The sequence below is a fragment of the Solanum dulcamara genome, chromosome 9 (genome assembly GCF_947179165.1).
Source record: "Solanum dulcamara chromosome 9, daSolDulc1.2, whole genome shotgun sequence".
Classification (NCBI taxonomy): domain Eukaryota; kingdom Viridiplantae; phylum Streptophyta; class Magnoliopsida; order Solanales; family Solanaceae; genus Solanum; species Solanum dulcamara.
Window position 1 is genome coordinate 73,963,470 of NC_077245.1, and position 144,179 is coordinate 74,107,648.

Genomic DNA, 144,179 nt, shown 5'->3' on the forward strand with positions numbered 1-144,179 from the left:
ATTGTCATTTCTAGACTATGTTGAAGTTTTAAGACTATTCTATGTCGTGTCATTATTTTCTTAGGGGTGAGCTAGGAACATGTCCTAGTCCCCACCTATGTAGTCATGTAGAGGCATGTTGGGCATATGGTGTAATGGAATGAGTACAGGACAATCAATCTGGCAAGAAATCGCTTTAATCTCTTGAACTCTAGCCTTTTCTCCACTCCTTAGCACTGTGTCTCTAGTTAAAATGCATAGAATGGACTTAGAAATATTTTGAAAGTCTTTTAATATCGAAAATGACCTATATCAATTGTGAATTAAGCATAAGAGGGGTGGAGAAAAACGAGAATGCCCCTTCTTAAAAATAAAAACGGCCAGAAAATTTTGGCCTGTGGGGGTCTAGGTCCGTGACACGGACTGGTTCTCTTATAGTGCAATTTTTCTCCAAATTTTTTCCAATCAAATTCTAACCCCTAAAAAATAACTAGGATAAAATTAAGTCCAAGTCCGCGGCAGGTACGCAATGCGGACCTGTTGCCCACTTTTCTGTTATCTGCCACTTCACTCCAAAAATTTATCTTTTGATTCGGTTGGCCTAAAATTCAACCGAGACCACTTTCCCTCATGATTTCCCCCCAAATCGATATTCCTGCCTTAGGTTGTCCAAAACAGTTAAAGATGATGCGTTGTACGAGCATTCTTTAGTCTAGGGGTATTTTGGTAATTTTACCAGGTGTAATATTTCTACTCCTCTAACTCCATCTTTCTAGCTCTAGGATAATTCTACCAATTATAGCTTACAATACCTCAAATCACATTCTCTTGGGTGGTAACACTAAGCAATTTGGGACATAACTTCCCTCTCAAAGATAACATTTGAAGCAAAGTTTAAGAAAGAGAGTCTGGGAGTACATCTTGCTTTGGCTCAATACACGATACAAGTGAATAAGAGAGCATTCTTTCAAATCAATAGACTTAAGCACATTAATCGACTCCTCTCGAGCCTAGTGTCGTCTCCTTACTCTCTGAATATTTAATCTGAAAATAACTCATCAATAAGAATTTGAGCTTTAATGTTCCAACCACCTTGAGTATGAGGGACAGTCAGATGGATTTGAGCAATGGACGAATTAGAAAGGAACTTTTATATAATTAAACTCTATTGTGCAAACTCAGAATATGAAAGAAGTGAAATAATTCCTAATGTCCTATAGCCTCCTGATTATAAGTGTGGTGCACGACACACCCATAAGCAAGACTCTACTAGACATGGCTTCATAGACACCCTAGGATTCTTGAACTCTATCTCTGATACTAAATTTGTCACGCTCCAAAAATATACCTTAAGCGTGGCCGGCACTCGAAGACCACTGCTGGCCCCAAGATAACTACTTGGTCAAATAACTCATTCATTCATTTCAGCGAAAGACTCAATCTAAACTAACAGAAATTCAAGTGGGCTAACCAAATATTGATTCAAAGAAGAATGATGTATCTAAAACTTATTTTATCTCAATTCTATATGAAAGGATAGTTTTGAAAAGCAAAACATTTACTCAACACATTCGTTATATGTCTATGAAGCCTCTATCATTATCAAGAAGGTGCTACTAACAAGTTCATGGCTATCCAAATCTAGAAAAAAAAAGGAAATACTCAAAATAAAAGACAACAACTCAAGAGTGCCTCCGGACGCAAGGAGGACTCAGCAAAAGATGAGCGTAGAAATGATCTTTAATGATGTGCTTGTTGAAGATCTTTAATACTTGTATCTGCATCATGAAACGATGCAGGCCAAATGACGTCAGTACATGAAATGTACGACTATGTAAAATAGCTGGAAAGAAAATACAATCGTCAAACTTAATATCAAGGGACTCAACTCAAGGTGACTCCAATCAACTCAAATGACATGCAAGTTTGTAGTAACAATGCTTTGAAAGTAGGCTCAATGATATGCGACTCAACTAGATCGAACCAATCATTTTAGCTTTGGGAGTTTCTCTTATCCGACAATCACTACCTATGAGCCGGTGAAGTACAACGAGCCGACATCATTGCCACGTCCCTCTGATACTTTGCCAAGGTAAGGGATGAATCAAAAATATTGGATCTACGATCAATCAAATCAAGTCCTCTTTTGGAATGAAAGGGAAACATCCGAGTTTAAGGATTCAATCCTCTCCTACACTGGCTACGTAATTTATGGAATTTGAGTTGTTAACTTACTGTTACCCAATCGGTGCTAGTACTCCTCCCAAGACTCAATATTCTCATAAGACTCAAATCAAATCGAATTATGCAAATCATCTCATTTAGTTACATTGGACTCTAATAAACTCAATCATCATCTCAACCATCAACACATTTTATTTATAATGTGCTTTCAACTCATTCATGACTCCTCAAGACTCCATCTCGAATCAATCATCTAACTCAATACTCAATTCGTTTAGACTCAATGCTCATGCTCTTTCAAATCTCAATCGAATATGCAAAGACTTAGTTTTAAAAGTTATACTTCGTTAAATACATGACAATCGTAAATCTCAACTCAAGATAATGCATAGTGAAATCATGATCAAAATAATTATAATTTTGAAGACTCTTTCAACTCAACTCATGCTCAAACTCTTCCTCAATCAAAAATGAAAATATTCATTCTTTAAACTTAAATTAATGCATAAATTAATTATTGTAAAATGTTCACGAATCATTCTTTAAGACTCCATTAATGCATAAAATAATATAAAAATCTCAATTGAGGTGTATATGAGTGCAAACACAAATCCATACTCTTCAACAAGACTCAATTCAAGAAACTCCTCAAGGGATATTGTAATATATACAAGAACACAATGGAATTTATATTCAAAACTCAATAGGAATAATATATAAATCAAGAACTCAAGTCATGAAACCTCGAAACTCAACTCAATTCGATGAAATGAAGATGTGGGGGCACGTGGACAAACTCAATCCATGTTATGAATAGCCTTACATACCTAGAAATCGAAGGAACGATTGAAACTTAAAGACTTCACTTGAAACCTTGAACCCTAACTCTTTCTCCTCTCCAATTTGCTCTCAAATATTCTAAGTATTTTTTTAGGGCATAAGCGAAGACGGTACTGATAAGGGACACAAAGTAGTCCCAAACATTAGGTTTTGGTTTGGGGAGGGTGGAAAAAGACCAATTTACCCTTCATTAAAATTGGCTCAGTCGCCTAGGAATTAGTTCTATAAGTCGTAGGGTATTCTACGATTCGTAGAAAGTCACTCGTAGAACTAGGCTGGAAAGAGGTTTGAGGTCTATGACTCAAGTCTACGAGTCATAAAAAGAGTTATGGGTAGTAGGACCCATTCATCTTGCAACTTTTCAGAAAACCTGAGTCTCTGAAGTTTGTCTACGGGTCATTTCTACGACTCATAATCAATCCTATAATTCGTCTTATTGAATCATAGACAAAGTACTGAGGCCTAAAACGTTTAGGAACTGGACAACAACTCTACGAGTCATCGACATCTTTACGGATCGTAAGGTCGAGTTGTAAGAATGGTCTTTAGGATTTGAAATTTCTCTAAGTGTTGGAGGGACCTACGAGTCATCCCTATGACTTGTAGAACTCTCTACGACTCGTAAAAGACACTCGTGGTCCACTGGGTTAGTTCCTTTTCACAAAATTTTCTCATGGTCCTCGAACTTGTTCTAGGCTAGATTAACACAGGGTGCTACACATATGCAATCTATACTAAATAATATCTCATGGAGCACAATCTAAATGAAAGTAGACCGTAGCCTACCTGAAAGCTAAACATTAATCTCAAACTGCCCATAAGTTACTCATCTCCTCTACGCATCCTCAGAATGCAATACACTATTAATACCGTAAACTATGCATCACTACGAGAAAAATAATACCTGGGTTGAAATAATTTCACTCGAATCCAAAATCGAGTGCAAAATGAAAAATAAGGACCTACACGAGAAATCACGGAATCAGCTCCGTCATAAGTCCCAATCAACTTAAGGAACTTGTGCCTTAAAATTAGGCACAATTCCGAGCTTAAATCACCCCAAAACAGGTCCATCATTAATCTAGCTTACAAGACCTATTTCGAGAATTAATTAGAGAAATTAATGAGAACTTACGATTTAGAAGCGAGAATAACAATCTCACACTCTACCCACCTCAAACACAAGAAATTACCTCAACATCATCTTGAACTGAGTTCACAATACCTCTTCATAGAATAGAATAAAGAAAGAGATATAAAGTACCAATAATTGTCGCTCCAAAAAAATGGCTCCATAGGAGCGGTGGCCAATAGGACCAGTCAACTCCGTAGGAGCAGACCAAACTCTGCTGGAGCGATATCACCAAAGCGGTCAAGTTCTACATGAGCGAGGCCCAGCTGAGTCATAAGCTTCCATTGGAGAGATGCCCCTTCCGTAGAAGTGGCACCGCCGAAGTAAGCCTATCTTTACGAAAGCGGCTTCATCAGCAACTGGTGCATCAATAAGCTTGGTAAAAAAATTCATGTCTCGAATGGACCCTCAAAAATCATTGGGAGTCCAACTACTACAAATCGGATATGCCATCCAATCAAAAATGATACTTCGAACTCAACAAAACTGTTAAAACTTTCAACGGAGATCATCTCAATAAAAATTGGGTCCCACGATTTAAGCTCCATTTTAGCCAAAGCCACAAGATAATATCTCAAAAGATTCTTAAAGCCTCAAAACAGAATCAAAGATCTATCCAGACCAAACTCGACGTTTCAGAGCTAATGGAACCTTCAGAATTACGATCCGAGGTTGTTCATCTGACATTTTGACCGAAGTCAAACGTGCAAAATTTCAGAGATCCAAAATAAGATAACTCGCATAAAAACCAAACAAACTGCCTGATGATCGAATGAACTTGCAAAATGGATCTGTTTATCATAAAAAAAATCGTTGTTCCTGACCCTACTTCACCTTAATTATTATTTGAACAAGTAAAAGTTTTGTCTTGATCAGTCCCAACAAATCATAAATATCTTGGGACAACTATAGGAGAGCTCTAGACGATGAAAAATGCCCAAAACCCTAGATATGTTAAATGAGGGTCATTACAATACTAAATGTTACTCCCTCTGTCCCATTTTATATGAGACCCTTTCTTTTTTAGTCCGTCCCAAAAAGGAATGTCATCTTACTATAATTAGAAATAATTTAACTTTAAAATTTTCCTTTTTGACCTTAATGAAATGATTTTCAACCACACCAATATTTAAGAATTGTTTTAGACCACAAGTTTTAAAAGTCTTTCTTTTTTTCTTAATTACCGTATCAAGTCAAATGATACCACATAAAATAAGACGAAAGAAATACTTTATTTTAGATACTAATTTTTATAGAATTAGCAGTAGTTCAAATCATTTTCTATAAGACAAAAGAATATAATATTTTATTTTTTAGAATGCAGAAAGATGTCCTTCCAAAGAATTAGTAAAAATACAACCTTAAAAAAATATTTTAAACACTTCAAATAGAAAGTTAAAGTTGATATATTTTCTTTATTTTGAAATAAGGGAGAAATCTTATGAAATTAAAGTTGATTTTGAAAACACCCTTCCTAGAATGTGAAAAGAAGAGAAAATTAAAAGAATTTTGAAGAAACGAACGTGGTCGCGCAGCTAGAGCCGCGTGGCTTTTTGTGTAGCCTTAGTAGTAGTACTGACCTTATCGGGCGGTCGCGTGGCGGATCGCGTAGATTGCGTAGTGCTTAATAAAATGGTATAGCTTTTAGCACATAACTTGAATTGACAAACAGTCAAAGGCATTGAAAATAAGACTTCAAGACCTTTCATTTTCTTGGTATTAGGCCTTGAAACTCTTCATATGCTAGGAGTCCCTTATGACTTTAATTCACATCCAATACACTTTACACACTTAGCATTGGACCTTTACACAAAATCACACTTAAATTTATCGGGTTCAAACCGATATGCATTTGAAGAATGCTTCAGACTTATGCTTAGAAATTGCAGGGTGTTACACTTAGCAGCATAATTATTCTTACACATAGTAAATCATGATATTAACAATATCAAGTACCTATTCTAATACCATATTCATTTAATTCAATAAATCAAACAATTCTTAAGAAATAATCTCGGCATAACTAATCTCATCATTAGTGATACATTTTTTTCAGTGTTATTCTTATACACTCTGCCAAACGACCCTAATGGGTAAATAAAGTTCAGAAATAACAGTACTTTGAGCCCTAATTTAACTAATTAACAATGTATCGATTCACTCTATATTAATATATTGATTCATTCTATATATGTTGTATTAGAGTGAACAAACAACAAATACAATGTGAATTGATATACTAATACAGAGCGAATCAAAACAAAGAAAAAAGATAAAACTCAAATTCTAAAAATGAAATCCTCTATAGATCGATCTACAACTCTCGCTAAGTTTTTTGAAACTCTAGTTATTTCGAATAAAAATACAGGTTATATGTTTGCTCGGGTAATTTTCCCTATAATAATAGTCAGACAAGTTTTTCATATATGGTTTCAAAATACCGTTGCTTAATCTAACGGCCTAAATACAAAATGCATGCCATCTCTCTCTTCTCCTATTTGCTCTCCCCGCCATTTCTCCCCTCCGAGAAATCACCATTTTTCTTCTTCCATGCCCCCGAACCCTAGCTTTCTCTCACTATTTCATCCCCAAATTCAACTTCTCATTATCAGCTGCAAAATCCACACACTTGTGATGGTCCTTGATGAAAATGTGCAGTCAGAAATGGCAGAAAAACAATGCCTTCGTTCGGATCTTCGCCAATTTTTTGTTTTTTTTCATCATCTCGGTGAATCAAATCGCGGCACAGCAGAAGCAGCAGCAGCCGAGCGGTAATCCCGGGACGAATCAGCAATTGACTCAGCTCCTTTATAGCAGTTTTAGCAATTTCACTGCCTTGTTTGATCCTGCCGTTACCGATGAATTGAAGTTCTGCATCGAAGATGTGTAAGCTCATTTTCTCGATTTCTCTGCAGCATGCGTTTTTTTGTCAATTTTTGTGCCGATTCAATGTTGTCAATCTGTTATGATAGATTAATCGAATACTTTTGCTTTAAAGCATTGGGGAATTACAGAGCAAATTCACTCTATCTTTGAGCAAATTACAAAGTCTATCGATGCTACCCTAATATTGCAAAAACCTTTCTAGAACAAACTTTAATAAGGAACATGTGTTTTATTTACTTAGCATGTAAGGGAATCCCAAGCCTATTAGTTCAATTAATGAACATGACTTGTAGTAGACTTACTTTAGGCCTAATGTTCGTTAGGAGTCTTTTAATCTAGTTATTATTTGTTATGTTATTAGAAAATGCAGAGAGATTTCAGGGGTTGTTTGGTTGCTGTTAGGAAGTCAATTATTCATGTATTAAAGTAAGCATAAGGTGTACCCTGTTGGGTAGGATTTAGTTGCTACGTATAAAATTCAGCACACCAAATACGTTGTTTGGTTACGAGTTTACAATCCTGCATAACTAATACATATATAAGTTATGAGGGAATCTATGTATTATTTATGCAAGATAGAAGATGGAATAACTAAACACTGCATAATTAAATCCTGTAACTAATCCATACATCTCTGACCAACAACCAAAACAACCCTTATTAGTGTTTGAAAACCTAAATCATTGAATATTGGATTACATGACGGGTTAAATAGAATTACATGGATACTGAAGATTCTTGTAGTCAACCTAACTAGACTAAGATTTGATGCATAGGGGATCATGGAAGGGGGACGGTACGAATTGAACCCATAATAATACCTACACGTACTATTAGATTTTTAAGTCTTGGTGGTTGTATTCTTACTATCTTAGTAGTACTTTAATCTTAAATTGTTTCATAATTGAAAAAAAACCATCTCCTATCTTGCAGTAGGAAAGTATATTCTTCAATTCCTATGTCATTAAGCCAATTCGCGAAAGCTTTTCCTAAGTCTTATTTCACTTTGGTTGTTATAGTGTTGTCTTTGTCAATTCATCTAAAGAACTTTGAAAGCTAGTTTTCAGTTGACGAATTCTGATCGTGTTGTAGGGATGCTGAGTGGAACGCGGCTTTTAATTTCACCGGAAACACAGATTTTTTGACGGCATGCATTAGTCAGACAAAAGGTACCAATTGCTGGATAAGATTCTCTGAGGTTGTATATTTTCTAGTTCGAAGTTTGCTGGTCTAATTCATAATGTTCTATATGTTGTGCATCATGAAATTCAGGAACTTATGAAAAAATGTAGTGCGTAGCCTTACTTTTTCTGATAAGATAATAATATGAGTTCCTTTGGTTAGTAAACATTTGATTAGCAAGTTCGCTTTTGTGGTGATCAATTGTTAATTTCCATAAGTACTGCATTTAAGATTTGATTGCTTCTAATACCATTGACATGGTAAGATCACTCTGTAAAGCTATCTACTAATTGTTGTATTGTCTATATTTTCATATTCACAACGTCTTCGGTGGTCGAGTAGGTGATGTACTAAAGCGCTTGTGTACAGCAGCGGAGGTAAAGTTCTTTTCGCAACTTTTAACGCAAGGCGGTGGAAGAGGTAACCTGAAACCTAACAAAAATTGTAATCTATCATCATGGGCTCCTGGATGCGAGCCAGGATGGGCTTGTAGCGTTGGAGATAATCTGGTTCGCCTTAAAGATGCAAAGGAAATGCCGCCTAGAATTCTTGATTGCCAACCTTGTTGTGAAGGTTTTTTCTGTCCTCGTGGTCTCACCTGCATGATACGTAAGTATCTACAAGAATATTAGCTTTAAGTCATTGAAACCATGACCACTGTCTGAAGTAGATGTGTTCAAACAATTTGGACCAAACAACATCTCAGAGTTTCTTAATATCAAGAGATAGTGTTTCCTAACATTTTAGAATTGCTTGATATCAAGACATTGTTTCTTTTTGATCTTATTTTATTTGAGGTGATCTTTACAAATTTTTGAAGTGATGAATTGCTTCTCTGACAAACAATCACATGCACCTTTGGCATAATTTTATGGTTATTCTTTTTCATTTTTATTTGTTTTATGTTTGTTTATTCTCCTATTTTCTGGTTGAAGCCTGCCCATTAGGTGCGTATTGCCCTCTTTCAGACCTCAATGACGACTCTGGTGCATGTGACCCGTAAGTTTCACACATCTTTTGGAGTTCTTCTTATTCTTACTTGACCATATTCTTTTTGCATCCTTCAACTAATATTTCCTGCCTCAAAATATGAAGGTACCATTATCAACCTCCTCCAGGGCAGGCAAATCATAGTTGTGGTGGAGCAGATGTCTGGGCTGATGTTTTGAGTACTACTGAACTGTTTTGTTCAGCGGGATTTTACTGTCCAACTACTGCACTGAAGATTCCTTGCAATAAAGGGTATTTATATTTGTCCCAAAACCGAAGAACATGCATCTTACCGTGCTTTCTCTTCCCCCCTGCTGTTTAGGCAGCAAATAGCAAAATGTTACTTCTGCTTAACTTGGTTCATCCTTTTGCTCATATTAGAATCTCATGCTAATCCATCCTCTTATCAGACTGTTTGTTTATGCTTTAATCCAGGCATTACTGTAGAACTGGTTCTACATCTCAAACAAGTAAGTCCGCATCTCATGTAATAGTCTGTTTTGTCTCTGTATTAGGTTCTGTGTTGCTTCATATAATGGCTTATTTGATTCTTTTACATATATATATATATATATATATATATATATATATATATATAGTACTAATAAAAATGCCTGTTTGGTTTTGTTGTCTCACTTGTACCATACTTCAAAAGGAAAAAAGAAAGAGACACACTTGAAAAAAGAAATTTCCTTGGTGTGTCATAGCAGCTTGTCAGGTTCTAAGTGAAATACAAAAAAGAATACCAGGATGCAAATTCCGCATGCTGTCATATCCAATTATCTTATTTGCCTAGGCTACTAGAACTGTTAAAATATGTTAGATGGATATCCAATAATTATTACTAGAAATGAGCAGAGGATGTATCAAGATATGAACATATTGGACATCCACCTTACCAAGATTGTTATTTTGGTGGTTGGATGTGCTTCACACTCTTCTCTACTAAGAGAAAGATTTCTTTGAATTCTTTTTTATGAGATGAGACATCATATAGTTGTCATTCTACAGAGTATGTGTACTTGTAACTTGAAGATAATACCACAAGATGAAAAGTTATATTAAGTAACAACTAATTGCATGTACTTCTCAATTTCTATTTCTGGAAATATTTTCTGGTCTAAAATTGCCATCATCATCAAGTATTTATCTATTATTATGGACATGCAGGCTGCTATAAATTAGCTATTTGTGAATCACAGACAGATAATCAAAATATCACAGCTTATGGTATTATGTTTTTTGTAAGTCATCTCCTCACTCCTAGGCTGTACAAATATTGATTATCTATATAAGGTTCTACTTTTGAGATAATGTCATAATGCTCCTGGATTGTTAGCTAGTATGGCCATGCATGTCTTAAACTTTTTAGGCTTGAAGTGGGAGAAGGAAAGTGAGAAATGCACGCCAGAAAGAACTGATATGAACCCGCAAAAGAAAAGATTTGTGTTCAGCTAATGTCTTCTATTTCTTTACCGAAGGAGGAGGAAATGGGAGGGATTAGTCTGGACATAACTTCTACTCCTCTTTTTCTAATAACAGTAGAGTAATGGCTGCATAAACAACATAATTGAACCCAAAATAAGGACAGATCGCACAAGATATAACATTTACATTTCCTTCTTGTTTGATTTTCATCTGTAACAAGTCTCAACCAACCAACAAGCTTCTTTGATAACTTGCTTCTTCTTTTCATTTGAAGTTTTCTAATCTAATTAACTTCATTTCTCAGAGTTCTCAATTGATCACTGAGGAGTCTGTTTGACATTGCAAATTATCAACAATGAACGTCAAATCTAATATTCATGTTTCCTTGTAATGATCATATTCATGCTGCATTTGCTGAAACATTTGATACGCTTGCAATGGATGTCTGTTAGAGATTCACAATGTGAAAGTTTTATAAGTATGTCAATTGAACTATGTCATGCTCTTAATGAATGAGTTTACAAGTTCTCCTTAATCTGAAAAGGCTTCCCATCTTTCCTGACTTATACACTTGTTTTGTTTTTCATAGAGGCATATAATAGATATGACTTCTGTAAACTCGTCATGCTTCATCCATAACTGCCGTTTCCTTTTCTAATAGGGTGGAATCACACTTATACTTACCATTATATACAACTGTTCTGGCCAAGTGCTGAGCAGCAGGGAGAGAAAACATGCAAAGTCCAGAGAACGTGCAGCAAAAAGTGCAAGGGAGAATGTACAGGCACGTGAGAAATGGAAATCTGCTAAAGAGATTGCTCGCAAGCATGCAACTGGTCTACAATCTCAATTGTCAAGGACATTCTCCCGGAAGAAATATGTAAGTCAACAGGATCCTCAGAAGGCTCCTAGTCATGCTAGATCTCGTTCAGAAGCTGCCTTACCCCCCTTGCCCTTAGGTATGTCTCATGCCAAAGCTAAAAAGCAAACTAACCTCACAAAGATGGTGCAAGAGCTTGAAGAAAATCCTGATAGTCATGATGGTTTCAATATTGAGATTGGGGACAAAAATATGAAAAAGCCTAAGGTTGAAAAGTTGCAAACCAAGAGCCAAATCTTTAAATATGCATATGGTCAAATTGAGAAAGAAAAAGCTATGCAGGAGCAGAATAAGAATTTGACATTTTCTGGTGTCATCTCTATGGCAAGTGATATAGAGATTAGAACTAGACCTCCCATTGAAGTTTGTTTCAAAGATTTGACACTTACTTTGAAGGGGAAAAACAAACATCTATTGAGGTGTGTATCAGGGAAATTATCACCTGGCCGTGTTTCTGCTGTTATGGGTCCATCGGGTGCTGGAAAGACAACATTTCTTTCTGCATTGACTGGGAAGGCTGCTGGGTGTACCATGACTGGTGTGATTCTCATAAATGGGAAGCCTGAACCGATGCAGTCATATAAGAAAATCATTGGCTTTGTACCTCAAGACGACATAGTACACGGAAATTTAACCGTGGAGGAGAATCTTTGGTTTAGTGCTCGGTGCAGGTATGCTATTGTAGTTCTATTGGTACGAATCTAGGCATTCTTATAATATCTTTTCTGCACGGCTTCTTTTCTTTTTTTTTTAAAACTGGTAACATTAGCATTGCCTTCTTTTGCTTCATAAGTGTCATGACTTCAACCATCAGTCTACTTCTGGTGGTGACAGGTTCCAGTAGTTTGTTGTTTGGAAAGGTCATGCATTTATTTTCCTTCTTATTCTGGAGTGCTACATGCCTACCCTTATTGTCAGAAACCACTGTCTGCAAAGTATTCATGTGAGGGTCTGAAATCTCTGTGCCATCTATTATTGTCAAACACAAACTAGGCAGAGATATGACCAGCTTATACTGTCCAAAAGGAAGTTAGTTTGGTTTTTGCTACTGCTTTCACTTGTTAGCTTGCTGTTTTTTGATACTATATTCATCTGACGCTAGTCTACTCTTATTTGTTGAATCACTCTTCCAGGCTGGCAGCTGATTTGCCTAAACCTGAAAAGGTTTTAGTTGTTGAAAGAGTCATAGAGTCCCTGGGATTGCAACCTGTGAGAGATTCTCTTGTGGGGACAGTGGAGAAGCGAGGCATCTCTGGGGGTCAGAGGAAGCGAGTCAATGTTGGGCTGGAAATGGTTATGGAACCTTCTTTGCTAATCTTAGATGAACCCACTTCTGGTTTGGATAGCTCTTCATCCCAATTGTTGCTCAGAGCAACTCGTCGTGAAGCTCTTGAAGGAGTGAATGTATGCATGGTGGTGCACCAACCAAGGTGATGTTACAAATGATAGCCTCTAAGTCTTTTTGGTCTTACACTATTCATCTGCTTCCATCTGCATTCCCTGGTGGTTATCATATTGACTTTTATCTATTGCAACGTCTTTTTGTTTATCCTCGCACTCATTGAATATATCGCAATCACAAAACATATGGAATTATAACCACATAAATTTAAGTAGTTTTTCCATCAGCATAATTGATGCAATTTCGAAATTGGAAATTGAAACCCTAATTCTAAGAACAACAAATAATGATAAAGGATAGAAAGCAAGACACAAGATGAGAATTAATGGGCAACTATAGCTATATTAAAGTTACAACCTCCGATCAATTGAATCCCACAAGCACCTATACTATAAGATGAACCCTCAAGAGGAATGCTTTCCTCTTGCAAGCACTCTATCAAACAATGCCAAGCAACAAAGGTCTTAGCCTAACTCTCTCAAGAGCATCACTATTCAAGTGAATATTCATGTCATCCAAAAAAAGTCTCCCTAATAAAATGACACAGTGTAGTATTTATACTAGATTAGGTCAAGAATAAAGACTAAAATGACAAATACCCTTAATGAAACAAGGGTCTTCTTAGTCCTCTTAGGCATCAGGGCTTGTGTTTTAAGAATAGTCTCTTTGCATAAATAGCCCCTTTCTCCCTACTCCAAGTATTCTTCCAAATGGAGTCTTCTAATTCCATTTTAGCATGTTCTCGCGCTTCATGCCTTCATTTCTAGCATCCTCTAAGCATCAGAAGTAGTGAATACATCAGCTAGTTGTTCTCCTGTCTTGGAAATCAGGTTTTCTTGAATCTTCTCACGAATAAAATGACAATCAACCTTAATATGTTTAGTTCTTTCATGGTACACCGGATTTGACGCAATATGAAGAGAAGCTTGATTATCACACCAGAGTTTTGATGGTGTAGGATGCTTCGACCCAATTTCTGTTAAAAGATGATGTATCCACATAATTCACACGTAGACTGTGACATAGCTCTATACTCGAATTCTGCACTGGATCGAGATACACCACCTTTCTTCTTACTCCTCCATGACACTAGGTTCCCTCCAACAAACAATATCCCTTAGTATATCTTCTATTAATTTTGGATCCAGCCTAGTCAGCATCTGCAAAACACTCCACAGGAGTATGACCGTGATTGCTATACGATATGCCGTCCAGGAGATCCTTTCAAGTAACATAGGATCTGTTCCAAAACTTCCCAATGTTTGACCGTAGGTGCGGACATGAACTGGCTAACAACACTTATCGCTAATGCAATAGCTGGACGAGTCACAGTAAGGTAGTTTAACTTCCCAAGCAACCTTCTATATCTCTTTGGATCTTCAAAAGGATCACCATCATCTTTCATAAGATTCACATTTGGAACCATTGAAGTACTGCAAGGTTTTGCTGCCAACTTTCCAGTATCTGTAAGCAAGTCCGGAATATACTTTCTTTGAGACAGAAATTTTTTGCTTTTGTCTACTTCTACACCCAAAAAATATTCAACTGACCCAAGTCTTTTGTATGAGACCTAGTATGCAGGAAAACTTGAGAGAAGAAATACCCACACAATCAACTTCCTGTGATGACAATTGTCACGCCCCGGGAGGGTACCCTAGGCGTGGCCGGCACTCGAAAGCCATTTCTGGCCTTCAAGCGAACCACCTGGTCCAATCACACTTTCATTCATTCACATTCTATCAGCGGAAGACTCAAATCAAAAGAATACTATTCATAAATAAGGCCAAAGGCCAAACGCATCTCCAATCAACAAATAGAAACATGAAACTAGTCAAAACGAACAATTCAATATTTCCACACTCTGGTCTATGAAGCCTCTATCAATAATCCAAGAGGTGCCAATGACAAGTCCATGGCTACCAAAAATCAAAATAAGAGAAACAAATCAAAGCCATAAAAATAATCTCGGCATCCTCCGGAAACAGGGAGGACTCACCAACTAGCTGAAAGTGAGTAGATCTTCAACGGTGCGCCGGTTGATGATCTCTAGTACGTGTCTCTGCATCATGAAACGATGCAGGCCAAATGACGTCAGTACGTGGAATGTACGAGTATGTAAAATGGCCGAATGAAACAGATATCAAAGTGGAATCAAATCAACTCAGAATCTCCACACAGAAGAAGGAACAACACAATCAAGATGTCCTGAGTCTAAACAAAAATATGGTTTAGACAAGACCAATCACATACAATTCAACCCAATCCATTCCAATCTGACTCAGAGTACTATCCAAACCTATATGGGAGTTTCTCTTATCCGACAACCATCACTTATGAGCCAGTGATAGTACAACAAACCGACGTTGTTGCCACGTCCGTTCATACTTTGCCAGGGTATGAACGAATCAATCAATCATGGATCCAATCCAACCAAGTCCTATCATGTCAGGACAATATTTTTGGGGAAACATCCGACTTTAACGGTTCAATCCCCTCCTACGTTTGGCGACGTAGTTATTAGATTCGAGTTATTACTTACTCTTATCCAATTCGGTGCTCGATACTCCTCCCAAGACTCAATGCTCATAAAACTCCATCCAATCAACTCAATCAAATCATATCGACAAGTCTCATTTGGAACCTTGTCACATCATCAATTCTATCACAATCAAACCTCTCCCAATCATACCATCCGATCAATCCCAATCATATCTTTCAAGAGTAGTTTAAATATGCATTTATAACAACATACCAACCTATCCAATCGTTCCCCTATTCATTTAACAAATCTTTTGGGACTCGTCAAAACTCCAAGATTCTAAAACAACAATTCAAGATGAGCAACATATTTAAGAAAGTTAACATATTTAACATAATCAACATAGTTAAGAAAATCAACAAAATATGTTTAACCTCTCATCTCAATCAACTCATACCAACATGTAGCATATCACTTTCTTGACTCCACAATATCAACATAATAAAAAATTTAGGTTAATAGATGAAAAAGACCTAGTTGGACATAAATCTATCAATAAACTCCATTCTTATGAACAATCAATCTCAAAGAAGATGTAGGGCACATAGGTGGACTCAACCCATGCTTTGAGTAGCCTTACATACCTAGGTGAAGACTTTGAAGGAACCTTGATGTTAGGTCTTCAATGGAGAACTTGAATCCTTGAGTTTTTGAGAAGATTTCTTGTTGGAGATGAATTGAGAGAGAAGAGGATGGGATTTTGGGTTCTTTGTTGGGGCAAAAGACTGAAAATATTATCCCAAAACGTGACCAAGTTGTATATATAGGTGTTAGGAAATTTTCCCAAAATGCCCCTCCAAAATCTGGAAATCGGGACAAGTTCGCTTCAGGTCCGCGACGCAGACGTGTCGCGGACCTTTCTAGTCGACAAAATGAACTTTGGAAAAAATTCGTCAAAGTTCGCTTCAGGTCCGCGACGCGGACCTGTCGCGGACCTTTCTGTTCGACCCATCATAACTTTTGACTCCGGACTCGGAAGGAAAAATGCAATCTTGGTGGCGTTGGAAAGAAGACTCAAAGACCTTTAATTTTATGGGTCATGGCCACCCAATTCATTATATTTTAGAAGATATGGTCGTTTGAAGTTGACCCTTATACGGACTCATTCGGAAACTTAGCCAAGAGGAATTCTTTGGACTTGGCTTGGTTTTAGGGATCCCTCATGACCCTAAATCACATCTAATACACTTTAAATACTTAGGAATTGATCCTAACTCATATATGCAATTTGAAACCTTCGAGTTCAAGCCTATACGAATAAGAAGAATGGTCTGAATCTTAGCGTAGAAATTTTGAGGTGTCACAACAATGTCATCAACATATACAACAAGGAGGATACTGCAAGTTGTTGATTGCCGGTAGAAGACTGAGTGATCACATTTGCTCATTGTCATCCCAAAATCCTGTACTACTTCACTGAACTTACCAAACCAAGCCCGAGGACTCTGATTCAAGCCATACAATGACTTTTTCAAATGACAAACTTTTCCATACTCCCCCTGAACAATAAAACCAGATGGTTGCTCATGTACACTTCTTCTTGAAGATCACCATGAAGGAATGCATTCTTTATATCTAACTGATGTAAAGGAGAATTATTAGAAGCGGCTAGAGAAATGAATAAGCGGACAGAAGTGAGTTTGGCAACTGGGAGAATGTATCTGAATAATCTACTCCATACATCTGAGCATACCCTTTAGCCACAAGTCTGGCCTTAAGTCTTGCTACAGACCCATCTGAATTAACTTTAACTGTGAAGACCTTCTTACATCCCACTGATTTCTTTCCCTTGGGTAAATCCACCAAATCCTATGTGTGATTTTCCTCTAAGGCATGTATTTCATCAAGCATTGCATCAGACCATCCAGGATGATTTAAAGCATCCTTCACTGTTTTGGGTACGGAGATGGAGTCTAGAGAAGCAATCAAAGATCTAGATGTAGAAGATAAGTGGCCATAGGACACAAAATTTGCAATGGAATATGTGGATGTGCAACTACGTGACCCTTTGCGAAGAGCAATAGGGAGGTCAAAATCTTTCGGAGGAGCAGGCTAATCTGATGACAAAGGGACTGGTGTAGGATATCATTGGACTCTTGCCTCCTCGAGCAAATTTGAACAATTAGCGGTCTTCCTACACAGATGGAGCAGGAACTGACGGTACAATAGTCGATTGGTCTTCTATCAAAACACGAGTGACTTGATAACATAAGCACTCATCTTCCTCCCTCTGACTTGAAGAAATAGGAGGTGCATAGAAGAACGGTATAGTCTCTGAAAATACAACATCAGTTGACACCATATATTTTCCAAGTTCAATAGAATAACATCGATATCCCTTTTGAAGGCAAGAATAGCCCAGAAAAACACACTTTAATGCCTTGGGATCCAACTTGGTAACAAATGATTGAACATCTCGAACATAACATGTGCTTCCAAACACCTTCCGTTCCACCGTAAATAGAGATTTGTTTGGAAAAAGAACACTGTAAGGCACATTACCAGCAAGCACAGTAGATGGCATGGGATTACTAAGAAAACAAGCTGTAGAGACCGCATCTGCCCAAAACTGTTTCGAAACCTTCATTTGAAACAAAAGTTCCCGAGCTGTCTCAAGTAGATGTCTATTTTCCCTCTCAGCCACTCCATTTTGAGAGGGTGTATCAACACATGAAGACTGATGGAGGATACTGTGTTGTCTCATGTACGACTAAAATAATTCTGACATATATTCTTTAGCATTGTCGCTCCTTGAATACGTACCGACGCATTGAATTGAGTTTTGACTTCAGCAGAAAAGGCACAAAAGTGAGTAAACACTTCTGAGCCATTCTTCATAAAATAAATCCAACAACAACAACCCAGTGAAATCCCACATCGTGGGGTCTGGGGAGGGTAAAGTGTACGCAGACCTGACTCCTACCAATGTAGGACGACTGTTTCCGAAAGACCCTCGGCTCAATAGAAGCATAGAAAAAGGTCAGACAAGAATATTAGAGTAAATAAGTAGATAACGAAAACGGTCCAAACAATAGTATAATCAAAGCACAAAAAACAGTAGATATTATTAGATAATAACATAAATACCATAAATACCATAAATAGCATAAATCAGAGTACAAGAAATCATAGTGCGTTAATACGCCTACGAAAAAGGGGGAATAAAGCCACTAAGTACTAGCCTTCTACCCTAATGTGTGTCCTCCACACCCTCCTATCTAAGGTCATATCCTCGGTAAGTCGTAAATGCGCCATGTCCTGTCTGATCACCTCTCCCCAATATTTCTTCGGCCTACCCCTACCTCTTTTGAAACCATCCATGGCCAACCTCTAAATAAATCCAAGTCATCCAAAAGAAATCATCCACAAAAGTGACAAAATATTTATGTCCAGTTTTGGAAACTACAGGACAAGGTCCCCAAACATCAGAACGAACTAACTCAAAAGCCGACTCAGCCCGCTTATTAACCCTTGGACTTAATAAGCTGCGATGATGTTTTGCAAATCGACATGACTCACATTCCAATGAAGAAATATTCTGAAACTGAGGACGTAGCTTCTTTAACACAGGTAAAGAAAGATGTCCCAATCGACAATGTGCTTCAAATGGAGACACAACACTAGAGCAAGCAATAGACGGAGACTCCCATTCATCAAGGATGTAGAGATCATCATATACATGTCCTTTACCAATAACCCGATTCATCTTAAGATCACGAAACAAATAATAATCGTGAAAGAACGAAATATAACAATTAAGATCTCTTGTCACTTTGCTAACAGAAATCAAATTAAAGGAGAACTTTGGTAAACTCAATATTGATGACAGGGTAATAAAGGAGGTTGGTTTCACAGTCCCAGATCCAATACTATTACAAGTTGATCCATCAGCTATAGTAACGGGAGAGGGAGCTGTGTGATTGAAAGCTAGAAAATACATTAGGATTACCTGTCATGTGATTTGTTGCACCTGAATCAATCACCCATTTATTGAAGATGTGATAAGACATGTTTTATGTGCTTCAGTAAAGGCATTAACCGAAGTGACTTCCTTCGACAATTTCTGATCCGAGAGAATTTAGCAAACTCTTCGGTTGAAACCATGATAGTAGGACTAGGCGTCGCTGCAAGATTGGTAAGATTATCCGACATATTCAAATTGAAAGTATTCATCCACAGAAACCAATTTAAACTTCAGAACTACTGTTTCGAGAAAAATCAAACCAGCTTCGAGCAAAAATTTGCTATTGAACCAGTTGTCGCGGAAATATATGATATAATAAAAAGAGTGATGAAAACAAAAAAGAATTGTCTAGATAGTTTTGATGTACAAGCAGGAGGGGTGCTATCAACTTCGAAACAAAGGTATAAAAAAAAACTCTCTATGGCCTCATCTCCTTACAGTCAAGTGGCTTTCAGCTCCTCGTTTTGAGACATTATGGCTTAGGGGTCAACCCCAGTAACAAAGAAGGAATCCATAAAAACTTAGGATCCGACATCATGATACAATACTACCCTCATGATTAGACCATGTCCCTGAGATTTGATAATCAACTCTCTACTTCTTCTTAAGTTCTTCTTAGAGGTCATAAGCATTAAGTGAAACTAAGACTAGCAGTCGCAGAAGAGTTAAAATTTAGTCTAGCTGGTGATCAGAAAACCTAAAACACAGTGGCCAAGCACTTCTATCAAAAATCAGACCGATTGTTTCTTGAATTCATATGAATTGTCTCATCTAAAGATTTAAGTTGTTAGAGAGGGGTATTTCTTATTAAATATTTATTTCTTTATTGTCGTCAATATGCCACCTCAAATGCAGACTTGATTCATCTTTTGGGACCAAGTTCGTGGAAGTCTAAATGGCAATGCAACTCAAACTCAGGACCTCTTCTTGCTCTGTTTACACACCATCCTGTTTCAGAAAAACTTTTGACTCTGGTTCTCAGCTTCAAAAATTCCTTGGTTTCTTGTCCATGGTAGGTTAGAAGTAACATAACTCCCTCCGTTTCCAATTTAGGTGTCTTACTTTCCTTTTTGGTGTGTATATTGATTAAGAATGTCAGCTTTCTTATTTAGTATGTTTGGAAGTTTTTAAGTCCAATATTCTCATTTTACTATTAATGACACTCCCTTAGAGGAATGACATGTCTTGTTTAATATCACAAGATTCAAAGGGTACTTTTGGCATGTTATACACACCTTTAAGACCACAAAATTCAAAAGTTCCATTATATTCTTAAACTTTGTGCCGATTCAAACTAGAACACACAAAATAAAACGGAAGGAGTAACATACTTTATAGTTAGATTTTCTGAAGATTGAAACTTGTATTGAATAATAATAAAACTTTTGTGTTAAAATGTGTAAATGAAGTACTGTATAATTGCAAATGCATGAATTATTAGATGCTTGTATTTGGGAAAGGGGGTAACTATTTTGTCAGATCATTATACATGTATAAAATAGGTACGTATTAAAGAATACATATTAAATACTTATGTGTGATAGTTAATTTAAGTAAGTCAAGAGATCCTTTTGAAAAATTAAAAACATTTGAGAGTCATGCATTCAAACTCTGCAGAGAGAACTTACCACGTGTGAGAAGTGAAAACAAGAGCTTTATTCAACCTGCAAAGTTATAGGATGTGACTTGTGAGCAAGATAGGAAAAGCCTTCTTGACTTGCCCAAGGATCTGAGTGTTGCTCAAATCCAGATTTTTGTAGCAGAAAACCAGAAAATAGCCAAGGCTTTAATACATCTACATGCTTCTATATCAGAAGCAATTTTTGAGGAAATTATGTCTTGTACGACTCCCAAAAAAATATGAGAAATTGCAAATATAAGATCAAGAGTCAGAAAAGACAAAAACATGATAAATCATTAACCTTAAGGGACAACTAGAGAACTTAAGAATGGAGGAAACTTAGGATGTAAAAATACTCAAACAAGTTGATGAAATTTGTGAATCAAATTCGAACCTTAGGAGAGGATCTTCCAGAATAAAGGATTGTACTGAAGATTGGCTAAACCGAACCGATATGGAAGGAAAACAACCACATTTGGGATGTTGACAAAGTCTCATTTTGGTTCTATGTAATATATTAAGGAAAATTATCTTTTCTAAAATGATTAACCGAATCTCTTACAATTGATGCCCTATGTCAATAATCACTTCCTTTTGCAGCTATACTTTGTTCAGAATGTTTGATGATTTGATACTTCTAGCCAAGGGTGGCCTTACAGTATATCATGGACCAGTAAAGACAGTTGAAGAGTACTTTGCAGGCATTGGAATAACTGTACCTGATCGCGTTAATCCTCCTGATCATTTCATTGATATTTTAGAAGGAATTTATAAACTCCCGAGCACAGGATTGAGCTATAAAGATCTTCCCCTTAGATGGATGCTTCATAATGGTTACCCCATACCACCAGACATGCTAGATTCTTCTGGATCAAGAGCATCTTCGGTCGGAGAAAATTCAGCTGATGGAGCGAGTCCCGCAACTGTTACCTCCGATCAATCTGTAGACCTGTGGGCAGATGTCAAATCCAATGTTGAACAGAAGAAGGACCGCATGCGATTCAACTTTTTGGCATGGACGGACTTGTCCAATCGGAAAACCCCTGGTGTATTGCTTCAATATAAGTATTTCCTTGGAAGGTAATAATAAATTTCTCTCCTTGTATACCTTCTAATTATTGTTCAAGATGCATGTGCATATATAAGGTTCTCTCCTTTTCAGTTGTATACCTTCTAATTATTGCTCAAGATGTGTGTGTGTGTGTTTATTTTGTGCTTGCAATCCTATAATCAAATGTTTGGAATTTCTCCGCTGTACTTTTTCTTTTATATAGTTAGACTACAGATAGAAGTAAATTTTTATTAGAATGACCAACTGAGAAGCTTCTGCGGACATTTAGGGGAAAGTATTCATGTGACAGTTCATGAGGAAAAATGTGTGCCCAGTTTCTTTATTTGATTTAGAAATGTTTTTGAGTTTGCATTTGTTTTGATGGCTGGCATCTATGATACTTCATATTGTCAGAGTCGGCAAGCAGCGATTGCGTGAAGCTAGGATACAAGCAGTTGATTTTCTTATTCTATTACTTGCTGGACTCTGTTTGGGAACAGTTGCTGAAGTGAGTGATGAAACCTTTGGATTCATGGGGTATCTTTACACCGTCATTGCAGTTCGTAAGTTCAAAACCTCAGAAAAGTGTATATACTTCAGTTTTTTTATCTTTATTAAGAGAATTGAAGACTTAAAAGACAATTGATTATTTTTATTTGCAAATTTAGGAGAAAAAATTCTCAATTTTAAAATCAGATTTTTGAACTTCTTTCCATAGACATGCTAAAATAAAATCATGATTAATATTCATGAAGTTAATCCCTATGTATCACTTGTAATTTCGTTTATTTCTTAGTGCTAACAATTTGTCGATGTTTGTAATGGTAATGAGTTGCGCGCAGATCTGAGATTAGCATACTGTGCATCTGATCATGTAAAACTTTCTGGTATGAACTGAAAAACTAGTGTCAAGTAAAAATAATGAAATTAATTGCAGTTGTTGTCTTTGACCCTCCTTATTGTTTGTAGTCACTCGTTAAAGTAAGAATAATAAATCTCAAAGAAGCAAAGCATCTCAGAAAAGGAGACAGTACAATAGAAATGGAGAAGTTAAAAGTAAAGAGATGTTACAGCATTTTTCACACCCAGCCCAGAAATTCTCTTCCAAATTATAAGTTTAGAACAAGAATATGAATTATGGTTTAGCATGGTTTCCTTGGGAGAATGACATCTATTTTAAAGAAAACTGTGGAGATGTCGGAAAATATGTATTTTGGTTTGTCATCTTTTGATGGTTTTCTGAACCTATAGGAAAAAATTGTTACTGGCAATCTTCATATATCTTCATTACCTTTTTTCTTTACTTTACCTTAGTTCTAATCTTCCAAAATGTTTTCCAGCTCTTCTCACAAAGATTGCGGCTTTGAGATCATTTTCTCTAGATAAATTACACTACTGGAGAGAGAGTGCATCTGGCATGAGCGGTTTGGCATATTTTATGGCTAAGGATACAATTGACCATATCAATACTATTATAAAGCCTGCAGTTTATCTATCAATGTTCTACTTCTTCAACAATCCAAGATCTTCGATTTTGGATAATTATCTCGTCTTGCTTTGTGTTGTATATTGTGTTACTGGGATAGCTTATGCACTTGCCATCTACTTTGAACCTGGTCAAGCTCAACTGGTGTGTATTCGGAACTTTGATCATGCAATACGTATCAACTCCAACCGTTATCCTCTATTGCCATGATTCTCTACTAACAAACTATCTGTCTTTCAGTGGTCGGTGTTGCTACCAGTTGTTTTGACCCTCGTAGCAAGCAAGGACAGTAGCTCATTCACGGGGAAATTAGGAGATTATATCTATTCAAAGTGGGCCTTGGAAGCATTCATAATTGCAAATGCTAAAAGGTCTGGTGAATCCTTCTCCATTATGTCTAAATTCTTCTTGCATTATGGCTAACCTTGCTAACAAATACTGGCTGAAATTTTGAACAAACATACCCAGTGTAATACAACAAGTGGGGCCTGGGAGGATAGATTGTACGTAGACCTAGCCCCTACTATGTGTAGGTAGAGAGGTTGTTTCAAATAGACCCTTGGTTTAAGGAAAGCATAATATCACGACATTTATGGAAACATAAGCAGCAGCAACAACATGATAGAAAACCAAAACATACGTGACAACAAGTAGTAATAGAAAACTAGGAATGAGAAATACAAAAATAATAAAAAAGTAAATACCAAAAATAATACTAATACTAAGATACCGCGCATAGAGGGAGCTTAGTGCACCAGGCTGCCATCTTTACTAATGGTAAGGAAAAACAAAATGTTAAACCACTTACTACTAGCGTTATACCCTAATCATTAGCCATCATTAGTTGAATATCAAATGCACCTCATATTTTGGGATTTAAGACGTCATATGTTTGTCCATTCATTCCAGGGTAAATTTTAATTCTTTTGTTTCTCTTCATCTTTGTTTTCCCGGCCTTTAGGTACTCTGGGGTGTGGCTGATCACAAGATGTGGTTTACTTAGGAAAAAGGGCTATGCGCTTGATCATTGGTACCCTTGCTTACTAAAACTCATCCTTCTTGGTGCTATCAGTCGCTGCATAGCCTTTTTCTTGTTGATAACTTTCCAGAAAAAATAAGTCTTGTTTGTTGCTGTCTTGCTTCATCACTTGGTATACAAGGACTAATGCCAGTTTACAGAGTCAAAACCATGACGAAAATGTTGGGAAGCCTCAAAAAGTTGGGTCCCTTGTGAAGATTATTGTACATAACCTTGATATGATTCTTGCCAAAAATGTAAATTACTCGAAACAGATAGTATATGGCAGCAGGAGTCAATTAAACAGGTTAAATGATTCTTTCATCTTTAGGTGAAAAATCAAGTGTAACATGTGCTAATAGTAGTTCCTCTAGGAGATTGATGCTACCTGGTTCCTGAACCTCGTGATGTAGCCTTGAACCTCGAGAGAAATAACCGAGAATGTCTGTCCCGTCTTCATGAAGTTGACAAGAATATGACTGGGAGTACACTTCAGAAATTGGAGGGTATACCCAAATGTTGATAAAATATCAGGATAATATTAATGTCAAATTATGTAAATGGTTATGCAGCCAAATGTGATCATGCCAACTTGTTGACAGCATAAATTAAGTTTTGAGTAGACAGTATATCTTTTTTGTTCACAAAATTATCTCATGTTCTCTTCTTTTTTTTTTGATTGGTTAACTTATCTCATGTCTTATGGATAAGCAAAGAGGGAAAATTTTGCAAGCCTGCACCCTTCTCATCAGGTTCAGCTGGCAATGAGGGATTGTGTTTGTGCACAAGCTTGCCTGTTGGTATATAGAGTAAAATTACAACAACCACCATGTACCAGCATAATCCCACAAGTAGGTCTGGGGAGGGTAAAGTATACGCAAACCTTACCCCTACCTTGGGAGGCAGAGATGTTCTTTCCGATAGACCCTCGGCTCAAGAAAAAACATATCAAAAAATATTGAAAAAGAAATAATGGCAAAATACTATAGAAAGTATAACAAAGCATTCTAAAAAAAAGAACAGTAACTACAACAAAATATTGCAGTAATAGTAACAAAAATCGAACGATAAGAAACTACATGAAAAATACTACAACTACTAGTATGGAAGGACACATAAGACAATTCTCTACTATCCTACTAACCTTGTACCCTACTACATGTCCTCCACAACCTCTTATCCAGAGTAAAATTGAAGAGAAAAAAAAGGGCCTTTTTTTTCTCATGGGGAAAAAAAGTTCAGCAAACAAAGCACTGTTACATTATTCTACATAATTGTTGAAACAATTTTATTTCCAAACCATATCCCCCATGAATTTTAATCCAGCGACGCCCCTTATCTCCACATCAACCAATGGTGCTTGGATTATCTTTAAACTTGCTAACTCGGGATCTTTATTGATCATATCGAGAGCACGCATCTGATCCTGAAACATGTAAAACAACAGAGACATCAGCAAAACTATGCAAGTAAAGATCAGGGAAGTCGGAGAGATTTTCACAGGATAATTCAGTTTGCATCACTGTTTAATTAAGTTAAAAGTTTAAGGTCTTGAATATGCACTTAAGCAAGTGAATAAGATTAGAATATGAATGTCTAAGAGAAGACACCAGTTGAAGGGCACCACAGAACTAGACATTTGATCAATTTGTCCTATTTCTAGTGATACCCTTTACGAAGGTTCCCAAAATGTCAACACTACATCTATACTATGTTACTTGGACTCTTCAAAAATATCGACACGTGCGTGTTGGATACTCCAAAAGTAGTGAAACATAACTCCTATATCACTCATTTTATACTCGCTATACAGTAATATAAAACATCAAACTTGTCTAAGTTCAACATTCATATGGCTTGCGTTCAAGTTGAAGCACCATTGCCACTTCTTTCAGCAACAACAACATGACTTCTTTGCTACTGTATTTGCTTTACATGCTTATTCTTTTGAGCAGAGGGTCCATCAGAAATAACCTCTCTACCTTCACAAGGTAGGGGTAAGGTTGCGTATGCACCACCTTTCCCTAACCCCACTTGTGGGATTACACTGGGTATGTTGTTGAATATCTAATCTGTCATCCTAGTAAGTCTTTTTTTGCGTACAGAAGCTTTCAGTTTTCTGTTGCTTAATCAAGCATGCACAATTTATGATGCATTCATTTGGCCCTGAGTACCTTTCCTGTTGTAGAGTTTATTAGAAGTGTAGTTATGGAATTCAAATGATATAATGTGACACCATAAAGAAAACTTGGCACCAACCACCATCCGACAAGTTATGAAACAGCTAGCATTTCCATAAAGCTGAACATATCATGGTGAAAGTTTACGTTCAGGACATACCTACCTTCTTGCATAATTTTTCCAAATAGGGTATCTAGAGAGTAAAATTAGTTTTCAAGAACTACATTGACATGTGCAAATATTGAGCATATCAATGGTTTGACACACAAATAAATCCAAAAAGATATTTATTCCCCGTTTGAAATTCAGATACCTGGCTCGGAATTAAGATGCAACATGTTCACTAGGTATTCTTTCATCTAGCTTAGGTTTCTTTCTACTTCATTCAAAAAAAAAAACTACTTGTTTAGCAGTATAAATGTGAAGGATTTAACTTAAAAAAGAGAGAATAATTTGGAATATTTTTCACGAAACAGGATGAATTAAAATATTTTTCCCTAGACTGAATTTGAAGAGTCAACTCTTACCTTTCTTCTCATCGCACAGAACTTGCATTCTGATGTAGACGGAGGTAGGACTTGGTTGACGATAAGCCTTCTCACTGGAACAGTTTCCTTCTTCAACGATGCACAGAGCCGTGAAGACTCATTGATCGCCATCACCTGTACAGGAATGTATTTGTCATAAAGAGCTCACTCAACAAGTCCTCCAGAAGAACTTGCAAGCATGGCAAAGAATAGCTACAAGCCACACATTTTAGCCAATTAATATTGCTCAGTCGAGCATAAGTAGCACATGGAGAAAGGAAATCCTAATAATGGTATTTACAACAACAACATATTCCGTATAATCCCACAAGTGGAGTTTGGGGAGGGTAGCGGACCTTCCCCCTACCTTGTGGAGATAGAGAGGTTATTTTCAAAAGACCCTCAACTCAAGTGCAGCAAATCAAAGTATTTACGAAAAATGGAATACGACAGTGAAGAAAATACGTCAATTAACAAGGAAAGCAATACAAAGCATTCAGAGAAAAGAAATACTAACAGCCCTAATAATAGTATTTGAGAAGCAAAAATAATATAAACAGCACTGGCTTCTGAGACAATCAAAATAAGCATGAAACAATATCACAGGGTAGCATACTTGCTAAATTATTTCTCCATATATATAATGAAAAGCACTCAAAAGTAGGTGAAAAATCAGCACAGAAAGATACTTTTGCAGCAATTAGCAGTCTTCATCCTATCTCATATAGAAAGCTATATTATATCATATTCCCACCACATGATATGAAAGGATTGTGGAAAAAAACAGTTACTTTATCAACAAAAGAAGTTGCAAAATTTGCATCATTTTTCCAGAGTCATGGTACAACAACATACCCAGTGTAGTCCCACAAGTGGGGTCTAGGAGGGGTGGTGTGTACACAGCCTTACCCTTACCTTTGCAAAGGTAGAGAAGTTGTTTCCGATAGACCCTCGACTCAACCATTTTTCCAAAGTCATGGTAACAATGCTATTTCGTATTCTTTATGTTTCTAATATACATTTACTACTTTTATCAATATTTTTCAAACCTAATGGAAATATTGAGTAGAAGCCTCTATATGATGAACAATATTGGACTGCTGTAGTATTACAATGTATTGGATTTAAACCTTGTTGACTTCAGAATAACAACTCAACTATAGGGAGCATGAACTACAGGAAAGGAAAAGACAAGGTGGAGGATGCTATTTATGATTAGAAGTACTATTAAAGTAGTGACAAGCTAGTTTTGTTTCAAGCTTATGCTCCAGAGTTGTTAACTTATAGTAATAGGACGACAGAATTTATGCATTACAGTGGGGATTGTCACAATGATAAACTCTGTAGTTTCTGAATCATGGAACAGATCTCGAACTTTTGCCATCCTCTCCCTTAATTGCTCTAGCTTGTCACTCTGCAGTGAAAGGACATAATAATGGTCAATGCAAAGCAAAAGTGCAGCAAGATAACTAGTATTGTAACTTCAATGCTTACAGCATCATCTCGTTGTGGCTCCTCTTTGTTGAACATGGATTTTAAAGCTGAAGTAGCTGATGCTATTTTCTTTTTAAGCTGTGACATATGAAAAAGTATTTATAAAGCTGAAGTGAAAATAGGACTTTGGTAGACGAACTTGAAATAAAACAGTCCCAGATTAAACATGTTTTTTTTTTTAATCAGGTAAAAGATTTTATTAATAATCACAAGGTCAACTTGGCCGTATACAAGAGGTATACCAAAAAAGGAGAAACCTACAAAATATGGTTCTCCAAAGACATCCAATGCTCTATACAAACCTTAACTACATGGGTGCACCAAAAGAAAATAAGGGATCAGAGACAACTCCTTAAATGAGCAAAGCTCATCTCCACCCCTTCAAAAGCTCTCCTATTTCTCTTCTTCCAAATGACCCACATCAAAGAAAGAGGAGCAACATTCTAAGCCTTGTATCTTCTTTTGCTAGCTCCACTCTTCCAGCTGAACATCAACTCCTTCACAGATCTTGGAATTACTCAAGAAACACCAAACAATCTAAAGATATCCTCCCATAACCTCGTAGCTGATTTGTAATGTAACAGAAAATGGTCCACATCCTCACCCGCCTCCTTACAAAGGAAACACCAACTCATGCATACAACCTTTCGTTTCCTATGATTCTCCACCGTCGAATTCACTCTTGTAGTAGCTAACCACGCGAATAAGCACACCTTCCTCGGCATCTTAGGAATCCAGAACGAGGCATGAGGATAACGTTTCTGCCCTAACCAGAAGTTTCCCATAGGACTTAATTGAGAAGGAATTGTTATTCCCCAGAATTAAACATGCTAAAACCACTGCAATAAGTTTCGGTTAAGAGGAGAAGAAAGACATATGGGCTTGAGGGTTCTTGTTCTTAAACGTGGAAGAATTTTGATGGAAGAAAATTAGAAATGACCCACAATATCCTTCCAGTAGCATGACGGTAATTACCTTCATCATCTTGCCTATTGATGCATCCAAGAAGTCTGGGAGTGATAGTAGTCTAAGTGTATGCCCCTGCAGAATCAACAGGTAAATGCAAACATTAAACTCAGAGAACAAGTTTTACATTAAACCAATATCTTGCAACTCACCGTTGGTGCTGTATCAAAAACTATGCGAGAAAAGGTATTATAGTCCTTTGATTCAAGAAATTGCATGACCTGCAGAACCATCCTATGGTCAAAGAGACTGGAATAAGGTAACAATAAGGACAGTTGTTTATGTGTGCGGCACTGATAACCATCTAACTGAAAAACAGTATTGAACACTCATTAATACATGCCTTTGAAATTGCAATAGCCTCATCTAGACCAGGTGGAGGTGTGTCCAACAGCTCTCCAAGTTTTAGTTCTCCCAGCTATCACAAGTTAAAAACAGCAGAGTCAAGTACAACAAGGGAATGTTTCAAACATCATAATTGTAGGTTGCCAAAATCAGAACTTCGTTTAATCAGTTGCTCTGTAGACAGCTGCAGTAAAGAAATGAACTTGAACCTGAACTTAGCATGTCATACAAAGTTTATAGGTTTTACTAGCTGAATCAACAACCAAAGAGACATAAGGAATTGCTTAAAGGTCTACGGTTACATCAGACACAGTCAATTGGGTAGTTGTGTTGTAGGAGACAAGCAGATACCAAGACTAGGCATGGACAGTTAAGGGGTCGTTTGGTAGAGTGTATAAGAATAATACTGAATAGGGTGTATTAGTAATGATGAGATTAGTTATGTTGAGATTATTTCATATCCACTGTTTGGTTTGGTGTATTAAGGGCAGTTCCGTCTTTAGCCATGCTTACCCATGTATTAATAGCCCTTGTATTACTAATACCATGGTTTGCTATGTATTGGTTATACACCCTATAATACTGAATGCCCTTGTATTACTAATACCATGGTTTGCTATATATTGGTTATACACCCTACAATACTGAATAGGGTGTATATCTAATATATCTATTGGATTTTCTAATACATTCTGCCAAACGACCCCTTAAAGCTATATAAAGAAGGATATATTTGGAAAAAGGAAAAGAACTACGAAACATTTTGCTTGTTGATGTCACCTGCTCAGCAAGCATTCCGAGGCCCATGCTGTCCATAAAATTTTTGACACCACTGTCACCATGGAGTTGGCTCGTTGCACGGAACTCTTCCCTTGTTTTCTCAGGGCTTATCTATTGAATATCAGTTTATTATATGATTATTCGTCCTAAACAAGTAGATACTTTACTTCAGTACCAACAACGAAATATTAAGAACAAGATACCTCTAGTGCATATAATGGAGAGTCTACTCCTTGAACTGGAACAAGTTCCCCTCCAGTCAAATCCTACAGAAAGCACAAAACATTACAACAACAAACCCAATCTGTTCCACTAGTGGAGGAGTATGGGAACGGTAGAAAGTACGCAAACCTTACCCCTACCTTTGGGAAGGTAGAGAGGTTGTTTACGAAAGAACCCTCAGCAGAGAAAACAGTGAAAAAGAGGCACAGCAACAAATAGAAACAACAAGACGATAATAAGATACTGAAACAACATGTAGTGATAAAAATCTATAGCACAAAACATTATATAAGTCAATTTCTCTTTTGACAGAATATAAGAAGAGAAGTATGCAGTAGGTACCTGATCAAACGAATCACTCAAAGAGTGAGCAGGATCAGTTGAAACAACAAGAGTCAGATGACCGTGGTTTGCAAATTTTACTGCTAGAGAAGCAGCACAGCTAGTCTTCCCAACACCTCCTTTCCCTCCCAACATGAAATACTTCCGTTGTGTCCCACTAACCATCTCGTCGAAAGCTTCAGTAGGAGTTGTAACTGCCCTCACTACAAAGATGAGAGGAACTTAAGCAATCCCGAAGCTTTTCTTAATAACACTTCTTGAAATTGTCTGTATAATGTCAAGAACATGAATTCATGATTTTTTTCCATCGATTCAAGTTGGCATTTACTGTTTACTGTTATATGCAAAAGCAACTGTATAGAGACTTGTTTCACACATATTAGTCCTAACTCTTACAAATCAATTCTATGCTAGATAAGTATAACTTGTCATATAAACTCTAGTGGACTAGACAGAATTTCTAGAGCAACACACAAACAAACTAGAAAAGCATGGTATCATATGTTGATTGGCATTCAATTCTGGAAAAGATTTCTACAAATCTAATGCAGTTTTATCGCATTCTTCCACTATTGGTCTCAAATAAACACCTAAGTAGAATCAGGATTATTGGCATCTCTTTTGAAAAAAGAACAAAAAAACTAAAGTTGAATCATTCACTACTTGGAGTTTGTGATTCTCAACTCTGAATTCACTATGGGAACAAAGGTCTGTTCTTTTACTTCTTTATGTTCTTAACATGGAAAACCACTTGCATTTATTTGCACACACTAGTATGCAGCCTTTTTCTTCTTTTTTTTTAATTGTGGTGTCCAGGTCAATTTGCGGGCACCTCAACTTATTCCACGAGGTGCTTACTATATCGGATAACTCTGTGCACCGAGGCTCTGATAGATGAGAAAAAACCACCTCGTACTTTTGCCTACATTGGGGATTTGAACGGAAGATATCATGGTTCTCAATACACTTCATTGACCATTAGACCCCACCATAAGTGTCACTGCTACGACCTTACAGTTCTCAATACACTTCATTGACCATTAGACCCCACCCTAAGTGTCACTGCTACGACCTCACCTCACAGTTCTCAATACACTTCCTTGACCATTAGACCACACCCTAAGTGTCACTACTACGACCTCACCTCACAGTTCTTACACTTCATTGACCACTAGACCCCACCCTAAGTGTCACTGCTACGACCTCACCTCACATTTCTCAATACACTTTATTGACCATTAGACCCCACCCTAAGTGTCACTGCTACGACCTCACCTCACAGTTCTCAGTACACTTCATTAACCATTAGACCACACCCTAAGTGCCACTGCTATGACCTCACAATTCTCAATACACTTCATTAACACCATTAGACCACACCCTAAGTGCCACTATTACGCAGCCTTCTTCATCAAAGAAACTATTTCTACGCCACAAACCCGTGACATAACAGCTTAAAAAAAAATCAACATCTACCTAAAATACCCATGTCCTACAATGATTGATATAATCAAAAGTAGAAACCTCATATTCCAACTCTGCAGAAACAAGAAACATTAACATTTACATAAACAATACGTGCTTGATCAAAATACCCATAGAAAAAAACTGTTAAAGTGAATTAAAAATGCCAACTTTATTAAAATTAATACATATAATGAAGGTTTTACCTTGAAATGGGGGTTTGAAAGTTCTTGAATTGAAACTTGTTGAGAAAGAGCAAAAGCTTCTTCTACTGACATTTAGCAAAGAAAAATAGAAATGGGTTTTCGAAGATTGATGAAAAAGAGACGCCATGGCCATAGCTATGGTGATTTTGGTTTCAGGTTGAAGCTTATTTAGCGAGAAAATTTGGCGGAGAGACAAGTCCTCAATTAACAAAATGGCCTTTTATTATTTACTCAATTTAAAATATATCAAAATAAATGAGAAAAGGGCACTTAATGAATAATTGGACTATAATTAAAATATTAGATAAGCTAGGGACCTATTTATAAATAAATTAAATATATAAACCTAATAGAAGTGGCATTGACTGCACATTCAAAAAAAACTATTTGGCTCAGCCAAATTTTCTCACTGCAACGGTACATTCTCTCTTTCTCCTCCCTTCTTGCTAAAGCCAGATAGCTTATTCAATTTACTCATTTTTTAAACTCTCTTTTTGAGTATTCTTCTTGAATTTCTAAGTTGTAAGTTTTCTACTCTCCCTTAACTCTAGCATCAATCTTATTTTGTAAAGAAAAATATTATAGTAATAGATATGCAATTAAAGTTTATATGAAGTTATAATTAAAGTAATTGCTTTTTCTTTGTGGGTGTTGTTTCTTGATCATAAATTTTACTTGTTCTTTAAAGAATTTATGGTGCGAGTCGATCCTAAAAATGTTCGCCGCGAGCTAGAGGAGAATCAGGTGCACCTTATTTTTTTAGCTTTTCAGCTTAAATTTCTCATCTCAGTGAGAAAGGAAACATTATTGCTATAATTAAAATGACAGATAATAAATCGATCCTACTAAATAAAAATATGTCATGATTTACATGACCAATTATTAATTAGTCTACTCAATCAACCATCGATCTGCTTTATAAAATCATCCAAAAGGCTAAAATATTTTGTTTATCAAATCAGGCGATTGATAGTACATTAATCTGAACAATGTAAAAATCAGGCTAATTTTCTAAATATATAATAGACCGACTAATAGTTGGTTGGATCGATTTACAATCAGTCCTTTAAAATATTAACACCAATCTTTAGTTTTTCTTATTTGTCTAATTAATATTACATTTGTTACAATATCTTCAGGAACATGATATATCTAGCGAGGGGGATGAGTCTTCTAAAATCATTAGTGATGGTGATAATGCTTCTAAAACAGTTAGTGATGGGAATGAATCTTCTGAGACATCTAGTAATGGGCATGAATCTGCTGAGGAGAATGATATATTATTGATACCAAAACGTGAAACCTCAGTAGACCTCTTCCAATATAGTTCGCGTAAGGAATTGGAGGACGATGATCACTTTGATGGACTTGTGAGCATTTTATCAAGGTGGGATGTTGTTAAAATTATACAATATTACTTGGAGAAGGAAAAAGTGTACAACCAATTTATGAATAGTTGTTTTGGCTGCTTATTAAAAGTGAACCTAGAGAATTGGAACAAAAATTTTTGTGGCCAAATCATACACTATCTTCTATAACAATGTATTGTAAGCTTAAAGAAAAACGAGGTTTGGTTCATAATTGATGGTAAGCTAATTCAATTTGGTATGAAGGAGTTTGCTATGATTACAGGATTGAATTGTGGAAAAATTCCACTGGTAAGGCTTTATATGATGAAGGGAAGGCAAAAGATTTTTTAGATCTAGTGTTGAACAAAAAGAGTAGTCTAACGAAAAATGATTTAAAGAAAATATTAAAGAGTGACAAATTTGATGCGCAAACAAAATTAAAGATCGCTATGGTGTGGTTTGTTGAGTCTTTTTTATGGGCTGGTGATCAAAAACAGACTGCTGATATAAAGAATATGAAAATGGTGACAAACTTGGATTACTTTAATGCATATCCTTGGGGTAGGCGTTCTTTTGAGATGACAGTTGAGTTCCTTCTAAATGTTAACTTAAAGAAAAAGTATGCAGAATGGAAGAAAAATAATTTCACATCTAAAGGTTATAGCTTGCAAGGATTCCATTGGGCTTTTATGGTAAGCTTAAATAATTTTATGGTGAGATAGATATTGAATTGATCATGACAGATTATGTATCGATCTGAAATTTAATTGGTCATAACAAGTTATGTATCGATCTGAAATGTATATACTAATATTTATTTAGTACTTTTTTTATTTTCAATATAGCTTTCGAAGCAATTCCTATACTAAGAGAGACTTTTGGACAGCCATTGATAGAATCTCAATCTCCCTTGCCACTTTCAAAATTGCTCCGATGGTACGATAAAAAGAAGATACCCCCAAATTATAAAATAATGTTATTAACAATGCAAAATAAAGAGGTGAATACTTAAGCTTGTTTGGTGCAATATTTCATTTTAGAAGTTTTTATTATTGTAGTTTTATTTAACAATTTATTTTCTTATAGGTTGTGGTGCATCCTACTTTGGTTCCTACTAATGTTGAGTCAAAAAAAATCATATTTGATTAATTGAGAGGATTTGAAAGATGAGGTGGATGAGAATATAGATCGGTTGACAAAAGTAGTTAGTGGTGTGACACGATTAGTTAACTCTTCTCTCGAAAGGCATGAGATTTCGGTAGCTATGAATCACGACGGACGTGAAACTGATATTAGAAGACAACCATCAAAGGGAGTTACTGAAAATATTAATTTGAGTGATTCGCCAAACAAACTTTGTTTTTGTGAAGGCACCATCTGGTGCATATAGAGTTCCGATATTTGTTTTCTTACTTGTACGTCCAAGTTGCGCTTTAGTTTGTAATATTGTTACTGTCTTTTTCACAAAAAAAGAGAATGTAACATCAAATTGAGCTTGACTATTTCTTTAAAATTTTAACACCATTTTTCTCCAAATATAGCTTGTTGAAACCAACTTCACCAAAAAGAGAAGAGTTTTAGGACCTCAATAACACACAATCATATGCACATAGGGTAGATTGAGAGTGGAAGAAGAAAATAGAAGAAAGAAGAAAAAAAGACGATGAAAGAGATTTTGAAAGGCTTTTCTTATTTTTGTTTTTTATTGTTGATTTTGGACCAATTTGTAGTTCATAAAAGATGGGTACTAATCTGAAATAATAATTAAATTCTAAATCACAACTAAATTAGAGTTTTTTATCTAATCTAAAAAGTGGGTCATTTCACTGAGAAAAAAAACTTAAAACCTTTTTAATTAGATAGAAGACTTAAATAGGTCTTTTAACCAAGAATCCCCTTATTTAGCGGCAGACTGCTGAAGAAAAGATGTTTGATAGTGGAGGGAAATTGAGGAAATTTTATTTTGTGGGGTGTTTTGGATACTTGGAAAAGAACATAGGGTCACAATTACAATTTCCCTTCTTTTTTTTTTGGGGGGGGGGGGAGAGGGAGTGGGTGGGGTTAAACAACTATATTAGTCGTTAGAGCATCATTTACAATAACTCGAGAAAATTTAGACTCCTAAAAAATCTCATATAAAAGTAAAAGAGAAAATTTAGCTAGATTATAAGCTATCATATTTCATGTACAAGAGATATAAACAAAATTGATAAAGGAACTCATCAATTTCAATATATCCTTGTTCACATTGTCGATTATTAGCTCGAATGAAAAGAAAGATTGTCGAGAATCAATTGAAAATAACTTTTCTAGTCCATAAAAATAGGGAATAAGGTTGGTACATTTTAGTCTTTCGAGATATAACTTATGAGATTACCGTAAATTGTTATTGTTGTTGCACAACTTTGATCTTAAAACATGTTTGGATGTTGAACATTGATGATATCCCAAGTTGTCAATTAAAGCAATTAAAAATCTCATTAATAATGAGAAATATAAATGGAATTATCATCTCAGAATTTAAAAATAAATTGTAAATGAAAATGAGAATTGAGATGTGATCTCATAAATAAAAGCTTTAATACATTGATATACTTGTCAAACAATTCCATCTATGAAATTACAATTGCGATTAATTTAATTGAGCATCTAAACACATAAAAATATTTTTTATTTAAAAATTAGCTCAATTTTTTTAAAAGAAATACTCTAATATTTATTAAGTAATTAAGTTAACCGCATAAAATATGTTATCTCCTTAAATTATACACATCAACTTCAATTAAAAAATGCATAGGGTTTTACTATTTATTGAGATCTAAATTATATATAAATGCTTTCAAAATATTTCTTTTAGCATACTCACAAATATTAGTAAAGATTGGGTTAAGATTTCAGTTTTATGGGTTCTTGATTTTAGAACAATGACTTCAATTGCTAATATACATTTGGATTCTAAATTTAATACGTGCACAAAATAAATTTATTAACATGAATATATTATTATATTCATTTTGAGTAAAAGTTATTTATTGAGTTTCGCCAAATCCATAACTAAGCTTCAGAAAACATAAATTTTTATACCAATCACACCCTTGATCTTTTCTCTTCTTTTTTTTTCCCATGAAATAATCATTATACTTGCTCCTTAATTCACACGCCTTAATAAATATCCCCTAAAATACTCAATCATTTTCTACTAAGGCAACAAATTAAAAGCCAAAATGTTTTTTTTTTTTAAAAAAAAACACTTTATCTTTAAGTCCTAAAATTCTGCAAGTGCAAGCTACGCCAACATTTTATATCAAAAAATCCTTAAAAAAACACTTTCCTTTCTTTTTGGTATTCGATATCTGTTTTGAAGTTCGATACTTCGATTAATTTGGATTCGAGCCGAAAAATTCTACTTTAGAGAGTAAAATATTCTCTATCAAAGGCGATTTCATACTCAAGATTCAAACTCGAAATCTCGAATCAAGAATAAATAAATATTTATCAGTACTCCACCATTTATTTTGGTGGTGCATGATCACCCATTCCCCTATTACTATAACTATACTATATCATTTTGATAGCTCCCTTTTATCATCTTCTCGTCAAATTTTCAACACATATATACTTCATTTCATTTTTTTCATGTATATTCAAATTAATTCTAGATGTGTCAACAACTTCAACAATATAATCACAACCACCACAAAAAAAAAGTATACCATACAATTCCTTGCTTCTAGTCCAAGTTTTTTTTTTTTTTAATTTGATCATATCATTCATCATCTCAATAATAATAATAACCCTACACAGTTATACTAATGAATTCATCATGAGCACTATTTTTCTTTGAATCAACAAAAGGGCTTTGAGGATTATTTTCTACCTCATGGCAAACCAGCAAGATTTGGCTGTTCATTTTCCAGCACAAATTATTGTAAGTTAATTTATCTTGTAATTTTTAAGGTATCCCTTTTAAACAAAAAAAATTATCGTTTCTCGATATGTACATTGTCATTATTGCACAGGAGTCATGTTAATCCTCTCTGTATCATTTTGAAGGACATATTTCTAAGGAACTTGCATCAGATTTTGAAATTCTTTCTTGGTTTTGCCATTTTGTTTAGTTCTTGGACTTTTTTGGTTCTTTTGTCAGTGGCAGATTCAATATTATTTAAAATTTGTTGATTTTTGTTTCTTATTATACGTACATATTTTAATATTTTTTTCTCACATGCACATATTTATTAAGAGACTTACATGGGATTTTCAAATTCTCTCTTGGTTTTACGATTTAGAACCAGTGAATTCTTTTCTTTATTATACTGCATAATTTTATGTTTTAAGGCCGATCTTACATGAGATTTTCAAATTCTATCTTGGTTTTGTGATTAAGTTTGGTTCTTGAACTTTTGAGTTTTGATGTACGTACTCTAATCAATAATAGATTTAGAATTTAGAATCAGTGAATTCTATTCTTTATTACGTATATATGTACATTTTTCCTTGCACACATTATATGTACATTTTTCCTTGCACACATTAGACGCAATAAGCTCAACCCAACTCGCTGAGTCTAATCTAGATCCGCCATTGAATTTCATTTTTCTAATGTTGAGATCAATATTCTTGGTGTATGTTTTCAGAGAAAGAAGAAGAGTAATACTGGTGGACAACACAAAAAAGAAGAACTTGAAAAAGAGGTATGGGAGTGAGATTTTTTTATGTACCTTTCTTGATGGATTTAATTTTTTATATATATATTGTAATTAAATAGTTGTAAAAAAACATGACCAAAAAAGGTAGAATTGTACTTGGCATATATAGGTTATGGTCCATGTACCATTAACCTATGCACTCTTTTAGAAAATTAGTCATATATAACATATGAGAGTTACTAAATTTGCATTTTTTGAAATCTTTATTTATTTTGGTGTTATAATATAAGGTTGCTGAGCTTAGAAAAATGTTGAATCATGAAGAAAAAGTGCATGAATTTCTGGAGAAGGTGTATCAAAGAAAGGATGATTCATCTTTCACCATTCCAAATTACCTTCCTCCTAAGGTAAAATTTTCATTATTTATGTAATGTTCAAATTTTTTTTATAACATTATCGTTTGTTCAGATATAAAATAATTTTAACATAAGCTTAGAACAAAAATATAGAAAAGTGAGATTTTCTTATTACTAGAATGCAAATCCTATCAGCCAAGAATGCACTTTTTCTTTTTCTTATTTGCTAAAGTAATTTTGTGAATATGAAGAAAACAATCTTTTGCCATCAAGTTGGATGTGATGTTTACTTTCTACCTAAGTTTGATTTAACCAGCCATCCGTGTGAAACATATATAAGTGTGTGTGTATTTTTAGGTTATAATTCCAAAATAATTAATTTTGTTCTTTCATGTATACTAATGGATTTAACTTGATAGTGAAAAGAAATTTGAAAGTGCATAATATTTACCCATAGTTACCTTTAATCACTTTTTAGGTGATCTGATAACGTAAATAAATTTTATACGGTTATTGTATTTATAGAAGTAAGCCCTATATATACACTAATTCGTATGAGTAGTGGCGCCAGAACTAGGTCGTGCAAGAGGATTGTTCATCCAAATCTCCTTTATTCGACAATTACACGTTATAAATAGAATGCAAGTTATATTTTTATGTATATACAGTAAATATTGTTGAATCCCTTTAATCAATTTTATTGATCGTTTGCATCTTTAACCTAATAGTGCAAATTTTTTTGTAGATGAAGGAATTGTTAGGAGAACTTGCCATGGTTGAAAATGAAATAGCCAAATTAGAAGGCCAAATCAGCAAGATTCAATGTGATGTGAACAAGGAGAAAGAAATCAACAATATTGATCATCAAGCAAATAAGTCCAAACAAGGACTTATAAACAACAAGATGAAAATACAATGTCAACAACAAAACAATATATCTTCATATTCTTTGCCACCAAATCCAAATAAATTCAAAGGGCTAAATGATCAAAAAGTGCCATTTGAGACAAAGGCATTGCATTTCATTAGCAAAGCTATAAAAGGTGATTATGGTCTTAATGACTTTAGAATAAATAATGAGAAATTGTTACAACCAATGAAGTCATCAAAACTTATTGTTGATCAAGAAGATGAAAATCAATTTCATCAACAAGTTAGAACATTTGGAGAAAGAATTTCAAGGAAAAGTGGGATGATCAAGACTCCTTCACCTATGAGAGAACCAAGAAATCCAACACCTAGAGTAAGCCCTTTATTTATTTTTATTATGATTTAAATATATTTGGTATGCCAGAAGTCATTTTTGCATATAATATCGATTTAAGACAGGTTTAATGAAGTATTTACATAATCAGTGAAAATTTAAATAGTTGAGTCAACTTATTTGATATTAAAACGTAATTTTGGGTGTTGAGGTAAGTCATTTTCATGAAAAATAGTTTTTACAAGAAAAAAAAATCACTTTATTATATTAAATAAATACAACTCTTCTTAAATTTTGCCTTTACAACACCTATTCTATTGAGTCACGTTTTATTTTCTTGCATTTTTCTAGAAAATGATTTATGTCAAACCAAACAATCAACCCCCCCCCCCCCCCCACACACACACACACACCAAGATTATATGATGTTCTTTCTGCAAATTGCTTTTACTTGAGCAAAGAGTCTATAAGAAATAATTTTTCTATCTCCACGAGGTAAGAGTAAATTCTGCGTATAATCTACCCTTTCTAGACTGTACGTCTGTACCTGTAGATTACATTGGGTTTGTTGTTGTTTATTTGTATAATTTTCTTGACTTTAATCTTCTTCTTTTTTAAATGTCTTTCAGAGAGAAAGAAATGCAGAAATACCCAAATTTATGTCCACTCCAATGCATGAACTTCAACCAAAAATCATGCAAAGTCCAATTCCCACAGAAGAAGACACAATTCATAGATGGCCACCAAATAAATTATCAGAAAACATCATGAAATGTTTGGTGTTCATTTTTATAAGGTTGCTTAGAACAACACGTGCAATGGAGTTAGAAAAATCAGGCCCAATTGCTAGTAGATCAAGCAATTTTTCATTGAGTTTTAGGGCCCATGAGCCCAATTCAAAAAATAGTACAGGCCTTTTGATCCAACAAAAAGATTCAAGACAACAAGATCCATATGGTATTTTTGATTCAGAAGAGTCCATTCCAAGAGATATTGGGCCTTACAAGAATTTGGTTAGATTTGCTTCAACATCTATGGAGCCCAAATGCATCTCAAATTCTAACTCCATTCCTCTATTTCAGAAGCTCAAGTATGTCCTCAATAACCTAATTTGAGTATTTTATGTTATTTTTAGATCATACTACATCGGATAGAGTTTAACTTCTATAAACTAACAATCTGTTTGATTTAGCCGATTGAGAGTAGTAGAAATCAATAAGTATCGAGTACTGAAAATGATCAATTTTATAGGGTGAAGTTCATTTTGTAAGTGGATAATTATGTTTTTTTTGATAGAATTGATGAACCTGATAATAAGCATTTCATGCATGTGTGTAGGAAAGATGATGTGTCCTTAAAACTTTTTACGGAAAATATCAATTTAGTAGTATTATGTTAAAAGGGAAGAATGACAAATATAAAGTCGAGAGATAATTATGAGATGTTATGTTTTAGAAACAATATTTAGACATTAAAAAAATATATTAATGAAGGATAAAATTGTAAAAGACTAGATCATATCAAAATTGCTTATAAGTTGCAACATCATAAGTTGCTTTAATTTTAGCTGATTTTGACTTATTAGACATATGAGAGTCGGTCAATGAGGGTTAGGTCCGTTGGGTCAATTCAGCCCAACTCATGATATGATAGGCTTAGGCTAAGATTTTAGAGTCCGTTTAAGAATAGGGCTTTTTGGCCCGGCTAGTGTAAGCTCGTTGATTTGTAGGGTTTGAACAATGTGGATTGAGCAGATTTGTGGGCGAAATATAAAAAGGGAAATTTACATAAATGTACTACATTAAGAAAATATTTACCATTTATAGCAATAATATTATTTTTTTTTATATTAGCGAGAATAATTTATAAAATTCATATAATACAAGTTTTATTCATGGATAATATATTTACCTAAAAAGACAATGATTTTAGATTGAAGTCTACAATCAAATGTTTACTTAGTGTCAAACTTAATAAGTATTATTAATTCAAGACTTGGTTAACAAGTAGAAACACTATATAACATTGTCCTGTTGATATTTATGTTGACATTTTAAAATTAGAATTTAAATAATATTTTCTTTGTATTGTTGAAAATTGTGCAGGCTTATGATGAACAGTCTACAAAATGTAGATTTAAGATTGCTGAATTACCAACAGAAATTAGCATTCTGGATCAACATGTACAACGCTTGTATCATGCATGTACATTGGATTTAATTTTATTTAATTTTTTAAATATAATTAATTCCTTTATAAATCTCAAAATTCATAACTTAATTAAAAGCATATATATATTTTTGAATTATAATTTCAGGGATTTCTTCAACATGGACTTCCTTCTAGTTCTACTCCAGAAAAGTTGTTGTCACTTATGAATAAGGTTAGTTATTACTCGATCTCGTGATTTTTAAAAATAAATGTCTCGAGTTCGAACTCTAATTAAATTTTCTTAATTATATTACCCTAATTAAATATGAACAACTTATAACATGCACAAGCATGTGGTCTAATTTTTATTTCAGGCAGCTCTAAACATTGGTGGAAATACAATAAATGCACATACAATTGAACATTTTATCTTGAGAAAACCAGTAAATTCACCTGCAAAAGAGGTAATTAGTATTAATTATTCATATTTTTTCCAAACATTTCTTGAATATAATGTGTATGATTTCTTACATTTATATGATTGATTAATTAATTAGGTGAATCGAAAAGGTGAAAAGAATGATAAAGAAAATACAGTACGTGATCTACATGGACTTGAATCATTTGATCCAAATGTTATGTTTGCATTATGTTGTGGCACACGTTCTTCTCCCGCGGTAAGTTATTGCACGGACTTTTCACTTTCGATTTCGTATTTATGTCGAGTTTCTTCAAGAATATAGTACTATTTTTGAAGAATCCAACATTAAAAAGTCCAATCAACATAACTTACTACTACGTTATTTTAGTTTATTAGTTTCCTACTCTTGTTTGTATCCGTATTTAGGTAGCTACTATTATTCTCAATATTTCACCTTTCTAAAGTAAAATTTTATTTGAAGCAATATTTTTCCCCATAGTTTTAGTGAGCTGATTACATTGTCCAATACAAGTCTCTAGATAAAGGAGGAAATTAAAGTTAGGTTGGTTAAACTTAAAAAAATATTATGATAAATTCTCACAATACATATATTTTATGTGATATTAAATTGAGATAAGCTTAAATAATGAGATATGCAAAAAATTAAAATTCATATAATCAATCTAAAACTTGTTTGAAATTGGAACATACAGTAGTAGTTGTTTTTATGTTATTAGATCTTTATACATTATTTTCAAAGGACAAATTAAATTTATCCACAAAATATGGTCTAGGTCAGATACAAAAGTTTATGGATTTTAGGCGATAACTTTAATTTTTCTTCTCATACATATTACTATGTGAATTAATATTTTAACACTTATATAATTTGAGTCAAAATTATTAAGTTATGCATCTCCAAAAGAAATGTGAAATGTTAAGTGGATAATAATATTGATATATATTATAAGGTTGAAAAATATTTTTTTTTAAAGTCGACGGCTTTTCGAAAAAAATATTTCTACTCTATAAATACAGAGGTAGAGCCAGAATTTTTAGTAAAAGGGTTCAAAATCTGAAAATGTAGACACATGAACTAGTCGAAGGGGTTCGACATCTACTATATATACATAAAAAATTATTTTAACTATGTATAAATAATATAAATTTTCGTCGAGAAGGGATAAAGTCTGTAAGGTGGCTCTGCCCCTGCATAAAGATAGGGATAAATTCTGCGTACATTCTACTATCCCTAAATCTCATTTATAGAACTATACTGGATATGTTATTATTGTTATTTAGTTAGCTTGTTAATTAATTACAATGGAAATAAATATGCAGGTGAAAATATACACAAGTGATGGAGTTATAGCTGAGTTAGAAAAATCAAAATTGGAATACTTACAAGCTTCATTAATTGTAACAAGCAACAAGAAGATTGCAATGCCAGAACTTTTGCTAAGAAACATGCATGATTTTGCTCAAGATTTGGATTCATTAGTAGAATGGATTTGTCAACAATTGCCTACATCTGGTTCATTGAGGAAATCTATTGTTGATTGCTTTAGAGGACTTCATGGTGGGAAAATATCAACTATTGTTGAGAAAATACCTTATGATTTCGAGTTTCAGTATTTGTTATCTGTATAAAAATATCTTGTATAAGTACAGAGTTTGAATCGACAGAAAAACCTTTTTTTTTCTTTGTAATTTCTTTATTTCCGATGCCTTTCAAGATTCCATTTTGAGTACTTAGAGAAATATTATGTAAAGTGTATGCTACAATCAGTTCGATATACAAACTACTTCAATATTGAATTATGTATATGTGTATATATGAATAACAATGACAGGTGAAAAAAATGATCACTTGTTGATAGAGTAAGAAAATACCTTGTAATTTTTAATTTTGATATCTGCTATTTGTATGCAAGTGTTTCGTAAGTATGATACTTGAATCGACAGAGAACCTTTCTAATCAACATTATTTCATTCTAAATTTTTAATTTTTGATACCTCTCAAAAAAAAATCTTAGAGTTAAGTGCATGTGAGATACTACAATATATTAGTGGTGAAAAGAAAGATGATCACTTGTTGATTGTGTATTGGAGACGTTAAATATTTTGATACGTTACAACAACAACAACAACCCAGTGCAATCCCACATCGTAGGGTCTGGGGAGGGTAAAGTGTACGCAGACCTGACTCCTACCAATGTAGGACGGCTGTTTCCGAAAGACCCTCGGCTCATTAGAAGCATAAAAAAAAAGGTCAGACAAGAGTATTAAAAGTAGATAAATAGATAACGAAATAATCAAAGCACAAAAGCAGTAGGAATTATTAGATAGTAACATAAATACCATAAATCAAAGTACAAGATACAAGGAATCATAGTGCATTAATACGCTTACGGCTAAGGGGGAGAAATGCCACTATTTGCTAGCCTTCTACCCTAATGCGTGTCCTCCACACCCTCTTATCTAAGGTCATGTCCTCGGTAAGTCGTAAATGCGCCATGTCCTGTCTGATCACCTCTCCCCAGTATTTCTTCGGCCTACCCCTACCTCTTCTGAAACCATCCATGGCCAACCTCTCACATCTCCGCACTGGTGCATCTGGAACTCTCCTCTTCACATGCCCAAACCATCTCAGTCGCGTCTCCCGCATCTTGTATTCCACCGAGGCCACTCCTACCTTGTCTCGAATAGCCTCATTTCTAATCCTGTCGCTCCTAGTATGCCCACACATCCATCTCAACATTCTCATCTCGGCAACTTTCATCTTTTGCACATGGGAGACCTTAACTGGCCAATACTCCGCCCCGTATAACATAGCTGGTCTAACCACCACTTTGTAGAACTTGCCCTTAAGTAGTGGTGGCACCTTCTTGTCACACAACACACCGGAGGCGAGCCTCCATTTCCTCCATCCTGCCCCAATACGATGTGTGACATCCTCGTCGATCTCCCCGTTGCCTTGCATTATAGAACCAAGGTACTTAAAACTACTTTTCTTTTGGATGGCTTGGTCCCCGAGCCTAACTTCCGCGCCAACCTCCTGAGGTATCTCACTGAACTAGCATTCTAGGTACTCTGTCTTAGTCCTACTCAGCTTAAACCCTTTAGACTCCAAGGTGCGTCTCCAATCTTCCAACTTAGCGTTAACTCCGCTACAAGTCTCATCGATGAGGACTATGTCGTCTGCAAAAAGCATACACCATGGCACCTCACCTTGAATTTGTCCCGTCAATACATTCATCACCAAGGCAAATAGAAACGGACTCAAGGCTGATCCTTGATGCAACCCCATCACCACCGGGAAGTGTTCTGAGTCCCCTCCTACTGTCCTTACCCTGGCTTTGACACCCTCGTACATGTCCTTGATCAACCTTATGTACGCTACCGGTACACCTTTAGCCTCCAAACATCTCCATAGTATCTCTCGAGGGACTTTATCATAAGCCTTTTCTAAGTCGATGAATACCATATGCAAGTCTCTCTTCCTCTCCCTATATTGCTCCATTAGTCTCCTCATAAGATGGATGGCTTCCGTAGTTGAGCGTCCCGGCATAAATCCGAAATGGTTCTCTGAAATAGACACGCCTCTCCTCACCCTCATCTCCACCACTCTTTCCCACACTTTCATAGTATGACTTAGAAGCTTGATACCTCTGTAGTTGTCGCAACTCTGGCTATCCCCTTTGTTTTTGTATAGAGGGATCATGATGCTCGACCTCCATTCTACGGGCATCATTGCAGTCGTAAAGATGACATTAAATAACCTAGTCAGCCATTCCAAACCTACCGAGCCCGTAACTAAAAAAAATATGTTAACTAAAAAAAATCACTTTAAAAACTTATTTTTTTTTGAAAAAAATAAAATCACAATATATTAATATAATTTTATAAGTGAGGTAGAATATTATATGTTGACTTGCAAGATAGAGAAATTATTTTTAATAGATCCTTAGCTAAAAAAAATAATTCAACTTTCCAAGGCAATAAAATGACAATGTTCAAAACAAGTGTAACAACATATATTAATGCACATTAATGGAGAGAAAAAAAACTACATCATACCTAAATCATACTATTAAAAATATGTCAAGACTCAATTACCTATTATTGTGCGCCCTAATCCTCAACTTCAATTCTTAAGTTAGGGTGATTCAGAGATCTGCGAAGGAATGCTAGCTATATGCTTAACACATGCAAGTTAAATGTCTATCAAAAAAACTATGTAAAGTTCCATTTTTTGTTCTTATTGTTTGCTTCTTCTTTTTTTTGATATGATGTTCTGAAATTGTCTGATTTTTGATTTTCTTGATCATACTCAAAATTATATATCTACTTATTGTATTTTCATTCCTGCTCAATAATTTCATAGTGTTAAGTGGAGTGTCCACATATAAGTGGAATGCCCACCACATATTATATTAAAGTGGGGCCCACTAAAAGTGGGCATCCCACTAAATTAACTCCTATATATACATTGCCATGAATTGGCAATAGACGATTGTAAAGAAAAAAAAATACTCTGCTTTGCTTCTTCTTCAGTTCTCCTATTTACTCTCTCTTTCATTATTAAATTGTTAATTTAGTCTCATTTTACAACACGTTATCAGCACGAGGCTCCGACTAATTTTTCAAGGTAACAAAAAGTGGTAAGAATTTTATTTAAATTTATTTTCATAAAATGGCAAATATTTCAAAAATTGAATTTGTTGCTTTGGATATCTCTGGAAAAGATTACTCTTCATGGGCACTAGATGCCGAAATTCATCTTGAATCGATGGGTCTGGCAGACACCATCAAAGATGATAACACGGCATCTAGTCAAGACCGTGCAAAAGCTATGATTTTCCTCCGCCACCATCTTGACGAGGGTCTTAAATTACAATATCTTACATTAAAAGATCCCTTGAAATTGTGGAAAAATTTAAAAGAAAGGTATGACCACCTGAAGTTGGTCATGCTTCCACAAGCACGTTATGACTGGTTAAATCTGAGACTGATGGACTTTAAAAATATAACTGAATATAATTCTGCTTTATTTAGAATTATAGCTCAGTTAACTTTATGCGGAGATGAAATCACGGAACAAGATAAACTTGAAAAAACGTACTCCACATTTCCACCCGCGAATATGCTCCTGCAGCAGCAATATCGCGAAAAAGGCTTTAAAAAATATTCTGAATTACTTTCTCACCTTCTTATTGCTGAAAGACATAATGAACTATTAATGAAAAATCATGATAGTCGGCCAGTTGGTTCTTTGCCACTCCCTGAAGTGAATCAGGCAAATTCTAACCAACGAGAAAGAGGCCATGGCCCCAGTCGTGGTCGTGGTCGTGGTCGTAATCAAAGAAGAAATTTTAATCATGATGCTTGGCTGGCACCGAGAAATAACCAGCAATATAAAAGGCAGGGTAAAAAGCCAGAAGCTTTACCGAAGAATAATTCAGAAATAATATGTCATAGATGTGGAGGTGTGGGGCACTGGTCGCGGATTTGCCGGTCATCAAAACGCTTGGTTCAGCTATATCAGGCATCGTTAAAGAGGGCAGAAAATAATCCAGAGACAAATTTTATCTCTGAGGACAATATTGAGCCCATGCATCTGGATGTAGCTGATTTCTTTAATTTTCCAGAAGTAAATATGAATGTTGATAAGCCAGATAATATTTAAAAAATTATCTTTGTTGTTGTATTTATTAAATATTATGTTTGTATTTTTTTAGATCCATGTAATAAAATAAAATTTTGTATAATAAATTATGTATTAATTATAATATTTACTTTATTTCTTTGTGAAGAAAATATGGAAATGCGTCAAATCTTGTTTGGATCAATGATAAATCACGAGGATATTTGTGTAATTGATAGTGGAACAACCCATGCTATATTTAAAGACGAGAAATATTTTTCCAATTTACTTAGAAGAAAAGCTAATGTTACTACAATTTCTGTTAATTCAAAAATGATAGAAGGCTCCGAAAGAGCTACTATAATTCTGCCTAAGGAAACAAAAATTGTTATAGAAGATGCACTATTTTCTTCTAAATCCTCACGAAACTTGTTAAGTTTTAAAGATATCCGCAGAAATGGATATCATGTTGAGACACTAAATGAAATGAATATTGAATATCTTGGTATAACCAAGAGTGTCTCAGGCCAGAAATATATTTTGGAAAAATTACCAACTCTGTCATCTGGCCTATATTATGCAAAAATTAGTGCAATTGAAGCAAATATGATCGTAAACCAGAAGTTTACTGATCCAAATATATTTGTGCTATGGCATGATCGAATAGGTCATCCTGGATCAATAATGATGAGACGAATTCTTGAAAATTCAACTGGACATCTGTTAAAGAACCAGAAGATTCTTACAAATGATGAATTTTCATGTGCTGCTTGTTATCAAGGCAAATTAATTGCCAGACCATCGACCCTGAAGGTTGGCATCGAATCTCCTGGCTTTTTAGAGCGTATACATGGAGATATATGTGGACCTATTCATCCACCTAGTGGATTGTTTAGATATTTTATGGTCCTAATAGATGCATCATCTAGATGGTCTCATGTGTGCTTATTATCATCTCGCAACCTGGCGTTTGCGAAATTGTTAGCACAAATAATAAGATTGAGAGCGCAATTCCCAGATTATTCAATTAAGGCCATTCGCCTTGATAATGCTGGAGAATTTACATCCCAAGCATTTAATGATTATTGTTTATCAATTGGGATAAAAATTGAACATCCTGTTGCTCATGTTCATACTCAAAATGGCCTTGCAGAGTCATTTATTAAGCGCCTACAATTAATAGCAAGACCTCTACTAATGAAAATTACTGTTTGGGGTCATGCTATCTTACATGCAGCAGCACTTGTACGTCTCAGACCGACTCATTATAATAAATACTCCCCGTCACAATTAGTATTTGGTCATGAACCAAATATAGCCCATTTAAGAATTTTTGGTTGTGCGGTATACGTGCCTGTAGCACCACTACAACGTACAAAAATGGGCCCTCAACGAAGGTTGGGCATATATGTTAGGTTTGACTCACCCTCCATAATTCGATACCTTGAACCGTTGACTGGAGATTTATTCACTGCTCGATTTGCAGATTGTCGGTTTGATGAAACAATTTTCCCGCCATTAGGGGGAGAGAAAAAGGAACCCGAAAAAGAAAAAGAAATTGCGTGGAAAGTTTCATCTCTATCATATTTTGATCCACGCACCCGCACATGTGAGCAAGAGGTCCAGAAGATCATCCACTTACAGAAAATAGCAAATCAAATGCCAGATGCATTTACTGATTTGAAACGGATAACTAAGTCACATATCCCTGCAGTGAATGTACCTATCCGAATTGATGTCCCAAAAGGATCATCTACAAGTATCATAGCTTCTGAATCTCAAACACGCCAGAAGCGTGGTAGACCGTTGGGCTCAAAGGATAAAAATCCTAGAAAAAGAAGCGTAAGAAATAATAAAGATGATACTACACAGGAACTTCCTGAAGAAGGTCAAGGTTTGTGTAATCCTGATATTCCTGAAGAAATCAGTGAACCCGATACTCAAGTGAATGAAGAACTTTCAATAAGTTCTACCGGTGATGAGATAAATTTAGATCGATCAAAAATTACGGTGGATAATGTTTTTGCGTATAATGTTGCAATTAACCTCATGCAAAATAGTGAAAGTCTTGAACCTAAATCCGTCGAAGATTGTCGACGTAGATGTGATTGGCCAGAATGGCAAAAGGCAATTCAATCAGAATTAGACTCACTTGCTAAACGTGAGGTTTTTGGACCTGTAGTCCAAACCCCTGAAGGTGTAAAACCAGTTGGTTATAAATGGGTTTTTGTTAGAAAACGAAATGAGAGAAATGAAATTGTAAGATATAAGGCACGCCTTGTTGCACAAGGATTCTCTCAAAGACCCGGAGTCAACTATGAAGAAACATATTCACCGGTTATGGATGGAATAACATTTCGAGATCTCATCAGTTTAGCTGTACATAAAAATCTTGAAATACACCTAATGGATGTGGTTACAGCTTACCTTTATGGTTCACTTGATAATGAAATTTACATGAAAATCCCAGAAGGATTAAAATTGCCTGAAGCATGTAAAAAGTCTCGGGAAGTATACTCAATAAAACTCGAAAGATCATTATATGGTCTGAAACAATCAGGGCGTATGTGGTATAATCACCTAAGTGAGTATTTAATAAATGAAGGTTATATTAATGATGTTATTTGTCCATGTGTTTTTATTAAGAAAACGGAATCAGAGTTTGTTATACTCGCCGTTTATGTTGATGACATAAATCTCATTGGAACCCCTGAAGAGGTCCAAATGGCAATTGAATATCTAAAGAAAGAATTTGAAATGAAAGACCTTGGAAAGACAAAACTTTGTCTAGGTCTACAAATTGAACATTTAGCAGACGGAGTTTTTGTCCATCAATCTGCCTACACTGAGAAAATCTTAAAAAGATTTTACATGGACAAAGCACATCCATTAAGTACTCCAATGGTTGTTCGATCACTTGAAGTAGAAAAAGATCAATTTCGACCTCCAGAAGAGGATGAAGAAATTCTTGGTCCTGAAGTACCATATCTCAGTGCTATTGGTGCACTTATGTATCTTGCTAACGCAACTAGGCCTGATATAACATTTTCTGTTAATTTGCTAGCAAGGTATAGTTCTTCCCCAACGCGAAGGCATTGGAACGGTATCAAACACATTTTGCGATACCTGAAGGGTACGATTGATATGGGTTTGTTTTATACTAACAAAGGTTGCGCAGACCTTATTGGTTATGCAGATGCAGGTTATTTATCGGATCCACATAAAGCCCGATCTCAAACAGGCTATCTATTTACACACGGAGGAACTGCTATATCATGGCGATCTACAAAACAGTCCATTGTTGCTACTTCTTCAAATCATGCTGAAATAACAGCAATTCATGAAGCAAGTAGAGAATGTGTGTGGTTGAGATTGATGATACAGTTCATCAAAGAAAGATGTGGTCTAGAAAATAATGTTAAAATACCCACAATTATATTCGAAGACAATGCCGCGTGTATAGCTCAATTGAAAGGTGGCTTCATAAAAGGAGACAGAACGAAACACATTTCACCAAAATTATTCTTCACACATGATCTTCAGAAGAATGGTGAAATTGATGTACAACAAGTTCGTTCAAGTGATAATCTTGCAGATTTATTCACAAAGGCATTACCAACATCAACTTTTGAGAAGCTAAGGCATAAGGTTGGAATGCGCCGTCTCCAAAATATCAAATGAAGCTTTCATCAGGGGGAGTAAATACGCGCTGCACTCTTTTTTCCTTCACCAAGGTTTTGTCCCATTGGGTTTTCCTGGTAAGGTTTTTAATGAGGCAGCAATCAAGGCGTATTATCAGATATGTAGACACAACATCAGAATAACTTAGTATATTATTTCTTGTAAAGTGTTTTTATGTAAACACATTACACGTGGACATCCAAGGGGGAGTGTTAAGTGGAGTGTCCACATATAAGTGGAATGCCCACCACATATTATATTAAAGTGGGGCCCACTAAAAGTGGGCATCCCACTAAATTAACTCCTATATATACATTGCCATGAATTGGCAATAGACGATTGTAAAGAAAAAAAAATACTCTGCTTTGCTTCTTCTTCAGTTCTCCTATTTACTCTCTCTTTCATTATTAAATTGTTAATTTAGTCTCATTTTACAACACATAGTAGGTTATTTCGAATATTTTCGACCAAAAGAAGGAACCACTATAATAACCACAGGGACAACCAAATATTAAAAAAAATAAATGAAAAAGGAAGGTTATTCAAAGAGAATTTCCAACCACTACCTCCACGTGTGACCTTTTCCGGACCCCAACCCCACAATTCCAATTCGGTTCTGCACGTCACTTCACGTCCGTCTCCACTTCTCTCTCTCTCTCTCTCTGTCAACAAAAAATCAGCTGCCATTTTACTGAAACAGAGACAGTTCCTCCCACTACATTACCTTTTTGCTTTTACAGTTTTACCCCTTTTCCACTTATTTCCATGCATTTATTATGAAAAATTTCACCTGGGGTTGTTTATTTTCTTGATTTTCTGTCAAAGAATGAATCTTTTTTGTTTTAATCAGTGAAATGAAGGTATGATCAGTGACCCCTTTTGTTCTTTTCTGCTTTTTCTCTATATTTTTGTTGCATTTTCATGCATTTTCTCATAATTCTTGAGGCATTTAGTAGCTTTTTATACCTTATTGATTGCATAAGAAACACACTAGGTGATTTCACAAGTGTAGTTTGTTTTCTTTTGTTGTTTCATGATTATAATATCTGTTATTACTACTATGTGTTGTTTATTGTGTTTTCGTTATTGCATTATTTTGCTGATGTTAGTGTTTCTTTCGTAAATGCTCTGCATTGCTTTTGTTATTAGTTGCTATGCTTTCTTCTCTGTAGTTTGATTTGCTGAGCTGGGTGTCATTCGGAAACAATCTATCTATCCTACCTCATGCTCAAACTCCATGAGGTAGGGATAAGTACTGCGTACACTCTGCCTCTTCCGGGACCCCGCTTGTGAGATTACCGTGGATATGTTGTAGTTTGTGTTCTTTTGTATGCATGTTGCTGAAGTTTTAGTTCTTTCATATGACCTGTTGCTATTAGTTAATTTTTTTTTAAATGGCATATATTGTGAGGCTTGCGGGGGTGTTTAGTGAAATTTTTATTCCATAATTTGTTGATTAGATGATCCCTTTTAGTTGATTATGCATTTTCTAATAATTTTTTTTGGCAGTTACCTTTTTTAATGGTCATTTTTGCAATATTTAGAGCTTCTAACTCTGGAATACCAAGAAAATTTATATGCCTAAAGGATGTTATTCAATTGGTATTTCCAAATGGATGAAATACAATGGTAGTTGTTACTGAGAATTATTTCTTCATATATACTACAAATACACATCACTCTCTTAGGTGCGGCCCTTCCCTGGACCTTGCTTGAACGTTGGGCTGCTTTGTGCACTGGGATGTCCTTTTCTTTTGAATATAGGTATCACCGGTAGCTGTCAAGGCGAGTAAATCTATGCTTAATCACCTAATTTGACACTCAAGCTACGTATAGAAGCAAAAAAAAGAAGCCACAAATTGTTTTTCTTGAAGGATGTCAGTGCTGATTTTCTTGTCTAATACCATGTGCAGTTCTTTATCATACTTATTCCCCTTTTAATTCATTTCCTAATGTGTTAGAAAAAGGAATCGAAGTTACTTGCATTAAAGGCCTCCTTTAGCTGAGTTTCAACAGCAGGAATTGACCATGCTGAGGCTGACATTTTTCTTGTTCTGTTTCTGGTAGATATTCTCAAGAATATGTTCGGAAATTTGGACAGACTAGTAAAATGCAAACTGCTATGGATTCGTTCGAATACAACTGGAAGACACCGAATGAGCGCACAAAGAGTTCTCAACGGGAGCCTGAACAGGTAGCTAAAAATTTCTGGTGCTTCCATTATAGTATTATTTTGTTGTAGGTACTGTTCCTTTTTTTAAATTTTAGAAAGCTTTGTCATGCTATCTTTAGTATTTTGTCATGGCTGCCTCACTTTTGTTATTTCATTTCCCGGACTGCTTTGTTATGTTTTCTCTTGAACCAAGGGTCTATCGGAAACAATCTCTTTACCTCCCAAGGTAGGGGTAAGGTCTGCATACACACCACCCTCCCCAGACGCTACTTGTGGAATTATGGGAATGTTGTTGTTGTACTTTGAGTCTAAATACTTGAAGGATTTGGAATTTTTAAGCTTGACAGTTTTAGCTGTTCAACAATATTGTGCGATTTTTATCAATAATCTTCTTTTAAATTATTTCGCTAATTAAACTGTTCTGATCTTTTTAGGTTGTAGGTGCTGCATCTGTTTATTTTGCATCAGAGGAGGAAGCAATAGGAGTGGAACAATTATTAGCAGAACCTGAGTATGGTGATATAGTTGATACTCTCCTAGATTTTAACACATGTGCATTCAGTGTTCCAGAGAGCTACATTAAGGAGTTTTCAGCTTTGGAGTCTGCTGTAAGAAATAGTGATCATGGTAATGGTCTTAACAACTTGAGCTATGTGAATCAGATGAATGTTAAATTCGTACTAGTTTTGTCGATAACAAATGATATTTTGATTTCTGACCTTTCACCTAGATGCATTTCAAAAACGTCTTAGTGAAGAGGATAAAACAAAGGAGAAGGTATACATTCTAGAGTGTTTATGTGTTTATATTTGTTCATGGTATTTCTGATTCGATTGCAGTCAATGAGTTTAATCAATTGTTTTCAGTTTCTTGATGGATTGTCAAACGGATATAATGAAAATTATTGCTCCATTTCATGTGAAGATTACCTTTTGGGTAAGCAGTTGTTCCTCCCCTATCATGCCAGTCTACGCTTTCCTTTTCTTCCTTTATTTCTGTCCTAAGTAAATATCTTTCAACTGATAAGTTAATTTCAGTCCTGTTATTCTCGATTTATTAGATATTGAACTTGAGGAAGAGACTCCTACCCTCGATGATGTCACAAGAGATGTATCCTGTATAGGGAATGTGAATTTGGAGAACAAGCTAGCTGATTCAGAACAAAGAAATTGTGGCGTTCATGTGTTAAAGTTGTCTGATGCAAGTACCTCATCCGATCATGATGCTGTGCTGTTAGACAAATTTGAGGACATGTCAACTGACAAACTACTTGAGGTTTTCAGGAAGATGTTTGGACATCAAACTTCAGCTGCGGATAAGCAATGGCTGGAATCCCACATGATATTTGGCTTGGAAAACCAGGAGATGTCTGACAAGAATTTCAATTTTCCGAAAAGCTCTCTTGATTCGAGTGAAAATCAAGGGGTTAAAGTCCCACTAGCTTGCGAGAATCTCCTTACAGCATCTACTGCCTTTGCTAGTATATTCAATTTCAGAACAAAGCCAAGGGTTCAACACGTGAAAAGGAGAGAACATATCCAATGGAATTCGTTCAAATGCTTATCTTCTGCAGCAGGTGAAATACAGCTCGATTCTCCAGATAAGTGGGATAGCAAGGAGTCGGCTGAAGAAAATGCAAAATGTGATGGAACGAAATTAGGAATATCTGAACAGTATCTGAAATGTAAACCTTCGCGAGCAGGATTTGGTCGGCGATATTATCACAGAGGAGCCCAAGTATCATCACAAGGTCTTGCTAAAAGAAATTTTCAAGTTGGATGCATCCAAATTCCACCTGGTCTGCCCATTGAGGACCGGCTTATCAGGAGGGAGGTTAGTGAACTACAAATAAAAAGGAGTTTCAGACTTTCGTATTGACCTTTCATAATTTCTCCCACAGAAGTTAACTCCTACTGGGAATGTTCCTCAGAACTTGTTTCAGATTTTTACTTTATTTAGCAGTAGGTTTGTCCGCGTCTCGTCTCATATGTTGAATGCATTTGTTTAGGATTAAGCATCTCTCATCAATTCAATGTTTAATACTCTTGTGGTGGGCATTTGATTTGTTCGAACATTTCATCCTTCCTGTATCTGTTTCATGCTGGGATGACACAAAGCGTAAAGACACATATCCGTTTTTAGATGCTGTTCTTTCAGATTATTTCTACTTCTATTGCTTATGTTTGCACTGTCCACTTCAGGGACATTTATCCAAAGATTGCAGGGCTAACAGAGCCTACAACGGCAACATCCATTCAGCTGAGGCACAAGATGATCCTTCTGGCACTCTTTCTGACCAGTCAAGTGATAATTCATCTGAAGATGATTGGACTATAGGGAGCGAGACCCGAGGCACTAACCAAGACAGAAAACACAACAAGTATTGGTCAACACCTGAGGTCCTAAAGTTGGTGGAGGGTGTTTCCAAGTATGGTGTTGGCAGATGGAGTGACATAAAGAGGATGTTTTTCCAATCATCTGCGCATCGTAGTCCAGCTGATCTGAAGGTACTTGACCATTTAGTAACATATAATTTACTGCTTTCCATGTTTTTTTTTTGATATGATTTTTAGTCCCTTGCTTCTGTCAGGACAAATGGCGGAATCTTCTGAGGGCTAGCAGCCGACGATTGCAGAGCCGGAGAGGGGTATTTTATTCTTCCTATCAATTGAAAACATCTAATCTACCCGTTTTCATTTTCATTTCTTTTATGTGTCTTTGTACATAATCATAGGAACATCATGTTGCAAAGTCACATCTAATCTTATCCCTTTTCGTTTCAATTTTATGATTCTTGGAGTTAATGCTCTCTCTGACAAATAGAAGATAATTCATGGAACAAATCTAGTTGTCTTGTTATAATTGAAGCCTTGATTATTCTATGGCACGTAGATAAGTATACGCAGCCATCTGTTGGATTTACTACATCTTTTTTGTGGTCTTTTCTCATCCTCTGGATTTGAATTTCATTTCGAGGTTCAGGTTATAGGAGGAACAAATGTGACAGTACTGGTGGTCGAAATTCTTGAATAGCGTAAGGTTTTATTAGAAGCTTTAGTATGTAATGGAAGAAAGTTAATTGCCTAAAAGACTTGTAATCAACTCATATACTACATTTTCAGCAGGTTTAATATTAAGCTGAACCCACCGGGAAACACTTAAAGTTGACACCATCTTTCACTTAAACACCTTAACATAGTCTTGTACCATTTTAACACCTATAGTAGGGTCCGACAAGTTGCCAAGTCAGCGGAAGTGTCAAAAATGACACAGTCAAGCCCTACTACAGGTGTTTAAATGGTACAAGTCTTAGTAGAGGCGTCCAAGGGAAAGATGTTGCCAACTTTAGGCGTCTCCTGATGTGTTCAACCTTAATTTAGGCCTCAATTTTATAATGCAAAAACCATGTTGATATATCATGCATGAAAAAGACCACCATTCATTTATTAAATTTAATCAAAGGCATTTGCTACTCTGAATCTCTTGTTCATTATCAGCTCTTTCTCAATAGCTTAGCATCTTTCTTGATCTTTTTTATATTCAAACTACAAGACTTGCTGCAGGTTGATGCCAAGAAGAGGCATGGCGTACCCTGGATTCCTCACGATTTGTTAAGCCGTGTTCGAGAGCTTGCTGTCATCTACCCATATTCGAGGAAACATAGATCAAGAATCTCACCAACTGCATCTCTCGCCTCTTCTTCGAACGTGTAGTCTGATAACCAGTGCTTGTCTATGAATGAGCAGAACACACTGAATCTCACATATTAGACACTAAGGTACTTAGAAGGATCATACCTGTGAAAAAAGATAGATAGATACCTTTGAAAGCAAAATTCCAAGTAGTATATATTCTTGCAAGCAGTAACTAATTCTTAAATTTTGTACTAGTTCAAACTAGAGATGCAAATTTCTAACAGATTGTAATTACGTCTATTCTAGTTAACATCTTTTTACATGATTTCATCTTCCCTTGACTTATTCTATCCAATGTCTATTAATTATTACATGTGACTTGTTATGACAAGTTGTTAGGCATGAGCATAGCTAGGGTAGTGCAAGGGGGTTCATTCGTTGAACAATTGTCTCGTATATATAAGGTCAAAATATCTTGATCATATGTTTACTTTTTTATTAAAAAAAAATCCGTGGATGAAAATTTTGTCTCTATCACTAAATAAGGTTGGAGTTCCGCTTTTATATTATCAAGCTTTCAAGCCACCATCCTAGTGGTTAACTTGTATAAATTCGAACTAGGGCAATGTCTTTGGAGTTTTGAGTTGCATAAACTATACTCTAAGACGGTATCCTGAAGTTCTATTGCATAAAATATAACCAAACTAAGAAAACTTATAGATAACATGATGCAAATATTATCACAATGTAGTTATTTTTTGTTATTGTCCAACTATGTAGTATTATTGTTTACTTATTTTCTTCGTCAACTATCATTCACTTGCTAAAAATGATGACGACTTAGTTTCAGTTAGTTTTGAAACGGTAGTAAAAGTAAGGAAATTACAACCAATGACCTTAAAAATAGGTGACAACAACAGTACCACAAGTGAGGTCTGGGGTTTCAAGTACAGCAAATTCAAGTACAAGAAAAAAAGAAAATAGTGGGAAAAACATAGCAACTAACAAGGGGGCGTGCAAATCCTACAAGAAAGGACCAAAGAACAACAAAAAAGTATGCTAATCGAATCACAATATATAGCAGAGATGATAGATATCACAATCAAAAACTAAAATTACACCTCTAGTACACGACAAAACACCAACAAACCTAAGCTATCGAAAATCAAGACAACACTTAATTATCTACTAATCTTCTACCCTAATACACATTCTCCATACCTTCATATCTAAGGTTATTTTGAAGGTCTTTCTCATAAAGCACCTCATAACCATCTATTTATCAAATTCATCCAACATTTTTATCTATCAGCCCCATAACCAAAAAAAGGCCCAAAGGCCCAATCATGTAAACTATATTTTTTCTTTTCCATATATTGAAGGAAAAAAAATCCGATTGAGATCTTGAAAGACTCGTAATTTTCAACTCTTTCAGTCTTCAGAGCTCAAAAAATGGCGAAATCAGCTGCATTTTCCAATTATACATCGTTTTCCTCGATACCCATTTTCGTATTCATAGTATCTGTAACTGTGTTGTTATACGCATCAACATTTGCTGAAGCTGGAGATTCATCTGCTTTCGTCAAGAAGACGATTTCTTCTCACTCCATTGTTATCTTCTCCAAATCTTATTGCCCGTTAGTTTCTCTCTCCCTTTAAGCTCCATTTTCTGCTTCTTCTTTTTTTAATAGGGTTTTGCTTATTATCTAATTTTGTTTCATGGGTTTTGTTTCATTTGTAATTTTGATGTCCCTTTTGTAATGCACTTCTATCTTTCTCAAATTGATATGATAAATTACAAATTAGGTGACCCTTTTTATTGGTTAGAGTTACTCTATCAAAGTGAGCATAAAGTGTGTGTCTTTGATGAATTTGAACTAAAAGTTGCTCCCTCCGTCCATTTTTACTTGACCAGTATTGACTTGCAAACCACTTCAAGAAGCCATAAATAGAATGATAATTATACTATATTACCCTTTGAATGTAATAAATTTAATCCTTTGGGAAATGACTATAGTTAATAATAAGGGTTAATTAGGAACCTGAGTGATAAATTATCACTTGATTTCTTAAACTATAACAAGTAAAAGTGGACATCTATTTTTTTTTTTTGGTAACTAACAATTCTATTAATCACCATGACAGAATTACAAAGTAGCTAAGTCAACTCAACTAGCTATTCTAGGAACTTAATCTAACTTGATAAGGAATTCTGTTGGACTGGAGATTAGCTCCTAGCAAGTTATCTCCAAATCCAATTGCACCTAAACCTTATACATCTCTAGTCATTACAAAAATCAAGTATATACTAACGCCTGCAGTTTTGTAGGGGCTCTAGTACAACACATATAAACCACTTCCTGAACAATGACCTCGACATCCATCCTTTTGCTTCAAAAATCCTTTGATTTCTGTCAAGCCAAATAGCATGACATGTTTCTTCAAACACTATCTTGAACATTTGGGCAATCTGGGATTTTCCTTTTCCATTTGCGATTCCCCAATCAACCATTTGAGACCATGTGGTAACTGGACATTCATCCTTGTGCATCCATTTCAATATAGACTTCCATACCCTTCTAGTATACTCTCATTCTACAAATAGACGCTCCCTATTCTCCAGTTGATTAGCACAAAGTGAGCAGTAGAGACTAACATCACTGCCCCATTTAATCAATCTATCCGAGGTGAGAAGCTTTCCATGGAGAGTGAGCCACATTGTGAAAATTGCCTTAAGTCTGGCATCATTTCGAAATATTAAAGCTTTCCAAGGAACTTTAGGATGACCCCCCTGCAAATTGAAATACACTTGTCTAATGAGGCTTCTCTTCTGATCAGTTCTGATAACACCTTGACCAAGCGCGCTCCGAACACTAATGATCTTCCTAACCATCCAGCTGGCCTGCTGTGGTATGGGAGCGGTTTCAATAGTCTGCCCTTTCATATAGTAGATATGTATCCATCGTATCCATAATTTATCTTCCTTATGAGCTAAGTCCCAACAGGTCTTGGCAATTGCAGCTTTGTTCCACAAATCAATATTAATCAGGTTAAGACCACCTGTGGCTTTGGGAGCACAAATTCTATCCCATGCTATTAGTGCCTTTTTATATATAGTATTGGTTCTTGTCCACACATAACTCCGACAACAAGGTTCTATAGTTTTCAGCACTTTATAAGGTAAAGGGAATAAGTGAGCCAAATATGATTGTATTCCAAATAGAACAACCTACGCCAGTTGGACTCTTCCAGCATATGAGAGTTTTTTTGTAGTACACAGTTATCCTTGTGACAATTTTCCTTATAAGAGGTTGCCATTGTAAGATAGACAACTTCTTTGAGGATAGCGGTATACCTAAGTACTTTAATGGGAGCTCCCCTCTCAAGTAGCCAAGTTGTTGGAGGATCTTGTTCCTTTCCAGCAAGTCAACTCCACCAAAATACACTGAACTTTTGTCTAAATTTGCCTCCAATCCAGATGCCTTTGAGAATAGAAGGAAACACTGGCTAATAACCTCTACTGATTGGGAATCACCTCTAGCGAATAACAACAAATCATCTGCAAAACAAAGGTGGGTTAAGTGAACCTTCGAACATCTGAAGTGGAATTTGAATGTCTTAAGTTGAGAAAGACCACTCACAGTTCTGCTGAGACACTCCATAGCAATGGTGAACAGATAGGGTGAAATAGGTCCCCTGTCGTAACCCTTTAGCTGCATTAAAAGGAGGAGTAGGTTCCCGATTGATGATAATAGAGTAGCTCACTGTTTGAACACATTCCATTATCCAAGTAACAAACTTCTCAGGAAATCTGAGTTCCTCCAATATTTGTTTCTGGTATACCCATCGGGGAGATATGTTTTCTGCTATACGCTTTGACCAGCTTATGCGCCATGATGATGTTGTCAACTATCCTCCTACCAGAGACAAAGCCTGCCTGTGCCTCATTAATAATAGTAGGAATTACTTTTTGCATTCTCGCAGCCAACACCTTAGAGATGATTTTATACATGATTGTGCAATAAGTAATAGGTCTAAATTCCTTCACATTTTGGGGGTTAGGGATCTATTTTTAGTACAGTGGATAAGTAAAAGTTGATGGAGGGAAGGGAGTATTGAAAAATATTGAAGCATGCATGGAAGAAGCTTTGCTTATGAGGATTTTAATGTGTGAAAGAGGGTTGTTATGCATTTTTTCTGCATACTTTGCAGAAAGATCTTGATTTTGGTTTTTGTAGTCTAGTTAATTATTGGATGGATAGATGTAAAACTGTGGAACATTTTCCTCTTTTACAATGGTTTAGCTATTTTGATTCACTTTAGCGTCATATTTTCTTTTATTTAGTTGTCTTTAGCTTATTAATTGTAATAGAACTCGGTCTTTATGATAATGGATGCACTCTAATTGTTCTGCGAGGTTATAGTTGAATCTCACTGTCACGATCCTGACCCGCCGTGATTGACACCACTCTAAGCCTCCAGTGGGAGGAACGCTACTACAACCCAGACTAAGTAGTAATAACAAAAGGTAGGCAATTTAAGATGTGGAAACAGGTTAAATAAAGATAAAGTGCTGAGTTCCCATAAACTCAACCATGGAACTAAAACATGCAGAATTACCTCTAGAACATGAAAGTCATTATACCAAAACTTCTAACTAACAAGTCTAAGATGAGGGGATGCAACCCAGAAAACCAAGATTGAGAAGAATTCATGGAAGCCTGAAAGAACTGACTCACCCTTGAACTCTGAAATCAGTGATCTCCTATTTGAGGTCTCTCAACAACCACTTGTAGATGCCCTGTACTCAACAAAAGAAGAGCAAGTGCAGTATTTGTACACAAAACAACGGTGTACTGGTAAGATCACGCGGCTATTTCAGTAAGTGAAATATGAACAAGTAACCACAACAAAGTACAACAACAACAACAAACCCAGTATAGCCCCACCATGTGGGGTCTGGGGAGGGTAGAGTGTACGCATACCTAACCCCCACCTTAAAAGGCAGGGCAGCTATTTCCGAAAGACCCTCGGCTTAAGAGAGAAGAAGAACAAGGGAGGAGAAACAAGGAAAACAAGACATATGTCAGTAGAACCAGGCATATAGCAAACAATATAAAAATATGAATAATGAGAGCGATAAAGTCAGGGTAGGAAAGATCGGGGATAAAGGAGCATTAACTACTATAGATAAAATAGGATACCCAAAGTAAACTGGGCCAACTAATATAAGCAGTAATCCCATGCAAAATCATATGTTAATAAACAAATGAGTGTGACTACGACTACTATGGAGAACAGATGGGCCACCTAGCCCACTATCTTAGTCTGAGTCCTCCATAGCCTCCTATCTAAGGTCGTGTCCTCGGTGAGCTGTAACTGTGCCATATCATGTCTAATCACCTCTTCCCAATACTTCTTTGGCCTCCCTTTGCCCCTCCTGAAACCGTCCATAGCCAACCTCTCGCACCTCCGCACTGGAGCATCTGTGTCTCTCATCTTTACATGCCCAAACCATCTCAGTCTCGCTTTCCGCATCTTGTCCTCCACCGATGCCACTCCCATCTTGTCTCGGATATCTTCATTCCTAATTCTATCCATCCTAGTGTGCCCACACATCCACCGCAGCATTCGCATTTCCGCGACTTTCATCTTCTGAACATGAAGTTTCTTGATTGGCCAACACTCCACCCCGTACAACAGAGTCGGTCTAACCACCACTTTGTAGAACTTGCCTTTGAGTTTTGGTGGCACTTTCTTGTCACACAGCACTCCAGAGGCGAGCCTCCATTTCATCCACCCTGCACCGATACGGTGTGAAACGTCGTCGTCTATATCCCCATCTTCCTGTATAATAGACTTAAGGTACTTGAAGCTTCTTTTCTTTTGAATGGCCTGGGTACCAAGCCTCACTTTCCCGTCAGCCTCACGCGGCAGGCCACTGAAACTGCACTCCAAGTATTCTGTCTTGGTCCTACTCAATTTAAATCCTTTAGACTCCAACGTCTGTCTCCAGCCCTCCATGTTGTCGTTAACTCCGTTGTGAGTCTCGTCAATCAGGACTATGTCATCCGCGAACAACATACACCAAGGCACCTCACCTTGTATTTGTCTTGTCAATTGATCCATCACTAGGGCGAATAGAAACGGGCTAAGAGTCGATCCCTGGTGCAACCCCATCGTAACAGGAAAGTGCTCTGAGTCCTCTCTTACAGTCCTTACCCTAGTCTTAGCTCCATTATACATGTCTTTAATCGCTCTAATGTACGCCACAGGTATACATTTCGCCTCCAAGCATCTCCATAGGACCTCTCTTGGAACTTTGTCATAGGCCTTTTCTAGGTCAATGAATATCATGTGTAAGTCCCTTTTTCGCTCCCTATACTGCTCCACCAATCTCCTTAAGATATGAATGGCTTCTGTAGTCGAGCGCCCCGGCATGAATCCAAACTGGTTCTCTGAAATAGACACACTACTCCTCACCCTCATTTCTATCACCCTTTCCCACACTTTCATAGTGTGACTTAGCAGCTTGATACCTCAAGTAACCACAACACAGTAAACACACATATACAGAATACCTTACCATCTATCATCTCATGATCAGTACACATACATATGCACAAGTTAACAATCTCAATTCACTGCAACATTCAAGAATTATTCTCTCATGGAATCCATACCCAAATTGTTAGTATGTCGGAATGTGACACCCGATCCAATAATGTGTCGAAGCGTAACACCCGATCCAATCAACTACAATCATAATGAATAGTCTCAAACAGTTACAACCGTCAAGTAATAGGTTCATTACATGCAATTGGTCACAAAATAGTCATTTCATTTAGTTCATTTCATCTTCCCCTGTTCACATACATACATGTGTACAATGAAGCAGTTAACTTGCATACATGACACAGACGAGAAAACAAACCATCACGTACCTCGAAACCAAGCCTTGGAAACTCTACACAGCTGGAGCTTTTCCTTTCTGAAGTCTTTCGGCTTGTTCTTGGTCTAAAAACAATTATACATATGCAAAGGATCAATAAAATGGCCTAATTAACCCGGATTATAACAAAATACCAACCCTTTGCCAAACCCATGACTTTCTAAATTCAATACTTCATGCCAAGATCAATTACGGGAGTTCTACTTGCCCGAATTCGATTTCGTAAAGCCGCACAGGCTCCTTATCATCTTGGCTATCAACTCACATGATCAAACTCAGAATTCAATCCTCCATCCATTACCGGATTACCCTAGACCTCATCTGACTCATATTTCGTCCAAGTCTGGCCTAGACTCAAAATTTCCAAATCACTATTTAGAAGTTTTCTGGCCCAATTTTTTTTTCCATTGGCTTATCTATAACGACGGAAGCAGGTCGTTACCCTTATGCCATGGAAATCAAAGGAAAATAAAGTATAAATGGTGTGTGTATAAAATTGAATAATATATTACATAAAAAAGAAGAAGTTTGATTTACCTTGCTCATGTTATGCCTAATCAAAGAGTCCAAGGATCTATCTTTCCTCTAAAGGGTTATGACGAGCAAGATCGATCATAATTTTGTTAAGGTCTGCGTACACCCCACCCTTCCTAGACTCCACTTGTGGGATTACATTGGGTATGTTGTTGTTGGTGGTGGTGATGGTGAGAAAAGAGATGAAAGGAAGATACTCAGTCGTAGCTTGTTTAATTAGACGGGAGAAAATTACATGAAAAGAGGGTGGGAATGAGGAGGCGAGGGAAAGTTAATTCCTATTTCGAATGCTCTACTATCAGAAATCTATAGTTCGAAGGGACTTTATCCTTATTCTCCCTACCATTTGCAGATTAATTACTCTTCAGAAAAGCGTTAATCCATTAGGCCCCTAAGTAGAGAAATAAGGAGTTTTTAACAAGTGGGAAAAGTTTTCTTCTATTTTGTTTTCTCGTATTTACCTCTTATGAGATATATTTTTCCCTTTTTGGGAGCATGGATAACAAACTTCTAAGAGATACCAAGCTTTTCATAAGAAGTAAATGGTATCCATATTCAGGTGCTTCAGCGACAAGTAGGGTAGATTTGACTTGGAGTAGAAAGATATTGGTCATACCCGCACGATTATGAAAACTGAATTGGGTTGAGGGTTCTCAAGTCTTTAAAGAAAATGGTGTGCTTAAAACATATTAGTTGAGTTTTGAATTGCTCTGGTTTATGGTTCCATTACTATCTCTCCATAAATTATATTGAAAAGTCATGCATCTAGAAGGAGGGAAGTAGATGACGTTGGGGAGAATTGCATTTAAACTATGCTGTGTGTGATATGCTCTCTGCTTAAATTCTAAGGACATATCAGAGGAACAGTCCTTTTTACCTTCTGAATGTATCATTCAAATTGATGAAAGGATTACATTTCATCACTAAAAGGACAATTAAAGGAACCTTTTTCCCAAGTGCTCATCCCGTGCTCTTTTTTTTTAATTCTTATGTTATCAAGTAAATTCTGACTAGTTCATTTGCGAGACTGTAAATATGACGCACAATATTGCTGAGGCAATACACCATGTATCCTGTTAGCCAGTGAAACCCAATGCCTCAACACCTATAAGAATGTTTGAGATCCAAAATATCAAAATCACTGACAACTAATGTGGCTTATAGACTCACTAATTTTCCTATTCGAAACCTATTTTGTACATATTCAACTTCTTAAAAGTATATATAATGATCTGGCATGCAAACACTATTTTATTTGTGTTTATCGTATGTTGTATTAACTGTTTGCATCAATTTTATATTGCTTTGCAGATACTGTAGGAAAGCAAAGGCCGTATTCAAAGAATTGAACCAAAAACCTCACGTCATTGAGCTTGATGAGAGAGGTATCCTTCCTTTTCCTCTAGTCTCCACCCAAACTTTTCCTTTATCAATCCCTACATGTTGTATGGCAGGATTATAGCTGCCAACCTTCTAAGATTTTCTCAACTGCTTACAATGGATTTCAGTAATCAAGTAAAAATTGTAAGATACAACAGATTACATCTCACTAGGCTTGCCATCAGCCAATCACATTTTCTACGATTTCTTGACAAGGTTGATTGGACTTATCCAATTAAAAGAAACACTTCGAGCGAATTGAGACTTAGGGTGTGTTTGGTATGAAGGAAAATGTTTTATCGGAAAACAAGTGGGGTTTTTCTATTTTTTTTGTGTTTAGTAAGAAAACAAAAAAACCTAGAACATTTATGTGTAATCTGGCAAAACATTATTGGGGTGGGGTAGTGGGGGTTCGGGGGTGGGATGGTCAAGGGGTAGGGGTTTGGGGTGTTGGGAATGATGGGTGGGCTAACTTCTAGGTCTGTACTTACTTCACTCAAGAAAGTTCTACACTTTGCTTAGTATTTACACCTAGCAACTTGTGCCCCTGAAGCTTTGGAATAATCATAATGTCCTAGATTGTCCACCTTGATGTTTCATTCATCTAACAATTCCAATTTATTGAAGGCCCTTGTGGGCGTGAGCAGTAGAATTGGGATAGAACTTTCCCTTCGTTGGACCTAGGGGTTTGGGGGAGAGGGAGGTTTTATGCATTGTTGACAAAGGCTCATTTAAGGCGTGCTTAAGCCCTGAAGCTCAGAACAGCTTGAGGAGGGCGCTTCACCTCACATAAGCTGCGGTTCAGTGTAGGCTAGGCACTATGCGTGCTCACTCATTTCCCATGAGTTATCTTGAATCAAGCAGTACTGAACAACAAATATCATCGGCAAATAAGTGTGTTAGTTGTCAAGGAAAATATTGTCGAATAAATTTCTTACGTTTTTCATGAATTACATTTACATGTATATTTTTTCCATTTTGCACCTTTTTTTTTTACTAAAGCCTGCACTTAAATTAACCTTTGTGCTTAAAGCCCCAAAAGACGTGATTCACCTTTGACAACACTGATTTGCAGCAGTAACTATTTGAACTCAATGTAGAAGGTGAAAAAGATTGTATTAGAACAATAGATCACGTCTTTGATCAGAACCTTTAATCAAAATTCTGTTTTTCCTCGTCAGATGATGGATGGAACATTCAGGATGCCATTAGTGAGATCGTTGGCAGACGCACCGTGCCACAAGTTTTCATTAACGGAAAGCATATTGGAGGATCAGATGGTAAGCTAATTCAAAGCATCTCTCTTAGTTCTCCGTTGCGTTGGATAGTCATAATCCTGTGCTGACAATGTCATACACTGTACAGATACCATCGAGGCATACGAAAATGGGGAGCTAGCTAAACTTCTTGGTGTTAATGCAAAGAATGATGATCTTTAAACTGGATTTGTTACATTGGTTTTCAAATTCAATCACTCTGTAATATGATGTGATCACCATATTTCTAATGCAGTTAGGTTCTCTGCTTTTTGGGATTTCCAAAAATTTGGAAGTGTGAGCCTCTTTTTAATAACAACTTTAGGAGAAAGGACTTGTTATTGTAGGTATTATTTTTATTATTATTATTAAACTAATGTTATCTTAATCTTCGATTATTGCTTTACTTTCTTTAGTATTTTCATCATAGCTTTTTATTCTAGAATTTCTTTCAAATCATGTTCTGAAAAGTTTGGGGTTTATTGAAAATAGTCTATCTCACAAAAACGAAAGTCAGCTGTAGTGATTCGGGAGTCCATTATGTGGAAGGACCATTGTTGATACCTCCTAAGAGCTCTTATCGTCAATGTATTTGTTTGACACCTCGATGTCCTGTCATGTTGTTCATCGATACAAGTGATAATTGTGGTGGACTTGCCAGGGGACTCAAAATTTAAATTTGTGGGTTTAAAATTTTGCCATCGAACCCATATTCGTCATAGTTATTGGGGTCAGAATTACATATTTACATATTTAATAAAATTACATGATTTAAACAAAAGTAACTAGGTTCATCTGAATTATAAATATTTCAGCAATTATTGAAGTCGTTGCAACTTCACTTTTATCAACTTTTGAATTCATTGCATAACAAAATCCAGAAATTGCTGAAACAACTTTTAAATTATTTGATGAAATAACAATAAAGTTATGGGTGAATGTACCAAATTTGACCTGGATCACTTAGGATATTTAATATTTTGGATGGTCTATGATAGTGAAATCTTATAATTCGTTCCAAATATTTAAGTATCTACTTAATAATTAACACGTTTTTCAAAGCAAACCATGAAAATTGACAGTTGATTGGGGGCACATAGATAATAATATAATGTAGTACCAGATACAATCGTCCCTTCACAATTCATATTAATGCAATTTAAATTTAATTTTATATCAGACATTGATTGAGAAAAAATAAAAAACAAATACAACCATGCAGTTGTCCATCAAGCAATAATGCCTAACTCACCAAACAAGTAACAAACTATTTTATTCTGCATTTTCAAATTTCAATATTTTAAATATATTTATGTGGTTAATTTATAAAATTTAAAGAAATTATTAAAAGCAAAATTCGAAAAATCATTTCTTTAATGGGAAAAAGTAGAGCCTTGAGGCAATTTTGAGAAAAATAAAATAAAACTTTTTAAACTCGGAAAAATAAAATGAAACATTTTTAAAACTACAACTACCTATTTTTCTTTTAATAGACATTCCCAAAATTATCCAAATGGTCTTTTGTCTTCTTTATTTTGAGAAAAAAAATGGGTAAAGGAAATTGTCCACTAATTGAGATTTATGGGATGCATTTGGTCAATTAACTTGTTAATCTATTAATTAGAGAACAAAACCAAAAAATTTAATAGGAAAATTCAAAAAATTCACGTCTGAACTAAAGTAAGTCAAGAGGATTCAAAGCTATATATATATATATATAATTAGACAAAGATATTACATATACGTAGATTCAGTGTACTCTGTTATAGAGATATTGTATACATACAAATACACCTATAGTTATGCATACAAATACAATATATTTCACTATATTATTATGTGAACGAATAATAATATATTTTGCTATGTTTTGAAATTAAAATGCTGCTATATTTCGTTATCAAGCAAAATCTAGTAACAATTAACATTATTTCCTAACTTTTCATTAAAAAATTTAAAATTCATAAACTAAAAATTTCTAAGGCTAAACAAAAATTGTACACCACTAGCTGACAATCACGACCGGAAACAAATAAATTAAATGTAAATTCTCATTTAAGTAATTTCTTGCCTATATATATATATATATATATATATATATATATGCGCGCGCGCCTATTTGCAATATCTTTATTATTCATATAACACTTTCTCGATCATTTTTTACAAATATAGCCACTATGAACAAAAAGCCTTAATTCTTTCTCTATCTCATTTTCACAACTTTCATCTCTTCTTCTAACGTCATTTCCTCTTGCAATGGCCCGTGTTTGGGTCTAACCCCTCTTTTTCTTATTCAATTATTGTTGCAAGGAAAAAGAAAGCAGCAAATGTTGAATTGAAAATTGCTGCCAATATTGAATGAAAAAGTAGCACAAACAAAATTGTGAAAGAAAAATAGTGTGGCGATATTTTTAGTAAGGTGGAAGATCAAAAGAGTGTTATTCCTTTTAAAGTGTGGTAGTCATTTTTTGAGTATTGTACTCGGTACTACCCAATGTAAAATTTCTTACTATAGTGATATCAGCTGCTCCTCTTGGCCCCTGTTTTTTTTCCTTATTTGGGTTTCCACGTAAAATTCTTGGTGTCATTATTATTTTTATTTTATTTCTATTATTTTGACCATATAAATTTTTGTGAAAATCCGCATTTTTCCAATAATCTGGTATCAGAACAAAGTTTTATCTGAGTATGCTTTGTGGTTGCAGCATAGTCTGAAAATTCTACATCAGAAAAGATTTACTTTGATTTAATATATTTTTTTGGAAAACGATGGAAGTCAACACTAATAGAATGGTTACTTTGAATGATGTTAATTATGTCATTTGGAGGGGAAATGGAAGACTTTCTTTATATCAAGAATTTTTATGAACCAGCCTTTATCACTGTAAATTCTGATAATAAAACATATAAAGAGTGGAATCTGTTGTACAGACAGGTGTGTGGATTTATTAGACAATGGATTGACGATAATGTATTGAACCATATTTCTGGGGAAACACACGCTCATACCATATGGGAGCATCTTGAAAGCTTGTATGCTCGGAAGACTGGGAACAATAAAATGTTTTTAATAAAGCAAATGTTAAGTTTAAAATATCATGATGGTTCTCCGATGAGAGATCATCTGAATAATTTTCAGGAAATCATGAACCAGTTGTCTGCTATGGGCATTAAATTTGACGAAGAAATTCAAGGCTTGCTTCTAGTTGGTTTCCTACTAAACTCTTGGGAAATATTTAGAACTTCATTGTCAAATTCTACTCCAGATGGTGTGATCTATATGAATTCTGCCAAGAGTAATATCTTGAACAAAGAGATGAGAAGAAAATCTCAAGGCTCTTCTTCTTCATCGGATATCCTGGTAACTGGCTCCAGTGGGAGAAATAAAAATCGTGGTTCTCAAAATAGACAACATAGCAAAAGAAAACTCAGAGGCAGACTTAGGGATATTGAGTGCTATCATTGTGGCATGAAAGGGCACACAAAGAGGTTTTGCCAGAAATTGAAGAGGGAGAACAAAGAAAAAGAGGAAAATAAAGAAAATGGCAATGAAAATTGCTTAGCCACCGTCTCCACCGAAGATCTTGTTACAGTACTTGATGCAGATCTGATAAATATTACTTGTGATGAGTCAAGCTGGGTTGTGGACACTAATGCCGCATCTCATGTGACATCAAAGAAGGAATTTTTCTATACTTCTAGTGACTTTGGAACATTGAGTATGGGTAATGAGAATGTATCTAGGGTGGTTGGTGTTGGTATAATTTATTTGGAAACTAGTATTTGAACTAAACTAGTTTTGAACAATGTAAAACATGCACCTGATGTTCGTCTGTACCTAATTTCTATTGATGTTCCAGATGATGAAGGATATGTTAGTACCAATGACGGTGGAAAGTGAAAACTTATTAAGGGTTCCTTGGTTGTGGCTCGTGGTAACAAACGTCGTGGTCTATACTAGATTACGGCTTCTACTTGTTCCAATATGGTAAATGCATTCGAGAGAGATAACTCCTCAACGTTGTGGCACAAGAGGCTTAGCCACATTACTGAGAAATGACTCAATATTTTGGCCAAGAAGAAATTGTTGTCTGATTTCCAAAGTGCTAAATTAGTAAAGTTTGAGCACTGCTTGGCGGGAAAATAAAACATGGTCTCTTTTAAGTCTAGCCCTCCTTCAAGAAAGACAGAGTTGCTTAAGTTAGTGCACTCTAATTTATGAGGTCCAATGAAGACAAAGACTATGGGTGGTGCACTCTACTTTGCCACTTTCATTAATGACTGCTCAAGAAAGCTTTGGGTCTATGTCTTGAAGACTAAAGACCAAGTGTTGGGTGTTTTTAAGCAGTTTCAGGCTTTAGTTGAAAGAGAAACTGGAAAGAAATTGAAATGCATTCGTACTGATAATGGTGGTGAATATTGTGGACCATTTGACAAATACTGTAAGAATCAAGATATTAGATACAAGAAGACTCCTCCTAAGACTCCTCAGCTCAATGGGTTGGCTGAGAGGCTGAACAGGACCTTAGTGGAAAGAGTTAGATATTTGCTTTCTGAGCAAAGTTGCTAAACTTCTTTTGGGGTGAGGCCTTATTGATTGTTGCAGATGTTATAAACTTATCTCCTATTGTTGCTTTGCAAAGTGATGTTCCAAATAGAGTTTGGTATGGAAAGGATGTTTTCTATAACCACTTGAAAGTATTTGGTTGCAAAGCCTTTATACATTTGCCAAAATATGAGAAGTCAAAGTTAGATGCCCAGACAAAGCAGTGCATCTTTGTTGGATAAGGCCTTGATGAATTTGGTTATAGGCTATATGATCCAATTTAGAAGACGCTTGTGAGAAGTTGCAATGTCGTCTTCATGGAAAATCAAATCATTGAAGATATTGACAAAGTAGAGAAGCTAAAATCTTCAAGTTCAGATGGAGTAGGTCCATTTTGATCAAGTTCCTCATACAAGTGTGAATGACGTTGATGAGCTTGATGATCATGGTGATGCTCAGAATCAAGTTCCAGATCAATATGTTGATGTTGATGATAACAATAATGTTGTTATTGATGATGCTCATGCTCATGAAGTTGTGGACGAATCAAATATTTCTCTTAGGAGGTCCACAAGACAGCATATTCCTTCCACTCGCTATTCACCTAATAAGTATGTGCTACTCACTGATGGGGGTGACCCAGAGTGTTATAAGGAGCCATGGAAAATGAGCATAAGGGTCAGTGGATTGAAGCCATGCAAGATGAGATGAAATCGTTGCATGAGAACCACACTTATGAGAACCAAACAAGTAGGTGTTCAAAGTTAAAGTTGAAGAACATAGCTTGAAGCTTAGGTACAAAGCTAGATTGGTTGTTAAAGAATCTGGTCAAAGAAAGGGTATTGACTTTGACGAAATATTTTCTCTTGTTGTGAAAATGTCCTCCATTCGTACGGTTCTTGATTTGGCTGCTAGTTTAAATTTAGAGATTGAGCAGATGGATGTAAAGACAACCTTTCTTCATAGTGACCTAGAAGAGGGGATTTATATGGAATAGCCTGAGGGATTCAAAGTAAATGGTAGAAAAAATATTGTGTGCAAACTTAAAAAGAGTCTCTACAGGCTAAAGCAAAGCTCCTAGACAGTGGTACAAAAAGTTCAAATTTGTTATGGGGGAGAAAGGCTACAAGAAGACTTCTTTAGATCATTGTGTATTTGTACAAAAAATATTCGACGATGATTTTATCATTCTCTTGCTATATGTGGATGATATGTTTATTGTGGGCAGGAATACTTTTGTCACGCCCCGGGAGGGTACCCTAGACGTAACCGGCACTCAGAAACCATTTCTGGCTCCCAAGCGAACCACATAGCCTGATCACACATCCGTTCATTTATTCGATCAGCGGAAGACAAAAGAATAAAGAGAATATTCAGTGGGCAACTCAAACCTCAGTCTAACTCAAAGAATAAAGGCCATGGGCCAACAAATTCAACTCTAATATTTGTCATTATAAATAGTTTGACAAGAATAACTCGATCGACTCATCACTATCTAGTCTATGAAGCCTCTATCACTACTATCTAATTGGTGCCAATGACATGTTCATGGCTACCTCAAATCAAAATGAAAAGGGCTAACTCGATGCAAGAATACACAGACGGTGTCCTCCGAATGTAGGGGAGGACTCACCAACACGCTGAGTGCAAATAGATCCCCAATGATGCTTCTATTGACGATCTCTCAAACTTGTCTCTGCATCATGAAACGATGCAGGCCAAATGGCGTCAGTACGTGGAATGTACTGGTATGTAAAATGGCAGAATGAAACATACCTCAAGGAAGAATAGCAGCGGTCCAAATATCTCAAATTGAAAAGATAAGAGAGACTCAACAAGGCGTCATAAGTCTAAAGTAATAATACATTTTTAGACAAAGATCAATCATATACCATACAGTCCAATCCAATCATACACAATACAGTACAATCAAATCATTTACAATTCGACCCCTTTCAATCATGTACAATCCGATTATATACACTCAACTCAACAATTAACTCAATAATCAAATCCAATCTAGTCACATACCATTCCATTCATTCCAATCACAATTCATCTACTCCAATCCAACCGTATACAATCTACTCAACATTCAACTCAACAATCAGCTCAAAGGACTCAACTCAGTAAATATGCAAATTAAATTATGCAACGTTTTACAATTCAACTCAAAGGACTCAACTCAATAAATATGTAACAACTCACTCAAGTGTCCCAAGTCTAACAAGAAATAGTGTAGACCGGACTAACTCATAAGCATATAGCAACTCACTCAACTCAACTGACTCAGAGTACTATCAAGACCTAAATGGGAGTTTCTCTTAACCGACAACCAACACTTATGAGCTAGTGAAGGTACAACGAAATGACATCATTGCCACGCCCGTTCATACCTTGCCAGGGCATGAACGACGAACCTCATGGATCCAATCCAACCAAGTCCTATAATGTCAGGACAAATCTCTCGGGGAAGCATCCGACTTAACGGTTCAATCCCCCCTACGTTTGGCAACACAGGTATTGGGTTCGAGTATGGACTGTACTCTTGCTCAATTCGGTGCTCGATACTCCTCCCATGACTCCATGCTCATAAAACTCCTTCAATCATCTCAAACAAGCCCTCACGGCTAGTTTCATGTGGAACATTGCCACCTCATCAACTCTGTTCTCATTTCAACTCAATTAACTCATAATGACAAGTCTCATTGGACCTTCTTTCAAATCGGCTCATCTCAAATCATCAAACTCTTCTCTTTAAAAATTTATACAATCTCGACTCAATGAATGTAGAAAATGTTATGTACATCAAAATATAATTTCAACTCCTCAACTCAAACTCAAAATAAATACTTTAATGTAAAGATACTCAACTCATTTAAAGTCTCCTCATACTCAACTCATACTTAAACTCTTTTCTAAATCAAAGATAAAACTAATAATTCTTTAGACTCAAAATAGTGTATAAGTAGTTTATGCAAAAAGGTTCACAATTAATTTATTTAAAGCTCCTCCTCAAAAGATTATTTATTTTTAAAATATTCCTAAGACGTCCGATCAACTCAAATTATGCACATCATATACCACAAAATCACATTAGACTCCAATCCACTTCATCACACAACATCCTCATCAATATACCCCTTCATCAATCATTCTACGCATATTAAATAATCACTATTCACATCATCACTCACACCATCATCAAAACATCGTCATACACGTCACCATCAAATATTATCATCACATCATTATCAACTATTATCATCACATCATTATCAAACATCTACTCCGCAAATCTTCATTTTAGTCCTATGTTCACATTATAGAAACAAAGGGACATTCTTAACTATCCAATTCATCCTTTTCATTCCAATCAATACATATATACACAAAACCATCCACCTCAACTCAAGACAAATTATGACCAAAGAAATCTCATCTTGGGTTCATGTGAATGAAACATGAATCCATACCTCCAACAAAACTCAACTTAAGAATATCGTCAATACCTATAAATCTATATACAAAGATACATTTGTATTTAATAATATGAAATATAACTATTTAGTAACTCAAATCATTAAAAACATCAATCAACCAATAGTATCTAAAAACCTTCTATAGTTTAGGAAAACTTTTAAGAAAATCTTCTTAGAAGGTTCAACTCTTTCACAACTCCTATTCAACACATCTATGGGCATATGGAAGAACTCAATCCATATTTTAGGTTAGCCTTACATACCTTGTTTGAAGACTTTGAAGGAACTTGATGTTAGGTCTTCAATGGAAGACTTGAATCCTTGAAACTCTTGAAGGCACCCTTTGTTGGAGATGGATTTGGGGAAGAAGAAGAAGAGAGAGAGAGAGAAGCTCCTAGGGATTTTAGAGAGAGAGTGGGGGCTGAAAAATGGTCCCAAAACGTTCAAGGATAGGGTATATGTAATTAGGGAAAAAGTCCAATTTGTCCCTCTTCAAAAATCTGAAAAATGGGCAAAAATCTTGTTGGCGCTATAGTGGCGCGTCGCGCCACTGCAGCGCCAAGCCAAAATAGGCCTAAAACCCTGCACACCTAATAGTGGCGCGTCGCGCCAAGGATCAAACTACTGAGGCTGTTTTCTGGTGCTATAGTGGCGCGTCGCGCCACTGGGGCGCCAAGCCTATATTTCGCCCAGGCCTGAATATTCCTGCAGTGCTAGTTCGTAGTAAAATGGCCATAACTTTTGACTCCGAACTCCAAAAATTGCAATCTTGGTGGCGTTGGAAAGAAGACTCAAAGACCTTTAATTTGGTAGGTTGTGGTACACCCAGTTATTTATATCCTAGGAGATATGGTCGTTTGAAGTTGACCCTTAAACTAACTCGTCCGAAAACTTAATCAATTGGAGTTCTTTGGACTCGACTTGGTGTTAGAGATCCCTTATGACCCCTAAACACATCTAACACACTTCAAATACTTAGGAATTAATCCTAACTCACATGTAGAATTACAAGTCCTCTGGCCCGAGTCTACCCACACGTGAAGAAATATTCGAGTCTTTGCGGAAATATTTCTGGGGTGTCACAACTTTCAAGATTGACAAGCTGAAGAAAGAGTTGTGTAAGTCTTTTTTTATGAAAGACTTAGGTCATGCAAAGCAAATTTTGAGCATGAGAATTACTCGTCTCAGGTTGAAAAAATTTCTACAAATGAGAATCCTGCAGATATGCTGACCAAAGTGGTAACAAGGGACAAGTTCGAATTGTGCAAAGAACTTGTTGGCATGAACTCTCTCTAAGAATATGAAGATACCTCCTTCTAGTGAATGGAACTAGAGGGGGAGATTTGTGGGGTCCAGTCCCTCTTTTTCTTATTCAATTATTGTTGCAAGAAAAAATAAAGCAGCAAATGTTGAATTGGAAATTGCTGCCAATGTTGAATGAAAAAGTAGCACAATTTTGTTGACAAAATTGTGAACGGTGAAATGAAAATTTCACCTATAAAAGGAGTTAAAATTCACATATAGAGAGAAAAATATTTAGAGAGCCGTGAGGTATTTCATATCTATAAGAAAATAGTCTGTGAAGAAAAATAGAGTGTGAGCGATATTTTTAGTAAGGTGAAAGATCAAAAGAGTGTTATTCCTTCTGAGTGTGTGGTAGTCATTTTTTGAGTATTGCACTCGATACTACCCAGTGTAAAATTCCTTACTATAGTGATATCAGTTGCTCCTCTAGGACCGTGATTTTTTCCCTTATTTCGATTTTCACATAAAATTCTGTGTCATTATTTTTTCCATTTTATTTCTACTATTTTGACTATATCTATTTTTGTGTTTGTCTGCATTTTTCCAACACCGTGCAAATCGTTAAACGATTGCGACAGACAATTAATATGCATAAGAGGAAAATGCAATGACGATCTTGACGTTGGAACCAATATTTGTAAAGGAGGAGGAAGTTCTCCTTCTCCTCCGTCTACTGGTTCAACGCCAGCTATGCTTACCCTTAACGACTTTAGTGAAGGAGGAGACGGAGGTGGTCCGTCAGAATGTGATGGAAACATCATGATAATAAAGAAAGAGTAGTCGCGTTGACTACTCGATGGTATGCACGTGGTTCGAGGTATGGGAAAATGATACATATTCGGGTGAATAAAACGGGGAAAAGTGTAACGACTAAGGTTGTCGATGAATGTGACACAAAAGATGGTTTTAAAAATAATGTAGTGGATGGTTCAATTGCTGTGTGGAGAGCTTTGGGGTTGAATACTGATGAACGAAGAGTTCCTATTACTTGGTACATGGCCTAGGAGATGTAAAAAAAAATTAGCGATGAATAAATTCTATAACTAATCAAGAAAATCCATCGATAATTCCATTCAGCGACGGATTAGCGAAACTTTATTAAAGAAAATGTCACTTGGTCCATGACCCAAGAGATAATATTATTACTCCTATGTGGTTTGATTATACTTTAATTTATTGTGTATGTTTGGTGTTGTAATATAATAGAGTTTGAATAATTGTGTTATCTTTCTAATATTTTATATAACTAGTAATAAGATGGACATTACTAGCGTGCCTCAAGAATTTGCTTTGCTATGAAATATTTCTAATCAATTATTATTTCTTTTGTTTTAATTTGCTTGGTTTTATTCAATAGAACGAGCGTGATCCACAATGTCAAGATAAGAACGATCCGCAGTCACAAGAGATTGGGTCCCAATCCTCAGCTGAGGCCTCAATCCTCATATGAAACAGCGAATCCGCTCCACCTCAATAGGTAGAATAGATGTGACGTACCTGGAGAGCTCTTGAAATCTCGCCTCATACTCGGACACTGTCATCGTGTCCTAGTCTAGACGAGTGAACTGATCACGAAGCCTATCTCTAAGGCTCCTGGGAACAAGCCGGGTCATAAATGCCTCTGCAAACTCAGCCCAAGTCACAGACGGTGCTCCAGCTGGCCTGATATCGATTACGGATTACGAGTCTTTAATAGTTTTGAAATAAAATTTTTATTTAAAAACTACATAAAAATAGTATAAGTCACAATTATTAACGATTCAAAATATTTAAAAACATTATTGTTAAAGAAATACTCTTTGATTGTCCAAGTAGTAATTAAAACAAATTAACATATTAAAAATAAGAGTACTACATGTAATTACATAGAAGCAAAGCAATCAAGGGCGGAGGCCTAGAGATGAGGTCCTCTCCATCAAAAAATTATATTATATATACAATATTAAATTATTATTTTTAATGTATATTCATATCCCATCATATTCATCATACCGGGGATCATGTCGAGGCGACATTTACTGTTCTTCCGGTCATTATAAAGGATTCTGTAAAGATTCTTCAAAAATATTGGCCGATAATCATACCATCAAAATATTAATGAGCTAACACACACGAAAAACTAAGAAATCATCTTAGTCCTATTGAATGGCCCCTAAATGCTATAAATAAAAAAATTGATCGAACGTCATATCACCATAATATTCATGAGCAAACACACCCCAAACAATATGAAAGCTTCTTAAGAAATTAGTTATCTTTTAAATCAAACTATGAAAATTGACAATGGAATTTGCACATGGGCTGTTCTGGAACATGGACTTTATTTTCTATTTTCAATTAGAGAAATTGACATAAATAGTCTCCATTAAATGCTTGCAAGATTTACGACTAGTATAGAGTCATGGGTAAGTGTTGCCTATGAAAAAAACTTGGTGACTTAATAATCCATCACAAATTCCGAGTGTGGAAAATATCTTGTGACAAAAATTTAAAATCGTTATGAAACTCATCATAAATTTCATCCAAATTAATTATATCATAAAATTATCGACAAATACGTGATAAGTATCTATCATATTCTGTGAATTAATTAATTGATTATACAAAAGTTATAGTACTGATGGCTTGCTTACTTTATTTATGGAATTATAATGACTAGCTCGTAGCCATTAGCTTTTTATGGATGCATTTTAGTCAATGAACTTTTTTCTCTAGATTAATTCTTCTATGTTAGGTATTTTTATAGAAACTCTATTAAATTTGAATTTCGGTGTTTTCGTGCTCATTTATGAAAATAACGCAGCTTTCAATAGATATTTTTTTTATTTTCAAAGATTTGAATTCGAATCTTCTGATTATGGAGGAAGGAATTTTGAATCATCTTACCATGACTCATGATATTCTTTCCTCCGCCATTCTCTTGTAATTGACCCTTTTTTCCTAGCTACACCTATAGCCTATCCATCCGTCATATTGACATTCAATCGGTGAGCGATAGTGGTTCTTGTTTACAAATAGATCTGTCGCCGATAGGTAATCCTTAGCGGATGATTCATCCCCTTAATCAAATGATTAATTAACAATGATAAAGTCTGATACATATTCTGTTATCATCATATGAATATGCTAGCTCTTCAATATTTTTTTAAAAAAAAAAATCAATTAAGCTATCACTATCGTACTTGTGAACTTGCTATTTACGCAATAAATATTCCAACACAGTATTAGTCAATCGACTTGCTAGCCCGTCTATTACTCCTAATGTCAGAAGTCGTGCTACAATGAAAGTACTTACATTGAATAGCAAAAAAAGTCTAATTTTGCAAATGCGGCGTATCGATCGGTTCGATTCAGTTTTGAAATTTATTGATTTGATTAATTAGTTATTGGTTTGTAGACATACTAAATTGTTATAAAATCATTAAGATATTGGTTTATCGATTGTTAATTTATCGGTTATTGATCGTTATCGATTCGATTATCAATCTAACCATTAAGAGTTGACACAAAAAGAAATCATTGAAAATTACTTAGAAACAAAGTGACAAATCAAATGAACCATGCTTATGAGTTGAGAGATTGCATTTTGCTACAAAGCAAACACTGTCACATTAAAGCATAACCGAGAATTTGAGACAACCAGAAATAAAAGTATGAAACTTATAGCTTTTTTTCGGTTTCAATTTTGAACAGTCCTACCTAATAAAAAATTGTGCATGGTAGCCAAATTAAGCTCATAAAAATAGACTCATCGAACCTATATAAAATTTGGATGGATTTTTATATGTATATATAGTTGTGGTACTCATATCAGCTATGTGCACCTCGACTAAATTCTAAGAAATATTTGTTACCTCTCACCAACAACACATACCAAATAACTTTTTCCACCATAATTAGAACAAATGCAAAGAAAATTACTTAGCGTTTTGTCTATGCTTGAATTTGAACTTGAAATCTCACGGTGCTCAATCAAAATTTTTTTAATAGAAAAAGAAAAGAACAAGTAAAAACTTGAGTCAAACTATGATCCATTGTTTAGCACATCTTAATTTAGTTATTTTCAGCTCAAGTAACGTTTGAAAGGATTAACAACATGTCTAGGTTCAGGTCAATCCGTCCATTTGACACGTTAGACAATTCTACTGGCGGAAAATCACGACTTACAATATCATTTCTCCTTATATATATTCGTCCATTTTGAACAGTTTCCTCCACCCATCAGCACTTTCTTATTACACATCAATCATTACAAAAATAGCCACAATGGCCAATTTAGCCTTTCTTTCACTAATTTTCACCCTTTTCATCTCTAATTCGAACGCCATTTCCCAATGTAACGGCCCTTGTAACACCTTGAACGATTGTGATGGTCAATTAATTTGCATAAACGGAAAATGTAACGATGACCCTAACGTCGGAACCAACATTTGCAAAAATAGCCGTCCTTCCGTCCCATCTCCTACTCCAACCAATACATGTGGTCCGTCTGGCACAGTCAATTGCAACGGTATACACCCGATATACCGTTGCTCGCCACCTGTCACCGACTCAACGCCCGCTCAACTTACCCTCAACGACTTCAGTAGAGGCGGAGACGGGGGTGGTCCATCATCATGTGATGGGCAATATCATGACAACAACGAAAAAATAGTGGCATTGTCCACCGGATGGTTCGCGGGACGTTCAAGGTGTGGTAAAATGATACTTATTCGCGCTAATAGTAACGGGAGGACCGTAACGGCTAAAGTGGTTGATGAATGTGATTCTACTATGGGTTGTGATGAGGAACATGCTTTTCAAAGTCCATGTAAAAATAACATAGTGGATGGTTCCATTGCTGTGTGGAGTGCTTTAGGGTTGGATACAAATTTGGGTATAGTTCCTGTCACTTGGTCCATGGTCTAGGTCACGGCCGAGCGATCGTTACGAATTCGATAGAATTCAATAACTTTATTGCTCAAATTATATACCTATTGAATAAGATGTACATTCAAGTTCCTTAAAAATAATAAACTATGATATAATTCCTAATTAATAATGTTCTTCTTTTGTCTCAATTTTATGTTGTGATGTTTGACTTTTTTTTAAAAAAATAATCATATCATAGAGTTTATGAAAGAAATAAATATACTTAAACCCGTCTTTCTTATATCCGCAACTTGATTTGCTTTCCTGAAACAACAATTCATGAAAGACCCTTGTCTTCGACCAATCTGCTTAATCGCCTTTACTTTCTTTTCAATTTATTTGACTTGTCACGCAGAGTTTATGAAAGAAATAAACATATTTAAAACTTATGGTCTAAAACAAATTATAGACACTTGAGTGACTATCGATCATCTCATTAAGAAAAAAATGAGAAGTTTAAAGTTAACTTTGTACTTTTAAATAAGGAAGTGTGACATATTCTTGGGAACAAATTAAAAAGGAAAATATAATTGTAATTCTGTTTTTGTACAAGGTGCAGAGTAGAAAAGGGTAGATATAGCTGTGTTTAACATTTTGTAAAGGACTAGCCTTGTCCAACTACTATTTTTTTAGGATAAATTAGTTGATTGAGTACTTTTTAAAAATTAATTATTAATTTTAGCGATATTTTTTATTTATAATTATTTATACCAATACATAGCAATACTATGATAAATCTACACTTGTATTAAAAGTGAATTATGCATGCAATATAAATGTATTATAAGTGTTTTAAAATATATATTATGTTTGTGTAGTAAGAAACTGACATAATGTATTATAAGTCTATTAAAGTATGTGATAAATGTATTATCCATCTATAAAACTTGTATTATATATGTTTTATAAATAGTTATCTGCAATATGTATTAAAACTGTATTATAAATGTATTATAAGTGTTCAGTGAATTATTATTTTTATTGCTATAGATGGTAAATATTTTCTTAATAAAGTATATTTATGTAAGTTTCCCATTTTTTTTATTTCTCTTTCAGTGGTATAAGATTGGCTAAATAATCTAACAAATATTCCTACTTGACTCGTTTTATTATTTCGCTACTAATAACTTTATCCTTAATAAAATAATTTATAATCAGACAAATATCTATATCTGATTTTATTCAAAAATCTTTATATCTATCTTAAATTCTACCTCGATAGTAAAAATTCTAATAGGCTTCAAACAAACGAGCAAGTTATTTTCTATCGTGCTGCAATGAAAAATAACTCTAATGAGAAAGAAAATAGATGTGCTAAGACAAAATGGCTTCTGCGACCCTTGCTTCTTGCTTTCAAGCCGGATGTTGGTGGATAGTGAAATGGTTCATAAAAAAGATAAATAAGACTTTTATTAAGCAAACAGAGCAGTCAATCAAAGGAGGAAGACAAAAGGTTGGGTGGAATAATTTTGACACAGTAGAAACATCAGGGACCATTTAAAACTTTAGGCATAGTTATTGGGACCAAATAAGAACAATCATGATTTTTATTTCATCTACCAACTGCCTAGTTGGACAAAAAAAATGTACTAAATGTTGTACAAAAATAATTACTAATCATTTAATAAAGATGCTTTGTCTTTTTGTTCTTTTAATAAGAGTCAAAATTGAGGGGTAAAAGACTTAATTGGGCACAATAGGCCTTGCAAGTTGCACCTCTAACATAAAGGGGAGCTTTTTTTTAATTGAGTAGTTTCGCACAAGATAATGGTAAGAACAAACGGGTCGCAAAAGTTTTGTTCGTAGGTCAATTTGTATTAGTGGGAGAATAACAATTGGGCCCTACACCGTTAACATAAAGGAGAGCTTTTAAAAGGGAATCTATTGCCAGACATTGTTTAGGACCAACATGTCACATGAATTTTATCCTCGACGATTTGTGTAAATGGGAGAATAATAGTTTTTTCTAAGCAAATCGTCGCATACAAGACACAACTTAGAACCAACTTGAGTAGTAAATGGGAGAGTAACAATTAGACCAAACATGAAGGAGTGCTTATTAAAAGAGAGACGAAATGTGCAAAGATATTGTTTAGAATCAACGAATCACACAACACACACGATCTAATTTGTACATTTCATCCCCTCTTAAGTGGTGTTATGGTAAAGTCGCAAGTAATTTATTAAAATCCATACAAGGACATCATTGATATAGTAACGTTGTCTACAATAAGTGCGATTCTTACTCATCTCTTGAGATTCATACAACAGAAGCCTTTGCAAGAAAAACTTTGTTATAAAATATGGTGAAATAAAACCTAGTACTATATAAACCAGTAATAAATTTCATCAACTACTGGAGAAAAAGACATAATCTACAAACTAAACCTTTGCTAGAACAATTATCACCTTAGTAGTCTCCTTTTCACCTTTCAATCTACAAAGTCATGAATCATGTGACCTCCAAACTGCTGCCTAAGTCGATGTTCGTGTAGTTGCAACTGCTGTTGTTGTTGTGCAGCCTCAGCGTTTTGCCTTAGCCCTAATGTCAATGACACAGCTCCAATGTTACCTCCGATTTCAAGTGCATTTCTTTGGTAAGGTACAAACCCCATCAACGATCCGACCATGCTTGAATCAGCAGGGATATTGTGACACTCTATCCTTGAACGCTTTTCTTGATTTCTCCACATATGATCACTGCTACAATCATCTAATCGTTCCGAGGGTCCAACTATTCCTTCATAGTCGTCATGCTTCTCTGGCATTACTACACCGCTCATGTTGAGTAGTACATTATTCAAATGTTGGCCACAATTTACATGGTTCGTTCGTTCTGTCATGACCTTATTCACATCGGACTTTCTTATACTGGAACCGGTTTGATCTCCTCCCAATCCTCCTCCTTTAGTCTCCAACATATGAATTTCTTCAACCATCGGTTTCCATACACGAACACGTGCATTGATGAACCAATTAGAAACCTGTATTAAACATATCCAGATATTCATGTGTGTTAAGTCATGAATTTAGAACTAATAAAAATCGCATTATGTTAAATTGTTACCTGGTTTCTAGTTAAGCCAGTTTGAGAAGCCAACATGTGTTTATCACTATCTGTAGGGTACCTACAAGTAATGTAAAGCTCATTTAAATGGAGTAATTAAACAAATATATAGTACTAGTTAAAACGGAACAGAGAGGGAAATTTACGGGTGAAGGAAGTGATCGAAAAGCCAAGCTCTAAGAATAGCCACAGCGCGTTCTGGTAAGCCTCTTTGAGGTCTCCAAACATGTTGTGATTCAAAAAAAGCGACCCCGGCTCCACCACAACTTTTCTGTTTATGTAACGACGTCTGGTCAACGAATTTCAACCTCGATGAATTTCCATCGCCTTTATTACTCATGCCAGATGCAGGGGATGGCAGGTCCTCACCTAACGCTTGCCTTATGTTTTTCAGGTGATCCGTTATAGCATTCCTCAGCGATTTAAAATGTTGTGAGACTGTTTTGAGAGCTAGGGAAATGTACGGGGTAGCTGCACTAAGACCAGCCACGGTTTCAAAAGACGAGAAGACCATTTGCATTTGCTGATGATATTGCTTGTACCTTTTACAAATCTGTCACACAAAAAATTGTATATTCAGTCAATTACAAATGTTGTCCTGTAAATAAAGCGCGATAAGTGAAAACAATACTGGAAAACGTCCTAATATTTTTCAGAAACAAGTTCAATTCCAATAATTTGACATCAAATCAATAGGTAAAACACAGTAGAATGTTGCTTTCCAACCATTGACAACCTCAAAGTAAAGTTTCTTTAAATGATGAGATTCTAACTTTAATAAGTCACATAACACGAACATCATTTGATTGAAAATCATTCTATACATAAAAACAGTACTCTTTTTAATTAGAGTAAATTAATGTTCATGCATGAAGTGGAAAGTCGCGAAGAAAAAAGACATCGGGTTCAAAAACATCGTCAACAACAATAAAAGCAATTAACATATAGTAAATACAAGATACAAAAACACATGATATGATACATTACACATTGGAAACTACAATTGAGTGAAAAAAAGGATGCATCTACTTGACGGGCACGGGAAAAAGGACACATTTTTCGGGAGGATTACTAGCCCGATTAGAGTTGATACAGATACAAATTTCATTTGAAAAACCTATCCACAACAAAGATGAAGATTGAACAGACAACACCTACAACACATGGTGTTCTAGTACACTACAAGATAGAAAGGGTCAAAAAAAGGTTCTTGAGCTATGTTGTTCGGACTTTTATAAAATGACAATGGGAGCATGTCAGAATCTTTTGAAGTGGTGCATTTTGAAGATCCAACACGGGTGCGGCATTAGTTTGGGGGAGTTTGAGCAACATTGCTCTTAAGAAATTCTTGATCTTATTTCAAAATCCATGCAATAATAGGACAACAATTATAAATTTTCTTATTATTGGAAGCCAAAATTTTGGGTTAATCTTTTAATTAAGTTCAATTAGGCTAAACAATAACATAATCGATGTATTCCCACAAGAAGGGTCTAGAAAAGGTGGTGCGTATGCAACCTTAACCCTATCTTGTGAAATTTGAGAGACTGTTTCCAATAGATCTTTAGCACAAGTAAAGCAAACTAAGTTAATCTAAACTATAGCTAACAAATTTATGTCCAGAAAAGGAAAATGCATGAAGAAACAAACCTCGTCCTGCATAAATATTAGCTTCGCCTTCTTTTGCAAGTACTCAGGGCACACATTGGACTCATTCAAACCACCCGAATCTCCGACACCACCACCTCCTGATGAAGACTCAGCAGCAACATCACAAGAAACCCTAAAACCATCACGAACTTTCTTCGATAAATTTGAACATTTAATCACATTTGATGAACCTGCTGCAAGATCACAAAGCTCATCCAACAATTGTTGTGCTGGCCTTAGAAATTTCGAGCTTTTGAGTATCGTTGCATAACCTGTAAAAGGACCAAGTGGCACTGCACTTCTATGTGCAATTGCAAAATTTTCAGATACTATTGCATTGTTCCTCTTTTCCATTTGCATCGTATTCGTTCTAGGAACTGGTGAAAGTGAAAGAGCCAAGCCCTGAGCACTCGAGTTATCAGGAACATTGATTCTAGAATTCGATCCCAATTCACAATTCTTATTGTACAATTCGCGCGATTGATCCATACAATTTGGAAGCAAAGGAATTCCACTTTCATTCTCAGTCCACGACCCAATACGACCAACATCAACACCTTGATTCCCTGCTGTAGCAGACTTAACAACTTCTTGAAGTGTATCATGATAAAGTACAGAAGAGCTAAACTCGATATTACTAGTCGATAAATTAGTACTCACACACTGTGACTGCTGCATTTCGGTATAACCTCCAAAAAAATTAGGCTTCACATCAGTAATACTACTGTTCAAATTCAATGATCCAGATAACGTTCCTCTTCTTCCTCCTCCTCCTCCAACAACAAACATTGGATTCAAATTGTTATCCTCAATACCAACAGATCCAGTACTCGAATTAAAATTCGTTACATTATTCCATCCACAGCTAGAATGTTGTAACCCACCGTGACTTTTCCAAGTGTTACAATTTTGTGTAACAACATCAGTACTAGTCGTCATCGTTGAAAAATTAATCATTTCAGACGACGACAGTCCTACTGATGGATCATATGAAATATTTCCATACTGATATGGCTGATGAATAATACCTAATTCCTCCGAATTAGTAATCCTCAACCTTTCTCTCCGGCTTTGTTGTGCTACATGAAATTCAGATACTTGTTCACCCATCTCCAATTTATGGAGTCAAAATCAAAGTAAATAATTATAAAATGTTCGATACAATCATTCAAATTATATGCCTGCATGGAATTATACAAAAAAAAAATTCAAAATCTCAAATGGACATAAGCAAAACAACGTGAAATAGCACAAAAACAAACCCATGTGAGTTAGTATAGTAACAATAAATGAGAAGTTAATATATATATATATATATATATATAGAACTGTTGAGAAACAAAATATAGCTGGAAAAAAAAGTACAAAAAAACAAAATTGGGACATTAACAGAAGTAGACACAAATTGATGTCCAAAAAAATTTTACTGTTAAAATTTCCAAACATAGACAAAACGTCTCCTAGAAATTAGCTTTATAGGCCAAGCAACAATATTTTTACCAAAACCCTAATATTCATGAGGAACAAATTCACTGTAACTAAACTAGTCTGATTATTATAAATTCTATATTTTACGAAAACTTACCTATAGAGATATATTTATTTAACTAATGATGCATACAACTTAAACTTGTTAAAAAAATGGTGTATAAATATAGGGAGATGGAAAATGGACAGGTGAACAAGTTTCATGAATGTGCTAAAACAGTGATCAAATGTACATATAGAAATGAAGCAAATAGTTTAAAACTTTAGTACAAAAAATAATTAAAATATATTTTAAAGGTTTATAAAACTTAGTAATTTTGAAAGAACACAACAAGTTGATTAATTAATTACCAAGTAGTAAAAAAAGAAAAATATAACATAGTTGCAGATGGATCTTGATATATATATTTATATATTATTATATATAAGAAAATGAAAAGGTTATTAGGGAGAGGATATTACGTACGCCGGGGGAAGATTCCGATGAGTTTTCCGGTGAGAATATAAATATATAATATATGTAATGATGAGAAAAAGAGAGAGATAGGTGTGTATAGTAAAATTGAGAAGGGAAGTAAGTAGTAGTAGTAGTAGGACAATGATTGTCAAGTGGGGGTGGGGGTGGGGGTCAGGGGTAGGGGGTAATTGAAGTGATAATTGCTATGAATTTTTTTTTTAGCTTTCAAAACGTGTAAGAGAGAGAATAGTTTTATTAGTAAATTTGAATTCGATCGAACTCAATAATTTTTATTTTATTTTAATTTATTTGTTATGTTTTAGCTTAATATAAAATTTATAAAAAATAAAATAAGAATTTTGAATTATATAATCTTAAAAATATACATATCTTGTGGTCTTAAATATATTACGTAAAACAATTATCAAAAAGATAATATATATTTTAGACGAACGAAAAAAAATTAGGTAAATAAATTGAAACAAATAAAGTAATAATAATTTTTTATTATAATTTATTTGTTTGACATTTCGATCAAAAGACTCTTCTTTTCTATGGACTTTTTTTAAAACAAAAATTAATAGAAAGAGAAAATCTTTTGACTTGTTTAATATTTAAATTTTATGATCTTAAATTTAAATATATATGTTATGCTATTATATTTTATTTTTTGTAGTCTTATTTGTGTCATTTGAAAAGAAAAATTAAAAGAATAATCCAAAGAGAAAGAGAAATTATTTTTGAAACTAGCTGGAAAAAAAAAATTAAAACAGGTGGAGCAAATATATTTTAATATGCATAAATCTTAAACTTAAAGCATATTTTGTTTATTGAAAAAAATTATTCTAAAATTCATAATTTATAAAATTAAAATTCTAACTCATTTAGCTTTTTTTAATTTTAACGTCCCTTCGTCGTTAGATTTGACGGCGAATATTGTCACAGTCAATAAATCTTATTGAAATGAAATGGATTGATTTGAAATGAAACATGAGGCATTTGGATTAAAAACATTAAATTTGAACACTACTAGTACAATAAATATATTTTAGTAGTCATAGTTTTTCTAAAGAGTACTTCCAATAGGAGAATAATTATCTTGAGTTAATAGTAAGATGAATATAATAATATGAATTATTATTTAATTTGTTTTTGTTTTTTCGAGGGGAAAGGGTGTATGAAGTGATTTTTTGAATTAATTTATAATTTTTTTTAAATCATGACTAAAATATATTTTTTTGTATAAACTAAAAGCCTTAGAAAAGAACAATATAACAGCATTAAATTTTATAAGTTATTGAAAACGTTAAAAGACTATTTAATATTTTGTATCTAAGTTTAAGCAATATATGATAAAAATTTATTGTTGTTCGAAAGAATAATTTTTCAATTGTTATATTTATATAATTTTAGAATACAGATAATAATAATAACAATATATTTATTGAAATGGGATAAAATGTATGGTAATATTATTTCTATCTTTGTGAGGAAAGTAATTATTTTCGATAGACTTCAACTTAAAAAAATATAATCAAAATCAAATAACAAAAGGAAAATAGCAAAATAAATAAAGTAAATGAAGAAACAAAAGGAAAATAGCAAAATAAATAAAGTAAATGAGTCAGGTTCATCGTCAAATCAGCTCTCCCAAATTCTTTTTTGACATAAACTCTACTTGAAAGTTATGTTTATAAATAAGCAATTCAGTGTATGAATAAAAGTGTTTATATTAAAAATAAATATTTGAATTTTAGGGTTAAAAGAATAAAAATGTCAGTTTGGAAATTTATTTAAAATATAAGAGATATAAAAGTAATTTTTATGGTCAAACCATCCAAACGGGCTCCTTGTCTTTTATAGTCAATCTCTCACACTTTTTTATTGATACATTTGCGCACCTCTTTTCACATGCAAAAAATATCTTAACCTCGATTCTTTCATCTTATTCTTCACGATGATTGCTCCTACCTTGTCCTTGTATTACTTGCTTCGAAATCTATCTTTCTAATATGCACACATATTTATCTGAACGTTCTCATCTACACTATTTTCATCTTTTAAATGTGTGCGATCTTGATTGATCAGGACTTTGCTTTATATAACGATGTAATTCTAACCATCATTTTATAGTATTTATCTTTAACCTTTGATGACACATTATTTTCATACAATACTCTAAATGCAAGTTTTTGTTTCACTCACCTCACTCCAATACAATATAGGACATTTATAATTAATTTTAAGAATAGAAAAAAAAATATAAATTATAAATCAAAAATGAAATATTTGTGTAAATTGTCCAAATTTGAATTAATTAAGGCTTAAAGATAATCTCATAGGGATTGTTTGGTAGCAGATTAAAATTATGCAAGTATTAGTAATTATTTGGTTAATTATGAGTAATATGATTGGGTTGTTGTTGTTGTTGTTGTAGTAATGTAGAGATTAATAATAAGTAAATTTATATATTATTTTATGCAGGCATTAGTTAGGCACCGAAAAATTATTCATGTATGATATTTCACCTTGTATTCTAGATAAATAATATAGATATTTCCTCATAAATTATGCATGTATTAGTTACGTGGATTTCTAAATGATCAATCAAAAGTCATATTAATTTTACACCTGAACAACTTAGTTTATGTCTATCATCAAATATTGTTTAAAGCATACAAAAATTAATACACCAATAATTTGTTTCTTATTCGGCTATCAAATGACCCCTTGTAGTCTAAATTATAAGGTTAAAATTTGGTCTAAATAAATGTAAATATGTTTAGCGGCTTGATTTGTATAGTGAATCAACAAGGTTCTTAATTGTTGTTCCCTTTGCGTATTAAATTTAACTTGAAAATCTTAAACAAAATTGGAATAGGAATAAGAAAAATCTAAAATAATAATATATCGAAATATTATTAGCGTATATTTTTCCAGAACTAGACAATCTCGTAACAATGTCTAATATGTTTATTCTTCAAGAAAAATTATCCACATCTTTTTATTTTTATTTTTTACAAAAAGAAATATTTTCGAAAAGCTGTCAAAATAAAGTTACTATATGATCCATGCATTTTACTGGCACTTTAAATAACCTCCGGAAATGCGGAACCTCCTTCTTTTTCTTTCCCATCGTTTCTGATTCAGTATACGAAATTTTAGATTAATATAAAATTTGCGTATTGTAGTATTTATTAATAAAAGCAACATTCATAATAAGATTTTTAAAAAATTTTAAAGACTAGAATTCAAAATCTCTAATTAAGAATGAAGGATTCTCGATCATTTTATCATAATTTATATTAATTTTTAATTGAATTTCTTTAAAAGATATTCCCACCAACTTGATAAACTTGGTTGGCTACATTTTTTTAAAAGAATTGTACTATGTACATGTTGGCTTTGTCTCAAAAAAAGGGAGACAAAAGAAGCAAATATAATATAAGTCTTCATAGTTTTATAAGAGATAAATGTCCAAAACACACATAAATTATTCATTTTTTTTGAGTTTTATATTTAAATTATTACTTCTTAGTTATAAAAATATACCGTAGTAGTGTGTGTAATACACTTTCTCTACTCTCTCTCTTTTTTGAATTTTTTTTGCCACGTGGCTAAAATATTCTATATTGATAAAAATTAAATAAACTATTAATATTAGTTAAAAATTAAAACTAAAATATTTCTATCCCCCCCAAAAAATTATTTTTTAGAAAACGAAATTATTTTTTTAAAAAAATGAAATTATTTATTTGAAAAATTTGTTATTTTTTTAAAAAATTATTTTTCTCACTCATTTGTATCTAACACATTACGAGGAAAAAAATTGGAAGCGGGGGATTAGGTGTGGCGGGGTAGCATTTTAAAAAATATATATTTATATAAAAATAATATCAAAATTATTATTTAAAAGGGGAAAGGAAAGATGAAGTAAGAATTTTTTTAAAAAACTTTTATAAAAAAAATTTAAAAAGTAAAAATAAAACAAAAAATTTTGGAGCGAGGGGGAAGTATGGTGAGAAAAAAGTGGTGGAGTGGTGTAATAAAAATATTTTATATATTTTATTTTATATTTTTTTTTATGGTGAATAGTAATATTTTAATATTTAATTTTAACTAATGCTAAGAATTTATTTAATTTTTATCTAGGCGAAATAGTTTGTCTATGTTGAGTGTGATGTGATAATTTTTTTGAAATGAAAGAGAGACTTTAGCACACACTATGATGAGAGTGGAATAAAAGAGAGATGTGTGTTTCTCAAATTAAAAAAATGATAGTTTAAGTATTAAACTCACACTCCAATAATTTAGGTATGAAACTCTAAAAAAAAAGATAGTTTAGTGTGTTTTTGACACTTATCTCTTTTATTAATTATGAAAAATGGGCTATGTTATGAATTAGGATAAAAGAGTACAAATTAGTTTGTTTTTTTTCTTATTAAGTTCTAGTGCTGTGAAATGATAAAAGACTTGTTTGACCCCAAAAAATTATTTATGTTGTTGCGAAATTATTTTTAGCTTTATTTGAAAATTTACATTTAATCGTCAAAAATTCAGATTTAACTTAAAGTTATATTTTAGATTTGAAAAATAATCTATAACCTATTTTTAAAATTTAAAAAGTACGTCCGATTATTACTATTATTCTAAATATTCTTTGCAAAAGAATATAACTCCAACTTTTCAAATAAGGGGGAAAATATTTGAAATATATGATCAAATGTCTACGCACTGTTTCAAATACAACAACAACAACAACAACCCAGTGAAATCCCACATCGTGGGTCTGGGGAGGGTAGAGTGTACGCAGACCTGACTCCTACCAATGTAGGACGGCTGTTCAGATAAATTAAGATAAGCGAATTTCTATGTAATCAAAAAATTATATAAATTAATACCTATTTAATAAAAGGTTAATTAATAAAAAATACTTCTTAGATAATATATTTATATTAAGAACACCAAACAAAGAAAATCATACAAATTTATCAAAGACGACTGTTAAGTTCAAATAGCGAGTTTTCACCTTACTAATAAAATTCACCGTTATTCTCTTCTTTATCAGTCCAGGTAAAGAGCTCTATAAAATCATATACAAATCGAAGATCGATCATCAAAGGATGCTCAATTAAATATCATTCGTCAAAAAATTATATTTTATATAAATAAAATTGTATAAACTATATGTGTATTAAATACTCGATCTCTCTATCCTATTTTAGTTATCTATATTTTTCTTTATTCTCTTCTTAAGAAATTATAAATAATAGGAGTAGTTTTACTAATTTCCATTCCTATGTAAAAAGATACTTTTGTAGAATTTATAAAATTATTTAGTGTTTCAAAAAACAATACTTGAAGAATTAAAATTAAAAAAAGTAATTAACGATAACTATTTTTAATATTATGGACGATTAATATGAGATAATGTGAGTATTTTTATTATTTTTTTATTTTTAATTCAAATTTTAAAATATAAATTGAAGTCTCAATTTAATTTGAATCACATATTATAAAATTTATTTTTTATTATTTTTAATATAATTTTTTTTATACACATGGCTCGAATTCAAAACGGCGTGCTTATTTTGACTGTGATAGTAATAGCCTTTAGAGTGTAGTAAAATTATAAACTCACTAATCGAGACACTGACAATTTCCCATCTTTTCTTTCTGTTCCTAGTCATTCCTTCTTTTCTTTCTTTTTTACACGTTAATTAATTATTATAATAACTACTCACAACCCCTCAAAAGAATATTAAATCTCCTCTTACGTACACACTTTATCTCGATTTCTTCAATTTTAGTCCATATTTAATTTCCACCGTCTGATTCTTTTAATACAACGGCTAGGATGATTTAGGTTTTTAATACGAAGTGATGATATCATCATCTACCACTTATCTAGAATTGGAAAAGTTAAAATCTTGGGAAATTGCAGGCTTTTTTTCTGAAAAGAATTAGAATTAACAGCTTTTTATTTTATTGGTAATTGTTAATATGGCTTCTGCACTGAACCAAAAGATATCTATGATTTTTGTAGTAAAAAGAATAGTGTGTGTACGTACGTGTAAAAGTAAAGACAATAATCGATATATGGATTGTGTCGTAGATTGATTCATTCTTAATCAAAAATTTTGAGTTCGAATTTTAAAAATAAAATAAAATTCGTTGAAAGTGTCATCTTCAAATAGATTTTATAATGTGCGTTTCGAATTTAATTAGAGTTTTGCAAATTCCGAACACAAATGAAAAATCAAAAAAAATAAAATAAAGACAATAAAAAATTACGATGAAATAGTAAGTATTCAATTTTAATGTTTGAAGATAAGAGGTTGTGTATGATACGAATTAGAGTAAATTTCATGTTCTAACTTTGTTGATGTGGAATTTCTTATATTAGAGAATGTGTTAGAGGCTACTTAGATTGACTTATAAGTTGTTTTTAGAATTTGACCGATTAACTTAAAGTCATTTTATGCTTAAAATAAGCCTCAATAAATAGTTGGATTTATTTGGATGAACTTATTTTAAGCAGTTTCAACTTATAAATCAAAAAAAAATTGACCTGCACCTATTTTTTTTTAAACTTATAATCAGTTTTCAACTTAAAATCCCCAATACACTCGCCAAGATAGCTGTTAAATCTCACAGGTGACGCAATCATTAGTAGGTCTGTGCTCTTGGGTTATTATTATCTTCTTCCTTCTATAAAAATTATTAAACAGATATATATATAACCAAATATTTAAATTTAATTTTAATTGATAAGTAAATACTTTAATTTTTATTTTTAAATATGTACATCTAAATATCTTAATTCATTTTTATTATATCAATTGAACTCTTGATTTTGAAATAATTATTTAAATAACTCAAAAAATATGTGCTATATTAGTGTCAGGTATTCACCAGACATAATGAACAAGTTGGATTTTTTAATTCTTAATTAAGATCAAATTAAAATATTTATTTATCTGTTAGCTGAGGTTAAATTTAAATATTAATTTATGTATTACGTCAATTATATACTTTTGATGCTTTCAATGTGTTATTAATTGGCTTATAAGCCGTGTGAAATTTTGTAAAAGCTTATTTAAACAGTCATTTCTTCTGCTTTGGTCCCTTTTTTTAATGACAATAAACATTTAAATTTGTCTTTACCCATTAAGTAAGCACTTTTATTTTAATAATGTATATTTTGACATCTTCGTTGATAACAAAATATTTTATGGTGTTGCTTTAGAAACTCATGACTAAAGTTGATAATTATTTTCAATAACTCCCAACAATAAAGATGTACGCATGGAAAAATCAATCTATTGATAATTTAATGAGCGTGAAAAAATCTAAACGACAAATAAAATAATACGAAGAGAATAATTATTAAAAATATTTATTTTAAAATGCTTAGGAGTCGTTTGACCACGATTGAAAATCATTCCACTTTTTCCCCCAAAAAATTACAGTAAGTTTTAACCTTAGAGGAATAGGATAACTCTTTTTTATCCTTTCAGTTTGCTTACTATGTACTCTTGTACAAAAGGAAAAGAACCCTCAAATTAATTGATTTGACAGCAACAATATTGAGAAAAAAAATAAAAAAAAATTTCTGTTTAATTTTTTAAAAACAAAATGTTGTGTTTTTTTTCTTCAACTTGTTTCTGCTAGAATACCAATCCTAGCGATAAAATCTGAATTTAGTTGAAGATATTAGACAGTTTTAAAATTAGTTATCTCAATATTTATATCTTAATAATGGAATAAGTTATGTCATATACATGATAAAGTAACATTTTTATTGTACCACATTCAAAATGTTAATACAATTTAAAACAATTTTTTTTGTTCTTCTTTATTTACTCTAAAACATAACACTATTTGTGGAAAATTCAAGTTAAAGGTTTATTATCTAACTGAATAATTACAAAATTATTACAATTTTCTGGTACGACAATTTATATCATCGTACACAAACGATCCCAGAGAAATAATCCCATTAACATTATTATTATACCTTTAATTTTAGCTATAAAATCCAGTTCCATTTAAGAATAACAAGCTATTGGACAATCAAAGTCATTTCTTTCTAACAATCATCTTTATAACGATATTTTATCATAACAGTTTTTCATATTATGTTATTTGTTTGGATTTATAATAACATTACACTATAATAATAATAAAAAATCAAAAAAAATGAGATTGTTATGAAAAAATAATAATCTATTATAAAATACAATCAATCATTTTTTTATGTGGCGTTATTTGTTTTAATCTGCGATAATATTAAAAGAAATAAAAACAAATGAGATTGTTATGGAAAATTTAATTATAAAGTAATAAAGTTACATCTATTTACTATTAACCTTATTGCACGTACCCAATTTAGTACTTATTACTGCTATATTAGTACTACTTTCTCAATTTGTGTTAAATGTCCTCTAAATAAAAGAAATAACCAATAACAATAATAATAGTTAATCCAGTATAGTGTTATAAGTAAGATTTGAGAATGGTGATATATATAATCTTATTCTTATTTAGTGAAGATAAATATGTTATCTTTTATAAATTCTCGACTCAAGTAAATAAAGTAATTAGTATAAATCATTAGATATTTGTGTGATTGTAAATCATTTCATTAAAGGTGAAAGAAAAAATTTAAAGTTAAATTGTTTTTTAATTATAGTAAAGTGACATTTTTTTGAGATAGACTAAAAAAAAATACCATATAAAATAAAACTTAGCGCATAATAGAGAAATCATACACTAAAAAATAAAAAAATAAGAACAATAACTATAACAAACAATATGATAAAAGAATCAGATGGATTTTTTTATATAATATAATCAAAAAATAAAATAATAAAACATAGTGATAATAATTCAGATACTAACATAACACGAAACACAATAACTGTGGATTTTTTTGTTTTAGCTCAGGCAACAGAATGCTTTATGATCAATTATTTATTTGTTCCCATCATTGAATAATTTTAATTGGAACCTGCTTTATCATTTGTGGTATAAATTTGCCCTCATTATTGCTAAATTACAAAACTATTCCTGTTAAATACTGTTGACTTCCTAAAATATCTTACTACGATATTTTATGTACTATTTTATGCAATACATTTTTAAAGATTCAAAAAAAAAAGAGAAGATTAATTTTCTGTTTGTCTTTTAGACTTTTTAACATTCGCATGCATTTCATTTAAATTTGTTTTTTAAAAAAATTGAGTGAAGAATCTATTGAAAATAGTTTATTTACAAAATAGAATTTGACCAATGAGATTTTGATAGTAAATTTTAAAAAATCATTTTCAAATATTTGTTCGCCAACATGAAATTTTATCACACTTTGAAATCTAATATTCTTCAAATATTTTAATGCCCCAAATACTTATTCTTCAATCTATCTTAGTAAGACGAAATTATAAAATATAGTAATTTTCCTACCAATTTTTCATTAAAATATTGGTAAATTTCTTAAGTTTTTTCGTGTAAAAATACTATAATTATATCACGATTCAATTCATCGGCCCGTGCAAGCACGTACTCTAACACCTGAGTAGAAGATCCAAACTCCATGCCCGAAGGCCTAAGCATGAAATCTCCCGTCAATTTATGAAATAATATGCGGTGGGAACAGGTTTACAACTACTCAATTAAGAAAACATTGTCTACCTGAGTGTCAGGCAGTTGTAGAAGGATTATAGCACGATATTCAACTTTCGGATGGTGAAACAATGGAGACATGCCTAAAATCAGTGAGGTATAGCCTTCCTTGCGTTAGAATTTCTTTCCTCCCTACTCTCCAAGCTCAAATTAACTTTAATTTTTGAGGATTTCTAGAGCGACACTCGTCTATTCTAGCACTTAAGATAAGAAGGAGAAAAATAAGAATTCACATCTTTTAATTCCGTCTTGTCGATCCCGCTATGACGGATCTCATCCTGCCATGACGGATCCCATCCCGCCATGGCGGCATCGCAGTGGCGGGATTATTCCCGCTATAGTGGAATGGTAAAGGTCCAGATCAACTTAGTTTCCAAAATTTTCGCTCCTTCTGAATAAAGACGAGTCGAGTCGTTACAAATTATTTCTATTCAATCGATTCAATCAAAATATACTATAGAAATAGCTACTAAACATATATGCATGCGAACAAAATATGTTGTGCATATTCTACGTATGTTGATTCTATTCTACATAATAATATAATGTTTATACTACTTAGTGTATATATAAATATATATAACTTTCTTATAATAACAACTCATGCATTACAACTAAAAATAAAAATCAACCAAACTACCCTTTTAAATTTAAAAAGTCACATACTCCTATAATGGAAAATAAAATAAAATAAAATTTTAAAAAGTGCAAAAGGAACAATTATGATTACTGACTACTGGTAGAAATAACGTCATTACATCACGTCACAACCAGAAACCCTACCTATTGGTGCCCTAACCTCCTAACATTTCAATCACTTTTTCTTTCTCAATATATAAATTAATTTTTATTTAATTTTTCTATAATGAGAAAATTCGTAATCGCTACTTTTTTTGCGTGTGTCCTTGATAAATTTCGCATTATTATAATAAGACGCAAATTACAATGGAGATAAAAATTACATTTGGCAAAGACATGTGTGACAAACTCGATCGAGAAACTTGTACAAATGATATCAATTCCGATTGAGTTTTTCTGCATAATCAACCTGGTCACTATCGAAAGTGACTATTCTTATTACATTATTATTATTATTATTATTATTCTGATAATAGTAATAATAATCCTACTTTGCATAATTGCACTTGAGATTTGATATGTAGCTTTCTCTATTTTGCGTCCCCCTAAACAGTTCTTACGATTTACTTAATCATTATAATTGTGATTGATGCAACTTTTTTATTTTTAGTTTTATTGAGTGTCTAGTATTTATATTTGATTCCAATTATTGAAAAGTTTCATTAGAATAAAATATTGCCTTACGAACGTAATTTTATATTTAGAATTTGTAATCGATGAATAAATATTTACTACTTTATTATAACACTTGTCAATAATTTTTGTAATCATTTTTTAGAAGTGGAGAGAAAGTGTTAGTTTCTAATTATCAAAAGAGTTGTTTGGTTGCTGGTTAGGAACTAAATTATTCATAAATTAAAATTGACATAAATAGAACCAAGTTTGCTAGAATTTTAGTTGCTCTGTAAAAATTCAACCCGCTAAGTTCGGGTTTAGTTACTAGTTCATAATCTCATGTAACTAATACATCTTAAATTACGAGGGTATTTATTTATTATTTTAAAAATGAAATAACTAATATATACATAATTTTAATCAGCAGCTAAACAACAATATTCTACTATACTAGTAATTAGACAAGACATGGCGCAGTTACAGCTTACCGAGACCTTAGATAGAAGAGTATGGAGGACCCACATTAGGGTAGAAGGCTAGTACATAGTCTCGTTATTCTTCCTTATTAGTATGCGTTTTAGCACATTATGATTTCTTGTGCTCTGATTTCTGTTATTATTTATTACTTTCGATACTTCTATACTCTGATTACTCTATTTTATCCGTAAAGCTTTCGTTATTTGCTTTCCAAATTGCTTCAAATTTCTTAGCCTTAGCTGACCTCTTTTTATGCTTTTATTGAGCCGAGGGTCTTTCGGAAACAACCGTCCTACCTTGATAGGAGTAAGGTCTGCATACACTTACCCTCCCCAGACTCCACGTTGTGAGATTTCACTGGGTTGTTGTTGTTGTTGTAGCAATTTATTTATCTTTAGCCAATAACTAGTACTTTTTTGTCTATTCATTAATTGGTTAATCTTTGGTTTGTGAATTAAATTATATCGAGATTATAATTTTAAAATTATAATTTTTTGGACTAATTAAACCCACCAGCTAGAAGGTAAGATAAATTAAACCCTGATTTGGTCATCGGTTTTATCCAAATCGTTAAAAATCCTACAAAGGAGATACAAAATTTAAAAATCCACCTTTGTTGAGTATTGACAAAACTTGAAAATCCAATTAGGACTAAGGGTGTATAAGTCAAACTGAATCGATGAATCAAGTTAAATCGATAAAAAAATAATAATTATGGTTTGGTTTAGTTTGTTTGACGTTAAAAAAAATAAATCGATCATTATTAATTTGGTTTGGTATTAATAGAAAAAAAATCAAAACGAATTCAAACTAAACCGACATAATACGTACATAATTTTAATTCTTTTATACACAAAAAGGCATTTATTATAATAAGATTTGTAAGCATTTTTTAAAATTAGTTTATAACTTTCAATATTTAGATATATTATTTCATAATTGGACTTGTAATATGACTAAAACAATTGACATGTGTCTTTTTGTGAGTTTTTTATATGTTTTTCTAAGACGCTGTCTTGAAGATGCCATTGTATATTTTATTTTTTTATTTTATTTATTCAAATGTATTTGAGATGTCATTAAGCAATATATTGCACGATCAAGAAAACAACCTTCAATTGAGAACTTTAAGTGTGGCATTAAATCACACGATCAAATGAACAACCTATTTAAATTGATCTCTTTTTCAATTACTGTGTAATTGTAAAAAAAAATAAAAAAATTAAAAAAATCAAAAGAACCGTCTAAAATCCAAATCGAAGAAAACCAACGTTAGGTTGATTTAATTTAGTTTATAGATTTAATAAATAGACATAATTAATTTAATTGTTTTTTAATTAAAAATTAAATCAAATCGATCTATGTACCCCTAATTGAGACTAATGATTTTTGAGTTATCAAGCCCAATTTATCATTCATGAGTTTTTTAAAATATGTATCACGGTCCCATTGAAGTGTGACATATACGTATTTTTAAAAACTCATATAACATATAAATGATGTATTTTAAAAAAAAAAGATTAAATATTTTTTAAAAAAGCTCATGGCAGCGGAGAAATGTGTCACATGAATTTGTCCTCAAGGTCATAAATGATCCGGTACACTGAACTTCTGTTATACGTGATATTTTAAAAAAATCTATTATATGCAATTTTAATTTGTATTCTTATAGAAGACTATTTTTACAATTTCAAATTTATGACTTCTTAGTCACATAACGATGACTTAACTAATTACCCAAAAAAACTTCTTCATTTTCTCCCCCACATGTATGTAAAAGTTAAATCATATATATGCTCTTGTACAATAAAGGGTCAAGTGAATTGATTTTACAGTCACAATATATGACCATTCATAGAATATAGACTATCAATAACTCTAACAAATCAAATCAAAGTGGGGGCACCTTAGAACAAATCAATATATATCTACCTATCTATATAAACCAAAATGTTCTTATACCAAATTGACAACCATACAATTTTGGACGGTCAATATACAAACACATAAAATTACAAAAAAAACTTTCTTGAAAAAGTGTTTTTATTAAGATTCTATATATGTATAACATTAGAAAGAAATGGAAAGGTCCTGTCCTAAAGTTTGTGACTGAGTAGTGAGTATTTTTTTATTTTTATTCTTAAGTTGTAGGTTCAAGTTTTAATTATGGAATCACTTTTAAGAAGAAATGTTTTACTCTTAAAGTAAAACTTCCATTTACGAATTTAAATTAGTCAAACTTTAAATAGATATAAAATATCGAACAAAATTTTTATTTAAAAAAAAGAAATGGAAGGGCAGGGGCCTCCATTCATTTTTCCACTAGAATAATAATCAAATGTGACCACGTTTGGAAATGTTTGGTTCTGTCTAGTATTCATTTTTCTTGTCTCCACTTTAATTTAGTCTTTTATGGATATCAAGAAATGATGAATTGTTGTGATGCTTCTTTATGGGATTTTGCCTAATTTAATGCATTATTATATCTACCTGTCTCCCATAATCAATCAATCTGTAGGAAAGAGACTTTGGGGATTGGTTTGTTTATTTTTCTAGTAGTTTCGAGTGTGTTTTTGAATAATAATAGTGATTCATAGATATTTAAACAACAATTATAACCCGACAAAAGGTTCGGTTCAATTTAGATGCTCATTTAAGAGGTGTCAAATTGACCCATCATTGATCTGAATGGATTCCTCACCTTAACATTAGATTTGGAGTTCGAAACCTAAAAATGCATAAAGGAATTTCATACAAATAGTCGGTCGAATTCATTGTTTGTTTTCGCTACTCGATATTATATATATTATACATTCATTAATTATGTTTAGTTTAAGCGATTGACTGGACGACTACCTAAGTTATTCTTCATTAAAAAAAAACTAATAGGGATGTTTTTCTATTTATACATAAAACAGTTATCGAACTCTAGGTGAATAAATCAAAAGAAAAAAAAAGAGTTATCTCTAAAATTCTCTGGGGACATAAATAGCTTCCATCCATTAATGTAATTGAGATTTTGTCTTGAAATTTTTGAGGGGAACTTACAAAAACTTCACTAGTTTATGAGCTAATTATTTAGATATACTCTAATTTGCAATATTACGTATCTTATCAGATTTTGATGCATTCAGATACATTTAGATACATGAGTCAAAATTATGTGTAATTTATTCTAGATACATTGTATTCAAGTGAATTTGCATTTATTTGGAATTCATAACAAATCTCGCTCGCCTCTCTCCCATCTCACTTGCACTCTTGCATGTATCTGGTATCTCAAATACATGTATCTAGTGTGTATCTATTGTGATCTGCATGAATCCGAGAAACATAATGAATCTCACTCGCCTCCTTCTCCCTATTTTATTGTATCTGGTAGTAAAAATACATGTATTCAAGTGTATATTTTTCAATATATGATAGAAAATTTCTAATTAGTGTTAGATACATAATAGTTTAAAAGTATATATATATCCTTCAATATATATATAGAAAACTCCTAATTAGTATGCCTAGTTATGTTGTTTTTCCAATTTCCAAACACTGAAAGGGCTAAAAAGAGAAAAAACCAAATTGGGCCTAGTTCATGAGAGGATTCAGCCCAACAGACAGCCCAAGTTAGATGTTTCATTAGAGTCTGTCGTCGTACATCTTTCTTTATTATACTTTTGGGGAAGCTTTAGTGAAAGAAAACAATCTTTTTGGGAAAAATAATTGATGTATCATATTAAACTTCCTTATAATTACTCTTTGTAGTAGTACCTTTAAATAATTATAAAACATAGTGAGATAATGTATTTTTATAGTATATATATAGTTTTACATGTATTCGCGTATCTAAAAACTCTAGTCATCACAATTCACAACCCACTTCAACTTCACATATTCGTCGTCGTCGGAGTTCATGGCCAAATCGACGCTACTTAGTCGGATATCGTCATGTACATATAATTTGAAAACATATATAATCGAATTTGGTCATACGTGTACAAATGATATGCTTACATACATACACACATATATATATATCCAGATTCTGCTTTGAAACACAAACTACATACACATACAATTGGCTAAACATACATACAATTTTCACTTTGAAAATACATTGGCAACTCGTACATATACACAGTTATAATCAGATAATGTATTCGCGCGATTTCAATAAGGATGAGATATTATATGCACATGTATATAGTGTATATAGGCGCAAATATAATATATGTTGTTACGTTTAGAAAAAAAATCGCTATATAGTGTGTAAACTGAAGCTATATATTTATGAAAGATCCCAACCTTCTTTTTATTTATAACAAAAAAAAAAGAAAAAGACAAAGCTTCAACATAAAAATTACACAAACAAACACTTCCCACTACAACATTAGACAAAATCAGGAACATTATAAAAGTCGATTAGTACCATATTTACTACGTAGTTAATACGTAAAATACACATAGCTAACATGCAAGCATATATATATATATATATATTAGTCAAGATCCTGTATTAATTACGAGTTCCACAGAATTCAGTTTGTATGATCATGTCCTCGATCCTATAGGAACAGCTCCCCCGTCGCCATTGTTGAATTCTTGCCTAGGTATATAATGGTGATTATCCACATTTCTACTTCCTTCCTGCCCAAAAACTTTACTATCGTCTTTGTTATTCTCGATTAGGTTCCTGCTTGTGGCAAAGCTAGAAGTTGTTGTCATCACCAACATCACTAAAACAACCACCACAATGAACCTCATGGTTTACGTATCCTTCTAATTTTTGGCCCTATATATGAATCAAGAACGATAATTTTAGCCATAGAGTATATTTGCAACTACGAACGTGAAGAAATATAATCGAGAATTAAAGGTGTTTATCTAGTATGGAGGAAAACATTTTCGTGAAAATATTTTTCTTCGTACCAAATTACACCCTAAGGCTTATGGATCATACATAAATTTGTCAACTTAAAGTATATTACGCCTTTCAATTCTCATGTCAACTTAAGCACGAGAATAATGTACCGTTTCATGAAAGTAAAAGTAGAAAAAAGAATAAATATTTTGTTAGTTTGACTAATTCTTTGTTGCAGAACAATTGAAAAAAAAAAGTATCATTAATTTCTTCATATTCGTTTCAACCTCGAAGTATTATTTGTATATATAAGAATCCCATAATATATTATCCAATGATATGAAATGTAAACATACCTTGATAATTAAAGACAAGAAGAACTAAAGGAAATTTGAAGTTAATTTGTTGTGAGATATATGAAATTTTCTACATTGTTTATATAGTGGGTGAATCTAGAGATCATGTAATTACTATTTCATATTAATTTATTTAATTTTGAAATGGGAACTCCACCAAATGAGGCAAAAATAAGTGGGATTATCATATTAGACAAATAAATGATGCACCTTTTCGCTTTTTGATTTTTCATTTAGTATTCGATACTCATTTAGAGTTGAATAATACGAATTCACCGGGGAAGTCTCGTGACTTTAGGGGATAATGTGTTCCTTATTGAAGACGATTTCATACGTAGGATTTGATCATAAAATTTCTAATTAACGATATTAATGATGAAATAATACTTACTATCCTACCATACTCTATCATAATGTTTGAGGGCAAATAATGGAGTTTAAGAAAATGTTTAATTAGAATTTAGTTACCCCACATTAATGTCAGTGGATTTTTTGATAAACCAAAAAGTCAACCAGTAACAGTTAAATAACTGTATTACTACATGCCTAATTATGACTAGCATAATCTCTGATGTTTCTTTTGGGATTTATCTATATCCTTAGGCTGTGATTTAATTGATTTTCAGACGAGTTTAATTCATATATATTGTCAGTTTTAAAAAAATTCTATTATTAAATCACCTTAAAAATATTTATAGGTAAATTTTCTTAAATATAATTAAGATTAGTAATCTTTTAAAATAAGACTAGTTCCCTATTACGAGCCTACAATAGGTAAAACGATACGTAAAATGACCCAATGGTGTATAAATTTATTTTGGACTTGTGAAACTTGGCATGATTAAAATTGAAATGCATAGTAATTTGCACTTTGCCTAGTTGTTGTGGTAAAACAAACTATACTTCTTTATGATCAATATGGACTGTGATGGAATGATTGAGATTTTTTTATTTTTAATTAGAGATTTTGAATTTGAATTTTGAAAGATAGGAAAAAATCATGTTGAAAGTGCTACCTTCTAAAATGAACCCTAAAATGCACGAAGTTGAATTAGTCGGACTTCAATGTGAGTATCTGATACTGAATAAGGAAAAAGTAATACTCATCATGCTTCTCCACTGCTAAATTAAATTGAATTATGGAATCCATTTTGGCAACTAGATGTTTCTATTTTGCCTTTTGATGATGAGTTCTAAACTTGCAATATAACAAAGAGAAAAAAGATCTAGCTGGGTAGGTAGGTATATATGACTTAATTTTTATTTTATCCAATTTTTTTAGGAGTTAATTACTTATATGATCATGAAAATTTGTTATGATAAGAAAAAGAGTAGAATATGAGTAGTTTTATTAATATATAAAAAAGTAATTTTACTAGATAATTTTCAGTTTGAAGGATCATATGAGTAATTAACTCTTCTTATTGGTATAATAACTTTTTTTTTTGGGTCTTTTTTAAAAATTTCAGGACAATGTCATAGAGTTCAACTCCTATATTTGGAATTTCAAGGGTTTGCATTGAAGTTTAGTAAAAATTCTAGAGTTCTTATTTCCAATATAACATAGAGAGAAAAAAGGTCTAGGTAGGTATATATGATCTTCCTATTTCTACCACTTTTATCAAGAGTTAATTACTTATATGATCATCTAAATTATGTAAAATTTATTTGATAAGAAAAAGAACAAGATTTGAGTGTTTTTATTACTACAAAAACATAATTTTACTAGGTGTTTTTCATAGTTTGGATAATCACATGAATAATTAACTTTTTGTATCGATATAGTAATTTATTTATTTTTGGTGTCTCTTTTGAACTTCAAGATAATGTCTTTTTATAGTTGAAATTTTAAATATTTGTAATAAAATTCTAGAGTTCTAACTTATAAAGGTGAACTCAAACTTCTGAAATTTGAACGGATAGAAGTTGAAACTTTATGCATTTATTTATTTTGAAATTTGAATTGTATTAGTTTTTACTCCAGAAACATTCCTAAAATCCTATATTTCATGTTGCGTAGGAAATATCCAAAGTTTTAATAGTTTTCGTATTTTAATCTAGATATATGATCATCCAAACAATATTTTCACATTAAAAAGTAGCTCAAGTTTTATTAATTTAAAACGCTAGCTAAAATTTGTTTAACAGTCTAAAGTGGATATTTGTTAATTTTCAGAAAATCACATCTGATAACCTCAAAAATGAATTGTCTTGAACTTCTGACCTTCGTAATTTGTCCCATGAACACCTCAAAGGTCAAAAGTTCTACCTATAGAATAAAACTTGTTAAATTTGAAATTTGGGTTAAAAGTTAATATATTATGATGCGAAAAAATAAATTTGTGCTCTTGGGAAAAAAATATTTGCATTAAGGGGTAAAAATTAAAGACCAACACAAAATAGAAACAAAATTGCAAAGAAAAACTTACCTAAATATACCATATTTAGAAAATATTTACCATTTATAACTATATAATTTTAATACATCTATATTACATGTGTAATTCACTTTTAATATATAATGCAGATTTCTTATCAAAACAAGTCGAATACATTTTAAGACACTTATAATAAATTTCTATTCCTTGAAAACTTACATTTATACATAGTATAATACATCCATATTACATGCATTATTATTCGTTTTTAAAACATAGTGCATTTTTTTTTTACCAAAACAAGAATGGTACATTTTAATACATTTATATCTAGGTAGTAAATAAAAAATATATTTAAAAGAAATAAATATTTTAGAAAAGGAACTCAAAAAGGTAATTTTATCAAGAGATAGGTGTGAAAAACACACCTAAATTATCCTTTTTTTTTGAGTTTCATACCTAAACTATTGGGAGTTTGAGTTTCATACTTAAACTATCACTTCTTTGTTCAAGAAACACACCTCTTTCTTTTATTCCACTCTCACCATGGTATGTGTGCTACACTCTCTCTTTCATTTTAAAGAATTTCACACTCCACATAGACAAAATATTCTACCTAGACAAAAATTAAATAAATTCTTAAAATTAATTAAAATTAAATATTAAAGTATTACTATCCACCCTAAAAAAATATAAATTAAAATATAAAATATTTTTATTATCCACTCCACCACTTTTTCTCACCATACTCCCCCTCACCCCCCAATTTTTTTTTGTTTTATTTTTATTTTCTAAATTTCTTTTATAAATTATTTTTTTGAAAATCTTACTTCATATTTCCCTCCCCCCTTCAAATAATAATTTATATATTATTTTTATATATATGTTTTTTAAAAAATTCTACCCCGCCACATCTAATCCTCTGCTTTTAATTTTTTTTCTCGTTTTGTGTTAGATACATACACATGAGTGAGAAAAATAACTTTTTTTTAAAAAATAAATTCAATTTTTTTAAAAATAATTTCATTTAAAAAAAATTATTTCTTTTTTTGGGGATAGAAATACTTTATTTTTAACTAATATTAATAGTTTATTTAATTTTTATCAATATAGAATATTTTAGTCATGTGGCAAAAAAATTCAAAAAATAGAGTGAGTAAACAGATTGTATTACACACACCACTGACATGTGTTTCTCAAACTGAGAAGTGATAGTTTAGATATAAAACTTACATTCTCAATAGTCTAGGTATGGTGAGGGATAGTTTAACTGTGTTATCTCAATTAATTGCAAATGACCCTTTTTGTTAGTCTAATAGATGGGATCAGCCCAATTTTAAATTGGTTTGGGCCAGCCCAACAAAAATACAAGCTGACCCGGAATATATATTTATATTCATAAAAGAAAAAGATTCTTTTACTAAAGCTGCTGAAATCAATTTGTTGAAGACGAAGAAGAACGAAGAACAAAGATGAATGCTCCAGATCGTTACGAACGATTCGTCGTTCCAGAAGGCGTTAAGAAGTACAGTATTATCTAATATTTTTCTGCATTTTTTTTTTACGATTCGAGCAACAATTTACCCTTCACTGGAAAAAATTGATTAGGGTTTCGTATGAGAGGGATACGAAGATCATGAATGCTGCTACATTTACTGTTGAAAGAGAGGACCATACAATCGGGAACATTGTTCGCATGTAGGCACACTGATTGCTCCTTTTTTTGTTTATTTTTAATGAATTATTTGTTATTTTTCTAGGAGTCTGGAATACCCTTTTGGTAAAGAACTGATTTTTTTTGGGTAATATGAATATGATTTACAGGCAACTACATAGGGATGATAATGTTCTGTTTGCTGGGTACAAGTTGCCTCATCCTCTTCAGTACAAAATCCTGCTCAGGGTTAGTTGTTTCTCAGGTTTTGTGCCTGTTTCCTCACTTTCTTGTGTTTTTGTAATTGTGCGGTGTGGCTCGCGGCAAAAATATTCAATTTTAGGGATTTGCAGAAATAGGGTTTTCTATCAGATTGATTTTTGGGAGAAAATTTTCTGCTGTTTCTTAGCAAGTGAATCAAGCTGTAGTGCACATTACAGTTACTTGCCGGTGTTTTAAAGTAAGTTTCTGGAGTTGTTATCTCTGTAAATTCTAGGTCAGGATCGGACATTTTCTTTGGTGTTACTCACCGCATGCATGGTGTAAAAATGTTTTTTTTTTCTTCACAATATTCAAGGTTGTTACTTTTATGAAGAGCAGTTTGAAATGCTGGATTTTGACTGATATTTGGTTAATTTTATTAGCATTTTGTTGTGTTATTGAGTTGGGGTTTGCACAAACTGTTTAATCTGTGTGTATATATATTTTGTTTTATGCTAAAATTACGCACTCTTAAAGGTTCTTGTTTGACCATAGATTTTGACTCTGGCATGTTTTTGCACTATTTTTGGTTGATTTTATTAGCATTTGGTCATGTTGCTGAGTTGGGGTTTTTACACAAACTGTCTAATATGTGTGATATTTCTTTGTCTTTTTTCTTTTGTTTGAGTGGAATTGGATTCTTGAATTTAATCTTAAATTATGCAATTTTAAAGTTACTGTTTGGACATAGATTTTGAAGTTGAAAGCTTGAAACTTGAAAATTTGAGTTTTTGAAGTTGTGATTTTTGGAACTTGAAGTTGTGTGTGGGCATGCAGTTTTTGGAAGTTGAATTTATTTTTTGAATATTTGATCCAAAATCTATGGCCAAACAAATATTTGAAGATAAATTTTCAAAATCTATGGCCAAACGCTAGATTAAAGTCCCCTTCTTTTGGGTTTATTCCAGCTCTACTTAAAACTGATATAAAGTACAGTTTCCATCAGAACAATTTTGGAGGAAATATCTGCTGTTTCATAGCAGTGAACAAGTTCTAGTACATTACATTTATCTGGGGCTGTTTTAAAGTATGTTTGTTACCACTGTAAATTCTAGGTGGTCGGACAATTTCTTGGTATTGGGGCAGCATGGATGAAATGGTGGCTTCTGGAGTCCTGTATGATAAGAAAGTACCACCTAAACTTAAATGTAAGTTTTATAGAATGGTGGTTAGACCAGCGTTGTTATATGGAGTGGAGTGCTGGCCAGTAAAAAACTCTCATGTTCTGAAGATGCATGTGGCGGAGATGAGGATGCTAAGATGGATGTGTGGACACACTAGGTGTAATAAGATTAGGAATGAGGTTATTCGGGAGAAGGTGGAGTGGCATCTGTGGCAGACAAGATAAGTTTAGGTAGAAAGAACAGCCAGTGTCAGAGAGATGACTTGACTTCTGTTGAACTCTTCCTTTACATGAAGGGAATGAATGCCTAAATGGAATGTGGCAGACAAGATGAGAGAAGCGACACTGAGATGGTTTGGACATGTGCAGAGGAGGAGTGTCAACGCTCCAGTTAGGAGGTGTGAGCGGTTGAATTTGGGGGTTATGCGAAGGGGTAGGGGTAGACCGAAAAAGTATTGGAGAGAGGTGATTAGATAAAATATGGCGCTACTTCATATCATCGAGGACATGACCTTAGATAGAAAGGAGTGGAGGTCGCGGATTAGGATATAAGGCTAGTTGGGATAGAATGGTGTCTTGGCGTGTGTCGGTTTAGGGTGGTCGTAGGTTTAGGCGTGCCTTTATAGTTGTGTTGTTATTGCCTTTGATTTTCACATTACTTTGCTAACGTTATTGTTCTTGTCTTGTAAAATTTGCATTGCTTTTCGTTTTTTTGCCATTATGCTATATATATTTTGTTCTCTTTTACTTGGAACTGTGACTTTTGAGCTGAGGATTTTTCGAAAACAGTCTCTCTACCTCCGTACCTCCGTGAGGTAGTGATAAGGTCTGCGTACATCATACCCTCCCCAGACCCCACTTGTGGGATTGCACTGGATATATTGTTGTTGTTGTTGTTAACTCGTCTCAATTGTGTCCGTTGAACACTTTAACATACAAAATGATCATCTTGATATTGATACCTCCAAAATTAATGTGTCAGTTCTGTGTCTGGTGTCCACGAGATACAGTGAGGACGAGTTGGAGTGCTTAGTTGCCAATTGAGACCAATTTGAGGTCTAGATGTGCACTCTCAAAGTTGGAGAGCTTATTTGCCAGTTGAGTCCATGTTTGAGTGTCTGTTTATTTAACTATGTATAGCATTATAGTTTTTTTTTTTTTTTTTTTAACCCTCATTTTGGAGGATTTATAGTGTTTCCACACTTCCCCTCCAGTGTGACTCGAACCCAGGACCTACTGGTCGTGGGTGGAGGTGCTTAACCAACTGAGCAAGCCTCACTTGTCTGTATAGCATTATAGTGATAATTGTGATTTGTGAGTATGCAAATGAAAAATAAAAATGTCTTGTAGCTATTAGGAATGTCATAGCTTGTTACACTGCTCATAAAGGATTGCAAGATGCATGACTCAAGCTAGTTCTGTTCTAAAGGTGTAAGTAACAGGAAGAAAGGTTGTGGGTATTTGCAACCAGGGATGAATATGAAAATGATAGGTTTGTATTCACTAGATAAAGACCTGCTCCTATTGCTTATAAGAGTTGTTGGACAAGCTGTATTGATGGGGTGGGAAAGTGAAGCTATGGAAACTGGAAAAACGCGTCATGCATTTAGTATACTTCATTTGAAGGGGATTCAGTGCACTAAAAGGAAAGTAATATGGTTTCTTTGTTAGTGGTTGCTTAGTGCAGGTACCTACTTATGGTTTTCCAGCTGGTTGATTTTTTTGGTGGATATTCCTTTGCAAAAATGACCAATTTAGATTTCTAACAGTGAATTAAGTAGCAACAAGAAAAAGCTCCGATTAATGACAGTCAAAGAAGCTCTTTGAATCATTTTCCTGTAGAAGCTTTCGCGCTTCAAGACTTTCCTTATGCTATATTGCATCTTGAATATGACTGCAACAACTAATTAAAGAGGATGTTAATATAAATGGAATATTTTGAGGGGATCTTTGGGTACATCTGTATGTTTGTGTGATACACGTGTGTGCTCTTTCTGTTTGGTGATGACTGCCAAATAGACTACAAAACTCATGTATTACATGTGCAGAACAAGACTTAAGGTTGTAGCTCGGTCTTATCTCACAAGTAATTACTACCGTAAACAACAGTGAGAAAGGTGTAAAGCTACCCATGAGCCCCATAATGGACAAAAATAAGTTCCAAATGTCTTCTGCAATCTAGAGTGAAGAAATAGATATTGATGACTGATAGTTTCAGATTTATGCTGGCACATGTAGCATCTGTTACTTGGTAGAAATCCTCTCTTGCAGAGGTTTGCTGGCAATATTCAATTGTGGATATTCTCCCTGTTCAGGGGTGTATATCCTGAAATGGTTGCTGCTAGAGTAATCATGTCTTCTTGCTTTACTGTTCCCACTCCCTTTTTTTGTGGCTTTTTATATACAATCTCTTGACAAAGTGCTTATAATTTGTCTGTTGGATACTATCATGTTTTACTGCAACCTCACTTGTTTATGCACTCTGATCTCTCTGGATTTTACCTATTTGCTTTGTTTGATTTGCAGATTCAAACAACAAGCCAGTCCTCACCTATGCAGGCGTATAACCAGGCTATAAATGATCTTGATAAGGAACTTGACCATCTGAAGAATCAATTTGAGGTACAGTCATCTTTTAATTTTTAGTCTAGCGTGTTTTAAGTAGACTATGTCTATATACTATCATACATTAGAGCCTACTTTTTTTTTTCTGGCTTTGAATTTTAGATGTTCAGTAATATTTGATTGGTGTAAAAAGAAAAAATCAAAAGAGTTAAAATATATTTGGAAGTTTTAAATATTTGGAAAACCTTAAATAGATAATTCAGCTTGTATCCTTGCAAGTTTACTTTTTTACTTTAATAATTGTATGGTTCTTCAGCACTTCTTTCCTTTCTTCTTTTCATTGGATTTTTACGGTTCCCATACTACTTTTTTTTTGTAATTGAACTTCATTAATCACCAAAGTATGAGATTTACAAATCAGAAGCATAGCTAATCACAACTTAGCTACTCTAAAACAAAAAAATCAAAAAACTCAAGGACCTAACCATCCTATATGAGCTATAAGCAAAACTGTTGAAACGTAAATCAGAAAATTTGCCTTTGTAAAAGCCCTTTCAAATCACCCTCCGCTCTTGTGTTACAAACACAAGCTATTTCTTGAGCAATACTATTCAAGTCTCTTGTCTTGTCTTCAAAAATCCGGCAATTTCTCTCTCTCCAAGTGGCATGAATGAATTCTGCGTACACCATTTTCACCAGCTTCGCTCTTGTTGACCGACCCTTGGTTTGTTGGAGGATGCTGTGAAAAAATTGACTCCAAGTAGTAGTAGCCATAGGAGCCAGCTGCAACCACTTTAGTAGTCTATTCCATAGGTCTTGGGCAAATTTGCACTCACCAAATAGATGGTCTCTGGACTCCAATCCTTGCGGGCACATAACGCAAGTAGTTTGAACTTGAATCCCCCATTTTTGTAGCCTATCAACTGTCATAAGCCTTGCATGACAGTGAAGCCACATAGTAAAGATTAAAGATAGCTTTAGGTATGTCACTGTTTCTAAATACCAAGTGCCTCCAATCTACCTTGGGATAGTTTGGCAATAGTTGAAGATATATCTGCTTGATCAAGGTCCTTTGTCCACATAGTGAGTGTTGAATCTGCCCCAACGTATCTCTAGCACATAAAATTTTTCTTACCATCGAACTCACTCCTCGTGGGATTATCTATTGTACACTTGCTTCCCTTTGATGTAATATTCATGAATCCACCTTATCCAAAGTTTATCTTCCTTGTGTGTCAAATCCCAGAGAATCTTTGCAATTGCAGCCTTATTCCAAAGAAGCAAGTTACTTAAATTTCGACCTCCTATTGTTTTTGGCGAGCAAACTTTATCCCAAGAGACAAGGGCTCTCTTTGATAACTCATTCATCCCTGACCATACATAGCTTCTGCAGTAGGCTTCAATCATCTTCATAACCTTAACGAGTAGAATGAAAATTTGTGCTCAGTAAGATTGAATACCAAAAAGTACTGTTTGGACTAGTTGACTTCTTCCTGCATAGGAGAGTTTTTTCGCTGTCCATGAAGAGATTTTTTTCACAATCTTATCAATGATAGGTTGCCATTGTATCATTGTAAGCTTCTTTGTATCCAAAGGAATTCCCAAGTACTTGAATGGAAGTTTTCCTTGAACATACCCTAAAGTTTGCAAGATTATAGTTCTTGTATCATTGTCCACTCCAAAATAAATAGCACTCTTAGTGAGATTTGCTTGTAATCCTGAAGCTGATGAGAAAATATGAAAGACCTCATGAAGCTGTTGGACTGATTCATGATCTCCTCTGGAAAATAAAAGTAACTCATCTGCAAAGCTTAAATGAGTTATATTGAGTTAGGATGAAACTTATAGGCCTTTTTCTGCTTCAGACCTTGCAAATTCCTACTGAGATACTCCATAGCAATGGCAAACAAATAAGGGGAGATAGGATCCCCTTGTCTCAATCCTTTGGCAGCTGTAAAAGGTTTCTGAGGCTCACCATTGACTTACACAGTATATGACACTGTTGTGATGCAAGTCATCACCCAACCAATAAACTGATTAGGAAATCCCAGTCCTTCAATCACTTGTTCAAGATATGACCATTGTACTAAATCATATGCTTTTTGCATATCTACCTTGATCATGCACCTTGGAGAAATATATTTTCTATTGTAGGCTTTAACCAATTAATGGGTTAAGATGATATTATCAGCAATTTTCCTTCCTGGAATAAATCCTGCTTGGGCCTCTGAAATCACCCTATTCATCACCTTTTGCTTTCTGAATGCCAATACTTTAGCAATAAGTTTATACAATATTGTGCAACAAGCAATAGGTCTATAGTCTTTTATCGTCTCTGGATTAACTTTCTTGGGCAGAAGCGTTATAGTAGTACAGTTAATATCCAAGTACAATAACCCATATTAAAGAAATCACTCACTGCACCACATACCTCATTCTTAATAATAGGCCAAGATTTCTTTAAAAAAACTGCATTGTACCCATCAATGCCTGGGGCTTTATCATCTCCAATCAACTTGTTGAGCATGTGTGAGAATGGAACTATTCTTCATGATCCTTGGATCCACTGTTGGGATGCTAGTTGCTGCTGACCCCATCAAAGATTTGTAATATTTGACTATTCCTCTTTTATATGTTTGAGATCAGTTAGTTTATGGCCCTCTGGAGAAGTAAGCTCAAGTATCTGTTTCTTTTGTTTCTTCTCAGTCATCACAGCTGAGAAGTATTTGGAGTTTGAATCTCCCAGTTTTATCCAGTTGACTCTAGCCTTCTGTTGTAATTCACTTTCTTCAATCATGGACCATTTTTCAAGCTGCTGTATGTAATATTTTTCTGAGCTTGCCAAGGAATCAGTGTAAGAGGTCTGTATTTCAGTGTGGATGGTCTTTAAAATTGTTCTTGCTTTCACTATCTTTTCAGATATACCCCTGAGTCTTCATCATTCAGTTGTTTGAAATTTGCTTTCATAGCTTTGAGCTTAATCCAGATATTTTGCATCTTTGCTATTGTACTGTTCCGCGCCCATCCATCTATAATAATATCTTGAAATTTTGAGTGTTGAGCCCAAATATTAAAGATTCTAAATGGTGCCTTAACATTGTTCATTGGGTCTCTGATTTTGATGGTCATGGGAGTATGATCAGAAATGAAAGGCTCCCCATAGTGTGTGGTTAGATGCCCAAATTGAATCGTCCATTCATCATTCGCCATCATTCTATCCAGTCTACTCCATACTCTGTCTATCTCCATCTGCTTGTTAGTCCATGAATAATATTCTCCCTTCCAAGATACTTCATTCAAAGCAAGAGTTTGACAACACTCGTTGAAGTCCTTGGTTTCTGCAAGTGTTACGGGAACTCCTTGAAACCTATCTTGGGAACACATAATTGCATTAAAATCCCCCCCTATAAGCCATGGCTGTGTGACCATAGGAGTTAGGCTCAACAGTTGGGTCCACAAGGGTTTCCTTTGTTCAACAGTGTTATAACCATAGACGATAGTCGCAATACTGTCTAGGCCATTCAGTTTTCCTTTCACATGACAATGGATTAGTTGCACATGAATTGCTATCATTTGAACATCATATGATTTTGCATCCCAAATTACCCACACTCTTCCATTTGACGCATCAGCATAGTAGCATATCATGTCCCAACCTAGAGCTATGTTATTGCAAACTTTCTTTGCGTTGTACTCTTTTACTTTAGTTTCCCACCAAGCCTGCTATTTTTATATGATTTTCTGACAAAAACAACTTCAACTCTTTCGGCTTATATCTCTTATTTATTCCCCTCACATTCCACACTAATCAAGTCATTCTTGATGAGTTATTCCACCCCCTATGTCAGGAGGCTTTTGGATGGAATGCACTATATCCTCATTTCCTTCACTATGTAATTACTGGAATCCATTTGCAGTTGATATGTCATAAGATGTACTTGGATTTCCTTTGATAACAATCTGAGTAATCACAGCCATTTGAGTAGTCTCTTCAACTTGTTTATCTTTCTGGTTATTCGTAGTTTTCAGTCTCAGTGGATAGAACATGATTGATTCCTGCCACCCCTTGTTGCTTCTCTGTCATCTTGCTCCCCGGTGCTGTCTTTGTGGGTTTTTCTGTTAACTCCTTTGCAGCCAGTTGATTATGTGTGCTACGCCCCTTGTTGATCCATTGTCACCAACTTCTTTGATTTCCTCCCTTGTTCCTCATGTTGTTCATTCTTTCTTATCTTTGAGCAATCATGTCCCATCTTTAAACATTTCTGACAGAAAGCAGGCCTCCATTCAAACTCCACAGCTTGTAGGAAAGTTCTGCCCGAAGGGTCAGTGACATATACCTCTTCAGGTAATGCTTTTGTCACATTCACTTCGATCAGGATTCTTGCATATATCCGAGTTTGTTGAGAAGTGGAGTTATCCGCAAACAAGGGGGTACCAACAGTGCTTGCTATTCTACTTAACGAATCACATCCCCAACAATTCATGGGAAGCTTGGGGAATTTAACCCACAAAGGGATTTCTCTAAGGAACTCAGCATTGAAATTCATATTAGGTGTCCATTGTTTCAGAATAATCGGTCTGCTATTAATACTATAAGGTCCCCCATAAAGTATTTCCTGCAGATCATCAATATTTTGGAATCGAATAATATAATACCCTTCTTCGTGTAAGTACAACTCAGTATCAGCTACGTTTCCCCAATTTTGAGCAACATATCTTCTCATATAATTGTAGCCAGGTAGATCCCCCACTACATACACAATTAGAGCTCTTCTCCATTTTTCTGTTTCAATTTCAACCTCTGACTTGTCCAATTTGACTATATATTTGCCATTCACAATTTCGGGGGTAATGTAGGATATAGACATACCATTTTCTATTGATCTGTTGCCTGCAAACAAACTAGTCCATGGAGCCTTTGTTGTTTGCTCCTGAATCTGTGATGGAGTCTGCTCTTTAGGAGTATCCCTAGCTCCTTGGTGTTGTGTAGTTTGGTTTCCATCAAAATGCCTTTGCAGAACTTGACTCGTATTTGAGCTGAGTTGATGAACAGATTTCTTTGAGCTACTCCCCTGCTCATGCTGGGCATCAGTCAGATTAAGCTTCTTCGAGATCGGGTTGGATTCGATTCTCAGAGAACTTGCTTGAAATTGAGACCCAACTGGGGTTACCCCTTGCTGCGCATTACCTCGATAGAGTGTTTCAGTGATGATTCTAGCACTTACAGAGCTTCCTACTGTGACAAGCTGTTGTTGATCCTTTCTAGGCCTCCCTCGCTTTCTGGCCATGGTGAACCACCGGCGGTGCATGTTAGCAGAACATGCGCCGAGAGCACAGGGAAATATTTGTAATAGGAAGTATGCACTTAAGATGAAGCATCAATTTAAAATCTTTGATGTAGTATTTTGTGTATTCTCTTTTATGAAATAATATGGTTCTATGCCGTGGGTTGGATGCTAAGTGTTGGAAGCACCTTGTGAAATGAATTGGAGCTTCTTTACCTTCTTGAGATGCAATAAATGATAGGTTGGATAAGTTCTTATACTGAAGCTCTTACAATTTCTCTGCTCGTACTTGAAACTGATTTAAAAACTCAATTTGAAAGCTTATATGAGAGAATATAAATTGTAAAGTGATGCCTATTCTTCCAGAGTTTCTTAGTACTTTTCAAAATGGACAGCTAGGTCCTATGATAGTTATCCTGGTTGAAAATACATGACTCAAAGAGACTCCTTAATATTTCCTTTCCTTTTCATGCACTGACATGCCCATTTTAGTTTTGCCATGATTTTCTTCCCTTTCACCTCCTATTGATAAACCCCTTGAGCGACAAAAAGTACTAGACACCATTCTCTCCCTTCCCCTTTGATATTGAAGGACGACTCTACTTATTTGCTATCAGTGACCCTGTCCTAGAAGCTGCTCAATTTACGCCTGGGAAAAGCCCTCTAGGTCTTGAAACTTTGAGAGCTGAACAGTGGTGATCATGAACTGGTTTGTCATTCTTCGACCACTTGCTTACTTTGGTCATCTATGTTATAGGAAACATAAACAATATTTATAGACTTCATTACAAAACTTTTGTAAAGGTTAAAATGATGAAAGGAGAGAATGTGAAGAGTCCTCTTTGTTGGCCTCATTTTTTCGTTTTCTAAAACATCCAATTTTAAGAATTTTCATAATCTAGCCATATGAACAGGAAGATTGAACAAAACAATCATTTTATCTCTAGATCCACCATGACAACAGTTAGACCAAAAAGAGCTTATTGAATCTAGTTGCAAAAGAGAGATGAAATAGAGAGAGAATGATAATTGTTGCTAGGGGAAGAGCTGCTGGCTAGTTGGACGATAACTCTAAGCCTTCTAACTCAGGAATTTCTGGAGAAAGAAAATATAGAATCCAACACCATTGATAAGGTTGCTACTTTCCTTTTTTCTTCCCTTTTCCTTCAATAATACCCTGGTCCGACTGGGAAAATATTCCTACACGTCTTTGACCTTCTTGGTACTTACTATCTGGACTTTGGAGAGTTGAATACATCCATAGAAGAAGTGCTATAGATGGTCAAAAAATACTTTCTAACAGGCAGCAGTGTCCAGGTCAAAAAACCTTATATCAGATTTTACATTTTCATTTTCGCGTGTTGACAAGTGAATGATTTTTACTTGAAACATTTCTTTACTCGTTCATATTAACGATGCTTAGTTTGTTTTCTTGACTGTAGGGTGAGTTGGCCAAGCACACGAGGGACTACTAATCCTTCGATGCCTCAGTACAATTTCCTAGTTCAGTGTAGCCAACGACGATGCCTCAAAACAGTTTCCTAGATCGGTGTAGCCTGTATGTAACTCTTGGTCTGTATGTATGATGTTCAACTAGCAGCTACAGTTAGGCTCAGGCGATAGCCCCGCCCGAAGAGCTTCGTTTTAAAGTTGGAACTTTGAGGTCTGCTTTATATGCCTCAAGTTTAGCAGAAATAGTTAGTTTGGCATGCTTTTCATATCCATATGGTTTATAGTTTGGTTTCTAATCATCTTAACAACTGTTTTTAAAATGAAGTTTTCAAAAATAATTGGAGGTTCGATAAAAAATAATTCAAATATTGTCATGTGGTTAGGACTATAAACAAAAATGGCTGCCAAGTACTCTTCCAGAAAAAGGTGCTAAGTTAATTTTTTTTACAAAAATAAAGATCAGGGCACTAAGTTTTCTGCAGGGGGTCAAGAAAGGTTGGGACCATAAGGGTGTACTGAATGTAGCCTTAAGCATTTTATTAAGACCACAACTTGAACTCGTGATTTCTTGATCACATAATAGTAATTTTATTTGGTACGTCAAGGCTCCCCTATTAACTTAAAAGAATTGTTATAAAAAAATCTTGATATGCTGGATGAGATATGAGATTATTTTATCCCAATTTTTATATGGGATAGTAATCTCAACATTTTAAATAAATGATGACAAATAATTTTGGGACTAATTAAAAATCATAACCAAATTCTATCCTGAAATGATTATATATTCTTATTTCACGTACCAAACCATCTCCTAGTGTTATGAAGTGAAGAAGGTTTATGAAATTATATATCCCAGAAAAAAATTGAATTTACGAAGCAAGCACAGAAATTAAATGAAATTAAGTTTCTAATATAAAATCAGAGTAGTACTCTTAAAATAGAGAACATAAGAATACTTTTGATTATATAAATAAATAAAAACATAATAATAATCCTAGAGAAAAATAAAAATAAAAGGAGGTATTTTATAATACCTCATTTTTTTTCTTTCTCTTCTTCTTTCTCTGATATATCAGTCTTGAACTCATGACCTAGTGGTGTGGATTAAACTTCCTCAACCACTTTGAACAAGAGTGACTGATGTCCTGTAATTAAAAGTAAATTATTTATAACTTCCTAGTATAAAATGGGCCCAGCCTACAAATTATAAAATGGCCCATGATCATTGAAAATGAGTCCAAGATTGGATGGGGTGTGTGTGTCTAGGCCATAGAAAAATGGAAAAATTATCTTACACAAACATTTCTATAATATTTATTAATTTTTTCTATATATTACATATTGTCTTTTATGTTAGATTTTAAGTCAAATATACCTATATTGTATTTTTGCTATGATATACTCTGAAATATAGATACATGGGGAGAAGCGAGTGAGATAAGAGGAAGCCAAGCGATAGTGTCAGTGTATTTCGATACGTGAGAATTACACTAGATATATAAATCTGGGATAATAGATACATTCTGAAATGCATATATAATTATACATAGGGAGAGAGGTTATCAATGAAAGAGCCATAGTATGATAAAAAATATATATGAATCCAGTTAAATATAGTGTATATGATATAAATTACACCTAATTTCGACCTTATGTATTCGAGATACATATATCTAGGGATCGAAATCTGACACGAATTATAAATTCAAAAACTCATGAAAAGACATGTAATTAGGAACTAAACTAGTGAAATGTGTGTTGTTTGCTCTAAAAAATTTTGGATCTTTTTCATTGTTTACATTTTTCAGTAGTATATATATACACACACGTTATTACACACATATTGTATATCTACCATCTAGCTATTTTGAGTCTCGGCGGTTGGATGGGCAATTATTAGAGTAGATTACACAATGGTGCAACTTAACATATTCCTTTCTCCGTATCATATTAGTTGTCAAAATTATTAAAATCATTTGTCTCAAAATATTTGTTACTTTATAAAATCAAAATGAAATTAATTATTTCTTTCTTTCTTATTTATTTATCTTTATTATTAAGTATTCTCGTAAAATAAACAATATTGATTACATAACATGTAATTTCAAATTTGTAGCTAGAGTTCAAAGTAGTGATTGTTGGTTGATCGTATGATTCTTCAAATACCAATAATATTAGGTCAAGCCTTGTTCTTAAATAGAGTGTGAGTTTATTGAAAAGAAATAAGAGTAAAGTAATAAAACAAATTATAATTTTTAAGAGCGTGCTAAAGAGAAATATGACAAATAATATGAGACGAAGGAAATACATATCAATTAAGAATTTACATTGTGTGTGCATACGTGGGTAATTCATGTGAAAAATTCTGAAATAATTTCAACCTTTGACTTGGATGTTGGAACATGTTTTTCATTGCCGCACGTGCTTGAAATTTACCTCGAGTTCAATTTATATATACTGATAAAAAGACTTAGAGGTCGAGGATTAGGGTAGAATATTAATAGGTATGTAGTCGAGCCTTGTCTAGTTCTTGCCTCAGCATTTGTTGTTTTCTTTGTTTTATTTCTCATATTATTTGTTGTTGCTACTTGTTCTCTTATTAATCAGTTGTTTTTAACATGACTTTTTTGTTATTTTATTTGCTTTACATACTTACTTTTTTATATGCTTCCTTGAGTCGAAGATCTATCGAAAATAATCTCTTTTTATTCACAATGCAGGTAGGATATATACCATCCTCTTAGATTCAATTTGTGGAATTACACTTGGTATGTTGTTATTGTTGTTGTAGATAGAAGAACTCTTTTGTTTTGATAAATAATTGATGATAGTTCAAGTAAAAAATACTAACACTTGATAATTTCGTTATAAAACTTGCAAAAAAAAATACTTCAAATGTGATTTTGATCATTATTTAAAAAAAAATTACTCTTAAATTATATGAATTTATTGTAAACAAGCATAAATTAGAGGGTGAGATACTTTAATTTAAGTGCCTTTATTTACGTGTTAAAAGGTGCTTTAGAGTGGTACTTTTTTGAATATGTAGTGAAATCGATAGAATTCTTTAATTATAATTATAGATTCAAAAATATTTTGTTATATTCTATATATCTTTAATTTAAAATTATAAGATTTTTTTTAAAAAAATATTTACGTTCTTAAATTTTATGTCAAATCAAAACCAAACAAACAAATTGAAACGGAAGAGGTAACGACCTTAATTACTCATTCAGCCCTTCTAATAAAGCAGACTTAGGTAAGTGATTTGAAAAAAAATAATAATAAGAAACATGTGTGGAAAAAGAATAAATAAAGTTAATTGACAAATAATATTCTACTCAATTAATCAAATAATCTGTACAGGTATAACAAACATTTGAAAATTTCTCCATCTTGGAATATATCAATTAAAACTTTTAAACAATGATTAAATGGACTAGTAATTAACTGCCTCCAAGAAAATTTTAACCAACTTAATTAAGTAATACGATTATTGAAGATGATTTTTTCCTTGGGTAGAAAGCCAAGAAGTTTGAAAACACACAAATTAAAATTTCCTTTCTACATTATATAATAATTAATCTTCTTCTTTTTTCCACCTTCAAAGATTATAGTGAGGTTAGATAATAGTAGTTCTTGATACATGGCAGATAGGAAAAGCAGATCTAGAGGATCAATTATAAATTCACGTGAATTTAATAACTTTTGTTTAAATTTTATAATCTATTAAATTTTTCTACATATTTAATTATAAAATCATTTAATATAATATTAATCTGAGATCACAATTAAAATCCATAAACATTAAATCTCGAACATCTTTAAGCAAATAATTAAATAGTATATATATAGAGAGAGAAATGAGAGAGAGAGGGAGTCAAAGTTGACAAAAAAATATTAGTCATTAGTCAGGGAGAATTTCAAACTAAATCCTTCAACAAATAACAACCCATGAATTAATAAACAAATATTTAATTGTGATTCTCATTTTCCTTAATCTCCCTTAGTTTGCACTAATTGTCATCACACATCATTAAACTTCTCTAGGTCCATTTCACCAACTTTCTTTTTTATATGCTCTAGTAAAATTTGACGATCTTAGGTATGAAAGAAAATATTTTCATGGAACGTGTTTTTCAGAAAAATAAGTAGATTTTTGTTATTTTATTAGATACATAAATAATAAATGTCATTCTAAAAATATTTATTTAAACAAATAGTACTATGGAAGTAGGGATGATGGGGATAGGGGGCTGGAGGGTGAGGATGAAATATGTTGGAGGATGATGAAGATACAATTTATGTGGAATTTGTTTTTCTTACTTCTAGTAGAGAAAATATTTTTCTCATTTAAAAAAAATAATATTTTTGGACGAAATATATTTCTTAAATTTTTTTGATGAATCGAACATAAAAATATATTGGACACTTGATGATGATTAATTATACAATATGCAGATCTTATTTAACTTTTGACTTATAAGGTTTACTATACATAACATGATTTGGTACCCATGAGATAGCGATAAGATCTGCACACATTCTATCCTCTTTAGATTTTATTTATAAAACTACATTGTATATGTATTGTTGTTCTTTAATATATACTAATCCATAGACTTTTTATGCTTATTATAAGAATGAAATATTCTAGAAATTCTTGATAGGTCATTGGAAGGATTAGCATACCTACTTATAGATGTCATTGTGATAAATTAAGAACAATTTCAAGTATCAACTTAAATAAATCATAGAAGAAAAATATCATTTTAATTAAGGGGTCGCCATACGCAACAAGTCTCCAAGGCTTCTCAAGAGTGTCTAGAAGGTGGCAAATAAAATAAAAAAACATGTAAAATAATAATATTATTATATATATATAGTCTAGGTCTCCAATTTATTTACTATAAAAAGAGAGTAATTTTACATTGAAGGATGACGTTCTTTTGGTGGAGCTTTAATTTGGACTCTTCAACTAACTCGAAGTTGTTTGAGTTATATGACATTATTAAGTTATTGTATCCTAGAGGGGACAAGTGAAGAAAGAGTTATACTAATGGATCGGTGAAAATTATGGTGCAGCGAGCTTAAATCTCCTTAAAGAGAGCGGGATATCTCACGACCTTAACATTATTTATTCAATTTTGTTAACTGTTATTTACAATAGTTTGTAATATATTTACCAACATCTAGAAAATAGATCAAAAATAAAAGAAATTGCGCCTAAAATTACAACTCCATAAATGTAATTCCCGCAAAATCTTTTTTTTTTGAAAAAATAAAGTTTCTAACAAATCTAACCAATAACTTTCATAATTCTAACATATGTTAAATATTTAATGGTGATAAAAAAAATGTTCATTTCAAAAGATACATATAAATGAAACAAAATGATTCCAAAATCATGAATTCATAGATTTTGCTTGCTTATTATAAGAATGAAATATTCTAGAAATACTTGATAAGTCATCAGAACGATTAGCATATGTACTTTACTTGTCATTATGTCAAATTATAGAATAATTTCAAGTATCAAAGAATTAAATAAAAAAAGAAAAAGCACTTTAATTAAGGGATCACCACACACAATTAGTCTAGAAGGTGGCAATAAAAAAACAACAAAAAATTATCGAAACTAGCAATCTCGATCCACATAATAATTATTTTTAAAAATTACGTATCATAGCCACATTATGCAATTTTATAGTATATGTACTTGTATACGTATGTACCAAAGTATCTAAATCCGTAGTCATTATTATAATTGGTCATACATTTATGCATTCAACTTCTTCTTTGAAAACACATAAAATTTTGCTACGTTTTTAAATATTGCAAAATCTCACCTTTTTATTGAAAAAATGGACTCTGTAATAATGCTATTTATGAAATTTTCTGTATAAAAAAGTACACATAAATAGTAGTATAACATTATAAACACAACTATTACTTATTAATTATCAAAATGTATGAATATGTTGTAGCATGCAGCTAATTTTATTTGTCTTAGTTTTTAGGTTTTCAATTTCACTTCCCAAAAATGACTATATGTAATTATTTTTTAGGTGATATGATAATGCAGTTCTTTATATTTTACGTGTATAAAAATTAAAATTAAACTCAAAAAGTTATAACGGTCAATTAATATTTTTTATACGTAAGTTGCAGTATTTTGTTACGGTCAATATTGGTAGGTAAAATTCCTAGTACTGCGCGCTGCAGTAGCCACCAAGGTGCTCTTTGATAAATTCTACCCTAATATCATAGGTAAATGTGCAAGTCGGATCGAATTTGAACGGATGGTGAATAAGTTCAATAAAAATTATGAATAAAATATTTATTTACATATATTTAACTAAAAACGAAAAGAATAGCGATTGGCAGATAATATGAATATCGATATTATCAATATGGTTTCAGAATCCTCGAGTGAGAACACAAGCTAAATGTCAAAATAAGTTAAGATTTTTAGAAAATATAAGAATACATAAAAATAACTAGCCCACAAATGGAGTCATCTGAATATACATTGGATCCATTTTTAAATAATCAGTTGTCCAACATATATCTAATAGGTCGAATTAAATTATTACTTGTCTTTTAAAACTATTTTATCAGCGCTAATCATAAATATTAACCCTAATAGCAGTATGATATTTAATATTTTATTAAATTAATAAATACAAGACATGACATGATGACTAATTGACGATGAACGAATAATTCAGGTAAAACACACATGCATTTTATATCATTTAAATGGGACCTTTTTCAAGAAATGAATTTGATTGAAATTGAATTAGGATTTCCTATCATGAAGAGTCAAGGAAATATATTTGGAAAAAAAAAGAAGAATCGTGGGTTGTCTTTATGTTTGTATTATGTTTTCAATAAAGAAAAACGTGTATGCTTCAAACTTGTTCACTATACACGTGCGTATGTTCACTATTAAGAAATTATTATTACTCTATGAAATTTTTCATTAAAAAATGTTTAATTCATCTGATTTATGAATTAGTGAGAAATGAAAAAATAATAATGTTTTCATACGAAAAAACTATAAAGTTTTTTACTATTTCAATGAGAAAATGTTTTCACCATACATTTTTTCAATGAGCTAGTTCGATAAAAAATCAATAGAAAATCATATTCTAGAGCACAATTTTTTCACTTATTCATAGTAAAAAAAACAAATGTTTCTGATAGTGTTTATATATATAATAAAATTTTCTAGCAAACTTTAAACCCGCCCCCACCTCCCGTAACTCATGATCCCACGAAATGAATATTGAATGGAGAATCTCTTCACACTTAAAAATAGATTTCGAATTCAAGTTTTGAAAATGAAAAAATAAATAAAATGAATGTTATGTAATGTGAATCAAATTAATCTTATTTCTCAATATGAAAATCGAACATTAAACGAGAAATCAAAAAGAAATATGTTAACTTGAAATAATAGTTAGAACCTAGAAACTTCTTCCTCATGTGTAGTCAATGACATCTTTTCAGATCTTCTTGGTCAGTTTCACATTCACATTTCAATTTCCACTAAGACTGCTTTAAATTTTTATTCTATATAAGCAACCTTTAATTAGTAAGGTTTCCTTAACAACAACAAAACACAAAGTTCTTTTCTTCTAAAAGGTGGGAAAAATATGGAGAAAATGCTTACAAGAACCAACAAAATATTGTTCCTTTCTTTTCTTTTCCTCACAAATGCATTCATTGCAACATGTCATGAAGTTGGTTAGTATTCTTTAATTATTGTATCTCAATTTATTACTTTATATTGTATTTGACACGAGAGATGATAAAGAGAGAGTTTCTTCTATTGATGAATAACCGGATTAGCGGAGCTCTAGCCATTCAATTATTATGAGTCCTGATAATCATTTGTGTCTCAATTTACAACATAATTTTATGTTGCATCTGACACAAGATTATGAAACAACCGGATTAACGAAGCTCTTGCCATTCAGTTATTTAAGAGTTCTAATTATCATTTGCTTCTCAATTTACAACGTACCTTTATGTTGCATCTAAAACAAGATGATAAAGAGAAAACTTCGTCTATTGTTGAACAACCAGATTAGCGGAGCTCTCTTGCCATTCAATTATTTATGAGTTCTAATAATCGTTTGTGTCTCAATTTATAACTTTATGTTGCATCTGACACAAGATGATAAAGAGAGAGTTTCGTCTATCGATGTACAAATATATATTATGATTTCTAATTATAATATTTTTTTCGTGATTATGTTTTACAGATGATGAAAGTGAGTTTAGTTATGATAGAGAAAGTGAGAATGGACCAGCACATTGGGGTGAAATTCATCCAGAATGGAAGATGTGTAATTATGGAAAATTGCAATCTCCAATTGATCTTTTGAATGAGAGAGTTGAAATTATTTCTCATTTGGGAAGACTTCATAGAAGCTACAAAGTATCATCCTATGCTACTCTCTTAAATAGAGGACATGATATGATGGTAATTTTTTCGATCTATTTGATACGACGAAAGTCATTTCTTTATGAAAAAAAAACTCAAGAGAGAAAAAATATGGACGGAAATCATTTTCCTTTTACTATCTTGATTTTCTTAAGTAGTATCACTAGCGCGCGCTCTCTCTCTTTGGGGTGGGGAAGGGATTAGGAGATGGGGGAATGAGATTCGATTCTTTAACCACACTTATACATTATCTTTAATACTCTATTTTTAGCTCTCTACTTGTCCGATTAATTTGGATTAATTTATATCACGTGTGATTCACGAAGCAGAAAATATTTTCTGACAGAAATTTCTAAGACCTAAAATCGAGACTTCTAATTATGATAGCAAGAAAAATCTAATCTTGTCTGCCATGCTCTTTGGTAATAATTATTGTATGTGCTTAGATGCATGTTTCACCAAAAGCACTATTTGATTTGTTAATATTATTATTATTTTTGTTAGAATATTGTTCATATATCACCAACTAAAGAACATAAAATCAACAACTTAACCTACTACAAATGAAATTAATCAAATATATACAATCATTTTTGTCTCCTGTTATTTACTATTTAACCTACCACATTACTTTTTTGAATTTGCAACAATATAATATCTAGTTAGGTGTTTAAATCTTTGAAATTAAGAGGAAAGTTTATATATGGGGACATTACATTGAATAGTAACATGATTAATTAGTAAAATTTTATGTGTAAATTTTGGAAATCAAATTCCCATGATATTTATCAAGTGCTTTATTTTTCTTAATTTTCTTTTGATAAATTTAATGAATTATTATTATTATTATTTATTTATTAATGCAGTTAAGATGGGAAGGTGGAGCTGGACATATTGAAATAAATGGAACTAAATATCAACTCAATCAAGCTCATTGGCATTCACCATCCGAACATACCATCAATGGAAGAAGGTCCTTAATTTATTAATTAATTAATTTATTATTATTATTATACTGATCTTTTAGTGCCATGATAAAGTTGTCTCCGTGTGACTTATAATTCACGGATTCGAGTCGTGTAAACAGACACTAATGCTTGTAGCGCGACTCTTCACGAACCCTTACGTGAATACGAGATACTTTGTGCATGTTAATTTTTTTTCTTGTTTGTAGCATTAATCTTGATTTTCCATATTGAAGTTATGACAAAAAATTGTATGAATTAAATAACTGCAGATTTGATTTGGAGGTTCATTTGGTACATGAAAGTGAGGATGGAAAGACTGCAGTTGTTGGAATAATGTACAAGATTGGAAGAGCTGATTCTTTCTTGTCTATGGTACACTACAATAAACACACCTTTTAATTTCAAAGTTCAATTTTTATATACTGACAATATAATAATATTTATATTACTATAAATTATCTAAAAAATAAATCGATGGGTAACGATTCATAATTAATATTGAAATTAATAACTTTAAAAATAAGATGTATTTTGCTATAACAAATAAATTATACCGATGATGTAAATTAGATAATAGCCTATTTCGTTCCTCAATCTGATTTGATCTTTGTGATATCTGATTAACCAGTTTGAACCTTCAATTAACTAAAGTAATGCATTTTCAATCCTTTTGTGGGTAATTTTCACAAATTTATCTTACTATCAAACGTGACACAACTTAATTAGACATATATAATGTTAAATTTGTACAATTACTCAATATTATAGGATAATAATTCTAAAAAATAGTTCAAATATAATATATTTTCTACATATAAAGGGACAAGTAACACATTATTTTTTGTAAATTAAGAATTAAATATGCTAAATCATATTATATCATAAGGATCAAAATTAGATAATTTAAGTGGAGGGACTAAAAATGCTACATCCCCCCCCCCCTTCCCCTAATGATGTCCGATTTACTTTTTAATATATTGATATCATTTATCAAAAATCTTGCGTACATAAAAATAAATATGATTATATTTAATTCCAGATTGAGAGTGACTTGAAAGCACTAGCACATACAAAAAATGTGGAGAGAAAGATAGGAATAATTGATCCAAAAAAGGTGAAGTTGGGTAGCAGAAAATATTATCGATACATTGGCTCCTTGACTGTTCCTCCTTGCACACAAGATGTGGTCTGGACTATTGTAAGAAAGGTAATTTTAAAATTTTAAAGTTATGAATTCGAACCGTGAAATTAAATTATATTGATATATTACAATATTTTGAAGTTAATATTTAATTTCGTTTGCTTTGTATTTTATCAGGTGAGGACTGTTACAAGAGAACAAATGAAGCTAATACGTGAGGCCGTTCATGATGTGAGTTATTTAGAATTATGTTCTATATCATAATAATTTTATCAATTATTCTAGCTCTATATTTTGATTTAACTTAATTGTAATATATTGATCAACGATTGATTAAGTTGATCTAAAATAATATGAAAGTTTTCGTAGCAAATTTTATATGGTATATTTCCTCCGTCTCAATTTATGTCGTTACTTGATTGAACACAAATTGAGGTTAATAAATAAAGATTTTTTTATAAAATATAATTGAGATCTAGAACAAGTTATAAATACTTGTGGTAACTATAATTCATCTCATTAACCAATATAGACTAATGCTCTCAATTATTTTTATTTTCCTTTTGCAGGAATCTGAAACAAATTCAAGACCAGTCCAAGCAACAAACAAACGACCGATCCGACTATATAGACCAAATGATCCTAAAGAATAATCGAATATTCTACAATATAATCTCGAAAATAAAATATATTTCTATAGTTCTAATTATAATAATCATGATGATTTTGTTTATAGTACCAAAATATGAGCTCAATATATGAGCTAGAAATGGCCTTTATTTATTTTTCATAACATGATTAGAATTCTTTTCATTATATAGTAAACTTATTTGTTGTATTATAGATTGATCATTCAATATTAAATTATTATAGCAAAATAATTGAAGGCATTTAGTTCTTTGTAAATTGCATCATTGGGCCCCTCAATATTTCTGTTGTTGACCTATTTGTCTTTATCAATTATTCTCTCAACAACCCCACAAAAAGCAACAAATGTAGAAAGGTTCATTAATTATAATTTCGTAAGCCATGATCAAATAATTAATAAGTGGACAAGCTTATGTCAAACATTCAGCAAAGCAAAATATAGATTTTCGCCTGATGTTCAGTATCCGTATTATATTAGAATTCAATTAAATTTGAATTTGTATGAGAGATAAAATTGTACAAACTTCGGATCAAACCTATTATCCGAATCGATAATAAGGTTATTAAGTTAATTATTTAAAAATTTTGTTTGTCGGTTTTGTAATGGTTCAATGTCCTTTCATTATATATTGAGTTATTTGTTCGAATTTTGGCTTCACCACTTTCTTTAACGGGTTAGCTAATAATTAGATAAGATAAATAAAGCTACATTTTACCTTTAAGGACATGGTATTTAAGAGCATATACCATTAAAATATTTATTAGAATTGATCACTCTTGAAATGGTTCTTCTCCATTGTGAACTTTATGAGATGGACATGACTTTCTTCCATCAACGTAACGCAATAATGTCAATGTTTAAAAAAAGGCAAAAGAGTGTTACTAGTAGTATCTATGATGGTACAAAATTGTTAGTTTAAACCTTTCATTTGTTGTCCATTTGATTTTCTAATTTTGGTAATTTTTTCTTCAACAAACTTATTTAGGAAATGATCAAGATAACTTTATCGATTAACCTGATAATCGAACCATTAATAATTGGTAATCGATATGTTTGATAACCCCATAATCAAAATCTTATTGATTCGACTATAGATTTTACAAGTTATAAACTTGATAACCGATAAACTAAATCGATAATATTCACGCCCAAATCGAATCAACCAATAAAAAAAAGTTCTTTCACACTCAAAAAAAACCTTACTTGTGTCACACTATTAGTTAGAGATACATTAGCAGGTTACATCAGAATCATCAAGAAAATATTCCTTTCTAGTTTTTCTGTCTATACTTGCCAAGTAGATAACAATTGGATATACAAATTGTAGCCGGCTGCTGATGTTGCCCTTAATATACAATTTTCCACAACCAAACAACTCAGTCAAAGTTGGTTATTATTGCAATAAAGAAAAGTAATTAAAAATTAATGGTCATTCCTTTCATATACTTCACTGCTTGGCCTGCCATGATGAAATCTAATTGAACTTATAATAATCATTTTCGAGAAATTAATATAAATAGTCGTTCATCTAATAAAAATAGACGTAATATGTGTAGCCATATATAATTAGTGTATATATTGATGAATGGAATGGTCCCACATCGAACTGGGATGAAATTATTGGATTTCTTATAAAACTTGGATAATCTATCTCCCTTTAAACTAATTTTCAGATATCATAGCGAGGCCCATCAGGCTCGGTGTGGGACCCCCATGTATTTCTTTTAGAGAATCTCTTAATTGTACCAAAACAACTATAAAGAGGGCACACACGGGGTGGGGGTGGGGTGGGGTTGTGATTATACTTTCGATTCATAATTGTGCATGCTCTAGACAAGACAATGGAACCCCAGATAAAGAATGTCCGAATCTGGGCGTCTTGAGCCTAGTCACACCCTAAAAATTAGCTCAAAGAAAATAGGATTGCCCATGCCGCCTTACAAGGAATCCAAGTGTCTCGTCCCGGTCCAATGTGGAATTATTCCATTCCTCATAAATTTTTGGTGTAACTTCTCCTTAAATTTTTATACTATTTCTTCCATCATCTTTTTTTCCATCCCATATCAACATCATTCCTTCATTTGCCACATTCTTGATTCTTCACTTTTTCTCTTGAGCAGAATGCACACCATCTGATTTTTTTAATCTTATTTTTGCATGTCATGATTTTTCATTGGCTTCTAGTTGTAATTTTGACCTTTATTGGCTCAAGTTATGGCCAACAATACTATGATTCAACTTCATGTTTTTCTAGTATCACTTCTCCAGGTACAAGATACACATGTACTTCACCAAATGATTCTTGTCAAACATTTTTGATCTATAGAGCTAATCAAGATTTCACAACAATCTCTGATGTTTCATACTTGTTTGGGTTATTGAATCCTGATGATGAACTACTACTCAACATGAACAACGTCACGTCTTCGTCTCAAATTCTTGAAATTGGAAGAGAAGTGATTGTTCCGATTCAATGTTCTTGTTTAGGTGAATTCTTTCAAGCAAATGTTAGTTACATTGCACCTACAAACACTAAATTCAAGGACATTGCTTGTGGCGTTTTTGAAGGTCTAGTTAAATCTGTCACACTTTTTCAAGAAAATATTTTCAAGAAAACCAACATGTCTGATGTCAATTATTATGACATCAAAGGTGGAACAGAGTTGATTGTACCTCTAAAATGTGCGTGTCCTGAAGAACTTTTTGGTACTGGATTAAAGTACCTTGTCACGTACCCTTTTATATCAGGTGACGATACAGAAAAAGTAAGTGAAAAATTCAAAATTTCTGTTGAAGATATATGGAAAGCGAATAATTTAAGTTTTAATCCTACTGTATACGCAAACACAACAATTTTGGTTCCGTTGAGTAAAGAACCATCAATCAACTTCAGTATTCATGATTCCGAACCTCCTAGTCCTGGATTTCTTCCAACACAACTCGTAGAAAAATCAATGAAAAATCAGAAGCTAATGAAACTCTACATTTCAGGATCAATTGTTGGTTTTTTCCTTCTTGCAGCAACTTTAATTGCTTGTGGTTTATACTTAAGGGCGTTAAGGAAGTTCAAGACAGAGAGGATTAATCGTTCTTCTTCGATACATAAGGGTTCTGTTACTTCAGGTTCACCACCAATATCTGGTCCAACGACTACTAGAACCTCAACGAATTCTTGCTTGTCTCCTGATTTACTTGCAGGAATAAAGTACACATTGGGAGAATACAACATAGATGAATTGACAAACGCGACAAGTAATTTTAGTGAAGAAACTAAGGTAAGTAACAACGTATACAGGGGATGTGTCGATAAAGTTGAAGTATTGATCAAGAAAATACGATTCGAGGATGTTAGACAAGTAATTGATGTACATTCAAGAATCAATCATGTTAACATTGTGAAACTACAAGGTGTTTGTTATGGTGAAGATGATATTAAAGGATCTTATCTTGTTTTTGAATATCCATCTAATGGTACATTAAGGGATTGTTTGTCAAATTCCTTTGTTGTTTCTTTGAAATGGCACAAAAGGACTCAAATTGCATTTGACATTGCCATAGGGTTACATTACTTGCATTTTTGTACTATTCCACCTTACACACACATGAACATCAATAGCAAAAACATCTTTTTGACCTCGAATTGGAGGGCAAAGTTAGCTATTTTTGGAGCTAAAGGTGGGATTGAAACGACGACTAGGGACATTGGAAGTATAGGAAGTCTTGGAGGGTGGATTGCCCCCGAATATCTAGTACATGGATCGGTGTCTGAAAAAGTGGACATATTTGCATTTGGAGTAGTTCTACTCGAGATCATATCGGGGAAAGAAGATGTTGATGGGAATTTTTTGAGGGATTCAATTACATTTTTGGGAGGGGGTGCTAATGAAGGAGGATGTTTTGAACAATTGAAGAATTTTATTGATCCATGTCTTATGGAAGATTACCCTCTAGCTGAGGCATTGTGTTTAGCTGTTTTGGCTAAAGCTTGTATTGAAGATGATCCTCTTCATAGGCCATCTATGGATGATATCATTAAAGTCCTTGCAAGAATGGTATGATTTTTACATCTCGTATTCGATATTCATATTGAGATCATAAATTCCATTCAGTATCACGTATTGTTATTTGTTAGTCATAATAAATTAATTGTACTTGTCAAGGCAATTGATGTCTTTTTGTAGCTACATTATTCACTATGTATCACAAGTATTACATGTCCAAAACCATTCTTGTCAAATGTTTTACACCTTTAGGTTAAAGGCAATTGTCGCTTGTAATGAAAAAAGTTCATCTTAACTTTATTGATGTATCACGAAAGTCACTAAACTGTATTTCTTAACATAAATAACTACTCAATAGAAAATCGTTATGTTATGATCCGTCACTTGATTTTGAAAAAGGGGGAAGAACCTAAGTTTAAGTCTGTGACAGTTAGGTGAAAACAAATAAGATATCTTTATGATACTTAAAGAGTTGAGTATAGAAAAAGTTTAGTGACTTTTTATGATACTTTGTAAGATTAAGTGATTTTCATTAAAAATTCCTATATATAATTTGTTGCTTTTTGTGGAGTCAAAGATTGAGAACATATTAGGTGAAGTTGGGTGTACATGTATAAGTCAATTTTTTTTTATAATAGTACTATTTGTCTTGATAATTTTTTGATTAATATAGCGAAATATTTAAGAAAATATATACTAATATAAAACATAATATGAAAGATTAGTTTTACAAAAAATATGATTGTTATAATGAAATATTATTATAAAGAATGATTGTTTATCTAAATCAATTTATGTAAAAATTGAAAAGGTAAGTAGTTTCTTTTTGGGAAGAAGGGAAAGAAAAAGAGAGAAATGTACTTGAGTTTGGTAGGGAATTTCCTTTCGAGCCGATACTCTTAATATGATTTTTTCACACATAAAATTTGAACATGAAGTTTTTAATTTAGAGTGAAGATATCTCAATCATTTCATCATAATTCATATTGGTTATCAAGGAACTATTAGATGCAAGTAATCTGTACAATAAAACTTTAGATGATTTGAATTCAGTTCGTATTTATTGAGAATACTATTGAATGAGTAAGGATGAAGAAAAGAAAAAATTATGGCTTATGAAATCTCTTGTTGGAGTCTTATTTTCTTTTCTTTTATTTATTTAAGTATCATTTATTAAATAAAATAATTTACAAAACAGAAACTAATAAATGTGAATCCAAGCAATTACAGTTAATTAAATTAAACCTGGTTATATCAAAATTTTATTATACATGTCTGATTTTCTCTAAAATCGATTTTTCATGTTATGTTTTACTTCTTTATAACAATATTCTACGTATAACATTTATTATAGCAATATACTCTTTATAAAATTATTTCTCTATAACAATTATATTCAAATATTCTGTAATAATATTTTGTAAGAAATATATTAAGTGTAAAATAAAATATTAAAATATTTATGATAATCATCATTATTTTTATGCACAAAAGAAAGGCTACTGACTTGGCTGATTCAACAAACAAGGGAAAAAGGCGTAGTAAATTTCAATTATGAATATATAAAAGTAAAAAAATTATATTTAATTAGTGTCCATCATTTATGGACTTCTTGTCATAACTTCAATGTTGTGTTTATCTTTTGATTACACTAACACTCTTTTTAATTATTATTTTTTGGTTAAATTAGTTAATAAATACATTGTTTTTTAACATATAAAATCATTAAATTATTTTTGAATGTCAATATTATAACAACACTTTATTAAAATGACCATGAAATTTTTAAACAAACATACTACTGTAACGAAGTTCGGCGGTATACATTTATTGCATATATGTGGCGTGCATTCTAATAAAATTATGAGAGAAAATCCCACTTCAAATTATGCTTAATGCATTAATTTTTTTTAAAATTACCTAGCTATATTTCCTTAATTACTATATTTTCTATTATTTTCTACCATTTTAAAATATTTCAAAAATTTCTATTTTACTTTCAAATCCACCTTTATTCGGATATATCGGTTATCCAATCCCAAATACACGATTTTCTATTCCTATTTCGGAAAAGGGCCAAAATTACCCCTAAACTTCGAAAAATAGTTCATTCATGCCCTTCGTTATACTTTAGGGCCAATTATACCCTTACCGTTATAATTTGGGCCAAATATGTCCTTGAGTATAATAGAGTGTCACGTGTCGGTTTCTCAGTGGCCAACTTATTTTCCCTCTTATTTTTTCATCCGGATCAAATAATATTAGATTCGACCCAATCAATTTAGTATCCGACCCATCAATAATATATCATACCCAAATAAACCTAAACCTAACCCATCAATAACGCTGCTCTCTCTCTGTTCTCTCTCTAAAAAAATGCATACCACCTCTCTCTATCGTCTTCAACCTCCATTCCCAAGTTGAAGAAGAGATCAACTTAACAGCCCCTCAACCAACCCAAGATAGTCAGCCCATGCCTAGTAGCAGCACCCCATTTCCTAACTTTGAATATCCCTCAATTGAGGAAGATGATGAAGACCCTTTTCTAAGGCCTATAGTGATTTCTGAATTTTCCACAAGACTTCAAATGAGGCAGAAAGCGTAAGAACCAACAGGTAGAAGGGCAATAAGCTTTAGAAGTGACGACAATGGTGTTAGTGAGGCAACCAATCTTCCAGTCTCATTAACAAGATTAACTTGGCAAGGGAATAATGCAATTACTACCAGCAAGTTGGAGGCTAAAGCTCAAGAGAGGATTGGAAAATTGAATCCAAGAAGGGGACCTAACAATTGATTTAGCTTTATGAAATGTTATTGTTTTTTGTGAATTATGGTGATGTATTTACTGCTTAAGACTTGTGGTGTATTAGTTTTTGAAATGTCCAGTTATTTTGTCGAATTCAATTATGTTTAGTTTTACTGAAATATTGATGAATGTATAGTTGTGTTGTTCAGTTGAAATATGCAGTTGTAATGTGCAAAAACTGCAGTTGTGCGGTTGAAATGTGTATGGAGTGTAGTAAATTGAAATCTATCAGAAACAGTAAAGTTTGATACATGAGAATATGATACATAAACTTTCATCTTATATTCGAGTTTGATACATGAGAATAACTGATACATAAATTGTAGATGTATTAGAAGCAGTAAGTTGATACATAAGTTGACTTAATACATAAGTTGTAGCTGATACATAGCTAATACATAAGTTATAGATGTATCAGAAGCAATAAGTTGATGTATAAGTTGTAGTTGATACATAAGTTGACTTGATACATAAGTTATAGCTGATACATAAGTTGACTTGATACATAAGTTATAGCTGATACATAAGTTGACTTGATACATAAGTTGTAGTTGTTACATAAGTTGGCTTGATACATAAGTTGTAGCTGATACATAAGTTGACTTGATACATAAGTTGTAGCTTATACATAAGTTGCAGCTGATACATAAGTTACAGATGATATATAAGTTGTAGCTTATACATAAGTTGCAGCTGATACATAAGTTGTAGATGTATCAAAAGTAGTAAGTTGATACATAAGTTGTAGCTGATACATAAGTTGACTTGATACATAAGTTGCAGCTGATACATAAGTTGTAGCTGATACATAAGTTGCAGCTGATACATAAGTTGACTTGATTCATAAGTTGTAGCTGATACATAAGTTGACTTAATACATAAGTTGTAGCTGATACATAAGGTGTAGCTGATATATAAGTTGCAGTTGATACATAAGTTGTAGATATATTAGAAGTAGTAAGTTGATACATAAGTTGTAGCTGATACATAAGTTGACTTGATACATAAGTTGTAGCTGATACATAAGTTGGCTTGATACATAAGTTGTAGCTGATACATAAGTTGACTTGATACATAAGTTGCAGATGATACATAAGTTGTAGCTTATACATAAGTTGGAGCTGATACATAAGTTGACTTGATACATAAGTTGCAGATGATACATAAGTTGTAGCTTATATATAAGTTGCAGCTGATACATAAGTTGTAGCTGATATATAAGTTGACTTGATACATAAGTTGCAGCTGATACATAAGCTGTAGCTGATACATAAGTTGCAGCTGATACATAAGTTGACTTGATTCATAAGTTGTAGCTGATACATAAGTTGACTTGATACATAAGTTGTAGCTGATACATAAAGTGTAGCTGATATATAAGTTGCAGTTGATACATAAATTGTAGATATATTAGAAGCAGTAAGTTGATACATAAGTTGTAGCTGATACATAAGTTGTAACTCATACATAAGTTGGCTTGATACATAAGTTGTAGCTGATACATAAGTTGACTTGATACATAAGTTGCAGATGATACATAAGTTGCAGATGATACATAAGTTGTAGCTTATACATAAGTTGCAGCTGATACATAAGTTGACTTGATACATAAGTTGCAGATGATACATAAGTTGTAGCTTATATATAAGTTGCAGCTGATACATAAGTTGTAGCTGATACATAAGTTGTAGCTGATACATAAGTTGACTTGATACATAAGTTACAGCTGATACATAAGCTATAGCTGATACATAAGTTGCAGCTGATACATAAGTTGACTTGATACATAAGTTGCAGCTGATACATAAGTTGTAGCTGATACATAAGTTGACTTGATACATATGTATCAGCTACAACTTATGTATCAGCTGCAACTTATGTATCAACTTACTGCTTCTAATACATCTACAACTTAGTATCAGCTATTCTCATGTATCAAACTCGAATATAAGATGAAAGTTTATGCATCATATTCTCATATATCAAACTTTACTGCTTAAAGTTTATGTATCATATTATCATGTATCAAACTTGTAGCTAAAAAATTCCAAGAATTCATCCATAAATGGTTTCTTCAACACATAAAACTCAACTCTGTGTCCATCAATCACCGGCTAACACAGTATCTGCAGTTTCTGCACATCTCAATTTACTATACTTCATAACCTGTTGTTCTGCTCTTTTCCTCAAATTGGGTGTTCAAAAATGTCCGACTTCAAGAAAACTACAAACCCACTTCGTTCTTCAAATTCATATAATTTCCTTTATGATAATTCCTTAAATGAGTTCGGACAAAATTATAGCAACAACAATGGTGGAGAAGCATTGAGTGTCCATTTGCTTCAGAACCAACTAGTTATTTCTGATAATAAAGAGAATGCTGCACCTGAAAAATCCAATCTTTGTGATAAAGAAAATGTTTTATCATTTGATTGGACTAGTAAGGCTAAGAACAACGAGTTTTCATCAGCCGCGAGAATAGGGGTTGATATGAAAGACTCTGTGCTGAGGCCATCTTCGCTTCAGAGGTTTACAAAAACATGAACCAGATTCTAAAATTGGGTTGAAATGGAGGTTGAAGACGATAGAGAGAGGTGGTATGCATTTTTTAGAGAGAGAACAGAGAGAGAGCATCGTTATTGATGGGTTAGGTTTAGGTTTATTTGGGTATGATATATTATTGATGGGTCGGATACTAAATTGATTGGGTCGAATCTAATATTATTTGATCCGGATGAAAAAATAAGAGGAAAAATAAGTTGGCCACTGAGAAACCGACACGTGGCACTCTATTATACTCAAGGGCATATTTGGCCCAAATTATAACGGTAAGGGTATAATTGGCCCTAAAGTATAACGAAGGGCATGGATGAACTATTTTTCGAAGTTCAAGGGTAATTTTGGCCCTTTTCCGTTCCTATTTTCACTCCATCTTTTTCTCTTTTTACTCTCGCAATCACATCAGTTACTTAACATTTTGAATTTTAAATCTGTTCTCTCTCCATTCATTCGCAACTTCCTTGAAAGGTATTTTTCTTTCTTCTTCATCTCCAGTTCATCTATTTTTATTTTTTTTTGTATATTCGAACTTCTGATAAATATGGATAATGCACCTTTCTTTAGAATTGGGATTAACTAGTTAAATTTTTTCAATACTGATCGTCTTCATAATTTTGATAATAATGATTTAATACACGATCAATTAAATATGGCGAAACAAAATGCTTAGAAGAAGAAGTCGAAAAATAGAATCTCTAATTTCTCGATCTACATTATCCAAGGTATAGATTTTCCTTGTAAATTACTTAATTTTGATTTTGATAGAATTTGTAGTTCTTTGAATATTCTGATATATTAACTATCTTATATGTCCAATATATCATGATCTAAATGGTGTTTGCTGATACGTAAAAAAAATAATTTTATTAGTAATTTCTGTTGTTATTTTAAGTTGAACGACACAAAGCTAAATGTTTATACATCACTTGTATTATATTAATGTATCATATACATTGTATAAAGTCATAAAGTGCATCACTTGTATTATATTAATGTATCATATACATTGTATAAAGTCATAAAGTATTTCATAAAGTCAAATATCTGATGTACTAGATACATAAATAATGTATGATACATTTCATTAATTAAAGTCTTATGGAGTATCAAGTACAATTTTGGATTAATGTGTATCAGATACATTGACATCACCATTATGTACTCATTATAAAAATAATATATGATACAAGTTTGATCATTGCTTATCTGATACATTTTGATTTATTTTCTGATAAACAATTTGGGTTAGCTCTTAATGTATGATGAACAATCATTGCAGAATATGAAATACTTTATAAAGCAAATCCTATTTCACTCACTAAGGTTTGGTTCTACTTATAACATGAATTTTCAAGATGATATTAAGTTGATAGATTTTATGAATAAAAAAAAAGAATGTGAAATTCTGAAATAAAGATACCAGTCAATAGAGAACCTTTTATTTTTTACGATCAATAGATGTTGAGTTATTCAAGAAAATTATTTTTGGACCATTCCTCAACATTTCGAATTGTAACTATAAAGGCCAAATCAAAAAGTGTTTGTTGCTTCTTGAGGGGGAGCAGGACAACATCAATGAGCTTTACATTCGTCATGCAAAAGAAAATATATTGCATTTCAGTATCAAGAAATTTGCCATCATAACTGGGCTGAAATACATAGACAATATGGATGAATTTAGATATCCGAAATCCACTTCAAGCAGGTTGTTTGAAAGGTATTTTTCCGGGGCAAAAACTAGTGTAAGCAAGGGACGATTGGTTCAACGATTTTAGATGGGTGGATGGAAGAACAATCAGGATGTTGTTCAAATGACAATCCTATACTTTATCCACACATTCATATTTTCTCAACTTGATGATACACCAATATCGATTGATGATTTCATAATGGTTGAAGATGGGAGGTATGAACAGTTTGGGAAAAACTTGCATTCTCCAAGATGATGAAAACACTTAGGCAAGAGTTCACTTCTGGAAAAAAATATATCGGTTATCCGGCATACCTTATGCACTCAACGTTTGAATTTATGAATGTGCTTCTGAAATGCAAAAAAGAAATCGCTATGAAAGAGAAAAATCATATTCCTAGAATATGCAACTGGCGAGTCGTCGGTCTCAAGCCTAAATTTGAAATATTTATGTCTACCTTTTTTACCCAGGTAATGCTTCAAGAAAATAAGTTTCTCTCCACTATCCAGAGAAAAAAGAAGTTCGCGCGCAGCTATTGGACTTCTTTGTGGTATGGCAGCAGTAGCAAAGAAAGAAGTTGATCACTCTGCTTTACCGAGAAAGGGAGCAGTGAGAAAGGGGCGCCCCTTTTCTTTCTCAAAGTCAACTTTCTCCCTTCTTAGTCAAGCGTAACTCTCGGAACTTCTTCGTAGTGGCTCCCTTACATGCCTCATTTAAGAGGGAACCTCAAAGTGGCCTCTTATGAAAGCCGGTATCTCACTTTCGAAAGAGAGTCTCGACGCACTATTCTGATCGAATTAATTGCTCTTCTGAACGACCAAGTCATAATGAGATTAAAAATCGATGCTTCCTTAGCCGTGTGGAACATGGATTAGGATCGCGATTGAAAACTCTCCGAAAGGGGGAAGTCACAAACGAATCCTCTAACGGCTGATGAAGAGTTTTCTGAGCCAGGATCGTCGGAGTACAAGTGTACTCTTTTTTCTTTAGTAAAGGCGGATTAAGCCAAAAAATCTTTTTTTTTTCGAACACTCAAGAATGGGACGGCAGTGGTCCGCCGGCAAGCTCGTTCTGATCTTGGACGCAGTACATTGGAATGTTACGAAGTAAAGGAAGTCCATTACTGAGAGAAGTGGTGATCTCGTCTTGCTTGCTC

At 33.4% G+C, this 144,179-nt stretch overlaps 10 protein-coding genes, 1 non-coding gene and 1 pseudogene across 14 annotated transcripts; 9 read left to right on the forward strand and 3 right to left on the reverse strand.

Annotated features, from left to right (window-relative positions):
• Positions 1-6,538: 6,538 nt before the first annotated feature.
• Positions 6,539-25,217, forward strand: LOC129904551 (ABC transporter G family member 28). Its single transcript, XM_055980110.1, has 14 exons — positions 6,539-7,021; positions 8,114-8,190; positions 8,546-8,812; positions 9,139-9,202; positions 9,299-9,445; positions 9,629-9,663; positions 10,364-10,437; positions 11,283-12,172; positions 12,635-12,931; positions 21,628-22,107; positions 22,493-22,641; positions 23,419-23,708; positions 23,805-23,935; positions 24,526-25,217. Exons 1-14 carry the CDS (start codon positions 6,780-6,782, stop codon positions 24,680-24,682), a joined length of 3,300 nt encoding a protein of 1,099 aa, XP_055836085.1. The 5' UTR covers positions 6,539-6,779; the 3' UTR covers positions 24,683-25,217.
• A 374-nt stretch (positions 25,218-25,591) lies between these two features.
• Positions 25,592-33,325, reverse strand: LOC129904314 (ATPase GET3B-like). Its single transcript, XM_055979871.1, has 11 exons — positions 33,110-33,325; positions 31,440-31,642; positions 31,079-31,141; positions 30,876-30,986; positions 30,094-30,168; positions 29,903-29,971; positions 29,760-29,825; positions 28,785-28,862; positions 28,606-28,704; positions 27,291-27,425; positions 25,592-26,008 (listed from the first exon to the last, which is right to left on the reverse strand). The coding sequence occupies exons 1-11, from the start codon at positions 33,240-33,242 to the stop codon at positions 25,871-25,873; spliced, it is 1,170 nt and encodes a 389-aa protein (XP_055835846.1). The 5' UTR covers positions 33,243-33,325; the 3' UTR covers positions 25,592-25,870.
• Positions 33,326-38,135: 4,810 nt separating this feature from the next.
• Positions 38,136-45,032, forward strand: LOC129902952 (uncharacterized). The gene is made up of 10 exons (XM_055978405.1): positions 38,136-38,386; positions 39,096-39,152; positions 39,398-39,514; positions 40,209-40,706; positions 41,297-41,757; positions 42,773-42,872; positions 42,985-43,050; positions 43,193-43,282; positions 43,376-43,495; positions 44,581-45,032. The coding sequence occupies exons 1-10, from the start codon at positions 38,339-38,341 to the stop codon at positions 44,887-44,889; spliced, it is 1,866 nt and encodes a 621-aa protein (XP_055834380.1). The 5' UTR covers positions 38,136-38,338; the 3' UTR covers positions 44,890-45,032.
• LOC129904824 (U6 spliceosomal RNA) lies at positions 38,433-38,534 on the reverse strand. Its single transcript, XR_008770498.1, has one exon. It is a non-coding gene; the product is annotated as a U6 spliceosomal RNA (small nuclear RNA).
• An 8,205-nt stretch (positions 45,033-53,237) lies between the features above and the next one.
• Positions 53,238-58,697, forward strand: LOC129904560 (uncharacterized). Of its 3 annotated transcripts, XM_055980119.1 has the most exons (10): positions 53,700-53,809; positions 54,635-54,761; positions 55,175-55,367; positions 55,471-55,517; positions 55,607-55,676; positions 55,801-56,573; positions 56,942-57,247; positions 57,331-57,387; positions 57,723-57,774; positions 58,304-58,393. In XM_055980119.1, the coding sequence occupies exons 1-9, from the start codon at positions 53,805-53,807 to the stop codon at positions 57,771-57,773; spliced, it is 1,629 nt and encodes a 542-aa protein (XP_055836094.1). In that variant the 5' UTR covers positions 53,700-53,804; the 3' UTR covers position 57,774; positions 58,304-58,393. The 3 variants fall into 3 exon arrangements, with proteins under 3 accessions (XP_055836093.1, XP_055836094.1, XP_055836092.1); XM_055980118.1 differs by lacking the exons at positions 53,700-53,809; positions 57,723-57,774 and adding an exon at positions 53,238-53,427 and having other exon boundaries at positions 58,304-58,697; XM_055980117.1 differs by lacking the exon at positions 57,723-57,774 and having other exon boundaries at positions 53,706-53,809; positions 58,304-58,697.
• Positions 58,698-59,768: 1,071 nt separating this feature from the next.
• On the forward strand, positions 59,769-68,885 carry LOC129904545 (glutaredoxin-C4). The gene is made up of 4 exons (XM_055980104.1): positions 59,769-60,012; positions 67,173-67,246; positions 68,423-68,521; positions 68,607-68,885. The coding sequence occupies exons 1-4, from the start codon at positions 59,828-59,830 to the stop codon at positions 68,678-68,680; spliced, it is 432 nt and encodes a 143-aa protein (XP_055836079.1). The 5' UTR covers positions 59,769-59,827; the 3' UTR covers positions 68,681-68,885.
• A 1,828-nt stretch (positions 68,886-70,713) lies between these two features.
• On the forward strand, positions 70,714-78,837 carry LOC129904009 (kiwellin-like; annotated as a pseudogene).
• Positions 78,838-82,046: 3,209 nt separating this feature from the next.
• Positions 82,047-82,870, forward strand: LOC129902934 (kiwellin-like). Its single transcript, XM_055978379.1, has one exon. The coding sequence runs from the start codon at positions 82,100-82,102 to the stop codon at positions 82,739-82,741; it is 642 nt and encodes a 213-aa protein (XP_055834354.1). The 5' UTR covers positions 82,047-82,099; the 3' UTR covers positions 82,742-82,870.
• A 1,999-nt stretch (positions 82,871-84,869) lies between these two features.
• On the reverse strand, positions 84,870-89,510 carry LOC129903855 (BEL1-like homeodomain protein 8). 2 transcript variants are annotated; one of them, XM_055979370.1, is made up of 5 exons: positions 89,416-89,510; positions 87,462-88,642; positions 85,958-86,364; positions 85,812-85,872; positions 84,870-85,728 (listed from the first exon to the last, which is right to left on the reverse strand). In XM_055979370.1, the coding sequence occupies exons 2-5, from the start codon at positions 88,569-88,571 to the stop codon at positions 85,177-85,179; spliced, it is 2,130 nt and encodes a 709-aa protein (XP_055835345.1). In that variant the 5' UTR covers positions 88,572-88,642; positions 89,416-89,510; the 3' UTR covers positions 84,870-85,176. The 2 variants fall into 2 exon arrangements, with proteins under 2 accessions (XP_055835345.1, XP_055835346.1); XM_055979371.1 differs by having other exon boundaries at positions 89,412-89,509.
• A 20,308-nt stretch (positions 89,511-109,818) lies between these two features.
• Positions 109,819-121,020, forward strand: LOC129902744 (DNA-directed RNA polymerases II, IV and V subunit 11). The gene is made up of 5 exons (XM_055978124.1): positions 109,819-109,935; positions 110,019-110,108; positions 110,235-110,313; positions 113,975-114,070; positions 120,741-121,020. Exons 1-5 carry the CDS (start codon positions 109,883-109,885, stop codon positions 120,771-120,773), a joined length of 351 nt encoding a protein of 116 aa, XP_055834099.1. The 5' UTR covers positions 109,819-109,882; the 3' UTR covers positions 120,774-121,020.
• A 7,349-nt stretch (positions 121,021-128,369) lies between these two features.
• On the forward strand, positions 128,370-132,092 carry LOC129903193 (alpha carbonic anhydrase 7-like). Its single transcript, XM_055978696.1, has 7 exons — positions 128,370-128,505; positions 129,027-129,247; positions 130,075-130,181; positions 130,446-130,548; positions 131,216-131,383; positions 131,495-131,548; positions 131,887-132,092. The coding sequence occupies exons 1-7, from the start codon at positions 128,415-128,417 to the stop codon at positions 131,968-131,970; spliced, it is 828 nt and encodes a 275-aa protein (XP_055834671.1). The 5' UTR covers positions 128,370-128,414; the 3' UTR covers positions 131,971-132,092.
• A 2,282-nt stretch (positions 132,093-134,374) lies between these two features.
• Positions 134,375-136,024, forward strand: LOC129903797 (protein LYK5-like). Its single transcript, XM_055979316.1, has one exon. It carries the CDS (start codon positions 134,375-134,377, stop codon positions 136,022-136,024), a length of 1,650 nt encoding a protein of 549 aa, XP_055835291.1.
• The last annotated feature ends 8,155 nt before the right edge of the window (positions 136,025-144,179 follow it).

Excerpts from the sequence above, each read along its gene's own strand:
- LOC129904551 (XM_055980110.1), top strand. The coding sequence starts at position 6,780 with ATGAAAATGTGCAGTCAGAAATGGCAGAAAAACAATGCCTTCGTTCGG. Across the intron at positions 7,022-8,113 it reads AAGTTCTGCATCGAAGATGT|GGATGCTGAGTGGAACGCGG; the intron begins GTAAGCTCATTT and ends ATCGTGTTGTAG. Across the intron at positions 9,664-10,363 it reads TGGTTCTACATCTCAAACAA|GCTGCTATAAATTAGCTATT; the intron begins GTAAGTCCGCAT and ends ATGGACATGCAG.
- LOC129904314 (XM_055979871.1), bottom strand. The coding sequence starts at position 33,242 with ATGGCCATGGCGTCTCTTTTTCATCAATCTTCGAAAACCCATTTCTAT. Across the intron at positions 29,972-30,093 it reads AGGCTATTGCAATTTCAAAG|GTCATGCAATTTCTTGAATC; the intron begins GCATGTATTAAT and ends ATGGTTCTGCAG. Across the intron at positions 28,863-29,759 it reads CAATAGGCAAGATGATGAAG|CTTAAAAAGAAAATAGCATC; the intron begins GTAATTACCGTC and ends CATATGTCACAG.
- LOC129902952 (XM_055978405.1), top strand. The coding sequence starts at position 38,339 with ATGGCAAACCAGCAAGATTTGGCTGTTCATTTTCCAGCACAAATTATT. Across the intron at positions 39,515-40,208 it reads CAAATTACCTTCCTCCTAAG|ATGAAGGAATTGTTAGGAGA; the intron begins GTAAAATTTTCA and ends ATTTTTTTGTAG. Across the intron at positions 41,758-42,772 it reads CCTCTATTTCAGAAGCTCAA|GCTTATGATGAACAGTCTAC; the intron begins GTATGTCCTCAA and ends AAAATTGTGCAG.
- LOC129904560 (XM_055980117.1), top strand. Across the intron at positions 54,762-55,174 it reads CTCAACGGGAGCCTGAACAG|GTTGTAGGTGCTGCATCTGT; the intron begins GTAGCTAAAAAT and ends TGATCTTTTTAG. Across the intron at positions 55,368-55,470 it reads TGTAAGAAATAGTGATCATG|ATGCATTTCAAAAACGTCTT; the intron begins GTAATGGTCTTA and ends CCTTTCACCTAG.
- LOC129904545 (XM_055980104.1), top strand. The coding sequence starts at position 59,828 with ATGGCGAAATCAGCTGCATTTTCCAATTATACATCGTTTTCCTCGATA. Across the intron at positions 60,013-67,172 it reads TTCTCCAAATCTTATTGCCC|ATACTGTAGGAAAGCAAAGG; the intron begins GTTAGTTTCTCT and ends ATTGCTTTGCAG. Across the intron at positions 67,247-68,422 it reads CATTGAGCTTGATGAGAGAG|ATGATGGATGGAACATTCAG; the intron begins GTATCCTTCCTT and ends TTTCCTCGTCAG.
- LOC129902934 (XM_055978379.1), top strand. The coding sequence starts at position 82,100 with ATGGCCAATTTAGCCTTTCTTTCACTAATTTTCACCCTTTTCATCTCT.
- LOC129903855 (XM_055979370.1), bottom strand. The coding sequence starts at position 88,571 with ATGGGTGAACAAGTATCTGAATTTCATGTAGCACAACAAAGCCGGAGA. Across the intron at positions 86,365-87,461 it reads TAATATTTATGCAGGACGAG|ATTTGTAAAAGGTACAAGCA; the intron begins GTTTGTTTCTTC and ends TTTGTGTGACAG. Across the intron at positions 85,729-85,811 it reads CTGGCTTAACTAGAAACCAG|GTTTCTAATTGGTTCATCAA; the intron begins GTAACAATTTAA and ends TGTTTAATACAG.
- LOC129902744 (XM_055978124.1), top strand. The coding sequence starts at position 109,883 with ATGAATGCTCCAGATCGTTACGAACGATTCGTCGTTCCAGAAGGCGTT. Across the intron at positions 109,936-110,018 it reads GTTCCAGAAGGCGTTAAGAA|GGTTTCGTATGAGAGGGATA; the intron begins GTACAGTATTAT and ends AAAATTGATTAG. Across the intron at positions 114,071-120,740 it reads ATCTGAAGAATCAATTTGAG|GGTGAGTTGGCCAAGCACAC; the intron begins GTACAGTCATCT and ends TCTTGACTGTAG.
- LOC129903193 (XM_055978696.1), top strand. The coding sequence starts at position 128,415 with ATGGAGAAAATGCTTACAAGAACCAACAAAATATTGTTCCTTTCTTTT. Across the intron at positions 131,384-131,494 it reads TCTGGACTATTGTAAGAAAG|GTGAGGACTGTTACAAGAGA; the intron begins GTAATTTTAAAA and ends GTATTTTATCAG. Across the intron at positions 131,549-131,886 it reads TACGTGAGGCCGTTCATGAT|GAATCTGAAACAAATTCAAG; the intron begins GTGAGTTATTTA and ends TTCCTTTTGCAG.
- LOC129903797 (XM_055979316.1), top strand. The coding sequence starts at position 134,375 with ATGAACAACGTCACGTCTTCGTCTCAAATTCTTGAAATTGGAAGAGAA.